Below are 105120 nucleotides of genomic sequence, written 5' to 3'. Positions count from 1 at the left end.
ACCCTTTGCTACAGAACCTACAAGACTTCCTCCTGAACTTCCGTCTGGCCTTTGATGACCCAGCACGCTGATCCACCGCGGCCTCGGAGCTCCTACACCTGCGGCAAGGGACACGCCCAGTGGCTGACTATATTATAGACTTCCGAACCCTGGCCATGGAACTCGCTTGGCAAGATGATTGCCTGAAAGGGATTTTCCTCGAGGGCTTGGCAGGCCGAATCAAGGATGAACTGGCAGGTCGGGAGCTTCCTGAGGATTTAAACGACCTAATGGACATTGCTGGTAGGGTGGATCGCCGTCTCATACAGCACGATAGAGAGTCTCGCTCAAGTCACCGAGCCTCACCACAGCAGTCTACCTCCGCCAGAATACCGGCACCTAAGGTTCTTCCTCCCGCTATGCCTACTGGGGAACCTATGCAACTGGGCAGGTCTCCACTTACCCCGGAAGAAAGGAAGAGACGTTGCTCCCTAGGCCTCTGCCTCTATTGTGGAGGCAAGGGGCATTTTCTTGCTTCATGCCTAGAGCGTCCGGGAAACGCTCATGCCTAGGTTACACTGAGGAGCTACACCTAGGCGCTACTGGATCTGATCCTCTCTGCACGCTACCAGTAACTCTGAAATACCCCGGTGGGGAACTCCAGATTTGTGCCTTCATTGATTCTGGAGCTGAAGGGAACTTTATTGTGGCCGATCTGGTTACTCAGCTGGCCCTGCCGACAATTCAAAAGGTCCCTCCTCTGCGGATCTCCTCGATCCGAGGTACTCTGCTCCCAGGGCTTATTACTTGCTCCACAGCCCCAGTGACTCTGCAGACAGACCTGTTCCACTCGGAGGAGATCTCCCTGCTCGTCCTGGAGCGAGCGGTGCACCCATTAGTTTTGGGACTTCCTTGGTTACGTCAGCATTCTCCCGTGATACAATGGGATGACTTCCAGCTAGTTCGTTGGGGTCCTGCCTGTTTTGAACGCTGTCTACACCTCCCACGTCCGCCCAGACCTCTGCACCTCTGCTCCTCGCACCTCCTGCCTGAGCCATACCAAGGCTTTCAAGATGTCTTCTCCAAGGAGATGGCGGAGATCCTTCCCCAGCACCGGCCATTTGATTGTCCTATCGACCTCCTGCCGGGTACCACGCCTCCTCGCGGCCGAGTGTATCCTCTGTCGCTACCTGAAACGAAGGCCATGTCCCAGTATATTACGGAGAACCTTGCCAAGGGGTTCATCCGCCCGTCTCGCTCACCGGCTGGTGCCGGATTCTTCTTTGTGGCCAAGAAGGATGGCTCCCTCCGGCCGTGTATCGATTACCGCGGCCTAAACGCTATCACCAAGCGGGATCGGTACCCTCTCCCACTTATTCCAGAGCTTCTGGATCGCCTCCAAGGTGCCCGTATCTTCACGAAGTTGGATCTCAGAGGGGCCTATAACCTCATCCGCATACGCCCAGGGGACGAATGGAAGACGGCGTTCAACACCAGAGACGGGCATTACGAGTACCTAGTAATGCCCTTTGGTCTCTGCAATGCCCCCGCCGTCTTCCAACACCTCATGAATGAGGTTCTGCGGGACATGCTTCATTCGCATGTCATAGTCTACCTGGACGACGTGCTCATCTTTTCCAAAGATGTGGATTCCCATCGCCACCATGTCACACAGGTTCTTCAGGCCCTCCGAGACAATTGCTTGTATGCCAAGCTGGAGAAGTGTACATTCGAGGCTGAGTCTCTGCCCTTCTTGGGATACATCATCTCCTCTACCAGCTTCCGCATGGACCCAGAAAAAGTAGTGGCCATCACCAAGTGGCCTCAGCCCACGGGCCTCAAGGCCCTCCAGCGATTTCTAGGCTTCGCTAATTTCTATAGACACTTTATCCCGCGTTACTCGCACCGAGTGGCTCCGCTTACGGCCCTGACCCGCAAGGGAGCTGACGCCAAGAACTGGCCTGACGCTGTGGTGGCAGCCTTCTCCGACCTCAAAGAGGCGTTTCTCTCTGACGTTTGCCTCCGACATCCGGATCCCTCCAGACCGTTCATTGTGGAGGTCGACGCCTCCAGTATAGCGGTTGGGGCGGTTCTCAGCCAACACTCCGACTCTGGCCAACTCCTCCCCTGCTCTTACTTCTCCAGGAAGTTTTCTCCAGCCGAGAGCAATTACTCCATCGGGGACAAGGAGCTCTTGGCGATAAAGCTCGCCTTCGAAGAGTGGAGACAATGGCTCGAGGGCTCCCTGCACACCACCACCGTATATACAGACCACAAGAACCTGGAGTTCCTGTCACAGGCTCAACGACTGAACCCCCGTCAAGCCCGCTGGGCCTTGTTTTTCAGTCGTTTTGACTTTGTTCTGCAATATCGGCCGGCGGCCAAGAACCTCCGAGCGGATGCTCTCTCTCGCACTACATGCGTTGAGGAGGATCAAGAACCTCCTCAATTTATCTTGGACCCGACTAAAGTCCGCCTGTCTGCGTTAACTGTCCTCTCCCAGGATAGGACCGTACTTCCTCGCCGGGATCACCTAACGGCCTTACGCTGGGCTCATGACTCCCTCATCGGAGGGCATGCAGGACGCGAAAGGACTTTAGAGCTTATCAATCGCTTCTATTGGTGGCCCAACATCCGGCGGGATGTTTTCTCCTATGTGAGTTCCTGCCCCACCTGCGCACGTCAGAAGCCCAGTCCTGGATCCCCTTGTGGCCTCCTACAGCCACTACCGGTCCCCACCGAACCATGGACCCACATAGCTACGGACTTTGTGGTGGACTTACCCTCGTCTTGTGGGCATACGGTCATCTGGGTCACCGTTGACCGCTTCTCAAAAATGGTGCACCTAGTACCTTTGCCAAAACTTCCTTCAGCGCCCGAACTGGCCCGTCTCTTTGCCCAGCATGTCTTCAAGCTACATGGTCTTCCCCAAGACATAGTCTCCGATCGGGGATCCCAGTTTGTTGCCCGCTATTGGAGAGCCCTCTGCAAATGCTTTAAAGTAAAGCTCAGTTTCTCCACAGCCTTTCACCCGCAGAGCAACGGGCAGACCGAGAGAATGAATCGGACCCTGAAGGCGTATATTTGGGCCTTCATTAACGAAAGACAGGACAATTGGTCAGAACTACTGCCGTGGGCCGAGTTCGCTTACAACAACCAAGTTCACGCGGCTACTGGCAAATCCCCATTTCAACTAGTTTACGGGAAACCGCTGAGACCTCCGCTCCCGCTGGATGTCCCCAATGCCTCGCCGGCTGTTCAGGTAACGGCTCGACAACTACAGACATTGTGGCACAAGATTCAAAAACAGCTACACCGCTCGGCTGTGTCCGCCAAGCAAGCGGCCGACTGCCACCGACGACCAGCTCCCAATTACCAGCCCGGGGACCGAGTATGGCTCAACACCAAGAACATCCATCTCCGACTACCATCACGGAGATTTGCGCCCAAGTTCTGTGGACCATTTCGGGTTGCTGAGCGGGTGGGCCTGGTTTCGTATCGGCTGAGACTGCCCTCTACTCTCCGAATCCACAATGTCTTTCATGTGTCCCTGCTTAAGCCTGTGGTCCTCTCTCGTTATCACCGTACGCCTCCGGATCCTACTGCAACAGCCATCGACGATGATCCCACTTACCAAGTGCGAGAGGTTCTTGACGTCCGCTTCCACAACCGTAGATGGGAATATCTACTGGCGTGGGAGGGTTGCGGTGATGAAGATAACACCTGGGAACCCAGCCGCAATATCCTTGACAAGAGCTTATTGCAACAGTTCCATCAGGACCATCCAGGGAAGCCTGGGCCTCTCAAGAGGGGCCGTAAAGGGGGGGGTACTGTTGCGGTCTCTGCCGCTTCCCCTTCTCTAGCCCTGAACAGTGCCTACCTCCGCTGCTGGAAACGCCGTGTCCCGCGGTGCCAGGACTCCGACAGCTCTGCCAGTTCCACGTGGCAGCCGCCATTGCTTGCCTGTCTCCCCGCTGCCTCGCGCGCGCATGAGGATGCCCACTTTGTGTGCACAGCTCCCGGAAGTCTGGCTGCACCTGTGCTAATGACGCCACGCCCTAAGCCTGATATAACCGGCGTCCGGACTCCTTCTCCTTGCCTTGCAACGAGGTTCACTACTGCCTAGTAGTTCTGAGTTGCGCTTCGTCTGTTCCTCGTTCCTGACTTGACCTTTGGATTACCTTTGACTTCGCTTCAGCCTGCCGCCTGCCTCAGACCTTGGTCCGTTCCTGACTTCGCTTCAGCCTGCCTCAGACCTTGGTCCGTTCCTGACTTCGCTTCAGCCTGCCGCCTGCCTCAGACCTTGGTCCGTTCCTGACTTCGCTTCAGCCTACCGCCTGCCTCAGACCTTGGTCCGTTCCTGACTTCGCTTCAGCCTACCGCCTGCCCCAGACCTTGGCCCGTTCCTGACTTCACTACAGCCTGCTTCTGTCCACAGCCAGCGGCAGACTCCGTTTCAGTCTACAGCCTGCTTCCGTCCACAGCCTGCTTCCGTCCACAGCCAGCGGCAGACTCTGTTCCAGTCTACAGCCTGTTCCAGTCCACAGTCTGCTACCGATTCCATCTAGTCTTCAGCTTGCTCCAGGTCCAGCATTCTACAGACCCTGCCTCTCTGTCCGGTTTGCTACAGGTATCGCTGCCGCCCGCTGCCCTGTCATCAGCTGGCCCTCGACCTGTACTGCCGGTACACGGACTATCTTTCACTCTGGACTTTCCATACTACACTCCCAGCCCAGGCTTACCTCCTATTGGACTTTGAGCATATACCCCAAGTCCCAAGACCCTACGGGCTTCTCCTGGGGGGTTCCTGGTTCCCGGGTGATCACCGCCAGCCTGAGGCTCCGCCTCCCGGCCTACCCTGTCATCCTAGGTGGGCCGGCCCAAGGGTCCACTACCCTTCCTGCAGTACCCAACTGCAACACAAAGCATGCTTTAGAAGCATAACTATGATTTTTGTCCCTAAATCGTGTGTGCAAAACATGAGTTAAGATCACAACTTTTATGCTCCTGAAAGTTATACACACAACACATTAGTTTGGAGCAGAAGTTATGCTCCAAAAGGTTATACACATAGAACTTGAATTATCAGCATAAAATGTTGTGCTCCTATGTGTGCGCATAAAATCTGTATAAATCACATATAAATCCCAAGTATAGGACCCCCACACCTCAAACTCCAGGTTCAGCTCCATAGACCAACAGTAGCTCCAGAAACCTTACTCCACTTCGACCAGAAGTTGTGTTTCCAGCATTGACAAAATGTGAGTTAAGCCTATGCACGTCTCTGCATTGGGGAAGAATAGCTAATACCTTGATTAATATAAGATTTGCATAGACAGTTGTAAGCTATGTGCACATTTTTACTCAGTTTTGTGCACAAAATTCCTTGCAACATACAGTGACAGTAAGGGTCTATGCTCAAAAGTGTGCAGAACCATACACTAACGTGCACGGAGTCTAGTGAACCTTATTACATTGAGACTCCCAGGAGGAAAGGGAGAGAAGCAATGCCAAGGTCTTGAAAGACTGACTCTTTCCCCACTGTGTGGGAAGAACCTAGGCTCATGGATGCAGCCATGTCTCATGACCCATGTGAGTCCCTGTGTACTAGAAGTTGGAGTATGGCTACAGGTAGGAAAGAGGACTACTGAAGCCCCCAGATCAGCCCTCAGCTGCTCTCAGACTTTGCTGCTGCTGCTGGCTTCCCATGTTCTTCCTGTTGCCCCAACTTTGCTGACTAGTGGGGAACCTAAGCACAGTGCCATTATCTTTTCAACTCATCTCCCTCCATTCCACTCCAAAATTCGTGAACATATGTTGACTGATTTAGGAGAATGAGAAGGACCAGAGGAGCTGGAGAAGGGCAAGATGAGTGGCAGCAGCTTGGCAGGGAAAAGATTTGGGTTAGCTGCACAGAGGTGTGAAGGAGTAGAGGACTGCTGGCAGCATGATGGTGGGATGAGAGGAGTGATGGCAGCAGTCCAATAGGCCAAAAAGAGAGATAAGAGGGCAAAAATGACAGTAAACAGCAGTGGGGAAAAGTTGTAGTTCTTTTGGCAGAGAGATGGTGTGGAGAGGTGCTAATGGCTATGGTAGAGGAAGAAGAATTAACGACAGCCTAGTCAAGGAATGAGGAGCAGCAGCGACAGTCTGACAGGGAAGTAGGAGGGGCGGCCAAATTACAGAACAGCCTAATAGAAGCAAATGTAGTGATAGGCTGGCAGGGAACCTGCAGTAGCCTGAGCAGGGCTAACCTTTAGGAGGGTGGGGAAGCTGGAATGCTGACATACATGGGTCCACCTCCAAGCGGACAAGAAATTAATAGTGTTGGGGATAGGGCTACAATGGTGGTGCAGGGCCCTCCCAAAGCATGCTGCATAGGGTGGTTGCCCCTAATTGCACCCCACCCCTCGTCAATAACAGCCCTGGGCTTGAGGTTGGAATGATGATCAGATAAATAGTGGCAGCCTTGCAAGCAGAGAGACAGAAGGCACAGTGGAGCTACACAATGCTGAATTTGTACTAGGTCACTGGCCTGGAGCGGACTTGAACTGTGGCAAATTGCTTCCTTGTTCCCACTGTAATCAGAGTGGAAAGTGGGAGTCACCAGTGTTACTTGATTGCCACTGAAGCTGGCAGGGATGTCTGGGAGTGTATGGTTCATTAAGGCTTTTTTCCTCATTCTGTTTCTATAGAAATATTTGATGACTTGGTCCCATATCTTTAACATGCTATTTAATAATAATTAAATTAAAATATAGGAAATATTATAAAAGAATTGTGTTAGCAGCAATTAATATCTAAAGGTTCTTAAACACAGCCCTACCTGGCACCTTTCTATTTTGATCAACCAGAAATTTTCAAGGATATGGCTATTATGCTTGCAATAAATAAACGCTTGCCTCAAAGTGTGCAATTTTCTGAATCCTGGAAAACATTTTGCTAAAAAAAAAAAAAAAAATCAAGTATCACAAAGACATTCTAGTTAATAAGACAAACTTTAGTATACAAACAATATTACTGTAAACAATTACATTTATAAACTAAATATTCACGTAAGAACAATACACATTTTATTCCAGTCTAACACATTCGAAATCCTCTGCTGCCCTGTTAATTTTTTTTATTAAAATACATTGTCAAATATTGGTATTTCTTGATCTTTTATTCTCTTCTTCTCTCTGATTTCATGTATCAGTTATTCCATTCTCTCCCTTTTACTTTTTTTATAGCGCTGCTAGACATACGGAGCGCTGTATAAATATTAGTCAGTACCTGCTCCATGGAACCTGCAATCCAGTTAAGATATTTCCCTTCTCTCTTACAATCGTCCCTATCTCCTTTCTTGCTTGCTTTCCCCAGGCTTCATGTAATCTCCCTTCCCCTTTTTCTTCCGCAGTCTCCAGAGCAGCAAGAATTTTTCCCGCGCTTTTAAAAACTGCAGGAAGAAGTAAAGCCAGAAGACAAGAGACCAGATGACTCTATGGGGGGAGACGGAATCGGAAACAAGGTTCTTATTATTATTCTAAGCTGGTGTGAAGAGAAGGACAAAATGGCGAGACTCTCTACTGTTAGTGTAAATAGTCTAAAAAAGAAAAGTCAGAGAAAACTCAACGCACAACTATGGGATACATTTCCACTTCCTGTTTATGCACTCCACGGTTGCTCGGATACGGCCTAGCCCGGTAGTGCAAGCTGCACCATCAATCGCTTTCTGCGGCTCTGCTATTCTTGTAGTCTCTGATTGGCTGCTGTCGATTTGTCACTGCAGTGCGACTGCTGCATAGGCTGCCCAGCTGCTTGCAGCAAATGAAAAAATGGTGCCAGCAAGAAAGAAGGTTGCTAGCACGCGGCCCGCCGATTTCCTCAGTCCAAAACTAGCCCAGGACCGCACAAAAAAAAATCGTTTCCGCACAACAGGGAAAAAGGTAGCCCAACTGGGCGGGAAATAGAGCTAAAAAGACCTCAGCTAACTGAGAATATTTTCGTCCAATCAGAGCGAAGATAACTGCGAGGTGGGTAAAGGAGATGGGACAAGAATCCGTCTTTGTTACCAGGGCAACGAAGGCGCAGCGGCGGAAGGAAGTGGTGGAGGGTGCAGGAGTTGCATCGATTCCATCAGAAATCTCACAGCTTTCACTGTACATGTTTTCTACTCTGTTGCCATTGGCGGCTTTAAATCCTTCTTGCCAAAATGATGGTGAGTTTTCAAGCAATTTGTATAAGCTGGGAGTTGTATTCATTTTAAGCGCCACATTTTTCTGCAGCATTTGCAAATATAGTTGTTTTTTTTGTTAAACTTCTAATAGTCTTTGTGTTTTAGAAATATTAAAAAAGACTTAAGCATAAATTAAATTAAACAGTGCTAATTAGCGTGCATATTTTACAGTTTTTAAATGTGTCAGACTGTGTACTTTTTACATTCTTAAATAACTGAGGAAAAGATTGGCATCTCATGGCCCTTTTTATCGATCTGGTTATTAGACGAAGCATAATTTGGGGGAGGGGGCAAGGAATAGGGATGGCATATTAATAGGTGCAGATGGGGCCCAATTCAGCACTAGCATCTGGAGTATTTGGGGTGGTACTGCTCTTTCTTCCAAAACAAACAAACTACACCTATGAGAGGAAGCCTTTGGTGATTGTAGGTCTATAGCAAGATATTTGTTTTGAATATTCATGAGTGATATTTGCATAGTTTTAAGAAGCAAGTTGATGTGTGTATTTTGATTATCCTAAAAAAAACAGATCTGGTCCCAAGGTCTGAGATCATTTAAGGTTGCCAAGTCAGACTTCTAAGTGGCACTAAGGGTTAAAGAAGGAAAAACACAATGGGGTAGATTTAAAAAAAAAAAATGCATGCACGTCCTTGTGTGCACTACCCAGCATTGGCGTGCACATGTTATAAAATCCGGGGCAGCGTGCACAAAGGGAGGTAGAATCAAGCAAATTCGCAAGACGACGAGATCGAGGCTCCCCCAGTTCCCTCCCAGCCCGCTCCTAAATTGGAGCAGACTGGGAGGGAACTTTCCTACCCTAACCTCCCTTCCCCTCTCCTTCCCACCCTCTAAAACCCTTTTTTTTCTATCTTTTGTTTAACAAGTTACTTCATGGCCCGACCTGAAGTAACTTGCGCACCGGCACAGCAAACAATGGTGTTGTCACGGCCCGCCCCCTTTTCAGGCTCCGGCACTTACGTCCTTGGGTTTACACGCTTGGCCGTGCCCGTTTGAAAATTGGCCCGGTGTGCGTAAGGCTCGGTCACGCGCATAAATCCCGGGATTTACGCACACTGGGGTTTTAAAATCCGGCCAAATGCCCGGTACTCTCTCCTCATCATTCTCTCTGCCCCATTTTTTAATTGTTCTTCATCCTTGCTTACCCTTTTCCTGTTCCCTTTCCTTATGCTTTTCCCACCCTTATCCTTCTTTTTCCCTTTGTGCCTTGATGGCAAGATAGTTTGCTGTCTTTGGTTCAGAATCCTCTGCTGCCAACTGAAGAAAGGAAACACTGGACTGATATCAGAGTCAGGGAAAGTATGGTAGTGTTGGAAAGATATATTCCCTGTACGTACCTGGATCAGTCCAGACAGTGGGTTATATCCCCCGACCAGCAGATGGAGTCAGAACAGAGTTTGAGAGCGTCAGCATATAGAGTAGTGCACCCTCTGCTGGAGTCCAGTATTCTTCTGACTCCAGCAGATGCGAGTGGGGGATCCACTAGGTCCCCCAGATTGACAGGGTTCTCTTCATTTTAGTTATTTCTTTTTTTTTCTCCCAGTATTTCCCTGTCTTATGTTTCTCTTCATTTTGGATCCTTAAGTTTAAAAAAAAAAAAAGTTTCAATTTTGAGGAGGCATGTGTCTGTGGCTCTGCCTTCTCTATTCTGTACTCCTTTCCTCTTCCGTTGGGGTAAGTGGAAGTTTTTTGAGTTTCTTTCTCCACAGGTTTTGCTTCTTTTTGGTGGTGCCGCCCGTGGGATGCCATTGGTTCCGGCCGCTCCACGCGGTCGTTGGGGGTCCCGCGGTTCGCAAGCTCCGCCCGTGGGTTTGTGTGGCTCACTGAAACGGGGTTTTCCCCCCCGCAGTTACTGGACCCTTCGGCGGGTTGTTAGGGCCATTTCCAGGCCCCCCCCCCCCCCGCGGCACTAGCTCGTCTTTGGCCCCCCCCCCGAGGCTTTTCTGTTTCCCGGTGCTGACATGCCGCGGTCCTCGAGGTATGAGGCCTGCGGCGAGCCGGGGAATCAATTCCTGAGGGAGGGGCTTTGTGAGCGGTGCTTCCCCGACGGGGAAGGCACCCTGCAATCCTCCGGTGCGATTTCGGACCTGCCTCCTCCTCAGCCCGGGTGGCGCAGGCCGGCCACGACGCCGCCTTTGGCGGGAACGGCGGCCATTTTAGGGGGACAGCGTGAGACGGACTCGCTCCCAGATGCAGACAGGATTGGTTGCACTGGCTCTCAACAGGCTTTGCCCCCGGCGGGAGGTTTGCCCGACCGGGGCTCCCAGGACGGTCCCTCCCCAGGGATTCCAATCAGCTCTCCGTTTTTCTCACCTGACTTTATTCTGGCAATGCACATGGCTTATTTGCAGGGTATGGGAGCGCAGGTGCCTAATCCCCTGGGGCCCCTCCCCCAAGGTTCCTAAACTTGCTGTTGGTCTCACCGCCTCGCCCGTTACGCCTGGATCCCTGCCGGGTCCCTCTCCCGTGCCACCCCGGCGTACCACGGGGGCGGCTTCGCCGGTGAGAGATGTCTCTCCGGAACCCCCGGAGGCGCATCCGGATGGACATACGGAGGGGGACGACCCTCGAGCCCTACGGATTTTTTCAAAAAGAAGAGCTGGATGAACTCATCCACCATATTATTCAGGAGCTGGACCTCGACCCACCTCCAGAATCCGCCGATCCCTGTGGCTTCTGCCGTCGCCACCCTCTTCTCGCAAAGGGGATCCAGTACTTGCTGCCCTCCGTCCTAGGGCAAGGGCTTTCCCTATCCATGAGTCCTTCTTACAGCTTCTCACCAGGGAGTGGGACACTCCTGAGGCGTTCTTGAAAGTCACACGCGCCATGGAAAAGCTATACCCGCTCCCTGAGGATTTTTTGGATCTTATCAAGGTGCCCAAGGTGGATTCAGCGGTGTCGGCAGTGACCAAGAGGACAACCATCCCGGTCACGGGGGGAATGGCCCTGCGGGATACGTAGGACCGTAAACTAGAGACCTTCCTCAAGAGGGTCTTCGAAGTCTCCGCCCTAGGTATGCGGGCCGTGATGTGCAGTTCGCTCGCGCAAAGGGCCAGCTTACTCTGGGTACAGCAGCTTCTCACCTCTCAGGAATTGCCTCCCGAAGAGGCCGCCCAGGCGGACCGTCTGGAATCTGCCATAGCATACGGGGCGGACGCCCCGTATGCTATGGCGTAACTATTGGGAATATTATTTAGTGTGTTTGTGTGTTTGTGCCTTTAATAGTCAGGCTGTGAATAAACAAGTTAGACTGTTTGTATTTTTAGTCAGTCAATAAGGTAGCAGTAGGGAGTGTGTTTATTTTTGAAAGTCTGCAGAACTGAGTGTTCTCCAGACTTTTAAAGAACTGAGTTTTTGTATTTAATACTAACTGAGTGCTTGTATTGAAAAAGAAAAAAACAAAAACAAAAAAAAAAAAACCCCAACCCAAAAAGTAGCCAGAAGCTAGAAATAAGCTAGGAGCAGTGTATACCTAAGTAAAAAAGTTGAATAGTTCAGCTCAGTTACTCACCTTGGAAAGGTGTTGAGGTAGTGTGATTAGGTTTGAATAGGGACCAACATTTGTTAATCAAGGGAGCAGTGAGTCACTCAGGCTGACTAACTGAAGTTAGACTGTTTGTATTTCCCACCCCCCTTAGCTCATCCCTTAATTTATAGGCAGGTGCCACTTTCACAAAAAAAAAAACATCAACAAAAACTTTATTGAGAATTTGATCAGACCCCGGTAGGCCACTACCAGATACATAGTGAATTCACTAATACATTTAAAGGACATTAGACACATTCCTACTCCCATAGCAACCTAAAACTTAACTAGGAACTGATCAAAATTGAGATGAAGACAGCAGTCCAGCAGCAAGAGGGGGGCTTCCCAGTCTTTTGCATCGAGTGTCACATGTATGATTTTTTACCCACCGGTGAGAAGTTATATATGTGCATGCGATGCAAAGAGCTCCTGGCTCCCAGAGAACGAGTCCGATCTCTGGAGGCTAGAGTGGCAGACCTGCAGGAGCTGAGGCAGACAGAGAGGTATATAGATGAGACCTTCAGGGACATAGTAGTCAAGTCCCAACTTCAGACTGGCAGCCCTGGTGCTGCCTTGGAGGAAGAAGGTCTCATGATGGGAGAGCACCAACCAGGTGCAGCAGGAAAGGATCCTGTAGCAAGGACCTGCTCTCCAGGTGATGCATTGTCCTTTCGCACTGAGGATATCTCCCCAAGGCCTACTGCCCAGGAGGGAAGGGTTAGGTCGGCAGTCATAGTTGGTGATTCGATTATTAGGAATGTAGATAGCTGGGTGGCTGGTGGGCGTGAGGATCGCCTGCTAACATGCCTACCTGGTGCGAAGGTGGCGGACCTCACGCGTCACCTAGATAGGATTTTAGACAGTGCTGGGGAGGAGCCGGCTGTCGTGGTACATGTGGGCACCAACGACATAGGAAAATGTGGGAGGGAGGTTCTGGAAGCCAAATTTAGGCTCTTAGGTAGAAAGCTTAAATCCAGAACCTCCAGGGTAGCATTCTCTGAAATGCTCCCTGTTCCACGCGCAGGTCACCAGAGGCAGGCAGAGCTCCGGAGTCTCAATGCGTGGATGAGACGATGGTGCAAGGAAGAGAAATTCAGTTTTGTTAGGAACTGGGGAACCTTTTGGGGAAGGGGGAGTCTCTTCCGAAGGGATGGGCTCCACCTTAACCAGGGTGGAACCAGACTGCTGGCGCTAACCTTTAAAAAGGAGATAGAGCAGCTTTTAAACTAGAACAAAGGGGAAAGCCGACAGTCGCTCAGCAGCGCATGGTTCGGAGAGAGGTATCTTTAAAGGATACTAATGATGCATTAGAATTAGGGCATCCCGACAGTGAGGTTCCAATAATTAGAAAAGCAGTCCAAGTGCCTGTAACTAAAACCTCACCTGAGCTAAAAAATTCAAACTTATCCCTATCAATTAAAAAGCAGAATGATAATACAAACAAAAAACAAACTTTGAAATGTTTGTATGCTAATGCCAGAAGTCTAAGAAGTAAGATGGGAGAATTAGAATGTATAGCAGTAAATGATCAATTCACATCCAATTCCCCCTTAGGAAATTCTTTTTACATCAAATCTATCAATTTTTTAATGCTCACAAATTGTGAATCATTTCAATTCGATGCAATGCTTTACTGGGAGACAGTCAAGCCTATGTGCTGACCCGAACTGGCTTCCCATATAACTAGAAAAAACCAAAAAAATTTTTTAAGGAATGGAGGAAGGGTTTCATATATCTGAGTTTAAAACCCCCACCAGGGTGAACTCAATTCATGTGTGTATAATCATGAACCAAACCTCCTCTGTCCCATATTTTTTGTGTATTCTTTTCAAATTGTGTGCAACAAGCCTACACCCCTGTGTGTTTCTTTTAATAAAAAATCATTTTCAAGTCTGAATGTATCATTCTACTTTTTTTAAATTGTCAAAGACGGATAAACTTCATGGAATGATTTAAAAGTCCCGACTTATCTGATGGAAGTTGACAACCCGATGTAGCCACGTTTCTGGTCCGAAACCGGACCTTTCCTCAGGGGATGTTATCCTGTTTGAAAATCAGTCGGTGTACCGAAGCTATCCATAATCAACCACGTAGGGAGCGCATCCGGCGTCCTTAGAGAGGTTTTTCAACATTATGGATAGCTTCGGTACACCGACTGATTTTCAAACAGGATAACATCCCCTGAGGAAAGGTCCGGTTTCGGACCAGAAACGTGGCTACGTCGGGTTGTCAACTTCCATCAGATAAGTCGGGACTTTTAAATCATTCCATGAAGTTTATCCGTCTTTGACAATTTAAAAAAAGAAGAATGATACATTCAGACTTGAAAATGATTTTTTATTAAAAGAAACACACAGGGGTGTAGGCTTGTTGCACACAATTTGAAAAGAATACACAAAAAATATGGGACGGAGGAGGTTTGGTTCATGATTATACACACATGAATTGAGTTCACCCTGGTGGGGGTTTTAAACTCAGATATATGAAACCCTTCCTCCATTCCTTAAAAAATTTTTTTGGTTTTTTCTAGTTATATGGGAAGCCAGTTCGGGTCAGCACATAGGCTTGACTGTCTCCCAGTAAAGCATTGCATCGAATTGAAATGATTCACAATTTGTGAGCATTAAAAAATTGATAGATTTGATGTAAAAAGAATTTCCTAAGGGGGAATTGGATGTGAATTGATTACGGATAGTATAATTTCCCCAAAAAATATTTTTGGTGCTTATTGTTAATTAGCAGTAAATGATGACATAGACTTAATTGGCATCTCAGAGACATGGTGGAAAGAGGATCACCAATGGGACAGTGCTATACCGGGGTACAAATTATATCGCAGTGACAGAGAGGAGCACCCGGGAGGAGGTGTGGCGCTTTAGGTCCGGGATGGCATAGAGTCCCACAGGATAAACATCCTGCATGAGACTAAATACAAAATTGAATCTTTATGGGTAGAAATCCCTTGTGTGTCGGGGAAGACTATAGTGATAGGGGTATACTACCGCCCACCTGGTCAAGATGGTGAGACGGACAGTGAAATGGTAAGAGAAATTAGGGAAGCTAACCAAATTGGTAGTGCAGTAATAATGGGAGACTTCAATTACCCCAATATTGACTGGGTAAATGTATCATCGGGTCACGCTAGAGAGATAACGTTCCTGGATGGAATAAATGATAGCTTTATGGAGCAATTGGTTCAGGAACCGACGAGAGAGGGAGCAATTTTAGATCTAATTCTCAGTGGAGCACAGGACTTGGTGAGAGAGGTAACGATGGTGGGGCCGCTTGGCAATAGTGATCATAATATGATCAAATTTGATTTAATGACTGGAAGAGGAACAGTGTGCAAATCCAAGGCTCTCGTGCTAAACTTTCAAAAGGGAAACTTTGAGAAAATGAGAAAAATTGTTAGAAAAAAACTGAAAGGAGCAGCTACAAAAGTAAAAAATGTCCAAGAGGCATGGTCATTGTTAAAAAATACCATCCTAGAAGCACAGTCCAGATGTATTCCACACATTAAGAAAGGTGGAAAAAAGGCAAAACGATTACCGGCATGGTTAAAAGGGGAGGTGAAAGAAGCTATTCTAGCCAAAAGATCTTCATTCAAAAATTGGAAGAAGGATCCAACAGAAGAAAATAGGATAAAGCATAAACATTGGCAAGTTAAATGTAAAACATTGATAAGACAGGCTAAGAGAGAATTTGAAAAGAAGTTGGCAGTAGAGGCAAAAACTCACAGTAAAAACATTTTTAAATATATCCGAAGCAGAAAGCCTGTGAGGGAGTCAGTTGGACCGTTAGATGATCGAGGGGTTAAAGGGGCACTTAGAGAAGATAAGGCCATCGCGGAAAGATTAAATGATTTCTTTGCTTCGGTGTTTACTGAAGAGGATGTTGGGGAGGTACCCGTAATGGAGAAGGTTTTTATGGGTAAAGATTCAGATGGACTGAATCAAATCACGGTGAACCTAGAAGATGTGGTAGGCCTGATTGACAAACTGAAGAGTAGTAAATCACCTGGACCGGATGGTATACACCCCAGAGTTCTGAAGGAACTAAAAAATGAAATTTCAGACCTATTAGTAAAAATTTGTAACTTATCACTAAAATCATCCAATATTTAAAAAGGGCTCCAGGGGTGATCCGGGAAACTACAGACCGGTTAGCCTCACTTCAGTGCCAGGAAAAATAGTGGAAAGTGTTCTAAACATCAAAATCATAGAACATATAGAAAGACATGGTTTAATGGAACAAAGTCAGCATGGCTTTACCCAAGGCAAGTCTTGCCTCACAAATCTGCTTCACTTTTTTGAAGGAGTTAAGAAACATGTGGATAAAGGTGAACCGGTAGATATAGTATACTTGGATTTTCAGAAGGCGTTTGACAAAGTTCCTCATGAGAGGCTTCTAGGAAAAGTAAAAAGTCATGGGATAGGTGGCGATGTCCTTTCGTGGATTGCAAACTGGCTAAAAGACAGGAAACAGAGAGTAGGATTAAATGGACAATTTTCTCAGTGGAAGGGAGTGGACAGTGGAGTGCCTCAGGGATCTGTATTGGGACCCTTACTTTTCAATATATTTATAAATGATCTGGAAAGAAATACGACGAGTGAGAATATCAAATTTGCAGATGACACAAAATTGTTCAGAGTAGTTAAAGCACAAGCAGATTGTGATAAATTGCAGGAAGACCTTGAGAGGCTGGAAAATTGGGCATCCAAATGGCAGATGAAATTTAATGTGGATAAGTGCAAGGTAAATCATATAGGGAAAAATAACCCATGCTATAATTACACAATGTTAGGTTCCATATTAGGTGCTACAACCCAAGAAAGAGATCTAGGTGTCATAGTGGATAACACATTGAAATCGTCGGTTCAGTGTGCTGCGGCAGTCAAAAAAGCAAACAGAACGTTGGGAATTATTAGAAAGGGAATGGTGAATAAAACGGAAAATGTCATAATGCCTCTGTATCGCTCCATGGTGAGACCGCACCTTGAATACTGTGTACAGTTCTGGTCGCCGCATCTCAAAAAAGATATAATTGCGATGGAGAAGGTACAGAGAAGGGCTACCAAAATGATAAGGGGAATGGAACAACTCCCCTATGAGGAAAGACTAAAGAGGTTAGGACTTTTCAGCTTGGAGAAGAGACGACTGAGGGGGGATATGATAGAGGTGTTTAAAATCATGAGAGGTCTAGAACGGGTAGATGTGAATCGGTTATTTACTCTTTCGGATAGTAGAAAGACTAGGGGGCACTCCAAGAAGTTAGCATGGGGCACATTTAAAACTAATTGGAGAAAGTTCTTTTTTACTCAACGCACAATTAAACTCTGGAATTTGTTACCAGGGGATGTGGTCAGTGCAGTTAGTATAGCTGTGTTTAAAAAAGGATTGGATAAGTTCTTGGAGGAGAAGTCCATTACCTGCTATTAAGTTCACTTAGAGAATAGCCACTGCCATTAGCAACAGTAACATGGAATAGACTTAGTTTTTGGGTACTTGCCAGGTTCTTATGACCTGGATTGGCCACTGTTGGAAACAGGATGCTGGGCTTGATGGACCCTTGGTCTGACCCAGTATGGCATTTTCTTATGTTCTTATGTTCTTATGTTCTTTCGCGTAATGGCGCGGTCCATGGTTTCGGTTGTAGCAGCCCGACGGCTCTTGTGGCTTCGCAACTGGGCAGCGGATGCTTCCTCCAAGTCGAGCCTTGGCTCCCTCCCCTTTCGGGGGAAGTTCTTATTTGGAGAGGACCTGGATCAGATCATCAAGTCACTGGGGGAAAATTCGGTGCATCGGCTGCCGGAGGATAGACAGCATTCCTTCAGATCATTTTCTTCCGGTAGAACCAGGGCCAGGGCACAGCGACGTTATAGGTCTTACCGACAGTCCACTTCTCGGACACATCAGACAAGATCCCAGCCTTGGTCTCGTTCCTTTCGTGGGCGGAGGCCCGCGAGAGAGGGTCCAGGGCAGGGAATTCTGCCCACAAAGTCATCCCAATGATGCCAAAGGAGCCCACTTCTCACCTCCCCGGTTCGGAGGCCGCCTCATGGACTTCTACGAGGAGTGGGCAGTTATCTCCACGGACCAGTGGGTGCTGGACACCATAAGAGACGGTTACGCCTTGGAATTTGTCCGCCTCCCGAGGGACCGGTTCATCTTCTCCCCCTGCGGTTTGGATCTCAAGAGGATAGCGGTTCAACAAACACTAGACCGACTGCAGGAAATAGGGGCCATCGTTCCCGTCCCCTTCGAGGTGGGCTTGGGCCACTATTCCATTTACTTCGTCGTTCCCAAAAAGGACGGTTCCTTTCGCCCCATCCTGGACTTGAAGGAGGTAAACAAGGCCCTCAGGGTCACCCGGTTCCGCATGGAGACTCTTCGATCAGTGATTGCCGCAGTGCACAAGGGAGAATTCCTCGCTTCACTGGAGCTCTCGGAAGCATACTTGCACATTCCCATCCTGCCGGCTCACCGGCGGTATCTTCGCTTCAAGATTCTCGGTCAACACTTTCAGTTCAAGGCGCTGCCCTTCGGTTTGGCGACCGCACCTCGGACCTTCACAGAGATCATGGTAGTGGTGGCGGCGGCCCTCCGCAAGGAGGGTATCCTAGTACATCCGTACCTAGACGACTGGCTGATTCGAGCGAAGTCCTTCTCACATGGTCAGTCCTCAGTGGCCAGAGTAGTACAATTCCTACACTCCCTGGGCTGGGTGGTGAACCTTCCAAAGAGTTCCCTTGTGCCCTCGCAACACCTGGATTTCTTAGGAGCGAGCTTCGATACCCAGCGGGGTATGGTGTTCCTGCGCCAGGACAAGGCGCAAAGCACTGAGAGAGCACGTGTCTCGGTTTTCGGCTCTGGAAGAACCAACCGCCTGGAATTATCTGCAGCTCCTGGGAGTAATGGCCTCCACCATCGACATGGTACCCTGGGCGTTTGCACACCTGCGTCCACTGCAGGCGTCCCTACTATCCCGCTGGAAATCAGTCTCCCAGGAGTATCAGGTGATCCTGCCGCTTCCACCATTATTTATTTATTTATTTATTTATAATTTTTATATACCGACATTCTTACATTAAAATGCAAATCATACCGATTAGCCAGGAAAAGCCTGGATTGGTGGCTTGTCCCCTCGCATCTGGCTCGGGGAGTCTCGCTCGAGGTTCCCAATTGGGTGGTGGTGACCACCGATGCCAGCCTCGCGGGATGGGGCGCCGTCTGCAAAAGAAGCGCCACTCAAGGGACTTGGACGCCAGAGGAGGCAAAGTGGCCGATCAATCGCCTAGAAACGAGAGCCGTGCGTTTCGCTCTCCAGCGTTTTCTTCCCCTGGTGCAACACAGAGAGGTGAGGATCCTCTCGGACAACGCTACCACCGTGGCCTACATCAATCGTCAAGGGGGGACAAGAAGCAAGCATGTCTCCCTCGAGTCTACTCCCCTGATGGAGTGGGCGGAGAGCAATCTCGTCCGGATAGCGGCCTCCCACATCGCCGGGGTGGACAACGTTCAGGCGGACTTCCTGAGTCGTCAACAGCTAGACCCCGGTGAGTGGGCTCTCTCCGACGAGGCAATGCATCTCATCATCTGTCGTTGGGGGACTCCACGACTCGATCTAATGGCGACCTTTCTCAACGCCAAGGCTCCACGCTTCTTCAGCCGCAGAAGAGAGCACAGTGCGGAGGGGGTGGATGCCCTCGCCTTTCCGTGGCCGTCGGATCAACTGCTCTATGTGTTTCCTCCTTGGCCTCTGGTCGGCAAGGTTCTCCGCAGGTTGGAACATCATCGAGGGACTGTAATTCTCGTTGCCCCGGAATGGCCCCGTCGGCCATGGTTCGCAGATCTACTTCAGATGACGGTGGACGGCCCACTTCGCCTGTCCCATCTTCCTCATCTTCTGCGCCAGGGACCGGTATTTTTCGAGCAGGCAGAACTCTTCTGTCTTGCGGCCTGGCTTTTGAACGGCGCCGTCTCCGCCACAGAGGCTACCCGGAGACAGTGATCTCAACGATGCTTCGTTCCCGCAAGCCTTCGACCTCCGTCGCTTATGTTCGAGTTTGGAAGGTCTTCGAAGCATGGTGCTCCGACCGCGGAGTCCAAACCATGGAGGCGACTGTCCCGCTGATCCTTCATTTCTTACAGGATGGTCTGGATAAGGGTCTCGCCTATAATTCGCTCCGGGTTCAGGTGGCGGCCTTGAATGTCTTGGTACAGAATGACTGCTCTCTACCCCTTCAGCCGGATATCGCACGTTTTCTGAAGGGTGCCAAACACCTACGGCCACCGGTCAGGGATCCTTTCCCTTCTTGGAGCCTCAACTTGGTGCTGCGAACGCTGTCGGGCCCTCCTTTTGAACCCCTGAGGGGGTCCTCCCTCAAGGACCTGACCCTCAAGACGGTTTTCCTGGTAGCCATCTCTTCTGCTCGCCGGATCTCAGAACTTCAAGCCTTGTCCTGCCGGGACCCTTATCTGCGTTTCTCCGACTCCGGGGTTTCCCTTCGTACGGTGCCATGCTTCCTACCAAAGGTGGTCTCGGCCTTCCACGTCAATCAAATGGTGGAGCTTCCAGCGTTTGCTCCAGAGGAACCCCAGTCTCTCCGGCTCCTGGACGTCAAGCGTGTACTGCTCCGTTACCTGGAGGTTACCAATGACTTCCGGGTATCCGATCTTTTGTTTGTCCTCTGGTCAGGACCGAGGAGAGGTTCTCAGGCATCCAAGACGACTATTGCTCGTTGGATAAAGGACGCCATCTCATCGGCTTACATTGCAGCGGGGCGGGTGCCGCCTCGCAGCGTCTCGGCTCATTCCATGCGATCCCAAGCGGCGTCCTGGGCGGAATCTCGCTCCGTTTCCTCCCAGGAAATCTGCCGTGCGGCGACTTGGAAGTCGTTGCACACTTTTTCCAGACATTACAGACTACACCTGGCGCCTCAGTACACGGGTTCTTTTGGCGATCAAGTGCTCCAAGCAGGTCTCTCAGGACCCCACCCGGTTTAGGGAAGCTTGGGTACATCCCACTGTCTGGACTGATCCAGGTACGTACAGGGAAAAAAAATTATTCCTTACCTGCTAATTTTCGTTCCTGTAGTACCATGGATCAGTCCAGACGCCCGCCACTAGGGGTTTCATTAGGTCCTGCTCGGATTCTTCCAGGTATCTTTCATTCTGTTTGACTCTGATTATTCTTACTGTTCACAGCTCCTCACAAGTTGACTGTTGGTGGTCCCATTGACCGTTTGTTTACTTATATCTTTCTCTGTTCCTTTTTGGGAACGGTTCTGGATCCAAAATGTTGTGTTTTGCTTTTGGGCTTTGCTATGTGTAATACTGAACTCCAGCAGAGGGTGCACTACTCTATATGCTGACGCTCTCAAACTCTGTTCTGACTCCATCTGCTGGTCGGGGGATATAACCCACTGTCTGGACTGATCCATGGTACTACAGGAATGAAAATTAGCAGGTAAGGAATAATTTTCTTTTGGTCCATTTGGAGTTGTAGGTGGGGCAGTTACTTTTATTTACTTATTTTTTCACAGTCTTTCTGAAAATGTTATATTAATCTAATTCAGAGCAGTGATATGTTAAAGTATGGGTGCGTAATTCCAGTTCTTGAGGGCCACTAACTAGTTGGATTTCCAGGATATTCCTAATTAATATGCATGAAACATATATCTCATGCATATTCATCAGGTATATCCTGAAAACTGCTTCCATACACATCTCCCCCCATAGCCTGAAAATCCTAGCAATCTTATATAGGTCTCCTAAGGATACTGTATGTGGACTGTACTGCTATGTTCAGACAACATCCAACAAGGCAATGATCTGTGCAGTCTGGGTAAACAAGCATCGGGGTAGCTTGCTTGATGCGGCGGTTACTACCCTTAACCATTAAGCCTTATGCTCACCTTTGATGCAACTCCAACATTACTATCTGCATCAATGGCAGAGGATGGCAGGAAACTTGAATCAAACAGTTACCAACAAGGGCCCTGAAATTGGTGGTTGGTGAAACATATACCTACAAGCCGTTAAGTCCGTTAAAACGGGCTACATCCCTCTGTCTCTCACCTCCCCCTCATTCTCTCTCCCCTCACTCTTCACCACCCACTACCTCCCTCTCCTCTCACTCACTCCCTCCCCCCTCTCTCCCTCCCCCTCAGTCTCACTCCCTCCCTCTCACTCACACTCTGTCCCACTCCCTCCCTCTCTCTCTGTCCCACTCCCTCCCTCCCCCCTCTCTCTCTGTCCCCCCCTCTCTCTCTCTCCCCCCTCACTCAGTCCCCCTCTCACTCAATCCCACTGTCCCTCCCTCTCTCTGTCAGTCCCTCCCTCTCTCTCTCCTCCCTCACTGCCGCTGCCACCGGACGCCGCCGCTGCTGCCACTCAACGCCGCCGCCGCTGCCACTGGACGCCGCCATTTTTTTTCGGCTCAGACCGACGTGCTCGCCCGCACATGCGCGGTAGAGCTGGTCTCTACTGCGCATTTGCGGCACGTCGGTCATCCTTCGTTTATTAGGTAGGATGGGAAAATAAGTGTGGGAGCTTGCTGGGCAGACTGGATGGGCCGATTGGTCTTTTTCTGCTGTCATTATGTTTCTATGTCATGACCTCACTACAGTAAATATTTCTGATGGATTTTTCTTTTGCACTCTCTACAGTAAAAGTATATTTCTGTTGAATTGGCTCATCAAATCCTGCAGCAAATAAAATTTTTAATATAAAATGCTTAATTATTCTGCATTCTTATACAATATGCCTATTATTTTAATGATTTCAAGGTTTTACAGCAAGAGTAAAGCTGGAGCTTGTGTAGGATATGCAATATTACAGCAGTAAAAACATGAGTAGACTACATAGATGTTCTGATATTTATTTTGACCAAAGTTGTACAGCCTTTTCTCCAATCACTACATTGGCTCCCTATGTGTTCCTGCATACAGTTCAAGCTCCTTACTCGTCAGCAAGAGCTTTCGCTCTGCAGCTCCTCATTACCTCTCTCTTATCTCTCTCTACATTGCTCCTTGTGCACTCTACTCATCACTTCTATCTATTCCCTTCTCCTCTACTGCCAGTTTCGACTCTGTGCTTTACACTCGGTGCACCATATGCTTGGAATAAATTTCCTGAGCTAGTGTGTCATGTTCCCCCTCTTGCTTTATTTAAATCCTATCTAAAAACTCACCTTTTTCAGGTTGCTTTTAAATCTTTACTCCTGATTAATTTTTAACCATTATCTTAATAAATAAAATTCCTCAAATCTTTTTTGCCCTGTAAGTTTGTCTTGATTAGATTGTAAGCTGTACAGAAAAGGGACTGTCTCATATGTTTTTGTACAGCACTGTGTATGTTGAGTAGAGCTAAAGAAGTGTTAAGTAGTAGTAGTTATGTACCTTTGTAATGTGTGGTATGTACATTTTCTAGGTTTCAAAGTGTAATTTGAATCGATATTGGAAAGAGATATTGATAACAGAATTGAGGCTCTAGGAATGCAACAGAAAAGGACTAAAACAACTGGCTAAAGATAGGACCATTGAAATTTTTTTCCCCCCCATAGGCAGAGGAAATGTTGGTGCTTTTGTGGGATTAGTAGTGGCAGAAGAGGGGAGTATAGATGTCCATGGCACAATCTCCATCTGTTTTCATACTCTACAACTGCTGACTCTTCATGTTCTTCCACTCTCAGGAAACCCACGATGAGAACTAGAGGAGAGTAATATAATTGAGGGTAATAATTCACCTTCCATCCTCCCAACTGTTCCTTACTTCTTCAGGGTAGAAAGATTTTCTTTGGCTAAAGCAGCAAAAATGGCTTGCATCTCCCTTGTTTGGCTTCATCCTAATGAAGAGATTTGAGGGAAAGTTAGAAGCAATGTTTGAAATAGGTGATTGATTGATTGTAATAGGGAGGAAAATAAAGCAAGTAAAAGTGTACCAATGCCAAGGTTACAGATTGAGAAATTCAGTGCGATTGCAGAAATATTACAATTGAAAAATAATGTAAATATAAAAATTAAATTTTACTTCTGGAAAATTGTTTTCCATGTCTTTCATTTTATGTACACAAAGAAAACCAAACTCGCAGTGCATCCATCCTCTGCATCACAAAGAAAGATATCCCAAGAAAACCTGCTGGCTAAGGAAGAGGAGTACAAGTAAGAATGCTTAATAAACGGATGGTAAAAACATATTTTAGCATCTGATTCACTAAGTTTTTATTTTTCCATAGACAGAGAATGGAAGAAAAGCCTTCATGAATCAGACCTTTTAGTGTTTCTGTTGAAGGCATGTGATCATGCTTTTTCTAGAAGAAAAGCTTAAATATTTGTAACACCATCTGATTTTTAATAGATTGTGGAAATATCATTGAAAATTTATATTCCCTGTTCGTACCAGGATCAGTCCAGGACACCTGGGTTGTGACTCCGCACCAGTAGATGGAGACAGAGCAAGATCTGTCGGGCTCGGCCATATATGGCCATGTGCCTGCCACAGCCCCATGGCCATGTGCCTGCCACAGCCCCCTCAGTCTTACTCTGTCTCCAGTAGATGGTGCAGGTGCAGTCACAGCCCCTGCCTGCCCTGGTACTGGTAGTTAGTCAGGGTTGAGTTTTCTTCTGTGTTTTTTAGTCAGTACTGGTTTGCTATAGTTCCAGTCTTTTTTTCTTAATTTTTTTTCTTAATTTTTCTTAAATTTTCCTGTGAGGAAGTCCCGTCCGCCCTACCTCCCAGGGGGGTTGGGAGGTTCTGAGGGGACCATCCCCCCCTGGTAGAGGCCGCTGCCAGGGTTGAGGACCCGGCTAGTCCAGTGGCAGCGTCGGGGGTGACACCGGGAGCCCGGTTCACTCACCCCCGCTGGAGCAGGGCCCCAGGACCGAGGACAGCGACAGGTTTGAAAAAAAAAAAAAGTTTTATTTTGCAGTTTGCGTCCCGCCGGCTCTCCTTTACTTTCGGCTCTGTCTCGGGGTACCTCGGGGTGGGGTCGCCGATTGCCGGGGGGTAAATTTTGATTTCTGCTTGCGCCGCGATCGCGTGAATACCTCGGGGATCGATTTGTCGGGCCTGCGGCTCGGCGCGTGCGCGCCTTTCTAGGGAGGGCCTGTGTTCCTCTTGCATCCCGGGAGGTGAGGGTCCCTCCGGGACACCGCGGAGCAGCCGTTCTAGGCCCGTTCGTTCGCCGCCGCGCAGTAATGCAGCAGCAGCCAATCCTCCGGAGCTCTTCCTGCTCAGCGCGGAAGTGGCGGCCATTTTAGGCTCCGCCCGCGAAATCGCGCGGGAGCCGGCAGGGGATGCCGGCCCTCCTCCCGCGCTTTCCCCGCAGCGGGGGCCGGCAGGGGGAGATGCCCCGGGGGGAACCGGGTCCCCTGAGGCTACCAGTGCAAATGAGAGTTCGTCGGGCTCCGGGGAGTTTTCTGAGGATTTTGCGCTACTGTTGCGCAAACTCCTCCGCTATAAAGGCCGCAAGCGCAGGCGTCCAAAAGCGTCCAGGGGAGCTTCTCGGTCCGGTCCTCCGAAGAAGGGGCCCGCGGATTTGTCCCACGCTCCACCCAAAGGGAAGCGGCCTCTCAGGGGGGTCCCGCAGGACTCTGACAGCGACTCCATGTCCGAGGAGGATGAGGATTACCCGGAAGAGCCTCCGTCGGGGACCCAAGGGCCGACAGGGGATGATCCCACTCAGCCCACCGCGGGCAAAGGGGCGCAGGCCGTGGAAGGGGACGACCCTAAGGTGGTCCGTCTTTTTCGTAGAGAAGAACTGTCCCCACTTATTCCCGCCATTCTCCAAGAGCTGGGGATAGATGCGCCGCCGGTGGTAGCCCGACAGGAAGCCAACATGGATCCAGTACTGTTGGGTCTCACGGGCCCAGAAGTGGCTTTTCCTTTTCATTTTTCGTCTACGGATATCCTGTTTCGGGAATGGGATACACCGGAGTTAGGCCTAAAGGTCAGTAAGGCTATGGATAAGCTCTATCCGCTCCCTGAGGATGCGTTAGATCTCCTTCGGTTCCCAAAGGTGGATGCGGCAGTCTCCGCGGTGACGAAGAGGTCGATGATCCCGGTCATGGGGGCTACTGCTCTCCGAGACATTCAGGACAGGAAGCTGGAGGTGCAGCTCAAAAATATTTTTGAGGTCTCAGCTTTGGGGGTCCGGGCCGCCATCTGTACCAACTTTGCTATGCGGGCCAGTCTGCGCTGGGCTCAGGTTCTTCAGGCCAACGCGGATCTGTCAGCAGAGGAGGCATCACAGGCGGATCGTTTGGAAGCAGCAATCGCGTACGGAGCGGATGCTTTACACGATCTTCTTCGCACGTCGGCGCAAGCCAAGGTGGCTTCCATCTCGGCGCGCCGTCTTCTGTGGCTGCAAAATTGGGTGGCGGATGGATCGTCCAAGGCTCACTTGGGAGCACTGCCGTTCAAGGGCAAGCTGTTGTTCGGCAAGGAGTTGGATGATTTGATGCTGTCCCTTGGGGAGAATAGGGCTTTTAAGTTGCCTGAGGACAGGTCCAGAACTCTGTCCTCATTCACTGGTCGGTCCCGTTTTCGGGGAAACAGGAGGTCGCGTCCTCAGAGGTCTGCCGGGCCATCCTACAGGTCAGCCCCCTCCCGCTCCTCTCAGTGGCCGCAGTCCTTTTGGGGGAAAAGGTTCGGTAGACAAGGAGGAACCCCGTCCGGAACGGGGCCCAAGGCTTCGCAATGAGATACGGCCGGCCCATCCCTCACTTCAACCTCAAGCCGTTGTTCCAATCGGGGCGAGGTTGACATTATTCTTCGGGGAATGGGCCAAGGTAACGACGGATCAGTGGGTCCTCGACGTGATAAGACACGGCTACGCATTAGATTTTGCTCGAACTCCATCCGACAAGTTCCTGGTCTCGCCCTGCAAGTGTCCAGAGAAGAGGGCAGCAGTGCTAGGAACCCTTCGGCGCTTGGAAAGCCTGGGGGCTATTGCCCCCGTACCTCCCGGTCAGCAAGGCAAGGGCCGTTACTCCATTTATTTCATCGTGCCAAAGAAAGACGGCACGTCAAGGCCAATCTTGGATCTGAAGGGCGTAAACCGATGTCTTCGCGTTCCTCACTTCAAAATGGAGACGATTCGATCGGTGATTGCTTTGGTACGTCCAGGTGAATTCCTGGCCTCTCTGGATCTTACGGAAGCGTACCTCCATGTCGGTATCCAGCAGTCGTTCCAACGTTTTCTCAGGTTCTGCATCCTGGGAAAGCATTACCAGTTCCGGGCGCTCCCGTTTGGTCTTGCAACGGCTCCTCGGACCTTCACGAAGGTGATGGTGGTGGTGGCAGCGCAGCTCCGCCGGGAAGGTTTCCTGGTTCATCCCTACTTGGACGATTGGTTGATTCGAGCCAAGTCCGAGACCCAGTGCCGTCTGACAGTGGCCAGGGTCTTACAGCTCTTGCAGTCGCTGGGCTGGGTCGTCAACTTCAGCAAGAGTCAACTGGTACCCACCCAGTCTTTGGAATACCTTGGAGCTTTATTCGACACGAAACAGGGCAAGGTGTTCCTATCCCAGGACCGGATATGCAAGCTTCAGTCTCATGTGAGGCGGTTATTGTCTCTTCGTCTACCGCGGGTCTGCGATTACATGATGGTTCTGGGTTCTATGGCGTCCACTCGGCGCGGCGAGTTTCGGAGTTGCAGGCATTGTCCTGTCGGGAGCCGTTTTTGCACATTTCCGACACTGGAGTCTCCTTGCGAACGGTCCCTTCTTTTTTGCCAAAAGTCGTGTTGGCGTTTCACTTGAATCAGTCTATTGAGCTTCCCGCTTTTGCGGTAAGGGAGTCCTCAGACCCGAAACTGAAAGATTTGCGGAAGCTGGATGTGCGGAGGTCTCTCCTGCGCTATCTTGAGGTCACCAATTCTTTCCGGGTGACGGATCACCTTTTTGTTCTGTTTTCCGGTTCGAAGAAAGGTGCCGCGGCTTCTCGGACGACGATCGCCCTTTGGCTCAAGGAGGCCATTGGCTCAGCATATCTATTACGGGGAAAACCGGGTCCAGTGGGTCTCAGGGCTCACTCGACGCGTTCCCACGCTGCGTCTTGGGCGGAATCTTCTCAGGTGTCGCCTCAAGAGATTTGCAGGGTGGCTACCTGGAAGTCGTTACACACCTTCATTAGACACTACCGGTTGGATGTGCAGGCTACTGATTCTGGGGGGTTTGGAGGGAGGGTACTCCGAGCAGGACTCTCTGCTTCCCACCCTCGGTAAGTTGGCTCTGGTACATCCCAGGTGTCCTGGACTGATCCTGGTACGTACAGGGAAAGGAAAATTAGTTTCTTACCTGATAATTTTCGTTCCTGTAGTACCAAGGATCAGTCCAGGATCCCGTCCGAGTTATTGTTCTGAAGTAACGGAGAGTCCGCTCGTTCTTTTGATTATCTAATCTGTTGCCTTGTTTCGCTCCCTTGGTCGGGGGAGTTCTGTTCCAGTTGGGGTCATTGAAGTGTTTCCCGTTAAAGTTCAGTAATATAGTTAGTTTCTTTGGGTGTGCTACTTTGACATTACGTAAGACTGAGGGGGCTGTGGCAGGCACATGGCCATATATGGCCGAGCCCGACAGATCTTGCTCTGTCTCCATCTACTGGTGTGGAGTCACAACCCAGGTGTCCTGGACTGATCCTTGGTACTACAGGAACGAAAATTATCAGGTAAGAAACTAATTTTCCTTTGGTATCATCATAAAAATATTTTGAAATTAGCATTGGCGTACACCATAGCAATGTTTCTCAACTATCAGTGCTGGTCCATGACACAGTTTCTACCAGTTCATGGAGCAGGACTGCCTGATTGGCAACCCTCTGCCTGACTGTCTGTCATGTGTCACATCACTTCCTCCCCTAGTGCTGTTAGTGGGTGGAATGGGGCCATTGCTACTTCCCTGCTCACCCCGCTTCATAACTGCTGTTAGTGCACAAGAAGTGATCAGTGGACCAGAAGCAGCAGTGGCCTGTGCAGGCCAAGAGATCCGTGACATGCCAGGACCTGCATGGATTTAGAGATCAGCAGCAGTAAGGAATGAGAAGGGAAAAAGACACTGGTGAAGGTGGGGGGAGGGAAAGAGAGAGGGTGAGATTGGTGGAGGGAGAGAGTGGGCAAAGAAATCAGTTGTGGAGTCAAGAAATCAGCAATAACATAAGGGAGGAGGGAGATATTCACATGGAGGTGGAGGGAGAGAGAGGGAATGAGAATGGTGCAGTGGGAAGCAAAGGTAGGTAGACAGTCCATATCTGCTCAGGACCATTCTTTTGGGGCATCAGGAGGCAAACCAGGGCAACCACTCCAGTCTTCACACATTGGGAGACCTTGCGCCCCCATAGTAACCCCTTCCCCTCTTCTTAATGCAGCCCAGGTTCAAATAAAAACTTATGGCTACTGCCCTTTCCTCTTCCTTTCTGAGGCAGCATGGGCAGAGCTGAAGAACCATTGCTGTTGCTGTTCACTGTGGTCTTCTGAAATCAGAGGTGAGAGGAAGTTTTCCCATCCCACATTTGCCGTCCTTGGGGTCTTTTTCCTCCCATAGAGGCAACGGAAGCCCGGGAGTTGATCAGCTGGGCGGAGCAGCAACTGGACAGGATAGCAGCCTCTCATATTGCCGGCATAGACAACGTTCAAGCCAATTTTCTCAGCCGCCACCAACTGGATCCCGGGGTGTGGTAGCTCTCAGACGTCTTTCGCCTCATATGTGACAGGTGGACCAGGCCGAGCGTAGACTTGATAGCAACATTCCGCAATATCAAAGCCCTGTAGTTCTTCAGTTGACGCTGGAAACCAGGAGCAGAGGAAGTAGATGCTCTGGTCCTCCCCTGGCCGAGTGACGTCCTCGTTGTACGTGTTTCCGCCCTGGCTGTTGGTCGGCAAGGTATTGCGTCGTGTAGAAGCTCATCTGAGTGAAGTGGTTCTGGTAGCGCTGGAATGGCCACGGCATCCATGGTTTGCGGATCTGGTCAACCTAGTGGTGGATGGCCCTCTAAGGTTTCACCTGTTGCCGAATCTCCTGTACCAGGAGGCCCGTTTATTTGGAAGAGGCAGATTGCTTTTGTCTAGCGGCATGGCTTTTGAGAGGCAGCGGTTGAAGAATAAGGGTTATTCAGATGCGGTGATTGCTAGCCTTTTACAGTCTTGAAAATCCTCTACCTCCTTTGCTTACATCAGGATGTGGGGAGTTTTTGAGTCTTGGTGCGTGGGTCTTATAAGCTGGCCTGGCTAAAGATTTGTCCTTTAGTTTCCTGAGGGTCCAGGTAGCGGCTCTAGGTTGTTTTCCGTGGAAAAGTACAGGGAGTTGCCTTGGCAGCACATCCGAACGTGGTGCGTTTTCTGCTGGGGGCGAAACATTTGCGCCCTACGGTCCTTATCCTTGTCCTTCATGGAGTTTGAATTTGGTTCTCAGGGCCCTGTGTACATCACCATTTGAGCCTTTAAAGCGGGCGACTTTAAAGGATCTTACCTTGAAGGTTGTTTTCCTCGTGGCTATTTCTTCAGCTCGGTGGGTGTCGGAGCTTCAGGCCCTGTCTTGTAGGGAGCCCTTCTTAAGGATTACGCATATGGGAGTCTCTTTGAGGACAGTCCCCTCCTTTCTTCCAAAGGTGGTATCCTCTTTTCATTTGAATCAGTTGGTGGAGCTCCCTTCCTTTCTAGACTTGGACCCTTCTAATCCTCGGTCTAAAGATTTTTGAACGTGAGGCGAGTTCTAATGCATTAGTTGGAGGTTACGAACAGCTTCTGCTTGTCAGACCATCTTTTCGTGCTGTGGAGTGGCCTCAGGAGAGGACACAAGGCCGTTAGGGCCAGTATCGCATGCTAGTTGAAGGAGGCTATTGCCTCTGCGTATATTGTTCAGGGTCGTCCGGTTCCGGTCGGTCTTCAAGCTCATTCTGCCCAGTCACAAGTGGCTTCGTGGGCAGAGCGTCAGCCACAGGAGGAGATTTGTAGAGCAGCTTCTTGGAAGTCTTTGCACACCTTTGCTAGACATTATCGGTTGGATGTCCAGGCCCCAGATTCTGGGGGGGTGTGCTCTGAGAGGGACTCTCGGGGGTCCCACCCTACTTAGGGAAGCTTTGGTACATCCCAGGAGTCTGAACTGATCCAGGTACGTACAGGGAAAGGAAAATTGGTTCTTACCTGCTAATTTTCATTCCTGTAGTACCACTGATCAGTCCAGAGTCTCGCCCTTTTCAGAGTTGGGGGAAATGGAGAGTCTGCTCAGTCGGTGATTATTGATTACTCTGAGATTTGTTTGAAAAGTTCACACAGGTTTCTGCTCCCCTTTTAGGATGTGAGTATAAGCAGGATTTGTTGTATGCGTTATAGGTTTCTCTTCCCTCTGCTCATTAAGGGGTGAAATTGTTAATAATTTTATTAAGGTTTATTCTTTACGCTTGGATACAGTATAATACTGATGGCTGTAGGTAGCACCTCGAGGTATAGGGCAGTGTCAGTCAAAAACTTCTCTGTCTCTATCTGCTGGAGGGGAGGCAAAACTCGGGAGTCTGGACTGATCCGTGGTACTACAGGAATGAAAATTAGCAGGTAAGTACCAATTTTCCTTTAGGTTGTTAAGTTATCTGTCTGTATGTAGCTGTTTTATCCAGCTGAATATCTGGAGCAAATTAAACAGATAACTTTATCTGGATAACCTGATCTCTTGCCAGCTTACTGAATGTGAACCTTCGTATTCTGACCTTTTTATTTAGCTAGCATGGATTTGGCTGTGTATTTGTAAAACTGGGAGAAAAAAGATCCAGCTAGACAAAAGTTTTTTGCATACTTTGTCATTTTTTGGACCTCACCTTGCAGGACAATAATACATAGATATTAAAACTGAAGTCAAAATTTGTAAGTGTAAATGTAATACAGTTGTAAAGATGTATGATCTGATATATTTGCAAGCCTTAGGTATTTTATACAAATTATTTTTAGTATCTAATCACAAGTTGGGAAAATGTTCTTATTAAACCATCATAAATCATTACAAATATTAATTTTTTGCTAAGTTCTTCTACAGAAGTAATAATGACTCAAAGTGTCTCATTGTGTTAGACGTCTAAATGCAGAACTGGAAGCAAAAACTGCAGAGCTGGTACGTCAAGCTGAAGAAGTAATGGTGAGAAACTTGGTTCCTTATCAAGGGTAATTTTCAAATAGCTTGTGAAGAGTTAAAATCTGCGAGTCCTTTGTATCCTCAGACTTTAGCCCGAATTTTCAAAATGGGCTTATGCACATGTCCACTTTGAAAATTTGTGAGTTGTCCAATTAAGTGTGTAGACATTTATTTATTTGTGTATTTAGCTCACACATTTTCATTGGTAGCTCGAGGTGAATTATATTCAGATACTGCAGGCTCATACACAAAGTCGCATTAGGCTGGTGGGGGATGCATAACCCACTGGTCGGAACTGATCTTGGTATTACAGGAACGAAAATTAGCAGGTAAAAAACAATTTTCCTATAGCAATCGTGCTTTCAGCCAGGGAGGGCTGAGCTCAGGTAAAAGAAAGGAGTGAAGGTGATAGGGATCCCCTTTCCCTACTGGGTTGTTTTTCCTCCTTAACACTAATACATACATACACACACACACACACATGTACTTAATGGAGAATGGAAGCAAGCGGCGTTCTGCTGGTGTGGGTTGGCAGCTAGGACAGTGTTTACTCTTACCCTCATTGCAGGGCCCATCGGTCGGCCACGTGGTGGGTGACTAGGCTACTGTGAACCGCGCTTAGGCTGCGGTGAGCATTTTTTTCCATGTACTTGAATGTGCGCACAGTGATGCTGTAGCCTAGAGTCGGTGTGCACATACACATGCCTATAAGCACGCAAGACCACAGTCTAGACTTGCACGCGTAATTGTGCAGCTATGTCCGCACATGCATTGGTGTGCATGTAGGAGACTGCATGGACAGGAGAGTGGCCTTTTGATGACAGACAATGGTGCCAGGGGCTAGAAAGTCTAAGTGTCTTTCTATTTGTGCAGCTTGCCATATAAGGGCAATCCAGCCATTGCTCTCACTTCGCCTATGCCAGTGCTGTCTGGAGGCTAAAGGCAATTTGCCTCCCAAGGATTTTTCCACCGTTGGATCATCCCCCTAACTGATGGAGGACTCTGTGGAGGGGAGGGCACAGGAGGTGTTACGATGGCAGTTCCCCCTTCTCCTTGTTCGCAATGGGAGGGACTTCCCTGGGGAAGGGCTTGGAAAGCACTATGTTCGGTCCTATGAGCCCTGTTATGGACTCAGAGTCCTTCTACTGGGCGGAGTTTTTCCAGATGTTACAGGCCTTTCTGAAATAGGTTTAGGCAATATATGAAGTATAATAATAATATTAATACTGCCTAAAATTGAAAATATGTACATAAATCCGTAATGGAGAAGGTTTTCATGGGTAATGATTCAGATGGACTGAATCAAATCACGGTGAACCTAGAAGATGTGGTAGGCCTGATTGACAAACTGAAGAGTAGTAAATCACCTGGACCAGATGGTATACACCCCCCAGAGTTCTGAAGGAACTAAAAAATGAAATTTCAGACCTATTAGTAAAAATTTGTAACTTATCATTAAAATCATCCATTGTACCTGAAGACTGGAGGATAGCAAATGTAACCCCAATATTTAAAAAAGGCTCCAGGGGCGATCCGGGAAACTACAGACCGGTTAGCCTGACTTCAGTGCCAGGAAAAATAGTGGAAAGTGTTCTAAACATTAAAATCACAGAACATATAGAAAGGCATGGTTTAATGGAACAAAGTCAGCATGGCTTTACCCAGGGCAAGTCTTGCCTCACAAATCTGCTTCACTTTTTTGAAGGAGTTAATAAACATTTGGATAAAGGTGAACCGGTAGATATAGTATACTTGGATTTTCAGAAGGCGTTTGACAAAGTTCCTCATGAGAGACTTCTAGGAAAAGTAAAAAGTCATGGGATAGGTGGCGATGTCCTTTCGTGGATTGCAAACTGGCTAAAAGACAGGAAACAGAGAGTAGGATTAAATGGGCAATTTTCTCAGTGGAAGGGAGTGGACAGTGGAGTGCCTCAGGGATCTGTATTGGGACCCTTACTTTTCAATATATTTATAAATGATCTGGAAAGAAATACGACGAGTGAGATAATCAAATTTGCAGATGACACAAATTGTTCAGAGTAGTTAAATCACAAGCAGATTGTGATAAATTGCAGGAAGACCTTGTGAGACTGGAAAATTGGGCATCGAAATGGCAGATGAAATTTAATGTGGATAAGTGCAAGGTGATGCATATAGGGAAAAATAACCCATGCTATAATTACACAATGTTGGGTTCCATATTAGGTGCTACAACCCAAGAAAGATCTAGGTGTCATAGTGGATAACACATTGAAATTGTCGGTACAGTGTGCTGCGGCAGTCAAAAAAGCAAACAGAATGTTGGGAATTATTAGAAAGGGAATGGTGAATAAAACGGAAAATGTCATAATGCCTCTGTATTGCTCCATGGTGAGACCGCACCTTGAATACTGTGTAAAATTCTGGTCGCTGCATCTCAAAAAAGATATAATTGCGATGGAGAAGGTACAGAGAAGGGCTACCAAAATGATAAGGGGAATGGAACAACTCCCCTATGAGGAAAGACTAAAGAGGTTAGGACTTTTCAGCTTGGAGAAGAGACGACTGAGGGGGGATATGATAGAGGTGTTTAAAATCATGAGAGGTCTAGAACGGGTAGATGTGAATCTGTTATTTACTCTTTCGGATAGTAGAAAGACTAGGGAGCACTCCATGAAGTTAGCATGGGGCACATTTAAAACTAATCGGAGAAAGTTCTTTTTTACTCAACGCACAATTAAACTCTGGAATTTGTTGCCAGAGGATGTGGTTAGTGCAGTTAGTATAGCTGTGTTTAAAAAAGGATTGGATAAGTTCTTGGAGGAGAAGTCCATTACCTGCTATTAAGTTCACTTAGAGAATAGCCACTGCCATTAGCAATGGTTACATGGAATAGACTTAGTTTTTGGGTACTTGCCAGGTTCTTATGGCCTGGATTGGCCACTGTTGGAAACAGGATGCTGGGCTTGATGGACCCTTGGTCTGACCCAGTATGGCATTTTCTTATGTTCTTATGTTCTTGCCCCAACTTCTCCCCCAGAATGCCTCTTGTGTCTGCGCACAAAAGTATACATGATATTGGGTTTCACGCATACTTTGTGCATGTAGATCCCCCCTCCCCTCAGATGATTTTCAAAAGACCATTTATGCATGTAAAAACAGGTTGTCTTCCATATCTTATTACCAGGTTTTCTGATAATCCATACTGCTACCAAAACTAGCATAGCCATTGTCCAAAAAATCCGGCCTCCTCGTGCTTTTTAAACTGTGGTCCCTCTGATTACCTCGCTGCCTTTTTGGAAGCGCAATGCAGTCATAATGCTTCTATTATGTTGTAATGCCACTTTGTGCAGGTTACCACTTCGCTACCTCCATAGTCTGTTGTGTCATTAGGTCATGCTTCCGCTATCTCTTCACTTATTTGCAAGTAAGGATCCTCTATGTTTTATCTCTTGAAATCCTTTACCATTTTAGCCTCTACCATTGAAACAAATTTCACTTCTTGTGCATTACTAATAGCTTTCAGGTATATTCCCACAATCTTTTCTCTCATCTTGACTTGTCATTAGCTTAAACGTGATAGACAAGATTTTGGGGGGGGGGATGGGGGCATTTTGTGGTGGGGTGTTTTCCCTTCATATTTTGTAACATGATGATTACCTGAAGTATGTAGCTGAGATACATGGATGAAAGATGTGTTCTCTTATTTAAACAAACATTTCTTCTGTTATTCAAGCGAGAACAACAGGAAGTGCTGTCACGGCCAGTTTCAATACATCTTAAACTTTATGATGAAGAAGTAAATCAGAGGTAAACTACTGTGTGTTTCTAAATATATCACTAGTATGCTGAACTTATTTTTTTCTTTAAGGTTGCATAGTTGTGCAAACCACATTTAACAGAATGCATCCATTAACGATGATGCTGCAAAAAAGAGAGAATATGTAAAGGACCGCATAATATTCCAGTTACTAAATCCAGTAGTTTATAAAGGAAGATGAAAGCTTTTGTTTGCATTTTTAAACTGTAAAAGGTTTAGCAGTAATTTTAGGGAGTCATTTATTTACCTTACCAGATGGTAAACATCTTAACTCAGTAATAATGTGCGGTATTTTAAATTCAGTGTACAATTTCACCCTCAATATCACAAGAATGGTAACGAGCTGCTAGGCATGCAAATACTTTACAAAAGCATGCAAAGCAGCTTATTACTAAGCAATTTTATGTAAATAAAATAACATGGTTATTTTCATGAAAGTTAGCTACAACTTGGGAGTTATAACTAAGTTTTTCTGGGAATATTGGGATGCTAACTCTCATTGTGATGCTCCCATGACAGGGATTTAAAGGGCCTGAATGGCACAAAGTACCCCCAGCCCTTAAGTGAATTAAAAAACCCAGAGTGGGTCTTTTTGAGACTTCTCTGACCCACCCCACCCCCACACACACACACACTTTCTCTAGGCCCCAATGGAAGAAATATGAAAAATAATTAATTTTAAGCAGCATGGTGCAGGACCCTCCCCTCCCCTCCCCTTTTTCTGGCCTCTGGACCCCCTTGACACCCCACCTTTCAGTCCCTGCTGCCCTAGTGAGCCTGGAGAACCCTGTAGGCTGTGGGCCCTCCAACATCTCTGGAAAAAATGGCAGCTAAGGGCATAAATTGAAAACTGGCTGTCTGTTGGGGGGAAATACCATTACATTTACTAAGCTGCGGTACTTGGTACTGCAGCTTAGTAAATCCCAGAAACACTTACATTAACCCTTTGTATTATTGTTGTAGTCTTTGCTATGAGAATATGATGAAATAACTAAATATAATCACTTAAAACTACATTTTATCATAGCTGACCAAAATATCAGTTACTCTATACATCGGTGACTGGCATATGATGCATTCACAAAAGTTTGTTATTGTGTTACTGCAAAAAAACATGCATTATTAGGAAATAAGCCCCACTAGAAATATTTACTTATTTATTGTTATTTGATTTATATTTCGTCTTTCAGCCACTTAAAAAGAGGATTGCATTCAGGTACCATTGATATTTCCCTGTCACCCGTGGGTTCACAATTCTAGTTGCAGTAAATATGTGTTAATCTGTAATGCACCTTTGTGAAGAGGTGATAGGATACAGTGTTACCCTTATTATAGCAAAAAAAGTATTTACAATAGGAACGATATTTCTGTTATTTGTGTTAAACCTGTGTATTTTTTTTCTTTAGGACATCTCAACTGTAACTCCTAACCTTGTTTAATAGATCCTAAAAAAGTGCCCACAGTATAGAGCCAATGAATCCATTTTGAGGTGTGTTTTCTTGAATAAGAAAATAACCCTTTGTCATTGCCATATCTGTCTGTCGGTATGCATATATAAGGAGCCCTCTCTGTGCACAGATTTTGATACATTTGGGAGATGAGACTCTTGCTTTGATTCCAGTTCTTCTACCCAACTTTATCCAAATACATTTACAGACAATGCCCTTTCAATTTTTCATCACCTTCTGCTTTCCCCTCCCATTCCCCCCAATATTTCTGTTTCATTGCCTCTCCATAACTAATGGCTTCTGCAGTATCAGCAGCAGGCAGTGAGCATGGAGGTTGAGCCAGCACATATTCACAGATGCTAAGGTCCATTGTTGTGCCTGTAAACGCATGCTGGCTCAGTATCCATGCTCATTACCTGTTTCTTATACCCCAGTTTCAGAGTCATGAAATGCAAGTATGTGAGGAGAAGGAGCAGAGAGTCTTGGGAGTGAGGGACAGGAAAATATTGGGGAAGGGATTGGAGGTCTGGAAGGCATGGGAGGAGGCAGAAATGAGCCTTTATGCTACACTTCAAGCATGCACTTTTCCAAATTTTTTGAGAACTATTTTTGAGAGCTAGTTAAGGATAGTCTTAGATTGATTCTATAATGAACCATGTTAGTTAAATAAGTGCATTGATAGTCTGGATATGCCTGATTTAATTTAACTAAACTAATCTCAAGTCTGGTGTTAGAGTGCTCTAGAATCTGTTTCTTATATTGGTGAGTCTCTGTCCTCGCTGGTTTTATCAGCTGCTCTCTGAGGAATTTAGGAACAAAACCTGTGAGAATATTGCTAGGGCAACACATTTTAATAAATCCCAAATTTTATATATTTATTTAAGGCTTTTATATACCGATGTTCCTGTACTAGTACATATCACGTCGGTTTACATAGAACCAAAGTTGGAAATTACATCATTATATTTTGTAACAAACCTATTTATGAAAAGTTCAGATGAGGGAAAGAGATTTACTGATATTAACAATTTGTTAAAAAGCTTGTAAACAGATCTCACTACAGATATGACTGACTGTATTTCAGTTGAGCTGCTGTTTTGAACATAGGGAGAGTAATTCAAAGCCATTCCATAGCTAAAACAGTGCTTTAGAAATGGGCTTTTAAAAAATTGTCCACCCTATAGGCAGGTAAAATATATGCTCAGGGTCTGGAAGCGGGGTTTGGAACTATATGTATAGCTTTTGCTGTGAAAAGTACCCGCACAGATTAGCAGGTGGAGATGTGTGTGGGCACTGGTCTGATTCTATATTATTCTAGGCATGTTCTAGTATGTGAAATTTATTGTTAGTGTAGCATGCAGCATTATAAAAAAAAAAAATTCTTCCCTGTACGTACCAGGATCAGTCCAGACAGTAGGGTTATGTCTCCCTTCCAGCAGGTGGAGTCAGAGGTCAAAGTTCTAAGCACCTCCCATATCCCAGGGTGCCTCCTGCGATCCTCCAGTATTCCTCTGACTCCAGCAGGTGAAGGAAGACATCCCCTGCGGTCCTGTTACTTTGGTCAGCTGAGTAAATTTACCTTTATTTGTAGTGAAGGGAGTTTTTTGTCCCTGGCTGATCTTTGACTAGATCTTCTTATGTTTTAAAAAAAAAAAAAGAATTTAGAATTAATTTGATGCTGTGTCCGTTGGCCTTGACACCCGGAAGACTTTAATTATTCCCGGGCAAAGAGGGGATTTACCGGTGGGCCGGTCCCTCCCCCTTTCAGTGCCAGAGAAGTTTATATGCCTCTGAAGGGAGCTTAGAGATTTTTTGTTGATTTCCAGGGAGGTTTCATTCCCCTGAAGAGAAAGCTCCATTAACTCTATAGCAGTTTTAAAAAAAAAAAACCAAAAAAAAAAAACTTAAGTTCAAGGCAAATTTTAATATTGGAAAGGACACAAGACAAATTTATTTCAAGCCTTTCTTTTTTTCAGAGCTGCTTATTAATTTTTTTCTTTTTGTTATGCCACGCGGTTGTCGCTGTTCTGCCTGTGGAGAGCCGGCAGCATGGCTCTCCAGAGACAGTCTGTGTTTTCGCTGCGTTTCTGGCGGCGAAGGGCCATCTGAGCACATTAAATGTTTATCACCTCCTATTTTAGCCCCAGAGCACTCTAGTTTGAACGAAAATGATAATATTCAACCTTCTTTACCCCCGGGGGGGGGGGGGGTAATTAAAGCAGCCATTTTCATCACAATTTATTTTCCTTATGCATAAGGCAAATTTGGAGGCTACAGCAGGTACAGAAGGTAATCAGCCACCCTCTGCTAAGATTCCTAAGCATGCAGAGGAACCTATGTCACATTTAATTAATATGGGTCAGGATCCTGACTTACAAGACCCACTTCTGGGATCATCAGCTGATATTATTGATGAAGAGGTTATGGGATCAGTGCTGGTGGAAGGGGATGATCCCCAAGTACTGCAATTGTTTCACAAAGAGGAGTTAGATCCTCTTATTCCTTTTGTACTAGAGGAACTGGCAATTCTAGCACCACAACCAGTAACGGATTCCAGTCCTGGGGATCCTGTTCTTGCAGGGATTAGGGCTCCACCTAAATCCTTTCCTTTTCATCCTAAGCTTTTCCAGTTGCTTACTAGAGAATGGGATTTCCCAGAACCTGGTCTTAAGGTTACTAGAGCTATGGATAAACTTTATCCACTTCCACAAGCATTTTTGGATTTGTTAAAGGTCCCTCAGGTTGATTCTGCAGTTTCTGCTATTGTTAAGCACACCACAATTCCAGTAACTGGAGGCACTGCTCTAAAGGATTTTCAGGATAGAAAACTTGAGGTTCTTCTTAAGCGTATCTTTGAGGTATCCGCTTTAGGTGTTCGGGCGGTGGTGTGCAGTAGTCTAATGCAGAGGGCAACTCTTCGGTGGGTCCAACAGTTACTTACCTCTCAGGATTTGCCGTCAGCAGAACTTGAACAAGCCAATCGTTTAGAATCAGCAGTAGCACACACTGCTGATGCTTTATATGACTTGTTACGTACTTCGTCTCGTATTATGGCTTCTGCAGTTTCTGCAAGGAGGCTTCTTTGGCTTCGTCATTGGGCAGCTGACACAACTTCCAAATCTCGTTTGGGTTCTTTTCCATTTAAAGGATCATTACTCTTTGGGAAAGAGTTAGAGCAGCTCATTAAAGATTTGGGAGATAATAAAGTTTATAAATTACCAGAGGATAAACCTCGTTCCTATCGTTCGTTCAATTCCTTTAGAGGCCGTTTTCGGGGCCAGAGAAGATTCCGTACTTGTAGAATTCCATCTTTTTCTACACGTCAACAGCTTTCAAGGCTCAGGTTTGGGCCCATTCCTTTCGTGGGAGACGGCCTCTCCGTTCTAACAGCTCCCAAACCTTTCCATCCTCCAAATCTCTACAATGAAGGTGCGCCAGCCCATTCCTTGGTGCCAGAAATAGGAGGACGTCTCTCACGTTTTCACAGGGAATGGGTCAAAATTACCTCAGACAATTGGGTCCTCAGTATTATAAAACAAGGCTACGCTTTGGATTTTGCACGCCCATTAAAGGATCTGTTTCTAGTATCTCCAAGCGGTTCTCTTCTAAAGCAGCAACTTGTTTGTCAAACCTTACATCGGTTGCAGGATCTAGGAGCTATTGTTCCAGTTCCTCTGTCCCAATATCGAACCGGTAGTTACTCCATTTATTTCATTGTTCCCAAAAAAAGAAGGAACATTTCGTCCAATATTAGACTTGAAGGAAGTAAACAAGTCACTTCGGATTCCTCGTTTCCGTATGGAGACCTTGAGATCAGTCATTGCGGCCGTCCACAAAAACAAATTTTTGGCTTTTTTAGATCTGTCAGAAGCTTATCTACATATACCAATTCAAGAATCCCACCAGAGATATCTTCGTTTCATGGTATTGGGCGAACACTATCAGTTTCGGGCTCTTCCATTCGGTCTAGCAATTGCGCCTCGAGTGTTTACCAAGGTAATGGTGGTAGTTGCAGCAGCACTCAGACGAGAAGGGATATTGGTTCATCCCTATCTCGACGATTGGCTCATTCGATCGAAGTCAAAGACTCTTTGCAAACTAGCGATCCAAAAGGTTCTGCATCTTCTTCATATACTTGGTTGGGTAGTCAACTTCAAGAAAAGTCATCTAGTCCAGACACAAGTTTTGCAGTTTCTGGGTGCTCGATTCGATACGGCTGTGGGAAAGGTTTTTCTTCCACAGGACCGGATGATCAAATTGATGTTTCAAGTCCGTCAGCTTTTGGATCTAAATTTACCCACGGTATGGGATTATTTACAGGTTCTTGGTTCTATGGCATCTACTCTGGACATGGTCCCCTTTGCTTTTGCACATCTAAGACCTTTGCAAAGGGCGTTGCTTTCCAGGTGGGACCCCAAGTCAGAGGAGTTTCATCTTCCTCTACCCCTTCTGGAGCCGGCTCGGTCCAGTTTAAATTGGTGGTTGATACCGCGTCACTTGCAGGAAGGAATGGACCTGGAGCCTCCTCAGTGGATATTAGTGACAACGGATGCCAGCCTTTTCGGTTGGGGAGCTGTATGCCAGTCACATTCGACACAAGGTCGGTGGACAGCTTCACAAGCCAAGTGGCCTATCAATCGTTTGGAATCCAGACCGGTACGACTAGCACTCCGCAGATTTCTACCACTTATTCAACATCAGTCGGTGAGGGTTCTCTCCGACAATGCCACGACGGTAGCGTACATCAACAGGCAAGGTGGCACAAAAAGTTGCTCTGTCGCCATAGAAACAGACATTCTAATGACCTGGGCCGAATCTCATCTACGCCGTCTAGCGGCATCGCACATAGCAGGAGTAGACAATGTTCAAGCAGACTTCCTCAGTCGTCAGTATCTAGATCCCGGAGAGTGGGAACTTTCCTGGGAGGCAATGAACATTCTCATTCAAAGGTGGGGGACACCTAGGTTAGATCTGATGGCTACCCGTGTCAATACGAAAGCGGCTCGGTTCTACAGTCGAAGGAAAGAACATGGAGCGGAAGGGGTGGATGCCTTGGTTCTACCTTGGCCCAAAGACATCCTTCTTTATGTGTTTCCCCCATGGCCACTAATAAGAAAAGTCGTGAGACGATTAGAATCCCACGAAGGTCCGGTGATTCTCGTCGCTCCAGAATGGCCTCGCAGATCATGGTATGCGGATCTCATCAACTTAGCGATCGATGGTCCAGTCCGCCTAGGCCACCTCAACAACCTCCTTCGACAGGGTCCAGTATATTTCGACCAGGCGTTTCACTTTTGTGTAGCGGCCTGGCTTATGAAAGAGGCAATTAAAAAAGAGAGGCTATCCAGACTCAGTCATCACCACCATGCTTAGTTCGAGAAAACCTAATTCTCTCACCTATGTTAGAGTATGGAAGGTATTTGATGCTTGGTGTAGTAAGTCCGGCTTGTCTCCGTGCAGAGCTACAGTCGTAGACATTTTGGCTTTTTAACAAGACGGTTTTAAAAAAGGGTCTGGCTTATAATTCGCTCCGTGTTCAAGTTGCGGCAATAGGCTGTTTACGAGGTAAGGAGAATGGTGTGTCTATTGCTATGCATCAGGATGTTGTCCGTTTTCTCAAAGGAGCCAAACATTTGAAACCACCAATCCGGGCTATCTGTCCATCGTGGAATCTGAATTTGGTTCTTCGTAGTCTTTGTGCTCCTCCTTTTGAACCCCTTAAGCGAATAACTTTGAAGGACTTAACGGTCAAGGCAGTGTTTCTCGCATCAATTTGTTCTGCTAGACGCATTTCAGAAATTCAGGCATTGTCTTGCTGTGAGCCTTTCTTGAGAATTTCAGATTCAGGTATATCATTGCGCACAGTACCATCCTTTTTACCCAAAGTGGTTTCCTCTTTTCATCTCAATCAATCTGTTGGATTGCCAGCTTTCCCAGATTTGGATAAATGTTCTTCTCAATCATGAGACTTAAAAAGACTTGATGTCCGCCGAGTGCTTTTACGTTATTTAGAGATCACTTATGTCTTTCGTCTTTCTGACCACCTTTTTGTTCTATGGAGCGGTCCTAAGAAGGGCTATCAGGCTTCTAAGGCTACCATTGCACGGTGGTTGAAGGAAGCCATTGCTTCGGCATACATTTGTAACGGTCGTCCAGTTCCTGATGGTCTCAAGGCACATTCGATACGCTCTCATGCGGCGTCTTGGGCCGAGAGTCATTGTGTTTCACCTCAAGAAATTTGTAGAGCGGCGACTTGGAAATCTTTGCACACTTTTGCCAAACATTATCGTTTGGACGTTCATGCTCCAGACGTCGACTCTTGTGGCAGTAGTGTGCTGAAGGCGGGACTCTCCGGATCCCACCACATTTAGGGCAGCTTTGGTACATCCCTACTGTCTGGACTGATCCTGGTACGTGCAGGGAAAGGAAAATTAGTTCTTACCTGATAATTTTCATTCCTGTAGTACCAAGGATCAGTCCAGACGCCCGCCCAGTTTTTTTTTTCCGGAGAGTTCGCTATTAAATACTGTTAATTTCTTATTTTGATTTCCTTTTTATATTTTTCCTATGCAATGATTTAAGAAGCTCTGAATATTGTTAAGTTATTTTTTTCAGGTTATGTATTTGTTCTGTTCATATATATAGTTGATCTAGTCATTGATTATCCTTATACATGAGCTTCTGCTTTGTTATTCAAAATACTGGAGGATCGCAGGAGGCACCCTGGGATATGGGAGGTGCTTAGAACTTTGACCTCTGACTCCACCTGCTGGAAGGGAGACATAACCCTACTGTCTGGACTGATCCTTGGTACTACAGGAACGAAAATTATCAGGTAAGAACTAATTTTCTTATATAAAATAAAATTAGCACTATAAATGTCTCTTCCTCACAGAGACCAGATATCTCCTGAAGTACCAACTTTAACGCTTTCACATATCAAGGTATGTAAATAACAAGGTGTTAATTTTGATGTTTCTTCAGTCCATTGTCATGTTTCATGTTTTCCAGTGTGTGAATCAAGGAATCTTCCTAAGCATCAGCTACATGCCCAGAGATGAAACATAATTGCTCTGACAGGCATGATCAATTGCAAAGTAGTAAGACTATGTGGTAATGCCAGTCAGTTCCTGATCTGTAATCACTGCTGAAAATACTGGCTGTGTACTCACATGTCATGCCTGGTCTCCTCCTTTTATTTGTTCTACCGTTTTTTCTTACTCTGTTCATTCTCTCGGCAATGATGTAACAACACAACTGCAAGTTATGCAGGAGAGCACGTGCTCAACTAATGTAACTTGTAAAAGCACAGTATCAATGATCCCTAAGGTCATAATTCCTGGAAGTTATTACATTTTAATTTCATATATTTATTAACAACATGCAGATACTAAATATCAATTATGCTTTTTATAGTGACTAATGTTGCTTTGCTCCTGTGCTGAAGTCACTTATGTTCTCCCAGACAGATGCGCTAGGTATAAAAGTAAGCAGAAGGTCCTGCAAGGGGGTAATCACTAAATAAAACTAGAATACTAGGCTGATGCAGATCTTCCAGACTCAGTACACAAGATACGCATGTAGGCAAACTTTGAATTAGGACCGAGCATAATTTAGGCAGAAAACAAAAAAATCTGTAAGTCAGTTTGCTTGTGCAGCTTTGAACTAGTGCATCTTTTGACAAGGCTTTAATGTCTTGCAGCATCTGAAATAATGTTTAGTAAAAACTTTTGTGAAAATTACTGTGGGACTCATCCCCAAAATGGTTAAATTTAAGTTTAGAGTATACACTTTTATTTTTTGCCCAGGTCTTAAATTTGACCCATGTGTGTAGTATTTTTCCTGCATTAAATTGCTGTAGTGAAATGATCATAATGTTTCTTTATGAAACAATTTAGGTAACAAGACTTTAAATTGCCCTAGAGAATTATTGCTGATGTCAGCTGCATGTTGAGGCAATGTGTTTCTTTCTTTTTTTTTTTTTTTTATCTAACAATTGAATAAGAACAAAGCTGGTTCCAAATGCCCAAGCAAGAGCAGACCACCTGTTGCAAGTAAAGGGAAGATAAACACTTCAAGGTAATCATAATTGTTGTCAGTAGATATGGCATTAAGGGGCCTGTTATTAAGGTGCACCTTTGCTTATTAACATACAAGCCGTTAAGCCCGTTAAAACGGGCTACATCCCTCTGTCTCTCACCTCCCCCTCATTCTCTCTCCCCTACCTCCCTCATTCTCTCTCCCCTACCTCCCTCCCACCCACTCACCCACTCCTCCCCAGCCTCCCTCTCCTCTCACTCAGTCCCTCCCTCCCACTCAGTCTCACTCACTCCCTCCCCCTCTCTCCCTCACACTCAGTCCCACTCACTCTCCCTCAGTCCCACTCCCTCCCTCCCTCTCCCTCAGTCCCACTCACTCCCTCCCTCTCCCTCAGTCCCGCTCACTCCCCCTCACTCAGTCCCTCCCCCTCACTCCCTCCCCCTCACTCAATCCCTCCCTCTCACTCAGTCACTCCCTCCCACTCTCTCTCTTCGTCCCTCCCACTTAGTCCGTCCCTCCCTCCCTCTCTCTCTCTCCTCCCTCCCTCGCTACTGGCCGCTGCTGCTACCGCCGCCGCCACTGCCGCCCGCCACCGCCGCCGCTGCCCGCCCCCGCTGCCGCTACCGCCGCCGCCCGCTACCGCTACCGCCACCGCCCACCACCGCTGCCGCTACCGCCGCCGCTGCCGCCCGCTACCGCCGCCGCTACCGCCCGCTACCGCTGCCCGCTGCCGCTGCTACCACCGCTGCCGCCATGTTTTTTGGTTTTTTTTGACGCTGCCTAAGACTGACGTGCTCGCCCGCACATGCGCAGTAGAGCTGCTCTCTACTGCGCATTTGCGGGCACGTCGGTCAAGCTTCATTTATCTAGTTAGATATTATTAGTAGATAATGGGCCCTATCTAAAATTAATACATATAACAAGTATTGGCATCAGTTGATAAATAGTTCATTACACATTTTAGTAAATATTACCCTAAGTAAGTAAAACATTGCTCAGGACAATTTTTGCTGGTGCCCAAAATGTCGTTTTGTATTTAATAATATCCACTATGCTGGGACGTTTATGCAAGGCTGACTACATGTGATACTATTAGTAGGGATGTGAATCGTGTCCTCGATCGTCTTAACGATCGATTTCGGCTGGGAGGGGGAGGGAATCGTATTGTTGCCGTTTGGGGGGGTAAAATATCGTGAAAAATTGTTAAAAATCGAAAAATCGAAAAACCGGCACATTAAAACCCCCTAAAACCCACCCCCGACCCTTTAAATTAAATCCCCCACCCTCCCGAACCCCCCCCCAAATAACTTAAATAACCTGCGGGTCCAGCGGCGGTCCGGAACGGCAGCGGTCCGGAACGGGCTCCTGCTCTGAATCTTGTCGTCTTCAGCCGGCACCATTTTCCAAAATGGCGCCGAAAAATGGCGGCGGCCATAGACGAAAAAGATTGGACGGCAGGAGGTCCTTCCGGACCCCCGCTGGACTTTTGGCAAGTCTCGTGGGGGTCAGGAGGCCCCCCACAAGCTGGCCAAAAGTTCCTGGAGGTCCAGCGGGGGTCAGGGAGCGATTTCCCGCCGCGAATCGTTTTCGTACGGAAAATGGCGCCGGCAGGAGATCGACTGCAGGAGGTCGTTCAGCGAGGGTTCCGGCGCCTCGCTGAACGACCTCCTGCAGTCGATCTCCTGCCGGCGCCATTTTCCGTACGAAAACGATTCGCGGCGGGAAATCGCTCCCTAACCCCCGCTGGACCTCCAGGAACTTTTGGCCAGCTTGTGGGGGGCCTCCTGACCCCCACGAGACTTGCCAAAAGTCCAGCGGGGGTCCGGAAGGACCTCCTGCCGTCCAATCTTTTTCGTCTATGGCCGCTGCCATTTTTCGGCGCCATTTTGGAAAATGGCGCCGGCTGAAGACGACAAGATTCAGAGCAGGAGCCCGTTCCGGACCGCTGCCGTTCCGGACCGCCGCTGGACCCGCAGGTTATTTAAGTTATTTGGGGGGGGGGGGTTCGGGAGGGTGGGGGATTTAATTTAAAGGGTCGGGGGTGGGTTTTAGGGGGTTTTAGTGTGCCGGCTCACGATTCTAACGATTTATAACGATAAATCGTTAGAATCTGTATTGTATTGTGTTCCATAACGGTTTAAGACGATATTAAAATTATCGGACGATAATTTTAATCGTCCTAAAACGATTCACATCCCTAACTATTAGTAATGTATCTGTGAGTCTAGTTTAAGCTGATTCTAATTTGCTTTGAGATCATTATTGGAAAAAGTGGAATATCAACTATTTGTAAATATATAAAAATAAATATAAATAATACTTTATCGTAGATCAAACCTGCCAAGTTGCTTGTTTCACTTGGGGAGTCTTTTTTTTAGTATTGGAAGCCTTATTTTTTTTTTTTTTTTTTTTTTTTTGCAGTTTTATATGGAATGATCTCCTTAAAAACAGTAGTTGAAGCCTGAAACATTTTAATATAAAAGTTTTAAGAGATTCCTTACTATTATTAATGTATTGTTAATGTTTGTATCTGTTGTGGTTTGTGTTTTATATCACAAATAACATTGAAACGAGTGGATCTAGCTCTACCAAACTTTGCGTGGAGGTAGATTCCTTAGGATGTGGAGGGGCATCTGACTTTTCAAAGTTTGTGAGCAATTTGGGCGGATGGCGAGGGGTATAGGAAGGGAATGAAGCTGGCATCTTTTGAAAAGAAATACAAGACAGAAAAAGAATAATACTGTTCGTTATATATTTTAGTGCAAAATCCAGAACTCTAGATTTGAAAGCTGCTGATGTTGCTCTGCCAGAGGACTTTGCTGATTTTTCTCTTGCAAAAACGATAAACAAAATTGAAGGCAAACTGGAAGAAGGAGGCTTATCTGCTAATGTAGAAGATGATGACTTTCCTGGTGTCAGCAATGAAATTGGAACAGGTCATTTGCTTTTTCCTCATTTTGCTTGACATTATGGTGTTGCTGATAGAACAGATTGTTTTTTCTGCGTTGTATTTCATAATCTTGTCAGAGAATGGCAGTATCTGTCTATGATGAGCTAGTCTCTTAATATGTAGAGGTAGAGTACATCTTGTATTGGGGCATTACACAATGCTAATACTGTAATGAGAGTTACCATAGGTCACTGCTGATATAATTGCCTCTATAGTCATGTGGTCTTGGCCAATAAAACAGGCCTATATGAAAATCTAAAGAAAATGGGACACAATCTTTATATGGCAGTTCTGCTTCATTGTATAGATACTGTACATACTGTGGGGCGGATTTTCAGAGCCCTGCTCGCGTAAATCCGCCCAAAACCGGGCGGATTTACGCGAGCAGGGCCCTGCGCGCCGGGAAGCCTATTTTACATAGGCCTCCCGGCGCGCGCAGAGCCCCGGGTCTCGCGTAAGTCCCGGGGTTCTCCGAGGGGGGCGTGTCGGGGGGCGGGCCCGGTCGTCGCGGCGTTTCGGGGGCGTGTCGGCAGCGTTTTGGGGGCGGGTACGGGGGCGTGGCTACGGCCCGGGGCGGCCCGGGGGCGTGGCCGCGCCCTCCGTACCCGCCCCCAGGTTGCGGCCCGGCGCGCAGGAGGCCCGCTCGCGCGCGGGGATTTACGCCTCCCTCCGGGAGGCATAAATCCCCCGACAAAGGTAAGGGGGGGTTTTAGACAGGGCCGGGTGGGTTAGGGAGGGGAAGGTGAGGGGAGGGCAAAGGAAAGTTCCCTCCGAGGCCGCTCCGATTTCGGAGCGGCCTTGGAGGGAATGGGGGTAGGCTGCGCGGCTCGGGGCGCGCCGGCTATACAAAATCCATAGCCTTGCGCGCGCCGATCCAGGTTTTTAGCAGATACGCGCGGCTCCGCGCGTATCTACTAAAATCCAGCGTACTTTTGTTTGCGCCTGGAGCTATTCGCGCGCCTTTTAAAATCCGCCCCTGTGTATGTAAGACATCTGTGCATGATTCACAGTATTTTCATTCTCTAGAAAACTAGCAGAATTTTTGATCACTACCGTAATTTGGAGGAAAGTCCAACCAGCAGCATTCTGAAATTTTGCGTTTTCTGTTCTGCTTTTAGCCTTCTCTATTCAACATGGTGAGAAAAAGAGAGGCTAGAGTCATTACTCACCCCTCATTTTGGCTTGACTTTATATCAGGAGATTTTAATTTTTGGCATTAAGAGTTTGTCTCCAACAAGCTACAATAAACAACATGAAAAGTTATACTGAAATAAAAATATAAATCTTCAGAAAGCATAGGTGGGTTAAGTTGCAAGTCTTTACATAATGTTAATCCATTTTTATTATGGAACTCTTTCCCTGAGTTCTTGGATTTCATATTTACTACATAGTCAATTTAATTTTAAGTCATATCCATAAGCTGAATTTATAACACTGAAAAAGCAAAAATCCTTTTTTGGTATATATCTTTTTTTTTGTCTATATAAAGATTTTTTTCTCCAAGATACAATTTATCAAAATTTTGATATTGCTTCTTGTCAATCTAAAAACCAACATAACCAGCAAAATGGCCTTACCAATAACAAGATCCCAAGCTTCTCCCAGTTTTTGGGTTAAAGTAAGTTCAGGAGCCGGAGTCCAAACCTGTAGCAGCTGCTGAGCCAGGTAGAGATAGATCATAGGCATTTAATAAAAGTAGTAATGCTTTGCTAGAAATTTCCAAAGTTTGCTGAAGATAATGCCTGAACAGGTCAGTTGGCAAAACAGTTCTTAAAAAAGGAAAGTGTGTACAATGCAAATCATGGAAGTTTATCTAAAATTGTCCACTTTTTTCCAGAGAAAAGCAATCTCCTTAAAAACAAAGCTTTTAAGTGAAACAAACAAAGCAATTTGATTTTCTGGGTGTTGAGTCTTACCAGTGTAGATGGATACACATTTTTCTGGACCTATGAATGATTTCTCCAAAATTTAAAAGAAAATTAACAATTTCTACTTTTAATGATACTGTAATCTCTAGCTTAAAAATTGCTTCATAGACAGTGTTTTTCTTAGGAGTAACTTGGATGCTGCAAAACTGTGAGGGAATGATAACATCAGATTAGGGAGATTCAGTTGCCTCACTCAGAAAGAGATAATTAACTCCCAACATATAGTAACCAATAACAGGTCCTGAGTCAGATCAGCTGTCCAGCTGGAGAGCAAAAGTTGACCTCCATGATACCTCTTGTCTCTGTCTTCTCTTGGTCTGGTGATATCTCAAGGCAGGGGCCCCACTACCAATTACTGGTAAGGGGAACTTTCAATCTGCTCCCACAGACACAGTAGCATGTGTTCCTCTGATGAGGGTAATGGGATCTGCCTCATGGATCATAGCCAATGGAGTAGACATAGGCTGCTGATGTGGTCACAAAGTGATCCCTGCACCAACATAACTAGTTCAGTAGGGTAGGAATGGGACTTGGCTTTTTGTTAACCCATCCAAACAAAGCAGGGGTTAAAAATCACAAGAAATAACAGCTAACGAAGAGGAACCAGACACCAAACAAAGAGCAGAAAATTCAGCGTCTACTCATGAACCTCCCCCTGCCCACAAACCTGCAGTTTGGTTTGATCCCATGTTAGGTTGTGAGAACTGATTACATAATCTTCTGACTTAAAGGAGAAAATGCCTAAGCCCTGATGATGGCAAGCTTGTAGCACTGGAGAAGGGGAAAGAAGCATATTTGTTGAAAAATGCTCTGATTACATCATGCTCTTGTTTTTATTTTGCATGAGGCATAGTTTAAGCTACAAGAAGTATTAAATACATTTTCCGGCGATAAGCAGGGCATTTAGCCATGCACAGTGGGTGACGTCATCCGTGATGTCACGAAGGCAGAGCTACTGTCTTAGCTCGAAGAGCTTTGAAGTGCGCCTGCTCTGTAGTTCCCGCGCTCCTCAAGCTCCCTCTCAGTTTCAGTTTTCCGTGGTTACACACGGGCGTGTGTGCTACTCTTACCCGGACAAAGTAAAAAAAAAAAATAAAAATTCTTCGAAGTGACAGATATTGACAAAATGAAGACAGGATGCCGAAAAGCCCGGGGTTTAAGTATTGTACCTGTGGAAAATTATGTCTGTGACCGACAGGCATAATTATTGCTATTTATGCCTCAGTCCCGACCACTATCAGGCCGCGTGTAGGGACTGTGGAAAGATGTCCCCACGGGCCAGAAGCCAGAGAAAAGAAAAGATGGAGAGATTGAGGCAGACATATGCCCCCTCTCCGACGGATGATCGATCAACTAAGTCCTCCCCAGGTAGGCAAAAGCCCCGATCCGAGGCCCTCGAAGCGCGCATTCAGCATCTGAGGGCCATGCGTCGCATAATGCGTCGGCATCCACGCATGCTTCGGCCGCTCCGCAGACTACGACGCATGCGCCGTTAACACCGACGTTGCGTCCTGCGTCAATGCCTCGTACGACACTACCAACGCATGAGTCAACCCCCATCAAAGAAGTTGATTTCTACAACGCACCACGACGCATCTCATTAGTCTACGACGCAATTACATCAAAAGACTAAGAAGCCTTCTCCCCCGCAACCGGAAAAACCAGTCTCACCACCGACAATTCTGAATAAATCTGGGAAATCTCTGTCAAAGAAAAACATACTACAACTCCATCTCATCAAGGAGGTCATCACTCTCCCTTATCAGATGTTGTTATTGAGGACTCTCCAGGGGGCTGGGAATCATCCCCAGATGGTGGAGCTCGTCCTAAACCATCCAAGAAGAGACCAAGGTCTCCTCATTCATCAGTCCCTAGGACGCCGTCTAAACCAGTGGTTCTCAACCTTTTTTTGGCCGGGACACACCTGACAAATAGTTCTCACATGCGTGACACACTGAACATATGTGACCATCACGGGGCTAAATGTAAACATGCACTCTGCATCCACAGGAATCCCCTCAACCCCCAGCAATGAGTGCAGAGCAGATCTAGGGCATTACCCGTACAACTCACCATACAAATAAGATATTCTGGTTCTGATGACATCTCAGTAAAAGCAAAACAAACTCCCTTTACTACCAGGCACAATAGCCTTCCTTATGAAAAGACAGTAATTTACTACTAATGCATATCCTATTGAGAAAACACAACAAATAAGATTGATACAAATGCCTACATGCTAGTAAAATACCTCACCTTGGTCACACACCCAGAACTGACCTTCACCAAGTACAGAAAAACCACAAATTATAAATATGGAGACAGAAACTGGAATGGAAAACCAAAAAAGCCACTCTGCATGCAGTGCGAACCTGGAGAAATGGAAAGAGAAATATAGCACCTAACATAATCCCAGGATCTGCAATAATGCACACAAACTAACCCGCACAAACTTATACCTGTATTATGGAACACACGCAGACAGTAACAACCCTATCTAAGAAACACAACTATTAAACCAGGCCCTAAACACTAATACATTTCCTATTGGGAAAACAGAATAAGCCAAGCTGCTACAGAGCCCCACACAGAAATAATTGTAAAGTTATACCAAAAATGTTACAAAACAGCTGCTGAACAGAATAATATTCAATTAGGCTGTTCCTACAAGCCTTTCCTTCAAATACCACCCACCTTTGTGAATAATTGCTGAAATGTTTGTCGTATAATTACTGAATAATTTCCGAAACTTGTTCTACATGATTTGATATTCCTGAATTTTGTGTACTTACTGTATGCTTTTGAATTTTGTGTAAATAGCTCCCTTCTTATTCAGTATCTTAATGTCCCCTTCCCTCAGCCTCTTGTTAACTTTATAACCAAGCCTCCTCTCTAAACACTTTTATCTTCCTCCTCAAATCATTGTAATTAATTAACCTAACTTTAAATATTGTACCTAATGATTCTGTTTACAACTTTAAAAGCCTGTACCTAGTTACTCTGTACCTAGTTAATTTGTCTTAAACATCATCATATAGTTTTGTTCCCTGTAAAGGCTATGCCTATAGCTACGCTGTCATAGTTCCAAGTTATATGTAAACCGATACGATGTGCAAACGGTTGTCGGTATATAAAAAACTCTAAATAAATAAATAAACACTCATAAAAATTATTAAAACATGGCCAAATATCAATAAAATATTTCAAAACAGACATCGCATAATACCCAATAATTAAAATGGCAGTCAATCAAGAAAAATAAATTTAAAAAACCACCTTTACTTACCCTCTCCAGCAACTCTCCTACTCCTTTCCCTTCCAGGCCAATAGCACTTACCAGAAGCAGCAAGGGCTGCTGAAGCTCTGTCCTCAATCTTCTTCCTTCGTGCCCACAACCAGTCACTCACAACACACACACCCCCAATTAGACCCCACGACCAGTCTCGGTCTCTTTCATACCAGTCATCTTCCTGACCAGTCTCTCTCTCTCACACAGAAACACATCACCTTCCTGACCAGTCTCGCACTCTCAATCACACACAAAAGCTCTCGCACCCCCACACACAAGCTCTCACCCAGGCTTCCATTCACACCCCCACACACAAGCTCTCACCCAGGCTTCCATTCACACCTACAGACACATGCTGTCACCCAAGCAACCATTCACACTAGCTCTCATCCAGGCTTCCATTCACACCTACAGACACAAGCACCCATTCACACCCTCAGGCACAAGCTCTCACCCATGCATCTATTCACACACAGACACACCAGCTCTCACCAAAAACAACTTCCTTCACTGAAGGGATGGGCTCCAATTCCGCCGCGGCTGTAATCCGGCAAGCCTTCTTTTTTCGGCGCCACGGGAATGGGCGCCTCAGTCGGGGGTCAGGTTTTCCTCTTCACCGCTATGGGGATGGGCTCCCGATGCGGCCTTGCACCGTCGGGGTTCTACATTGCCATTCCTCCCACCTCACTCCCGGGCTATGCCGTGCCTACCTCACCGGCTAATCAAAGGCTTCCTCCCTTCTTCCTACTCCCACTGGCAGGTAGAAGGGAGAAGACTTCTGATTGGCCTGCGCGGGGGAAGGCAGAATGAAGGAGGCTTCCCATTGGGCAGTGGGGGTTGGAACAAAGGAGGCTTTCAATTGGCCCACGGGGACTGGAAAAAGGGAGAAGGAAAGTACAACGGGGCAGTGGGACACCTGGAGACGTGACACACCTGCCGGTGTTTGGCAACACACTGGTTGAGAAGCGCTGGTCTAAACGATCGAAAAAATCGACCAGATTACCTGTCTATCCACATCGTCAATCAGCTGAAAAGACAATGTCTCAAATAACTACGCTGTTACATACGTTTTTTCATGGTTTACCATCTGATCCTAACGATTTACCACCAGATCCTCAGATTCCTACATCACCGCAGGGGTCTCCGGATCCATCTCAGAACCTGCCATCTCCACAACAATCACCTCTCTCTTCTGTTCACATTATCTCACCAGATCCTTCTCCAGTATCATCGCCTGGAAGTTCAACGGGTATTCCATCGGACCCCCCACAAGATCTTCCTCAACCAACGTCCCCACCGGAAGATTTAACTTGTGCTAAATTCCTAGAAAAACTGGGATTAGCCTTAAACATAGAAACTCGAAAACTCCCAGATCCGAGATCTGAAGTTATAGGATTCTCCAAATACTAGACGTTCCATCTGAACCAACTGCTCTACCTCCCCACCAAATATTGGAGAGTCTTATGGATAAAGCGTGGGATACTCCACACCTTCTTCCATCTATTTCTAAGAAAATAGATTTAAAATACCGGATGCAGAAAACTTCCTACTATGCAAACGTACCACTTCCGCACAATTCAATAGTCGTTGAATCGGCAGTGAAGAGAGTCAAGAAAAACTTGCTATACTCAACACACCTCCCGGAAAGGACAATAAACTCTTAGATGACTTTGCTAAGAAAATTTATCAAAATTCTATGCTTAATTCTAGAATCAACCACCACCAATTTTATATAATAGAATATTTATTTAATTGTACTCAACAGCTTCAGCCATTTCTTACTACGTCACAGGGAGATGGTCCACTACCTCAGCCCTTCCAGGATCTGCAGGAAGGCTTGCGTCATTTGTTGCAGTCATCATATGAAGCTTTTGACACCTCTGCACGATCATCAGCTACTTCCATTTCTGCTAGACGTCTGGCATGGCTCAGAGCCAGCAATATTAGAGAGGACGAACATGACAGGCTAACTAATTTGCCTTGCAGACCAGATAACCTCTTTGGAAAAAAGTTACAAGAGACGGTGTCTCTTATTAAAGAACAGAATATAGCAGTCCAGTCTTTGATGATGCCCCTGGACACGCCTTCGACATCTAGACACTTCTTGGGTCAATATAGAAGAGGTTACCACTATCGCAGACCATACCGCTACTATCAACCTTACCAACCTAGTTATAGGCAACAACCTTACCAGCCTCAAAGACAGCAATCCCAACTGCAAGGACAGAGACCACGTCAAAGAACACCAAGACAACAAAAACCATAAACCTCTCAACAGACGCCAAAGCAGTCTTTTTAAATCATCTTGCCACAACAACAGTTCACGTGGGGGGAGATTATCGTTATTTCATTCCCAGTGGTCCACAATTACCACAGATCAATGGGTTTTAAGTATTATACTTCAAGGGTACCAGCTGCATTTCAGCTCCTTCCCAGTTCTTCCACATCTCATCACTTCCAAGACTCCCCAAAATCAAGTCTCTTCTCTGATGACGGAAGTTTCCATTCTCTTTCGCCAGAAGGCAATCCAGCCAATTCCCTCTTCTCAGAAGGAGAACAGTTTCTACTCCCAATATTTCCTCATTCCCAAGAAGTTGGGAGGCCTATGCCCTATTTTAGACCTTCGAGCCCTAAACAAACACCTCACAAGAGAAAGATTCAAAATGACTTCTCTCAAAACAGTACTTCCCTTTCTACAAGCAAACGACTGGATGTGCTCGCTGGATCTAAATGATGCGTACACTCACATACCAATCCACAAGGATTTTTGGCGTTACCTTTGTTTTCAAGTTGCGAGTCATCACTATCAATACAAAGTACTCCCATTTGGTCTTTCCTCTGCCACGCAAGTATTCACGAAATGTCTTGCTGTTGTTGTGGCACACTTACGCAAACAGGGAATAAACATATTCCCTTACTTGGACGACTGGCTTCTGGTATCTCCAAATCCACAACTCCTGAAGCAACAAGTGGAATGCACACTCCTTTGTCTACAAAACTTGGGATGGATAGTGAATTACGAAAAGTCTCAACTCCATCCCTCCCAATCCATTCAATTCATAGGAGCATTGATTCAAACACCAATATCCAGAGCTTTTCTCCCTCTGGACAGAATCAAAACCTTACAGACCCTTTCTCAGACTCTTTTACGTCTGACAGTAGTTCCAGCTCTTCAAATATTAGTGCTTTTGGGACATATGGCGGTGGCAATTCATGTAGTCCAGAATACCCATCTGCATATGAGATGTCTTCAGTGGGGTCTAAAATCTCAATGGAATCAGTTGACCCAGCAAATGTCCCACAAAGTAAGCGTGACACGCTCCATGAAAAAAGACATCAAATGGTGGCTTCGATCGTCCGTTCTGGACGAAGGAAGCCCCTTCCAGCTTCCCCCTCATCAGATAATACTCACAACAGATGCTTCTATGACAGGCTGGGGGGCCCATCTCTTACATCTCAACACTTAAGGTCTTTGGTCCGCAGCAGAACAAAGTCTCTAAATAAATCTACTGGAATTAAGAGCAATAAAGATCTCTTTGATGGTATTCCAGTCATAGTTACGGGGGAAGTCGGTAATGATCCATACCGACAATCAAGTAGCCATGTTCTATATCAACAAACAGGGGGGATCGGGTTCGCTGACACTTTGCAAGGAAGCGGTTCAGATATGGGAATGGGCAGAACGCAACAAGATCTTCTTACAGGCGTCCTACCTTCCAGATCTTGCGAACACGAGAGCAGACAAACTAAGCAGAGTTTTCCATCCCACGAATGGTCGCTCAATCAAGTGGAAGCAGACAAGATTTTCGCACAATGGGGAACTCTGGACATAGACCTCTTTGCATCGGAAACCAATCTGAAAGTGCAAAAGTTTTGTTCCCTTCTTCCCAGTGCACACAGAATGTCACAGGACGCTTTCCTGATTTCTTGGGGGAAAGGTCTTCTGTACGCTTTTCCTCCCATTCCGCTAATTTCACGCACAGTTCAAAAATGTATTGCAGACAAATCAGACCTAATCCTGATCGCTCCAGCGTGGCCGAGACAACCATGGTATCCTTATCTACTTCGTCTCTCAGTCACCCAGTCAGTACTCTTAACCGAAAGACCCTTTTCTTCTTTCTCAAGACGCAGGAAATTTGATTCATCCCATGCAGTCCTCCTTTCATCTGACAGCATGGAAATTGAACGGCAGTTGCTCAGTTCTCTGAACCTTTCTCCAGACATCTTGGACGTTCTCATAGCATCACGAAAGCCTTCTACCAGGAAGAGTTATGCTTTCAAATGGAATAGATATTCAGAATGGTGCACCAATCAGAGACTTAACCCTCTATCTTGCCCACCTGAGACGCTGTTGACTTATCTCCATCATTTATCCCGCTCAGGCCTGGCAATAACTTCTATTAGAGTTCACCTTAGTGCAATTGCAGCTTACCATCTCACGAATGAGGGCTGTTCCATCTCTACCCATCCGTTAATCTCCAAGTTCATGAAAGGCTTGCTTCGTCTGCACCCGCCCTTCAAAAAGCCGATAGTACCATGGGATATTAACATAGTTCTTGAAGCGTTGTTGAATCCACCCTTTGAACCCATGTTAACCTCCATGCTTAAATTCTTGATGTGGAAGATGCTTTTCCTAGTGGCCATCACTTCAACCAGACGAATCAGTGAACTTCAAGCGTTACTGATCAATTTTCCTTATCTTCAATTTCACCATGATAAGGTGGTTTTACGAACCCACCCTTCATTTCTGCCGAAGGTAGTATCTGCTTTTTACCTGAATGAAATAATCTCCCTTCCGGTTTTTTCAGCAAAACCACACTCTGACGATCGACAGAAGGTCTCTTCATACCTTAGATTGTAAAAGAGCCTTAGCATATTACAAGAACAAAACAGCCTCACTCAGACGTTCGTCTCAGTTATTTGTCTCCTTCAACCCAAACAATCCAGGTCAGGCGCTATCAAAAAGAACACTCTCTAATTGGCTTACCGCCTGCATCCAATACTGTTATTCTACAAAAGAAATACCTCTTACTGGTTCTATAAAAGCTCATCAGATTAGAGCCACTGCAGCTTCTATTGCGCACATTCAAGGAGTACCTATCCAGGACATTTGCAGAGCAGCAACCTGGTCATCTGTTCATTCGTTTACATCACACTATTGTCTCGATCAATAGTCTGCTTCAGATTCCTCCTTGGGATCTGCAATTCTAAAAAACTTTTCATAAATATTGAAGGCTGTCCACCTTCCATTGGTTGCAAAAAAAAAACAACTTTCTCTATTCCGAAATGTCTTTTGCAACCTATGTGCTTGGGACTCCCACTGTGCATGGCTAAATGCCCTGCTTATTGCTGGATAAAAACAAGTTTGCTTACCGTAAACGGTGTTTTCCGTAGATAGGGAGTTTAGCCATGCACTCCCACCCACCTCCCTGGACAGCCTTCCATCCTCACAACACCTACACCAGCACTTAGCTTGGAAAACCAACTGAGAGGGAGCTCGAGGAGCGCAGGAACCACAGAGCAGGCGCACTTCAAAGCTCTTCGAGCTAAGAGAGTAGCTCCGCCTTCGTGACATCACGGATGACGTCACCCACTGTGCATGGCTAAACTCCCTGCTATCTACAGAAAACACCGTTTACGGTAAGCAAACTTGCTTTTCAGTTGTTACCAGAATTTAAAAATATTCTAACAAATGAATGAAACAAACAGTCTAGCAAATATTTAGATTTTCTATGGTATCTGAACTAGACATGCACTCGTCAAAGCCCATCCTGTAACTTACAGGGCATATTTCCATGTTTTTTATTTTATCACAAGCTATACCTAAAATCCATTTTGGTTTAATCTACTAAAATGATAGTTATGGTAATTGCTGTCATTCAAGTAATTCTCTATAATTAATAAATTCAGCTGATGATTGAATTTACAGAGGCCCAGATAAGGTTTCTTAAGGCAAAGCTGCGAGTTATGCAGGAAGAACTGGACAGTATAGTTCATGAATGTAATAAAAAGGTAAGATCTATGTATTCTTTACAGTTGCATTAATACATTTATCTCCTTTCTGTGCAACTAGCTAACTTAAATGTCTCTATGATTAAACAGGACTATTATATGTTTATATCATTGGTTATTTGCCCTGTGAAAACTAATTTCCCTTAAATATTTCATTTTCAAAATGTTTATCTGATAAAGTAAGACACTGTGAGGGCAATTCTCAAAAGGTCTTCCTAAATGCAACCTTGTGCCCAGTTTTCAAAAAGAATAAATCATGTGCTCTTTTCCCTTTGAAAATTGCCACAGATACAAAGTACCTGCAGAACTTTGCACTTGCTTTTTCTGCGGGTAACATTTTCTATGGAAAATAGTGTGTAGATTTTGAAAATGGTATCTACATACACACTTTTTTAAATCCTGCCTAAAACAACATTCATGAATGCCTGTAGAACTATTTTTAGCCAAGTAGATTGAAGACAGTTGTCAACCGCCAATTTACCCAGATAAGTTTCTGTTTATCCAGGTAAATAGTTTAAACCCTGATATAATATAAATTTTCTCCAGACCTGCTACATATTTTTTTGCTCAGCTACTCTTGAGACAACTTTTTCATTTGCTAAGAAAAATGTATATTTTTTGTAAACCGTTATAATGGCTCTACCGAATGACGGTATATAAAACTCAACAAATAAATAAAATAAATAAATAAATTTGTGAAGAAGTCATGCAGTGCTATTTTAGCAATATCTGACACAAATCTTATTTTGGTAAACATAGTGGTGCATGGAGAGATCATATTCATATTGTATCATGAAACAGTATAATTTTACCTGATAAACATTTTAAAGATTCTTTCCCTTTGTATGGCTCTTGGCTTATCTGTAGAATATATTGCTGTGATTTTTTTAAATTGTTCTTTGTATGTTACAGTACCTGAATGTAATCCACTTTGAAGTGCTGAAAAAAGTGCAAAAAGCGGAATATGAAAACAAAAATGTTACTAACAACTAAACAAATGCAGTATGTTTTGTTGATACCGTGACCTTGATGCAAGTAGGGTCTTTTATTTATTTATTTGTAGAGTTTTATATACCGTTATTCGGTAGAGCCATCATAACGGTTTACAAAATATGCAATTATCATACAAAATATGCAATTAGCATTTTGATTAAAAAATTCATCCTGTTTGTTCATATGGCAGAATCCTTTCATTAGTGGCATCCAGTTCTGATGCTTACATAAGATTTTGAAACACCTTCTAATTCCTTGAAAGAATTTTTCTTTGTTGGTTACTAGGATGATGAGAATCATAGGTTGAACACTCTGGTTAAAGACCTTGAGGAAGAACGGGCTAGACTTCTTCGAACAGTCAACATCCAGCAGTCACAGGCTGAAAAGTATAAATGTCTTTCAGAGGAGACAAACAGAAAAAGTGAAGGATTGCAGCAGCAGCTCACTGCAACAGAAAAGGTACACAATTGATGTTGGATTTTTTTGTCAGATTAACATAATATATTTTTCTGCTTTTGGATATTTTTATTAATTTGTTAGAAATGAAAAATTATAATTTAATTAAATTATAGATTGCGAGCAGGATCCCCTCCTGAACTCAGAGTATTTTCTAGCCGGCCTGGATTTGGTGTTTGCACTCCAAAGGTGCATTAGAAATATAATCAGGTCTAGAACCCCCTCCATTACCTTGTCCTTGTATGTACTGACTTTTTTTTTTTTATCAAATTCTGCAGCAATACAATCAAGTATTTGAAACATACTTAACAAGCATTCCCTTTCCCTATATGGCATCCACCCGTCCCCCCACCCAAACACTGCCCCAGACGTAAATATACATACATACAATGGAATGAAGCTCAGCCAACCACTATCTGAAATATTATATACAATACAGTTTACTAAATGCCTTCAACCATTCGTAAGAGCAAAATAATAAGATCTAATACACAAACGCCTATTCCAGCATCCTAACATTCTCGTGTAATACTAACCCACAGAGTATTGGTATTTCTACCATTTTAGATATGGTGCCAAGTCTTATCAAAAGTTGTCAGTTGGTTATAACGAGAAACAGTGAGCTGTGCCAAGTGGTAATTATTATGCAGCCTATTTAGAACAACCTTAACTGTTGGGACATCTGAATGTTTCCAAAAGGCTTCCAATTCACAACGAGTTGCAATAAATATTTGTTGACACAGCCTTTGTTGGTATTTATCAATTCCCTTAACAGGGATGTTAAGTAAAATATATCTAGGATCACAGACATCTTCCACTCCTATTGCATTAGAAATCCAAGCAGTTATTTGCTTCCAGTTGGACGAGACCACCCTACACTCCCACCAAATATGGAAGAAGGTGCCAATATCACCACATTTCACCAGCAAGTATCATCTGCATTGGGATGTATATGGTGCAATTTATCTGGAGTCATATACCAGCATAGTAATACCTTATAACAATTCTTCTGGAGCATGGCCTAAATGGAACACTTGCCCACAAACAAGAAGGTCAAGTCCCATTCTTCTATGCTTAAAGCTTTCCCCATATTTTTCTCCCAGGCTCGCATATGTTTAAATTGTTCTTCCTGAATATACCCAGATCAGTCCAGACCAGTGGGTTGTGCATTCCTACCAGCAGATGGAATCAGAGAGCAAATCTTTGGGCACTGCTACATATACGAGAGTGCCACCTACAATCCCTCAGTATTTCTCTGACTCCAGCAGATGGTAGAGGTGCACTCCTGCAGTCTGTTAGTTAGTTTTAAAGAAAAAAAGAAAATTTAGATAGTTGGTAGGCTAGCTTCCTGAGGTGTTAGGCACCATTGTGGGCCATCCCTCAGCGGAAGCCGGGCGACCGGGGGGTTGGACACTCCTGACTAAGGCTTCGTCCGCAACAGGCCAGTGTGCTTGATAGCCAGGGCTCCTGGCTCCCTCACACACCGAAGCTGCTCCTTTGGATCCCTGCTTCTCTGAGGCTGACTCCGTAATGTTAAAAAAACAAAAAAAAAATGTTTTTCTTCAGACTAAGGTAAGGAGTCTGTGCTGGGGACAGGCCTTGTCCACTTGGCAGCAGGCCGGTGGGATTTGAGCAGCTAGTCTTCCCGCACAGTTTCGTTGGCACCCGGAGATCTGGGCGCTTTGAAAGTGGGGAAAGGAAAAGGAATTGCTGGCACGGGTCGGCAGCCGCGGCATGCGGTCTGTTTTCTCCTAGGTGGTTTTTTTCTGCGCCTCTCTGCTTCTGGGAACTGCACTTTAGGCCCAAGGTGCCTGATTTTTCTTGCCCGGACCCGCGTGGCTGTGCGGCACCGCTAATGGCACCCCACTCCAAAATGTCGGCCTGCCGTGCGTGTGGTGCGCTGGAGCAGGTGTTGGATGCGGCCTCCCTTTGCCCGGCCTGCAGTTCGGGCCAGGAGTGTTCCTCCTCGGGCCTTAGGCCGGGAAAATCAGGTCTTTGATTGGCAGAGCCGGTACCCCCTCCCGCAGGGGGTGGGGGGGGGGTTCCACAGCAGGGGTTGCGGGAGGAGGATTTCCCCCTCCTCATTTTAGCCCCTGTGGAGCAGGATTGCTCCTTTTGGTGATGACGTGCCGATGCCCAACCATGCTTCGGGGGGGAGAGGAGGTCCCGGGGGAGTTTTCCCCTGAGTTTATCCTCCTGCATCAGGCATTCCTGGCTAGGAAGCAGGCGGCTTTTAAGAGACCGGCTTGCCAGGGGGTCCTGTCGGAGCTTCCACCCAAGCAGGCATTAGTGGGTCCTGCGGAACCTCAGCAGCACCATAGGGACCAGCGTAGGCCAGCAGTCAACGCTAGGCTGCTAATCCCGCAGGGTGGAATTTGGATTCTGGGGTTCAGCTGGACCTGGTACCAGGTGGTGTTCTGGGTGATGTACCACAAGACGACCTGGATGCAGATGAATGTCCTTCTTTGGGCGAGGATGATCCCAGCGTGGTGCGTCTATTTAAGCGTGATGAGCTGCGCCCCCTTATTCCCTAGGTATTGGAGGTTCTGGGGCTTAAGGTCTCTCAAGAGGAGTCTGACAGCGAAGGAGTTAACCCAGTCCTGGATGGGATTCGGGGGCCGACGACATCCTTCCCTTTACCCAAGAAGGTCCACAAGTTGGTAACCCTGGGGTGGGAAGCCCCGGATGCAGATTTAAAGGTGGGCAGAGCTATGGTGAAGATCTTTCCTCTTTCGCAGTACGTCTTGGATCTCCTTAAGGTCCCGCAGGTAGATGTGGCTGGCTGTGCCGTGACTAAGAAAACCACAGTTCCCGTGGCCGGGGCTGCTGCCTTGAAGGACATGCAGGACCGCAAGCTGGAGATCCAGTTGAGGTCGCTGCTCTGAGTCTTCGGGCAGCGGTTTGCGCCAGTCTTATGCAGAGGGCTTGCCTCTGTTGGGTTCAGGAGGCCATTCCCAGTACCGGCCCCAGCGGTACTGGCCCGGAGCAGGCTGCGCATCCAGAAGCAAGCATCGCATATGTGGCGGACGCCTTGCATGACTTGGTGCGTACCTCCTCACGTAACATGGTGTCTGTGGTGACGGCACAGCGCTTCCTCTGATTGTGGAATTGGTCAGCGGATTTGTCTTCCAAGTCCCAGCCTTGTAACCTTCCCTCTAAAGGCAAGCTCCTTTTTGGGGAAGATCTGGACCAATTAGTCAAGCTACTGGGAGAGTCCAAAGACAACAGGATACCAAATGATAAAATATCTTCGAGGAAAGTGTTTCCCCCTCGGGCTTGCTTTTGGGATTCATGCAGATTTCGGGCGGACAGACACTCAGCTCCATCTGTGCTCAAGCAGACTCCAGGACGTCAGCAGTCCTTTCGCGGCGGACGCCATCCAGGCAGAGAGCCCACGAGCCTCGGAGTGGAAAGCCCTTCCAATGAGGCCACAGGTACCCATTCCGCTGTCAAACTGTAGGAGGCAGATTGTCGAGCTTTTACGTGGATTGGGCAAGGATTACCTCGGACCGCTGGGTCTTGGAAGTGGTCAGGGACAGTTACGCTCTCGAGTTTCTGCTCCCAGTTCGAGAGGCATTTGTGGAGTCCCGCGTGGCGGCGCGCGAGGCAGTGCAGGGGACCCTGCAACGGCTTCTCTATCTAAGGGCCATTGTCCCAGTTCCCTTGGCAGAACAGGGCCAGGGCCGGTACTTGGTGTACTTTGTGGTTTCCAAGAAGGAGGGCACATTTCGTCCCATTCTAGATCTGCAGAAGGCGAACCAGTGTCTTTGGATCCCCTGTTTTCGCATGGAAACCTTGAGGACAGTGGTGGCCGCTGTGTGCAAAGGGGAGTTCCTCACGTCACTAGATCTCACCGACATGTATCTGCATATCCCGATCCGGCAGGATCACTGTTATCTACGGTTCAAGATCCTGGGTCCACATTTCCAGTTTCAAGCCCTTCCTTTTGGCCTGGCGACAGCTCCACACACTTTCACCAAGGTCATGATGGTCAAGGCGGCGTTCCTTCGCAAGGAGGGGGTCCTAGTTCACCTGTACCTAGACGACTGGTTGATTCGAGCGAAGTCAAGGGAGGACTGCGAAAGATCGGTACAGAGGGTGATGTTCACCTTACAGTCGCTCAGCTGGATCATAAATGTGCAGAAAAGCCACGGAGCCCACTCAGTCGCTGGTTTACTTGGAGCGCTTTTCAGTACCTCTCGAGGCAAGGTTTTCCTGGCATTGGACCATGTGACGAAGTTGCAGGATCAGGTCAGGACCCTCCTTCAGAGGGAGGCTCCTACAGTCTCCCATCACTTACAAGTCCTGCGATCCATGGCCTCCACCTTGGATTTGGTTCCATGGGTGTTCGCTCACCTGCGGCCGTTGCAGCGTGTGCTTTTGTTGAGGTGGAGCCCGGTGTCAGATCAGTTCTATCTACCATTGCCACTGCTCCCAGAGTCCAGAGTCAGTCTGTCGTGGTGGCTCTCACACAGCAACCTGGAGCAGGGGGTGGATCTGGACCCACCAAACTGGGTGGTAATCTCTACAGACGCCAGCTGGTCAGGCTGGGGAGCAGTTTGCTTAAACAAGTCCGCTCAAGGCCTCTGGTCCCCAATGGAGAGATCCTGGACCATCAACCGCCTCGAGACGAGGATGGTCTGACTTGCCCTGCGAGCATTCCTGCCCCTAGTTGAAAACAGAATGGTTCGAGTGTTCTCAGACAACCTGACAGTGGCTTACATCAACCGACAAGGCAGGACAAGGAGTCTCGCAGTAGCACTGGAAGCAAGGCTTTTGTTTGCCTGGGCAGAGCACCACCTCAAAGGAATTGCTGCGTCGCATGTCGCGGGGTGGAGAATGTTCAAGCGGATTTCCTCAGCAGGCAACAACTTTATCCAGAGGAGTGGGAGCTGTCTCCCAAAGCTTGGAACCTCATTTGCGCCAGGTGGGGTGTGCCTCAGTTGGATCTGATGGCTACTCGGGCCAGTGCGAAGACAGAGCGCTTCTTCAGCCGCCGACGAGAGGTGGGCTCGGTAGGATTAGACACCATAGTGTGCCCTTAGCCCACGGGAATTCTTCTCTATGCCTTTCCCCCCTGGCCTCTGATCGGCCGGCTTCTGCATCGCATAGACATCCAGACAGCGTGGTGCTGGTGGCTCCAGAGTGGCCGTGTCGCCCATGGTTCACCAACCTGGTTTGAATCGCTCTGGAAGGTTCTCTAGAACATAAGAACATGCCATACTGGGTCAGACCAAGGGTCCATCAAGCCCAGCATCCTGTTTCCAAAAGTGTCCAATCCAGGCCATATGAACCTGGCAAGTACCCAAAAACTAAGTCTATTCCATGTTACCGTTGCTAGTAATAGCGGAGGTTATTACCGTGTTTCCCCGAAAATAAGACATGCCCAAAAAATAAGACCTAGTAGAGATTTTGCCGAATTCCTAAATATAAGACCTCCCACGAAAGTAAGCCATCCCTTGTAAACAGGGGCAGATTGACCTATCGGGGGATCGGGCTTCCCCCAGTGGGCCGGTCAATCCTGTGACTTTTTTTTTTTTTTTTTTTTTTAAATAAAGTTTCCAAGGTATTAGGGGCAGACGCGAGCAGTGGTATCCCGAGGGGAGCCAATGCCCCCGGGCGCAAGGAGGCTCATGCGGCCGCTGAGCCTCCTTGCCCGAAGAAAAAGATTGCGTTCAAACGCGCTGATGCTCTTCCTCCTTCCTGCCTGTGTGCCCCGGAAGTAAACGTTGCCGGAGCCGCGTGGGCAGGAAGGAGGAAGAGCATCAGCGCGTGCAGAAGAGGAGGAGCCGCCGCGGGCTGCTGCAAATCCCAAGTCGCAGCGGCCCAAGAAGAGGAAGAGGCCCGGTAGCAGGGCCGAGGAAGAGGAAGAGGCCCTGTAGCAGGGCTACCGTGGCCCGAGAAGTTCAGGGCCGCTGCAGAGTCCATCCTGCAGCAACCCGCGAAGAGGAGGCCCAGAGGTGAGAGAGAGGCTGAGGGTCTGTAGAGGGTGTGTGCGTGCGTGTATGAGATGAGTTGAGAGATTGTGTGTGGGAGTGAGGATCTGAATGTTTGCAGAGGCAGCATGTGAGAGCCTCTGTGTGTGAGAGAGACAGCGTGTGACGGTGAGAGCCTATGCTTGAGCAAGACAGCATGTGGAAGTGAGAGAGAGCCTGGGTGTGTGAGAGTCAGACAGCATGTGCCAGTGAGAGACTGTGTGTATGAATGATTGTATGAGAGACAGCATGTGACAGTGAGAGCCTGTGTGTGTGTGTGTGTGTGAGAGAGAGAAATGCATGTGAGAATGAGAACCTGACTGTGTTTGAGGGAAGAAGATGGAGAGAAAAGAAATACGGAAGAAAAAAGGACAATATAAAAGGAATTGGCAAAAAAATAAGAAAGGGAAGGTGGAAAAAAAAAAAAGCCTGTGACCAACAGATTAGAAAACTAACATCAGCCAGCAAAGGTAAAAAAATAAATTAATTAATTTTTAGTGTTTGGCACATATAATCTTTGGGAATGTGCAAGAATAGCACTTTCTCTATGCGGATCTCACAATGTACGAGATCAGCATGGAGAAAGTGGAAGCCCATGGGGCCTGCACAGAGGAGGCAGCAGAATGGGCTTCAGTGTCAGTAGCAGCAATCGGCGCCTCCCCAATAGCCATGTGGCAGCAGTGACAGTGGCAGCAAGATTACTGACATCTGGGGATGGTGGCAGTACCAGTCGAGGGACCCCTTCCAAGCAGTGTGCAGAGGTTCAAAAGCAGCAGAGTCAGCCCAAGCTGACTACCATGAATGCTGCATACTCTTACCTCTCTCTGACAGCACACTGGTGGGACATGGCTGACGCAGGGGCAGCCAGCAGCTCTATTAGACATCCCCTGAAAATAAGGCCTAGTGCATCTTTGGTAGCAAAAATTAATATAAGACACTGTCTTATTTTCGGGGAAACAGGGTATCTAAGTCAACTTAATTAATAGCAGGTAATGGACTTCTCCTCCAAGAACTTATCCAATCCTTTTTTAAACACAGCTATATTAACTGCACTAACCACATCTTCTGGAAACAAATTCCAGAGTTTAATTGTGCGTTGAGTGAAAAAGAACTTTCTCCGATAAGTTTTAAATGTGCCACATGCTAACTTCATGGAGTGCCCCCTAGTCTTTCTATTATCCGAAAGAGTAAATAACCAATTCACATCTACCTGTTCTAGACCTCTCATGATTTTAAACACCTCTATCATATCCCCCCTACAGCTGGCTCATCTCCTGCGTCTGCTCCGGCAGGGGCCAATATTTTCGGATCGGGAGGATTACTTCTCTCTTGCAGCTTGGCTTTTGAGAGGCGACAATTGCGATTGAGAGAATATTCAGAATAGGTCATTTCCACTCTTTTTCAGGCGCAACAACCGGCTACTTCTATGGGCTATGTTATTGTCTGGAAGCCTTTTGAGGCATGGTGCCTGCAGCGTTCCTTGAATCCTTTATTTATTTAATTTATTTAAAAACGTTTCAATACCGTCTTAGCGAATAAAATTTGAACAAAACAGTTTACAATTGTTCCTCAGAAATAAAACTTAAACAAATTAAAATAAAGTAAAACATTAAAATAATAATAAAGTTTGAAAACTACAATAGTGTTTGTATCAATATAAACTATTAATATTATAACTTTATAAAATTAAAATTTACTTTAAATTTAATTTAAAAACAAGAAAGAGTGAAGAAAAAATAAGGCATAATTATAATACAAAACGGAAAATGAAAGAGTTACCTGGCCTCTTAATCAGTGATTCTAAATGCTTCTCTGAAAAGGTGTGTTTTTTAATGTTTTCTTAAAATCCTTACTGTTAGAAATTTGACATTGAATTTGGTAAGGCATTCCAAATGTATAGGTCCTGCAACCAAGAATGCTCTTTGGCATGTTGCGTTTAATCTTGCTAGTCTTATAGATGGAATATCCAAAAGACTCATGTTTGAGTTTATCAACAGATGTTCCCCAGGTGTTGGATTTCCTTCAACAGTGGTTGGCTAAGGGTTTGGCATTCAATTCCCTTCGGGTCCAGGTAGTGGCCTTAGGTGCCTTGCGTAGCAGGTTCACAGTCGTTCACTGGCGGCTCATCCAGATATTACCTGTTTTTTTCTCAAGGGGGTTAAACATTTATGCCCTCTCGTTCGCCAGTTGTGTCTGGATTGGAGTTTTAAATCTGTTGCTTCATGTGCTTTATAGAGCTCCTTTTGAACCCTAACACAGAGCGACAGTAAAGGATTTGACCTTGAAGACAGTCTTCCTGGTCGCCATTTGTTCTGCTCGCCGGATTTCAGAGTTGCAAACTTTGTCTTGTTGGGATCCTTTCCTTAGAATCTATGAGGATAGAGTCTCGCTACTCACGGTTCCTTCCTTTGTCCCCAAGGAAATATCTGTCTTTCATGTCAATCAGTCGGTGGATCTGCCAGGGTTTCCGCAGTGGTTCTGGGTTCCCCCCAGGAGAGAGATTTTCATCTTTGGGAAGTGTGTGCGCTCTCTTGTGCTATTTGTTTTATTCGGCGGACCTAAGAAGGGTGACAAGGCCTCTAAGGCTACAATTTCGCGCTGGATTAAGGAAGCTATTTGCTCAGCCTACGTTGCCTGAGGACATCAGGCTCCCTTGGATCTGAGAGCTCATTCCATTAGGGCCCAGGCTACCTCCTGGGTTGACTGTCAGCTTCTGTCACTGCAGGAAATCTGCAGGGCAGCGGTTTGGTCCTCCCTTCACACTTTTACCAAGCATTATTGTTTGGACGTTAAGGCACATGATGAATCGTCCTTCAGTGAGCATGTTCTGCGCGCGGGTCTTTCTGGTTCCCGCCCAGTGTAGGGTGGCTTGGGTACATCCCACTGATCTGGACTGATCTGGGTATGTTCAGGAAAGGAAAATTGGTTCTTACCTGCTAATTTTCGTTCCTGTAATACTACAGATCAGTCCAGAGGCCCATCCCCTTTTCAGATTCCGAAAGACTGCCTTAAGCTCGAATTATTGGCTGAAATTAGTTTTCCTATTGCAGATGCTCTTGAAGGAGCAGGGTCTGAGGTGGAATTCTTGTTTTATTGTTCAGTTATGGGTGAGTTGGTTGGCTGTTGTGTTTGGGTTCCAACCCCTTCGCCCGTTAGTTTAGTTATTTAGTTGTCGAGGGCTTGGGTACAGGCCAATACTGAGGGACTGCAGGTGGCACTCTCGTATATGTAGCAGTGCCCAAAGTTTTGCTCTCTGATTCTATCTGCTAGTAGGGATGCACAACTCACTGGTCTGGTCTGATCTGTGGTATTACAGGAACGAAAATTAGCAAGTAAGAACCAATTTTCCTTTTTATCTCCCCATTAAGTGTGCCATAGACCTTGGAGACCAGACCCTGCATCTTGTCTACCTTGTTACAAAGTTCAAATAAAGATTTACCTTGCTTCAAGGGCACAGTAGTAATCTTTTTTGACATTAAAAAAGTCTCACCTGGGCATACACCAAGAAGTCTGTGTTCCCCAAACCATATTTACCAATTAAATCAAAGAATTTCATTAAATAGATGCCTTGATAGTATTTGTTCTAGGCATATAATACCTTTTGGTTTTCCAGCTCTCATAGGCTCTGTGCTGTAAGCAAGCCGAGAAGAAGTCATGGAAGTTATAGAAGAGATGTGTAAGAAAGAAGTAGCATCATTTACCAACCAGCTTTTCTTTCCATTGAGACCATATCCACTTTGTGTTATGTAGAGTAAGTGGAAAACATAAGAACGGTCTCCAAGTCGATCTAGGTTGCCACAGAAGGGCAGAAAGAGGCATCTCTCCCACCAGCGATTGTTCAAGAGCAACCCATTGTTTCACATTACTTTTCTTGTGTATGTCTAACAGTGCCCTTAGTTGGGATGCAGCAAAATACCAAGACCACCCCTCACCTTAGGCTGGTACATAACCAATCGGAAGACCCTTGGAGGCCTATGTCTCCAACTAAAGTAAAAAAATTTTCTTTTGCCAGGAGCACAGTATGGCTGCAGATACAACATCCGGCAAGGTTATAAATAGATGTAGAAATCGAGGGAGGATGAGAATCCTTCCCTATTCGATGTCTCCAAATCCTTATCTATAGTCGTAGCCAACAGAATATAATTCAAAGAAAATAGATCCTTTACATATGGACCAATATGCACCTCCAAATATTTGTTTGCTTAGCCCATTTAAAGGGAAACTTTAGTTTAATATTTCCAAATTCATGACCAGCTAGCATTAGAGTCAATATTTCAGATTTGTCAAAATTAACTTTACATAGAAACATAGAAATGACGGCAGAAGAAGACCAAATGGCCCATCCAGTCTGCCCAGCAAGCTTCACACATTTTTTCTCTCATACTTATCTGTTTCTCTTAGCTCTTGGTTCTATTTCCCTTCCACCCCCACCTTTAATGTAGAGAGCAGTGATGGAGCTGCATCCAAGTGAAATATCTAGCTTGATTCGTTAGGGGTAGTAGCCGCCGCAATAAGCAAGCTACACCCATGCTTATTTGTTTTACCCAGACTATGTTATACAGCCCTTTTTGGTTGTTTTTCTTCTCCCCTGCCGTTGAAGCAGGGAGCTATGCTGGATATGCATGAAGTATCAGTCTTCTCCCATGCTGTTGAAGCAGAGAGCCATGCTGGATGTGCATCGAAAGTGAAGTATCAGGCACATTTGGTTTGGGGTAGTAACCGCCGTAACAAGCCAGCTACTCCCCGCTTTGTGAGTGCGAACCCTCTTTTCTTCTCCCCTGCCGTTGAAGCAGAGAGCTCTGCTGGATGTGTGAAGTATCAGTTTTTCTTCTCCCCTGCCGTTGAATCAGAGAACTATGCTGTATATGCATTGAAAGTGAAGTATCAGGCTTTTTTGATTTGGGGTAGTAACCGCCGTAACAAGCCAGCTACTCCCCTCTTTGTGAGTGCAAATCCTTTTTTCCACATTTCCTCTTGCTGTTGAAGCTTAGAGCGATGTTGGAGTCACAGTAAGCATGTGTATGTTTATTTAATAAGGGTATTGACTCCAGGCAGTAGCCATCATTCTGGCGAGTCACCCACTCTTCATTGGCAGCATCTTGACTTTATGGATCCACAGTGTTTATCCCACGCCCCTTTGAAGTCCTTCACAGTTCTGGTCTTCACCACATCCTCCGGAAGGGCATTCCAGGCATCCACCACCCTCTCCGTGAAGAAATACTTCCTGACATTGGTTCTGAATCTTCCTCCCTGGAGCTTCAAATCGTGACCCCTGATTCTGCTGATTTTTTTCCTATGGAAAAGGTTTGTCGTTGTCTTTTGATCATTAACACCTTTCAAGTATCTGAAAGTCTGTATCATATCACCTCTGCTCCTCCTTTCCTCCAGGGTGTACATATTTAGATTCTTCAATCTCTCCTCGTACGTCATCCGATGAAGATCCTCCACCTTCCTGGTCGCCCTTCTCTGTACCGCCTCCATCTTGTCTTTGTCTTTTTGAAGATACGGTCTCCAGAACTGAACACAGTACTCCAGGTGAGGCCTCACCAAGGACCTGTACAAGGGAATAATCACTTCCCTTTTCTTTTTTAAAACCTGAAACCGCGCTAAACTGATCTATTTCATGTACTATCCCCTCCAACGAGGTACATGGATTGTCAGAGTAAACAGGATGTCATCAGCGAATAGAGATAATTTTAAATGTAGGTCACCAAATTGTACCCTTTGATCTTTGAGGATAGTCACACTTTAGTGACAAAGGGTTCCAAGAATAAAGGGGAGTGGAAATCCAAATGAACTGTATTCGATGGGGGGAGAAAGGCTGATGTGCACGGAGCAGGAGAGAGACCTTGGGGTGATGGTGTCTAATGATCTGAAGTCGGCAAAACAATGTGATAAGGCGATAGCTAAAGCCAGAAGAATGCTGGGCTGCATAGAGAGAGGAATATCGAGTAAGAAAAGGGAAGTGATTATCCCCTTGTACAGGTCCTTGGTGAGACCTCACCTGGAGTATTGTGTTCAGTTCTGGAGACGTATCTCCAAAGAGACAGAGACAAGATAAGATGGAGGCGGTCCAGAGAAGGGCGACCAAAAAGGTGGAAGGTCTTTATCGAATGACTTATGAGGAGAGATTGAAGAATCTAAATATGTACACCCTGGAGGAAAGGAGGAGCAGAGGTGATATGATACAGACTTTCAGATACTTGAAAGGTTTTAATGATCCAAAGACAACGACAAACCTTTTCCGTAGGAAAAAAATCAGCAAAACCAGGGGTCACGATTTGAAGCTCCAGGGAGGAAGATTCAGAACCAATGTCAGGAAGTATTTCTTCACGGAGAGGGTGGTGGATGCCTGGAATGCCCTTCCGGAGGAAGTAGTGAAGACCAGAACTGTGAAGGACTTCAAAGGGGCGTGGGATAAACACTGTGGATCCATAAAGTCAAGAGGCCGTCAATGAAGAGTGAGTGGCTCGCCAGAATGACGGCTACTGCCTGGAGATAATACCCTTATTCAATAAACATACACATGGTTACTGTGACTCCAACATCGCTCTAAGCTTCAACAGCAAGAGGAAATGTGGAAAAAAGGATTTGCACTCACAAAGCAGGGAGTAGCTGGCTTGTTACGGCGGTTACTACCCCAAACCAAATAAGCCTGATACTTCACTTTCAATGCATATCCAGCATAGCTCTCTGCTTCAACGGCAGGGGAGAAGAAAAACTAATACTTCACGCATATCCAGCATAGCTCTCTGCTTCAACGGCAGGGGAGAAGAAAAACTGATACTTCACGCGTATCCAGCATAGCTCTCTGCTTCAACGGCAGGGGAGAAGTAAAACTAATACTTCACGCGTATCCAGCATAGCTCCCTGCTTCAACGGCAGGGGAGAAGTAAAACTAATACTTCACGCGTATCCAGCATAGCTACCTGCTTCAACGGCAGGGGAGAAGTAAAACTAATACTTCACGCATATCCAGCATAGCTCCCTGCTTCAACGGCAGGGGAGAAGTAAAACTAATAGTTCACGCATATCCAGCATAGCTCCCTGCTTCAACGGCAGGGGAGAAGTAAAACTAATAGTTCACGCATATCCAGCATAGCTCTCTGCTTCAACAGCAGGGGAGAAGAAAAACAACCAATAAGGGCTGAATAACATAGTCTGGGTAAAACAAATAAGCATGGGTGTAGCTTGCTTATTGCGGCGGTTACTACCCCTAACTAATCAAGCTTGATATTTCACTCGGATGCAGCTCCATCACTGCTCTCTACATTAATGGCGGGGGTGGAAGGGAAATAGAACCAAAAAGCTAAGAGAAACAGATAAGTATGAGAAAAAAATGTGTGAAGCTTGCTGGACAGACTGGATGGGCCGTTTGGTCTTCTTCTGCCGTCATTTCTATGTTTCTATGTAAGAATAAAGCAAAAAGAAGCGGAAATAGCAGACCTCCCTGTGATGTACCTCTCCCTACGCCAAAGCTTTCCTCATAGCCTCTGTTCACTAACATAGGCCTTTGGAGATTTGTAAAGTTACCTAATTCATCCCATAAAATAAGGCCCAAAATGCATTTCTTTACAGCATCTTAAATAGAAAAGACCAGGGCACCATATCAAATGCTTTTTCAGCATTGATGGATAATTATATGGAAAGGATGTTCTCTTGTTTAACTCACCAAAGGATGTCTTCAATTTTACGGACATTATCTGCTGCCATGCAATTGGGAATGAAGCCAACTTGATCAGCATGAAGTAAACCAAAAATAACCCAATTCAGCCTCTCCACTAATAAGAGAAATCTGTCTATATGACCCACATAGAGAGGAATCCCATCCCGGTTTAGCTGTAACTGTGATTCTGGCTATGTTGGATCTAGCTGGAAAAGATCTCCCCTCCCTTATATAGTTAAACAAATTTGATAGAGGAACTGCTTAAATGTGAGAAAACCGTTTATAATAGCTGTCCGAGAAGCCATCCAAGCCCAGAGATTTTCCTGATTTAAGCAATTTGATAACCTGTATTACTTCTGAGCTATCTAAATACTGTTGCTGTTCACTAGAAAGTAAGGGCAGAGGCAATGACTCAAGATAACAATCTATAGACTCATCTCTTATACCCTCATCTTTGCCATATAGATGAGAATAAAACATCGAAAAGCAACTCCTAATGGCTGAAGTTGTGGTAACCATTTCAGCCTGCACATTCTCAAGTTTAGCAATAAAACCTTGGGAGTATACAGCCTTCAGCCTCCAAGCTAAATGCCAACCTGCCTTGTTGGCCCCTTCAGAGTATGCCTGTTTAGTCAACTCAAGTTGTGTAGCATTAAATCAGAATCCAGTTAATTTAACTCATTCTGAGCTGCAGATAGCTTCTGGAAAACTGCGGGAGAGCTTTGTAATTCTAGTCAGTAGACTAGTCCTCAATTTCTCTCTTTCTTTTTTTTTCTTTTATGGGAGGCATGGGGGATCAGAATACCCATCACTACAGCCTTAGAACATTCCCAAACCATCCCCAGGGGGACCGAAGTAGAAGTATTCAGATGAAAATACTCATGTAATTGAGCACCCAAAGTCCGACAGAATATCTCATCTTTTAATAAACTGTCATTTAAACACCTGAGACATTGTCCGATGTGATTTATTTTGATGTGTAAATCTATCCAAATGGGTGCATGATCAGACCAAGTAATATTGCCAATCCTAGCATCCATTATCCTGTTCTATAAGGTTTTATCTACTAAGAAATAATTGATATGAGAATATGTCCCATGTGGAGAGGAATAAAAAGAGTAAGTTATAGAGTTGGGATAACGCTGCCTCCATATATCCATTTTTTCCATCAAAGAGGAAAGTTTCCTCATTCCCTTCAGAGTTTTAATAGCACGATGAGTTATCCAAAATTGGTGTTCTAGTAAAATTGAAATCCCCTCCCAAAATCAGCATCCCCTCCACATGAGACAACAACATTTTTCCAATGCTTTCAAATGATAACTGGTCAAGATTAGGAGCATATATATTAACAATATTAAATATTTCACTACCCACCTGTAGTTTCCCGAGTAAGAACCTGCCCAGAGGATCTGCAAACTGAAATATCATCTCATGGGTAAAGTGTTGTGAAATTAGTATTCCCACTCCCGCATATTTCCCCCCTTTAAAGCTTGCTGCCAAGTACTTATGTGTAAAATCCTTAAATGATAAAACATGCTCGTGCCTTTTCCTCAGATGGGTTTCCTGGACCAAAACCAAAGAAGCTTTATAATGAGCTAACTCCTGAGATAGAAGGTTATGTTTTCAGGGTGTAAGTCCCTTAACATTAAGGGAAAATATATGAATAGCCACCATTATGAAGAGAATACGTCTCCATCACTTCATTCACCAAAAAAAAATTCCTGCCTTCTTTCAGGGAAGTATTGGTTTCTTTGATTTGCTACTTTCTCTTTAGAAATAATGTTCCTTTAAGAACTTAAAAAAGAAAAAAAAAATAGGAGATGGAGCAAGGGGCTGAACGGTGAAAAGGGAAGTAGGGAGTGGCATTCAGAGACTCTGAATTGAACAGCTGTCTAATCCGTGGTGTGGGGCTTGAGGGCCAGGAGTTTGTTGCTTAGGAGAGAAAGGTGTGGTGGACGATAAGAAAGGGAAAATTGATTTCATACTTGCTAAAAGAAAATTGGTTCTTACCTGCTAATTTTCGTTCCTGTAGTACCAAGGATCAGTCCAGACCGCTGGGTTGTGTCTCCCTTCCAGCAGAGGGAGTCAGAGAAAAAAAACTGAAAAGGCACCCCTCTTAACCTGGTGTGCCACCTGCGATCCCTCAGTATATATATCATCAAAGCAGAATAACCAATAAAGAAGAACAAATCCCCAAACATAACAACCAGTGGCTACAACAATACTCGCAGTAAAAGAAACAAACCGTACCGCCGCATAACATATCAATCAAGAAGATTCCTTCCCATGCCTGTAAAGAACTCTGCCGAGGTAAGAAGAAGGAAGAAAACATACAGAAAAAACGGACTCTCCAAAAAACCCAAGGGCAGGCATCTGGACTGATCCTTGGTACTACAGGAACGAAAATTAGCAGGTAAGAACCAATTTTCCTTTCCCTGTACCTACCAGGATCAGTCCAGACCGATGGGATGTACCAGAGCTGCCCTAATTGGGGTGGGATCTGGAGAGTCCCGCACGAAGAACACTGCTGCCAAAACAGTCGCCCTCCGGATCCCGGACGTCCACACGATAAAATTTCGCAAAAGTATGCAAGGATTTCCAAGTGGCTGCTCTACAAATCTCCTGCGGCGAGACCGACTGGCTCTCTCCGCCCAAGAGGCCACTTGAGACCTGGTAGAGTGCGCTTTCAAGCCTTCTGGTATGGCCCGCCCAGCGCAAAGATAAGTGGAGGAAATGGCCTCCTTCAACCACCTAGCAATCGTAGCTTTGGATGCCTTGTGTCCCCGTCTAGGACCAGTCAATAAGACAAACAAATGATCCGATAATCGAAAAGCATTGGTCACCTCTAGATAGAGAAGGAGAATCTGGCGCACATCCAACTTATGCAGATCCTTATCCGTCGCAGAAGTCGGATCCAAATTCGGGAAGGCCGGTAACTCTACCATCTGATTGACATGAAAAGCCGGTACCACCTTGGGCAAGAAGGAGGGAGCGGTCCGCAGCGAAACTCCGGAATCCGAAATACGAAGATACGGATCCCGACACGACAAAGCTTGAAGCTATGAAAATTCGGCGTGCGGAGGTAATGGCTACCAAAAAAACAGTCTTGTATCAAATCCTTCAACGTAGCCCACCGGAGGGGCTCAAAAGGAAGACCACATAAGTCCTTAAGAACTAAATTCAAGCTCCAGGCAGGACAAATTTGTCATACCGGTGGGCGCAAATCCTTGGCCACCTTCAAAAAACGGGACACATCTGGATGAGCTGCCAGCAAAAAGCCATCAATCTTGCCCTGCAGGCAACCCAGTGCCGCGACCTGCACCCGGAGAGAACTGCAAGCTAGACCTTTTTTCAGTCCCTCCTGCAGGAAGGATAGGATGTGTGCCACCAAAGCCAGACGCAGGGGGACGTTCAAACCTTGGCACCAAGAGTCGAAAACTCTCCAAACACGAATATAGGCCAACGACGTGGACGATTTCCATGCTTGCAAGAGGGTAGAAATAACCGAATCCGAATATCCCCTCTTCCTCAATTGCCTCCTCTCATAAGCCGCTAGACAAAAGCGATCCGCTCGATCTAAAAATACTGGACCTTGTTGAAGAAGATTCGGAAGGTGGGTGAGACGCACCGGACCGTCTATCACCAACGAGATCAGATCCGCAAACCACGGCCTTTGGGGCCACTCTGGGGCTACCAGAATGACAGACCCCAGGTGGTTCTCTATCCAATGCACGATCTTGCCCACTAGTGGCCAAGGCGGAAACACATACAGTAGTGCACCGCGAGGCCATGGAAGAACAAGAGCATCCACTCCTTCCGACCCGTGGTCTCTCCAACGATTGAAAAACCGGGGCACCTTTGCATTTGTCCGAGATGATATTGAGGACCCACTGGTCCGATGTGATCCTGACCCACTCCTCGAGAAACAGTGAGAGACGACCTCCCACCACTGGAACCGGGGAGAGGGTCAGAACACCTTCATTGGGACTGCTTACCTTCGGTGGCCCCTTGAGAGCCTCCCTCCCGCAATGACCTCCGACTACGAAAGGAAGTAGGCCAAGACTGAGCCCTCTAAGTCTGTTGTCGGGCGGGAAAAGCGGGCGGCTGCAACTGCCAAAATCTGCGCTGTCCTTGGAAACGGTAACGCGCTGACCCAAAGGGCCTGGAAGACTTAGGATTGTCTTCTGGCAATTTTATACACCTTATTCTCCCCAAGAGACTTAATAAGGGTGTCAAGTTCCTCCCCAAACAACAATTTTCCCTTAAAAGGAAGATTGCCCAACTGAGTTTTGGAAGAAACGTCCGCGGACCAGTTCCGGAGCCAGAGAAGCCATCTAGCCAAAACTGCAGTGGCCATGTTGCGTGAAGATGCCTGCAACAGATCATATAATGCATCCGCTGTGTAAGCTACCTCGGACTCTATCCTATTCGCCTGATCTGCTTCCTCTGGCAGTAACACCTGTGATGTGAGCATTTGCTGGACCCACCCGAGGGTCGCTCGCTGCATGAGGCTACTGCAGACCGCCGCTCTAACTCAGAGCGCTGACACCTCAAAAATGCGCTTGAGGAGGACTTCTAGCCGCCTATCCTGTAAGTCCTTAAGAGCCGTCGCTCCTGTAACAGGAATGGTGGTCCGCTTGGTGACCGCAGTAACTGACACGTTCACCTTGGGAATCCTGAGGATATCCAAGGCTTCCTCTGGTAAAGGTTAGAGTTTGTCCATCGCCCATCCCACACGCAGGGTCGCGTCTGGAGATTCCCACTCCCAAGTGACCAACTGCTTAAGCATTGGGTGGAAAGGAAAAGTTTGGGGCAGGGCACGCAGCCCCGAAAGTACTGGTTTCCCCTTAACTGGCTCCAAACTGGGGACTGGTGCCTCCACTTCCATTTCCTCCAGGTCACGGGATCAAGGGATCCAACTCCTCCCGGCGAAACAGCCGAGAAACCCAGGGGTCGTCCCCCTCTACTGGAGCGGACTCAACACTCCCATCTAGGTTTTGGAGGAGAGGATCCAGAAAAGATCCCAAGGGAGCAGGATCGGAGCCCCCCAGGGGCCGAAAGGGCATCCAGAGACATGTCCTGCCGCGCAATCTTCGCGGGAGGGGGCTGCTCATCCTGCTGATGAGCTTCCACCTCCAAAAAAGCCCTATGCATAAGTAAAATAAATTTTGAAGAAAAAACTGACTGGCCCTTTAAGGGATCCGATAGGTGGGGGGGAGGACCGGGCTCCCCGAGGGGGTGGGCCCCAGATCGTTCGAACGGGATTCAGACTGGGAGGAGAAATCGGATCGCCGTTCCGCGCCTCGAGGCAAAATGAGCCCAAAATCACCCCGGATGATTACCTCTGGTGGTAATCATCCGGGGTGTGCCCACTGCCTCCCCGCCTCCCCACATGCTGAGCACTATAGCCCTCGTGGCATCCCGGAGCTCTGACGACTCGTGGCCTTCCGGAGCTCTGGGAACGCTGCAGCACCCGAGGAAACTCGTCTCGGGGCGCTGAGGGGAGGGACCGGCCCACCGGTTAATCTCCCTCCAGAGATAGACAGACCTCTGGGAACAAGGCTTTTAGAGCTGCCAGCCCCCCTGCCTTACCTCTACCGCTGCTGAGTGAAAAGCCTGGGAAAATAAAACCGCACTGAGCTTTTTTTTTTTTTTTAATACAACCAACTTGCTGTTGCCAAAGCTGTTAACTAAATCATCCAGAGCCTTAGAACTCTGTAAAAAAAAAAAAAAAAAAGATGTAACTAATTTTAAAGAAATTGAAAAATCAGGACCGAAGGTTCTGTCAACCCTTCTGCTGAGTCAGAGAAAATACTGGGGGATCGCAGGTGGCACATCAGGTTAAGAGGGGTGCCTTTTCAGTTTTTTTTTCTCTGACTCCCTCTGCTGGAAGGGAGACACAACCCAGCAGTCTGGACTGATCCTGGTACGTACAGGGAATTTTCTTTTTTTCAGTCTTACCAGTCCAGTCCAGAATCCCATCCCTTATGACTGAAGACTGCTCTACTGCGGGTGTAGTTTCATATGCAGAGTATGATATGGCAATTGCTTTTGTTTGGCAATGGTTGTGCCCTCTTTATAAAGGGAATGCTTGCATGTTGAGGTTCATCGATTATTTTTTTTTTTTTTAATTACCCTGCTCATGTGGGGAGTTTGCTTTTTGCTTTGTTAGAGGAATACTGAGCATCTGCAGGTGGCACACTAACTTATGTATCTATTTATTTATTTATTTATTTATTTATTTATTTATTTATTTATTTAGGGGTTTTTATATGCCGACTTTCTTGATACAGATCAAATCAACTCGGTTTACATAGAACAATAGCTCCTTAACAATAACAAGTCTCTGATGTTTAATCTGTGTACCAATTTGATCGGGGGAACATGTAGGGATCCCTTATAAGCATCTCTTAAAGATCTAGCTGAAGAATGTAATTTGAGAGGGTGAAGCAGGTCTAGGGGGGGTCTGGTGGTAGATGCTTTTGTGGATGATGGTGAGAGATTTGTGGAGTATTCTAAAGTTAACTGGAAGCCAAGGTAGGTATTTTAGTATTGGTGTGATGTGATCTCTTCGCTTAGTGTTAGTCAAAATTCTCGCTGCCGCATTTTGGAGCAGTTGCAGAGGTTTTAATGTAGCGGCTGTAGACCTTGCAGGATCGAATTACAATAATCGACCTTAGAGAACAGGATTGCTTGGAGTACTGATCTGAAGTCATGGTGATATAGAAGAGGCTTGAGTTTTTTGAGCACCTGTAACTTATAGAAGCATTCCTTTGTAGTATAATTTATAAACTTCTTCAAGCTCAGATGATTGTCAATCATAACTCCGAGGTCTCTAGCATGAGTGATTTGGGTGGTAGCGTGCAATTGTTGTAAGTGTTGACTATTTTCAGGAGTGATAAGCAGGAGTTCTGTCTTAGCAGTATTTAGCACCAGGTTAAGGCTGGTAAGGTGGTGGTGGCAGATGGAGATCTAGTGGTATCTCCATCTGCTGGTATGGGAGAAAACCCCATCCATCCAGGCTAGTCTGGTAGGACTAAAGAAAAGAAAATAAGCAAGCAAGAAACCAATTTTCCCTTCCTATCAGTGCACAATGCCAGGAGCGCTGCTGCTTGAATCCCCCAGAGTATTCCTATAGAGAGGACTACTTATCCTTTCATCATTCTCAAGAAATGCAGTAGCTTCCAGGGGTTCAGATTCCATCCACTTATTTCTTCAAGTAACCCAGGAAGATGTGGCTTCTCCTAATTCCCTTGCAATGTTGGGATCATCAGTTTTCAAGTACAAACTGGACAGAGAGATCCAAGAGGCCTTGCACCAAAAGATGGTGAGCATCAATGGCCTTGCAGATAGATGACTGAGAGGCTTATAAGACAGTGGGCATGCAGGAACTCCCATGCATGCTCAATAGTAAAACTTTATTGAGCTAGAGAGATGGGTCTGTCCAACACTACTGAATGTCACCCACTTGTCATGGCTAATTCAGCCCTGCTTGTCTATGGAGAATCGGAATTGATGTGCTTACTCCTTGGAACTAATGACTGTCCATAAGTAATACTTTTAGCTATAGTACAGAAAAGTTATTACTCTAAGCTGCAGAATGTTAAATATTTTTTGGTACAGAATTCACTCAATCGACTGTAATACATCATACAGCAGTGCATCTGTCCTTCCTTCATCCTCATCAGCCTCTTTCCAAACTGCTATCTCCTTCCTGCCTACCCCTTCCCTTCACAGGTCAATGACACCACCATCTCTTTCCAATTCTTCATGGGCAGAAGCTACAGCCACTATTCTTGTTCTGTTTTCTGCCAGGTAGCAACCAATGAAATTCTGCTTAGGGGAGGGGAATTCTGCACCAGTTCTGTTGTACAGAATTCCTTCAGGAGTGTGCACTGCTTCCAGCTTAAGTCAGCTTGAGAAACTAAAATTCAACCAACTAAAATGTATCTCTCATACAGACATATATTTATTTATTTATTTAGCCATTTATATACCGTTGTTCTGAGTGAAGATCACAACGGTTTACATCATGACACAAATATTATAAGTAGCCAATTACAGTAATTTGAAGTGTTCATATATCATACATTTAGCGATAGATATTTCAGTTTTTTGTTGGTATTATAAGAATTAGTCATGGAAACATTTTTATCTCTAATACAGTATATCAAAACATTAAACTTGAAGTCACATATGCATCTTTACTCATGCTAACCCTGATGTCACGGCAGAGAAAGCGTTATTAGGAGTGGTGCTGCCATTAGAATTTCAGACCATTTAGCATCCTTCTTCCAGATGAAGTCTGTAGTACTTAAAATAAACAAAAACATCATTACACAAAGGAAACAGTGAGAAAAACAAAATCAGAAACATTAACGAAGATACTCTTATACAATTCAATTTCACCAAAAGAGGAGGAAAAGACCTCAGCTTCCAGCAATAGTGAAAAACACCATTAGCTTTGTTTTCTATCATAGGCCTGAAAAACCTCCTTTAATTTTTCAATTTAAGTGCTGATATGTGCTACTTGAAAATCAACAAAGTGTAAGTGAATGTAAAAACACTATGGGCCGGAATTTAAAAGCCCTGCGCACGTAAATCTGGCCGGATTTACGCGCGCAGAGCACTCACGCACCTATTTTGCATAGGACGCCGGCGCGCACACAGCCCCGGGATGCGCGTAAGTCCCAGGGCTTCGTAAAAGGGACGGGGAGGGGGCGTGTCAGGGGACAGTTCGGGGTGGCACCGGCCCGGGGGCGTGGTCGAGGCCTCCGGACCAGTCCCCGGGTCAGGTGATGGCGCACCAGCAGCCCGCTGGCACGCGCAGATTTACGCCTGCTTTCAGCAGGCGTAAATCTGCCAACAAAGGTAGGTGGGGGTTTAGATAGGGTCGGGGGGGGAAGGTGCGGGGGGGTGGAAAGAAAGTTCCCTCCGAGGCCGCTCCGATTTCGGAGCGGCCTCAGAGGGATTAGGCAGCACGCGCCGGGCTCGGCGCGCCCAAGTTGCACAAATGTGCACCCCCTTGCGCGCGCCGACCCCGGATTTTATAAGATACGCGCGGCTACGCGTGTATCTTATAAAATCCAGCGTACTTTTGTTCGCACTCGCGCAAATTTATAAAATCTACCCCAAAGTGTGTAGTATCCCAAATAAAAGAAGGGATCTAAAAAAAAAATACTCAAAAAAAAAAATCAACATGCATGGATAGGGCTTCAAGTAAAGAATCATTTGTGGATACGATCAAGTGTACGGGAGGGTTTACTAGAGTTTTGTCTAGTTTTGGTAAAACATAAAACACTGTTATTCATGCAAAAGATACATTAAAAAATGTGAATTCCTTTTTGGTAAGGAAACCATCTTCCAAAGCTAATGTTGTAATTTTGTAAATAATAGATTGTAATCTTTTAGTGGGATCTGTAACCAAACGTCTGTAATTGGAATCATTCGAAATTTGTCTGAAGGCTTCATTCACACAATCTTGCTGGTTCATAATCACAATAGCACCACCTTTAAGATTTATTTATTTTTATTTATTTATTTATTTAGATTTTTATATTCCGCTTTTTGCACTTTTTTCAGCGCTTCAAAGCGGATTACATTCAGGTACTGTAGGTATTTCCCTATCCCCAGAGGGGATCGATAAAGCCATCCATATAAATAGAAAATCAAATTTTTAGCAGCATCTTTTTTTAAATGGACATTTTTATATTGCAAAAAAATCTCTAAAATCTCAAAACTTACATATCTACTAAATGAACTATTTTGTCTTCTTTTTTTGGCTTATTGCAGGAATTGGAAAATCTAAAGAGAACACATAAACAAGCTGTAACTAGTCAAAGTGCTACAGACGTTCGCTTAAACAGAGCTCTTGAAGAAGTAGAAAGGTATAAACTAGAACTGAATAAACTGAAACAATGCAACAAGGTAAAGTAAAACTGCAGTATTTAGTTATTTTTCTTACTAATTAATATCTTCTAAGAACAGAAAACTGTTTTTTTGATAACATTATCACAGTATTCCCTTCATTTCTATGCATAGCCCAGCTGTAAGCCAAGAAATACACTATCTCAAAATTGAAAAAATACTGATAGAGGAGGATCAATATAGTTCCCTCATCAAATCTAATTCAAAAAGGCAAAAGTCCACATCTGTATGAATATAACCAGATTTTCAATGCCTTTATGTTCCTTCAAAAACTATCCATTTTCTTTCTGTAATTAATTTTCTGTTTATCTGTTTTATATGTTTGCGTAGTAAAAACAACAAAATGGCCATCAATCCCATTGATGCCCTTGATCCTTTCGAGATGCGTAGCCTCGATGCCATGGCCGCCATCAAGGTGAATGGCCTCGAGGCCGTCGTAGTGCAGAGCTGCCTCGATACCATAGACACACTCTATGCCATCGAGGTGCAGGGTCACCATGGAGGCCATCAGGCGTGTTAGCCAGCGATGCCATTCGTTGCAGCTCTCGACTATGTTGAGCACCATCCATGAGGCACTGGGATCACCATTGAGTGCTCTGTTCTCCCTTGAGGCCTGAGAGCCCTCAAGTGCTACTGAAGCCCTCGGGCAACAGGTGTTTTGGTCTTGGATGAACTTGGTGCTGCCAAGTGCCGGGGTTGCCCTCTACTCAAAGCACCCTGGAGCATTGAGACATCCAGGCACAGTGTTCCTGTGCCCTCAAGGCTCCTTTGCAGTGTCCAAACGGGGTACCAAGAGGCAACAGGCTGTCCCAACACTGGCCTCAAGCGATCTATATTTTAATCAGTTGGCAATCCATAATTGGATGCTGTCCCCTATCCCATGACTTTTGAATTTCCTAAAAAGTCGCTCATAAGGAATTTTGTCAAATGCTTCCTGGAAATCCAAATACACTGTATCAACTGACTTATTTTTAGCCACATGATTATTTATGCCCTCAAAAAAAAAAGTAGCAGATTGGTGAGGCAAGACTTCCCCTGGCTAAATCCAAGTTGGCTTTGTCCCATTAAACTATGCCTACCTATATGTTCTTTAAGATAGTTTCTACCAGTTTGCCTGGCTTGGACGTCAGACTCACTGCACCACAATTTTTCTTTTCTGTTTATGAAATGTTATGCTTTATATAGGGGTGGATTTAGGCATAGGCAATATCTAGGGTGCCAAATTCTAAAGGCACCCAAAACTTCTGCTGCTCGCTTATTTCTGGGGGCAAAATTTCCTGCCCCTGGTTCTCTGCCTGTGGGAGTCATAATCATAAATTTGGCCCTGGCTTTAGTTTACACATATGGGGGTAGATTTTCAGAGGGTTACGCATGTAACCCCCGAAAACCTACTCCAAACCCCCCCTGCGCGCACCGAGCCTATCTTGCATTGGCTTCTGGCGCGCGCAAAGCCCTGGGACGCGTGTAAGTCCTGGGGCTTTCCTGGGGGGGGGGCGTGTCGCGACCGGCACGTCATCGGGGGGCATGACGCGGCCGGTGCATCATCCGGGGGCGGGGCCAGGGGCGTGGTTCCGGCCCGGGGGCATGGCCGCAGCCTCCGGACCAGCCCCTGGACTGGAACATAGTACGCTGTCCTGGCGCGCGCAAGTTACGCCTGCCTCGAGCAGGCGTAACTTTCGCGACAAAGGTGGGGAAGGGGTGTAGATAGGGCCTGGGGGGTGGGTTAGGGAGGGGAAGGTGGGGGGAGGCCGAAGGAAAGTTCCCTCCGAGGCTGCTCCGATTTCGGAGGGAACGGAGGCAGGCTGTGCTGCTTGGCGCGCGCGCAGGCTGCCGATTTTGGGCAGCCTTGCACGTGCCAAACCCGGATTTTAATGGATATGCGCAGTTACGCGCATATCTCTTGAAATCCCGCGTACTCTTGTTCGCGCCTGGTGCGCGAACAAAGTACGCGTGTGCGCAACTTTATACAATCTACCCCATGTTGTAGAGTTTTTAGTAGTCTGAGAAGATGATTCAGTAGTTTGGTGTAACTAAAAGTTAACTATAGAAAAGTTATTCCCTGTGTTTTTGGTGTGTTAAATTGATTAATTGAATCATTTATTTGCACTTCTAGTTTTATGATATTTACTTGTAAAATTTACTGGTGGGATTCCAGTTTTTATAAAACTTGAGGGAAGCCAATGTTCATCGCCATTAGCCAGATAAATTCTGACTTATCCAGCTAAGTGGCATGTTTTATATATTCGGCCGCAATCAGTGGCAGCCACTTAGCCGGCTAAGGAGTGGGAGAGAAATGGGCATAATGAGGAACTGAGTTAGCCAGATTGAATATCGAAGTTAGCTAGATAATTTATTCGGCTAACTTTGGTATCCCCATAGATCTGTATTCAAGTTAGCCATATAAGGTTATCTGGCTAACTTTAGGGTTATTTATTTATTTTATTTATTTATTTATTAATTTTTATATACCGGTGTTCAATTTTACATATCACATCGGTTTACATTTAAACAAAATTTGCAGGAACTCATGCATTACCTTTGTCAAATACATTAAACATTTTAAATATGGGGATTGTTAACAAGGGATATAAAAGAACATGGGGAATGGCTAACACTACGGATGCACGGCCGTGCTGCTGAATATATTAAGTTAGCCAGAAAGGTTTTTCCTACTAAATTGTCAAGCCACACAATAGCTGAGTTTGAACCTCAGGATTTCTTTGTTGAATAATGTTTCTAATAAAAAGCAATACACTGAACCAAAATTCAAATAGTATAAAATTGTATAGACAAAAATACTTAGCTGCAAAGATGTTTATAATGTAACGGACGTATAAAAAGGGCTTCTCCTTTCTCTACCACCTTAATAGGAGGATTTAGGTCAAAACACACACATGAATTGGAAGTATAATTTCATAGGATGATAATCCAGAAAATTAAACTGTTGAACCTCAAATTCTGATCTCAAGTGAAATATCATATCCACATTTTGATTCTTATTGTAAATATATTTTAAGACATTCTTGACTGTAAAAAAAACAGATTTATTTTTTTCTCCTCCTAGGATACAGCAAATCAAGAGCGCAAAAAAATAGAAGAATTAAAAATAGAAAACAAGAAACTAGAAAAACAAAAAGGAGAATTAATGGTGGGATTTAAGAAACAGCTGAAGCTAATTGATATTTTGAAAAGACAAAAGGTAAACATGTTTAGAGACCTATTCATCATTTTATGAAAGGATCTTAACTGTCACATCCATTCCAGGTTATATTATATATCATGTGACATGATTGATAATGCATGGCATGTATAAGATACTGAAATTATTGCACAGCCTAGTTCCCTATTAAAATATTCTAAAACAGTTCATATAATTATTTATTTTATTTATTAGACCTGAGTGTAGAACAACTGAATTGTCCTTGTCTGGTACCAAACAGATATGCACACTATAGAACATTTTATCAACATTTTTCTGGTTAAGGAACCCATTACTATGTTGTGAAATTGTGTGGAATTCTAATCCCCTCACAATCTGTTCATCTTCTCCCCACTCTCCTAATAGCCAGTTTCCTGCCATTCTCACCACCAATTCATCATCCAGTTGCCAACTGCTCACTTCCCTCCATCATCACCAGTCAGTGTGCAACACCCTCTTCCTTCACCTTGTTCCAGCAGGTACACTGGTATTAGGCACTTTTGGCAAACCTTCAATCTTGGCAGCAGCTTTGGCACAGCATCACCCTCTCTTTCTCCACTCAGCATCCACCTCGCATCCCCCTCCGTTTGCCTCCTGTCCACTGTGCCCAATCTCCTCTTCTTCTCCTCCCTCAGCATCCTCCTGTTTCTCCCCTTACTCTCTGCTCAGCACAACAGCAGTGCCCAGCATATTACCTCTCTCTTTTTACCCTACCATCCCCTCTACAACTCCTCCCATCCCCTCTGCTTTCTTTCTGTTTCCATCCCCCACATCTACCCTGCATCCATTCCCTTCTTTCTTGTGGTACCATGCCTTAAAAGTGGGAAGGTAGCATCTGGAGGTTTTAGTTGCCCCTGGTGTCTAAATTTTGGTGCTGTTGGTGACAGCCTAGTTCACCAAATCAAAGAACCAGCCCACTGGCCCTAGAACAACTGTTGCCTTCTGGCACTGCATTTTAGCCACATGGTGCTCGACTCCCATACAATTTTTATGAGGTCACAAAATTGGCATGCGAGTTAGGGTACTGTGTGGCTCAAATGCACTGAGAGCCATTTAGTATCAGAAGGCAACAGCTATTCTGGGTGGCATCTGAACAAGATGGGAGGAGGGAATTCCCCCAGGAGTAATTATTTTCAAATGATCTGAAAAATTGTGCAAACCCTTTAGGGATACTCGCAGAACCCTGGTTGAAAAACACTACTAAAGAAACATAGAATTTAAGGGAAGAGACATCCTTTAAAGGTCCATCTAATCAGCTCATTTTCCTATACTGTGGATCCTATTTTCCTTTAGGCCCAGCAGTGTTCTGCTATTCCTTTGAGCTTGGACCTCATTTGGAACTAGCCTATATGGCACCATGAACCCTCATTTGCAATTGCTTGGAGATTTCCCTCACATTTAATGCTCTCTCCCCTTCTTCTAGTTCACTCTTCACAGTTACTATTCTCATCCAAGAGCCACAGAGCATGGCTTCCTCAGGAACCTGGTATGCATGCACCCCACTAGGTGTCCCTCTACCCCCAGAAGCTGTAAATGCTATCTCTGCAGCATTCTGTACTCGGACTGGCCTGAAGAATATGAAGCCAAGTGCAGGACCCAAACTCAAATTTACTGCATGGCAACACTCAACACTGAGTCATTAGGCTGTCCCCTGCAGAGCCAACTTGATAAACCTAATTTATCACATGACTTTACTGGATTTTCCAATGTACTTACAACATGTGATCAATCACAAAGCTTGACTTCTTATTTACATGTAACTGCTTCAAAATTGCTTTGGGCTTGATAATCAAAGATATTCGGCTAAGTGAGTGAGCTGGATACGACTTATCCAGTTAACTCGGGGATATGCTGCTGAATATTCCCGACTAAATTATTAGTTATCCAGATAAGTCTTATCCAGCTAACTTTAGACCTGCTATTGAGCATGTCATCCAGTTAACGTAGCTGGATAAGTTTGAATATCGCTACTTATCTAAATTCCCATTTCCCACTCACCATTTATCCAGATAAGTGGTGGCCTCTAAACAGGGCCAGCTGCCGCCACTTAGCCGGATAAGTTTTTACTTATCTGGCTAAGTGATGCAGAATATTGACCTTTTGGGGTTTTACTACTTATCCAGATTACTAATAACTAATTTTTATTAATTTTTAGATGCATATTGAATCTGCAAAGATGTTGTCTTTCACGGAAGAAGAGTTTATGAAAGCTCTTGAATGGGGAAATTCCTAAATCATTCTAACTTGCTCAACTCGTGCGGTAGCATGGTGAATAAATCTCACCTAAACCTTGCTGAATGGATTTGACTAATAAAGTACCTTTTTACATTCTGAAAATAAAAAGAATTATTGATTTGAGGCACTTATTGTAAAAACATTTTACATTATTAGGATGATAAATCCGGCTAAGTTTCACATTAAATGAAACCAACAAAGTAGTTGGGTATAGTTGATACCATTTCAAAGCTAAAGGAAAATTAGTTCTTACCTGATAATTTTCGTTCCTGTAGTACCAAGGATCAGTCCAGACAGTAGGGTTATGTCTCCCTTCCAGCAGGTGGAGTCAGAGGCCAAAGTTCTAAGCACCTCCCATATGCATATGCGATCCTCCAGTATTTTGAATAACAAAGCAGAAACTCATGAAGAAGGATAATCAATGACTAAATCAACTATATATATGAATAGAACAGATACAAAACATGAAAAAAAATAATGTAACAATATTCAGAGCTTCTTAAATCATTGCATAGGAAAAATATAAAAAGGAAATAAACAATAATCAATAGTGGACTCTCCGGAAAAAAACTGGGCGGGCATCTGGACTGATCCTTGGTACTACAGGAATGAAAATTATCAGGTAAGAACTAATTTTCCTTTCACTGTACGTACCAGGATCAGTCCAGACAGTAGGGGGATGTACCAAAGCTGCCCTAAATGGGGTGGGATCTGGAGAGTCCCGCCTTCAGCACACTACTACTGAAAGAGTCGACGTCTGGAGCACGAACGTCTAAACGATAATGTTTGGTAAAAGTGTGCAAAGATTTCAAAGTCGCCGCTCTACAAATTTCTTGAGGTGAAACACAATGACTCTCGGCCCAAGACGCCGCCTGAGAACGTATCGAATGCACCTTGAGACCATCAGGAACTGGACGACCGTTACAAATGTATGCCGAAGCAATTGCTTCCTTCAACCACCGTGCAATGGTAGCTTTTGAAGCCTGATAGCCCTTTTTAGGACCGCTCCATAGAACAAAAAGGTGGTCCGAAAAACGAAAGGCATTAGTAATCTCTAAATAACGTAAAAGTACTCGGCGGACATCAAGTCTTTTTAAGTCTCGTGATTGAGAAGAAGATTTAGCCAAATCTGGGAAAGCTGGCAATTCAACAGATTGATATGAAACAAGGAAACCACTTTGGGCAAAAAGGACGGTACTGTATGTAATGATATACCTGAATCAGAAATTCGTAAGAAAGGCTTGCGGCAAGACAATGCCTGAATCTCTGAAATGCGCCGAGCAGAACAAATTGACACGAGAAACACTGCCTTGAGCGTTAAGTCCTTCAAAGTTATTCGCTTAAGGGGTTCAAAAGGAGGAGCACAAAGACTACGAAGAACCAAATTCAGATTCCACGATGGACAGATAGCCCGGATTGGTGGTTTCAAATGTTTGGCTCCTTTGAGAAAACGGACAACATCCTGATGCATAGCAATAGACACACCATTCTCCTTACCTCTTAAACAGCCAATTGCCGCAACTTGGACGCGGAGCGAATTATAAGCCAGACCCTTTTTTAAACCGTCTTGTAAGAAAGCCAAAATGTCTACGACTGTAGCTCTGCGCGGAGACAAGCTGGACTTACTACACCAAGCATCAAATACCTTCCATACTCTAACATAGGTGAGAGAATTAGGTTTTCTCGAACTAAGCATGGTGGTGATGACTGAGTCTGGATAGCCTCTCTTTTTTAATTGCCCCTTTCATATGCCACAAAAGTGGCATATGAAAGGGGCAAGTGAAACGCCTGGTCGAAATATACTGGACCCTGTCTAAGGAAGTTGTTGAGGTGGCCTAGGCGGACTGGACCGTTGATTGCTAAGTTGATGAGATCCGCATACCATGGTCTGCGAGGCCATTCTGGAGCAACGAGAATCACCGGACCTTCGTGGTATTCTAATCGTCTCACGACTTTTCCTATTAGTGGCCATGGTGGAAACACATAGAGAAGGATGTCTTTGGGCCAAGGTAGAACCAAGGCATCCACCCCTTCCCCTCCATGTTCTCTCCTTCGACTGTAGAACCGAGCCGCTTTCGTATTGACACGGGTAGCCATCAGATCTAGCCTGGGTGTCCCCCACCTTTGAGTGAGAATGTTCATTGCCTCCCAGGAAAGTTCCCACTCTCCGGGATCTAGATTCTGAGGAAGTCTTCTTGAACATTGTCTACTCCTGCTATGTGCGATGCAGCTAGCCGGCGTAGATGAGAATCGGCCCAGGTCATTAGCATGTCTGCTTCTATGGCGACAGAGCGACTTTTCGTGCCGCCTTGTCTGTTGATGTACGCTACTGTCTTGGCATTGTCGGAGAGAACCCTCACCGACTGATGTTGAATAAGTGGTAGAAATCTGTGGAGAGCTAGTCGTACCGCTCTGCTTTCCAAACGATTGATGGGCCACTTGGCTTGTGAAGCTGTCCACTGACCTTGTGTCGAATGTGAGGCTGGCATCCGTTGTCACTAATATCCACTGAGGAGGCTCCAGGTCCATTCCTTCCTGCAAGTGACGCGGTATCAACCACCAATTTAAACTGGACCAAGCCGGCTCCAGAAGGGGTAGAAGAAGATGAAACTCCTCTGACTTGGGGTCCCACCTGGAAAGCAATGCCCTTTGCAAAGGTCTTAGATGTGCAAAAGCCCAGGGGACCATGTCCAGAGTAGATGCCATAGAACCAAGAACCTGTAAATATTCCCATACCATGGGTAAATTTAGATCCAAAAGGCGACGGACTTGAGACATCAATTTGATCATCCGGTCCTGTGGAAGAAAAACCTTTTCCACAGCCGTATCGAATCGTGCACCCAGAAACTGCAAAACTTGTGTCTGGACTAGATGACTTTTCTTGAAGTTGACTACCCAACAAAGTATATGAAGAAGATGCAGAACTTTTTGGATCGCTAGTTTGCAAAGAGTATTTGACTTCGCTCGAATGAGCCAATCGTCGAGATAGGGATGAACCAATATCCCTTCTCGTCTGAGTGCTGCTGCAACTACCACCATTACCTTGGTAAATACTCGAGGCGCAGTTGCTAGACCGAATGGAAGAGCCCGAAACTGATAGTGACTGCCCAATACCATGAAACGAAGATATCTCTGGTGGGATTCTTGAATTGTTATATGTAGATAAGCTTCTGACAGATCTAAAAAAGCCAAAAATCCCTTTTTGTTCGTAGTGTTGCAATTCTGTAATAATGGAAGGCTGTTTTATATGCAGCGAGAGAGTTGGGGTTCGGGGTCTTCCGCCATTTCTTTTCTTTCTGTCTGAGGTCTTGTTTTATTGAACGGAGCTCCTTTGAGAACCACGGTTGTTTATTATTCTGAGCCGGGTTAATATTCTTTGTTGTGCGGGGGCATATGTTATTGGCTATTGCTTCCGTAATGTTTTGCCAAGAGAGTAGGGCCAAATTGGGGGTGGATAGATCAAGGTTGGGGAGTTCATTGACCAATGGCAGTGCCCAAAGTTTTGCTCTGGACTGATCTGGGTATGCTCAAGAATCTATCATTTTCGTTCAAACTAGAGTGTTCTGGGGCTAAAATAGGAGGTGATAAACATTCAATGTGCTCCCCTCCGGCCGACCGCAAGCCAACGCGATCGTCGTTTAAATTCAAAATAGCCGCCGCTGCCCCGTTTTCTGCCAGTAAGAGTCAGCTCTGATGGCCCTTCGCCGCCAGAAATGCAGCGAAAGCACAGACTGACTCTGGAGAGCAGTGCTGCCGGCTCTCCACAGGCAGAACAGTGGTAACCGCGTGGCATAACAAAAAAAATTAATAAGCAGCTCTGGAAAAAGAAAAAAAAAACCTGAAATAAATTTTGCTTGTGTCCTTCCCAATATTGAAATTTGCCTTGAACTTAACAGGTTTTTTTTGTTTTGTTTTTTTTTAAACTGCTATACAGTTAATGGAGCTTTCTCTTCAGGGGAATGAAACCTCCCTGGAAATCAGCAAAAAATCTCTAAGCTCCCTTCAGAGGCATATAAACTTCTCTGGCACTGAAAGGGGGAGGGACCTGCCCACCGGTAAATCCCCTCTTTGCCCGGGAATAATAAAAGTCTTCCAGGTGTCAAGGCCAACGGACACAGCTTTAAATTAATTCTAAATTCTTTTTTTTTTTTTAAACATAAGAAGATCTAGTCAAAGATCAGCCAGGGACAAAAAACTCCCTTCACTACAAATAAAGGTAAATTTACTCAGCTGACCAAAGTAACAGGACCGCAGGGGATGTCTTCCTTCACCTGCTGGAGTCAGAGGAATACTGGAGGATCGCAGGAGGCACCCTGGGATATGGGAGGTGCTGAGAACTTTGGCCTCTGACTCCACCTGCTGGAAGGGAGACATAACCCTACTGTCTGGACTGATCCTGGTACGTACAGGGAACAGATTTTTAAAAAAATGAATGTGTTTGAGACTGGTGCTGTCTTCTGGTAAGAGCTGAATCTAATGTGGTACATAGAAGCCTCAATGCCCTAAATGATATCCAATTGTGAGTGTAAAACCTAGAATTTTACACAAACTGCAGGTGCAAAGTGCATGGTACAAGTGTGCACACAGGCTAAATTTTCAAAGGGAAACTCCATGAGCTTTAAGTTCTGTGGGTACAAAATTTCTGTGGGATTGCAAAATCCCCCATGGGGTTTCAAAATTATCCTCCCTCTTAGCAAGAACAAATATCCAAATGATTGCCGACTCCTAATTGAAATAAAATATTGATTAAATACTTTTATTTTAATCATCATCAATCAATTTTCTCTGGAGAGAAGTAGATTCACCAGTCACACAAGCAGGTCATGTGACTGTGCATGGTTCTGAGTGAAAGAAGCTTTCCAAATCATTTCTGCTCATGTCTGGACACTCTGCTAAGGTTCTGCAGCTACTCATTGCTTTTTTTCTAGTAGGTTCTGCAGTATTTTCACAATTTCATCTTCTGTCTCAGCCAAGATTTTTATTTTTTCCCTTCTTGGTTCTTAGTCAGGTGTCCATTTTTTTTTTGTTAAAATTTTTATTCAGTGTTTTCTGCTGAATAAATCCTCACCTCCAGATTTTTCCAGAGGTTAAAGGGACATCAAACAGGCTTCTGATCATTTGCTCAGTTGCAGGTATATTTTCTCTGAAGGCAAACATTTCTTCTTTCATTTTGCTACAACTGTTTTTCTCACCTTGGCAGAAATACAAATAGTCTTTATTATGGAACTATGTCACCAGAACTTAATGGCACTTCCTATAGATTGAATTAATTTATACAACTTTCAAAGATGTATATATGTGCCTCACTGTAAACTGTTGTGATGGTATACTACTTAACGACACTATAGAAAAGATTTTAAATAAATAAATGCAACCCAGCAGCTTCAGATTCTGTGCCAAGTGTGAATGAAAGATATCCATCACTGATCAAGGGTGATGATTCAGATGAACTGAACCAAATCACAGTGAACCTGTAAGGTGTGGTAGGCCAGATTGACAAACTGAAGAGTAGTAAATCACCTGAACCAGATGACATACACTCCAGGATTCTGAAAGAACTAAAAAATGAAATTTCAGACCTATTTCAATTAATTTGTAACCTATCATTAAAATCATCCGTTGTACCTGAAGATTGGAAGGTGGCCAATATAACCCAGATATTTAAAAAGGGCTCCAGGGGAGATCCAGGAAACTATAGACCGGTGAGCCTGACTTCAGTGCTGGGAAAAATCATGGAAACTGTTATAAAGAATAAAATCACAAAACATATAGAAAGACATGGTTTAATGCAGAGCTTTCCAAACTTTTCATGTTGGTGTCACACGTTTTAGACAAACATAATTTCAGGACACAGTAATTCAGTCTACTAGCAAACCAGAGGTTAAAGGTTAAACGAATGAAATGTATTTTGACAATTTATGTATGTTTCCTTAAATATATACATAATAAAATGTTTCACGACACAACCTTTCATTTATATTAAATATATATAATATTCCAAGATTGTTATTGTTATAATTTATGAGTAACAATAATAAAACAAAGTTATTGTGTTATTCAATTTACCTCTTTAATGAGATATATATGAGCTTGATGGGATGAACACAGCTTTTGAATATTTGGTGTTAATAAAAAAGTCCAAAGGGTATTCTGCGTAGTTTTAAAAAGCTGGCCAGTTTCACACTATATAATTATTTGAGAGCCATATAGAATTAGTTGAATGAGGCTATGAGAGTGAAGTCTGGAATTTATAGGAAGGGACAGAATGTCAATATAAATCCTGCACCTCCAGTTCTGTAACTCTGTGCATCCACTGAAATTCCCCCAAACAATGGAGCTTGGATGTTTCCCTTACAGCTCATCATACTAAAAGATATTTTCAAATTCTGGTGTCACCTCACAGTAACAGCAGCACAAACACCTTCCACTGCCAGGCACATTGTGAACTAACACAAAACCTCGCAAAAAAGACACTCAGAATCTATACTGCAATCCCATTGTAACATAACAGTCACACCAAGGACTCAAACAACAATAACCCTATCTGTGAAAAAGCAAGGGTAAATATTACACTGGGTCCTGGTATACCAATACACCACCTACTGAGGAAACAAAACAAACCAGATTGCTATAGAGCCCTATGCTAGCAGAATCTCTCATCATATTCACACACACAGAGCAGAGACAAACCCTCACCAAATACAGAAATTAAAATAAAGGAGCACAAATTAGACAAAAACTGAAATGGAAACCCCAAGAAGCCAGACTGTGTGTATTAACAATGGAAAAACAGAACCACCATTCCTCATAAAACAAAATCAAGAAACATAAAGCATCAGTTATCATAGTAAAACCATACTAATAAAAGAATATTTTAAAACTACTAATAAATAGAATTTCTATTAATTAAAATCATTTACATTTTTTACAATTTCCCAAACACCAATAAAATGTTTCAAAACAGCACATATATCCAACACCACCCAATAATTAAAACTAAGGATAAGGATATTAAAAAGCTCCTGCTGTCCATACATGGGAGCTCTTGATTTCCAGTCACCCTGATATTGTCAAGGATTAGGAGGTTATCCTCTCTCTCTCACACATACTCACATGTCCATTCTCTGTCACCCATACACTGTCACATACATACACATTCATGCTCTTATACCCACCATAACCTCTCGCTCTCACAGACACTGACACACTCTCAGGCTCTAAGACACTCTTTCCCCCTCCCCCCCCCCACACAAACTCGCACTCCCCTGGATTTTCTCATACACACTCATGCTCTCACTCTCTCTGGCTCCCTCACATGCACACAAACACACACACCCAGGCAAGTTCCCAAACATGTTCACACAAACACACTCACACACACCCAGGCAAGCTCCCAGTCATTCTCACACAGAAACTGACCCCCAGGCAGGCTCCCATTCATTTTCACACCACTCCCTCACCATCCCCCAGGCATGCACACATTCATTCTCACACACACATACACCACACACAGGCAGGCACCTATTCTCATACATACAAACCCCAGGAAGACACCCATACATTCTCATGCACAGACACACCCTCAGGCAAGCACCCATGCATTCACACACATACACCCCCAGGCAGACTCCCATTCATACACATGCACACACTAAAGGCAGACCCCCTCTCTTTCTTTTGCCAGCAGAGGAATGAGCCTCTCTCATTCCTCTGCTGCCACTGTCACTGATGCCGCATGGCTATTGGGGAGGCGCTGATTGCTGCTATTGGCACTGAAGCCCATTCTGCTACCTCCTTTGTGTAGGCCCCTTGGGTTTCCATTTCCTCCATGTTGATCTCATACATTGTGAGATCCGCATAAAGAAAGTGCTACTCTTGCACTTTACCATTGTGCAAATCAGTAGGGATATGAATCGTTTTTTGACGATTTAAAAAAAATCCGATATTTTTTAAATCGTCAAAAATCGTTAGAGTGCGCGATACAATACAAATTCCCCCGATTTATTGTGAAAAATCGTTAATCAGGTATGGGAGTTATTTGGAGGGAGGGCGGGAAAACCGGCACACCAAAACAACCCCTAAACCCACCCGACCCTTTAAAACGAATCCCTTACCCTCCCGAACCCCCCCAAAATGTTTTAAATTACCTGGTGGTCCAGCGGGGGGGGGGGGCCCGGCGCAATCTCCCGCTCTCGGGCCATCGGCGCCATTTTGGCTGCCACTAATAAAAATGGCGCCGATTTAAAAAAAAAAAAAAAAAAAAAAAAAAAAAAACACCCGACCCGGACATCCAGTGCTCCTACCATGTGACAGGGGCCGGCCAATGGCACGGATTCCCTGTCACATGGTAAGGGCAAAGGGCCATCGGCACCATTTTTATTAATGCAGCCGATGGCCTGAGAGCGGGAGATCGCTCCCCGCGCCCCCACTGGCCCACCAGGTAATTTTAAAATGTTTTTTGGGGGTTCGGGAGGGTGGGGGAGGGGTTTTTTTGTTATCGGATCGGGCGCAGCCGATAACAAAAAAAAATCGAGCCGGACGATAAAAATTTTAAGATTTGAACCGGAACCGATCAGATCTGATCGGTTCCGGTTCTGATTCACATCTCTACAAATCAGTAAAAAGTAATTTTTTTTTTTTTTTTTTTTTTAATCGTTGCTGTCTTATCTTAATTTTCTAATCGGTTGGTCACAGGCTTTTTTGTTCCACCTCCCCTTTCTTATTTTTTTGCCAATTCCTTTCATATTGTCTTTTTTTCTATTTCTTTTCTCTCCATCTATCTTCTTCCCTCAAACATACAGTCAGGTTCTCATTCTCACTTGCTTTCTCATTCTCACATTCTCTCTCTCATACAATCATTCATACACAGTCTCTCTCTTGCACATGCTGTCTGACTCTCACACACCCAGGCTCTCTCTCACTCCCACATGCTGTCTTGCTCCAGCACAGGCTCTCACTGTCACATGGAATTATTAGAAAAGGAAAGGACTGATGAATAAAACGGAAAATGTCATAATGCCTCTGTATCGCTCCATGGTGAGACCGCACCTTGAATACTGTGTACAATTCTGGTCGCCGCATCTCAAAAAAGATATAATTGCGATGGAGAAGGTACAGAGAAGGGCTACCAAAATGATAAGGGGAATGGAACAACTCCCCTATGAGGAAGACTAAAGAGGTTAGGACTTTTCAGCTTGGAGAAGAGACGACTGAGGGGGGATATGATAGAGGTGTTTAAAATCATGAGAGGTCTAGAACGGGTAGATGTGAATCGGTTATTTACTCTTTCGGATAGTAGAAGGACTAGGGGACACTCCATGAAGTTAGCATGGGGCACATTTAAAACTAATCGGAGAAAGTTCTTTTTTACTCAACGCACAATTAAACTCTGGAATTTGTTGCCAGAGAATGTGGTTCGTGCAGTTAGTATAGCTGTGTTTAAAAAAGGATTGGATAAGTTCTTGGAGGAGAAGTCCATTACCTGCTATTAAGTTCACTTAGAGAATAGCCACTGCCATTACCAATGGTTACATGGAATAGACTTAGTTTTTGGGTACTTGCCAGGTTCCTATGGCCTGGATTGGCCACTGTTGGAAACAGGATGCTGGGCTTGATGGACCCTTAGTCTGACCCAGTATGGCATTTTCTTATGTTCTTATGTTCTTATGCTGTCTCTGCAAACATTCAGGTCCTCACTCCCACACACAATCTCTCAACTCATCTCATACACACACTCTACAGGCCCTCAGCCTCTCTCTTACCTCTGGACCTCCTCTTCACAGGTCGCTGCAGAATGGGCTCTGCAGCAGCCCTGATCTTCTCGGGCCAATTCGCGGTGGGGACCCTGCTACTGGGCCTCCTCCTCTTCTTAGCCCACTGCAACAACGCTGCTCCTCTTCTGCACGCAGCTGATGCTCCTCCTCCTTCCTGCTCGTGCGGCTCCGGCAACATTTTTTTACGGGGCCGCGTGGGCAGGAACGAGGAGGAGCACCTGCACATTTAGACGTGACCTTTTTCTTCGGGCCATGGTGACGTGAGCTCCACCACGGCCCTGCCGATCTTCCTGCTGTGTGTCTCCGGCACACAGCACAACGATACTTCACTGCTCAGCCGCCAGTGGGATGAGGTCCACCGGCGGCCGCATTGGCTCCCACTTGCCGGTGTGTCACGTGCACCGGGCTTGCGCGACACACACTTTGGAAAGCTCTGGTTTAATGGACACAGCCAGCATGTATTTACCTAAGGGAAGTCTTGCCTCACAAATCTATATTTTTTTGAAGGAGTGAATATACATGTGGACAAAGGAGAACCAGTACAGGTGGTGTATTTGGATTTTCAGAAGACATTTAACAAAGTCCCGCATGAGAGGCTTCTAAGAAAACTAAAAAGTCCTGGGATAGGAGGTGTTGTCCTTTTGTGGATTGCAAGCTGGTTAAAAGATAGGAAACAGAGAGTAGGATTAAATGGTCTGTTTTTACAGTGGAAAAAGATAAACAATGGAGTACCTCAGGGATCTGTACTTGGACCAGTGCTTTTTAATATATTTATAAATGATCTGGAAAGGGGCATGATGAGTGAAGAGATCAAATTTGTGGATGACACAAAATTATGCAGAATAGTTAAATTTCAATTGGATTGTGATAAATTGCAGGAGGACCTTGCGAGACTGGAAGTTTGAGCTTCCAAATGGCAGATGAAATGTAACGTGGACAAGTGCAAAGTGATGCATATTGGGAAAAATAATCCTTGCTGTAGTTACACAATGTTAGGTTCTATCTTAGGAGTTACTACCCAGCAACGAGATCTAGGCGTCATAATGGATAATACATTGAAGTTGTCGGCTCAGTGTGCTCTGGCGATCAAAAAAGCAAGCAGAATGTTAGGAATTATTAAGAAGGGAATGGCAAATAAAACTATGGATGTCATAATGCCTCTATCGCTCCAACTTGAATACTATGTACAATTCTGGTCACCGCCTCCCAAAAAAGGTATAGTTGTACTGGAGAAAGTGCAGAGAAGGGCGACCAAAATGATAAGTGGCATGGAACGGCTGACCTATGAGGTAAGGCTAAGAAAGTTAGGGCTGTATAGTTTGGAGGAGATGACTGAGGGGGGATATGATAGAGGTCTACAAAATCATGAAAGGACTTGAACAGGTTAATGTAAATTAGTTATTTACTCTCTCAGATAATAGAAGAACTAGGAGGCACTCCATGAATTTAGCAAATAGCTAATTTAAAACAAATCAAAGAAAATTATTTTTCACTCAGCGCATACTTAAGCTCTGGAATTCATTGCCCGAGGATGTGGTTACAGCATTCAGTGTAACTGTGTTTAAAAATGGTTTGGGTACGTTCCTAGAGGAAAAATCCATAAACCTTGAGGCACTGCTACATATCTGAGTGTGCCACCTGCAGTCCCTCAGTATTTACCTGTACCAAGCCAAGATGTTTAACTCCAACCTCCAGGATCTCTTCCTATAAAAAAGCTGGGGCACAAGTTGCAAACTCCTAACCAAACTGACTCCTGAGCTAGGAGCAAGAAAAATAATTTTGAGTCTCAAGTGAGAACTATATACAATATTATTCTGCAGCACACAACTTAAGTCTGCATCACCAGGAACATCCAGAATCAGGAGAAGTCTTTCAAAAAGCAATATAATGGGCTGGGATTCTTGACTGAGCTGTGGTATTCCAGGAACAAAAATTAGCAGATAAGAATCAATTTTCCTTTCAGATCAGTCCAGACAAGTGGGATGTACCCAAGCCCCTCTAACCTGAGTAGGAACCCGAAAGACCTGCAGACCAGTACACTCTCTCCAAAGGAGCCCTCCCATCCAAACAGTAATGTCTGGTAAAAGTGTGCAAAGAGGACTAAGTTGCCGCCCAACAAATCTCCTGCGGCGACACTGACACTCCACCCAGGAGGCTGCACACGCAATCCCTCAGGGATCAAACGACCACTAATATAGGCCAAAACTATCGCCTCCTTCAACCAATGAGCAATAAGAAAATTATTCCTTACCTGCTAATTTTCGTTCCTGTAGTACCATGGATCAGTCCAGACAGTGGGTTATGTCCCCCATCCAGCAGATGGAGTCAGAACAGACTTCGAGGGACGTCACCAACATGAGCCAGTACACCCTCTGCTGGAGCTCAGTATAACGTATAGCAAAGCCCGAGTAGACCAGGAACAGTCTGGATCAAGTTACTTAAACATACATTAAAACATGAATTAACCAGAGATAATAAGAAACAGCCAACTGGCGGCAAGGCGCCCAACTTGTAGGGGGCTGTGAACAGTGACAAGAACGAACTGAGAAATACAGAAGATATTGACAGTAAGAAGACCCGAGCAGAAGCAGAAATCCCAAAGTGGTGGGCGTCTGGACTGATCCATGGTACTACAGGAACGAAAATTAGCAGGTAAGGAATAATTTTCTTTTCCCTGTATGTACCAGGATCAGTCCAGACGGTGGGATGTACCAAAGCTTCCCTAAACCGGGTGGGCCCCTGAAAGCCCTGCTCGGAGGACCTGGCCGCCAAAATGCCCAGTGGCTGACGATGCCAGGTGCAGTCTATAATGTCGTGAGAAAGTGTGCAGCGACTTCCACGTGGCTGCCCGGCAAATCTCCTGGGGGGAGACGGAACGAGCTTCCGCCCAAGACGCAGCTTGCGAGCGGGTCGAGTGAGCTATAACTCCGCGAGGAGGAATCCGTCCTGCTCCAATGTAAGATGCGGAGATAGCTTCTTTTAGCCATCGCGCAATCGTTGTTTCGAGGCCTGACACCCCTTCTTGGGACCCGACCAGAGGACGAAGAGGTGATCGGAGACCCAGAAGTCATTAGTAACCTCCAAATAGTGAAGCAAAGTGCGCTTGACATCCAAAAGACGAAGGGGCCATGACTCGTTGGGCCCAAAGGCCGGAAGTTCCACTGTCTGATTCAGGTGAAAAGACAAGACCACCTTCGGGAGAAACGAAGGAACGGTGCGCAGGGAAACTCCCGAATCCGTGAATCTGAGGTAAGGTTCCCTGCAGGACAATGCTTGTAGCTCCGAGATACGACGCGCTGAACAAATGGACACGAGGAAGACCGCCTTGAGAGTGAGATCCCTGAGAGTCGCTCCACGTATCGGTTCGAAAGGCGCCCCTGACAAGGCACGAAGCACAAGATTGAGACTCCAAGAGGGACAAGGATCCCGTACCGGGGGTCGTATGTGCTTGACACCCTTCAGAAAACGTGCGATGTCCGGATGAAGGAGGAGAGAGCTGTCCCCTTGCACGAGAGAATTGAAGGCCGTCACCTGGACTCGAAGGGAATTATATGCGAGACCCTTATCCAGGCCATCCTGAAGAAACTGTAGGATCGATGGAACCGACGCCTCCGTGGACCGAATCCCTCTGGTAGAGCACCAGATCTCGAAGACCCGCCAGACTCGGACGTAGGCAACCGAAGTGGAGGATTTGCGGGCTCGTAGCATAGTTGAAACCACCGCCTCCGGGTAGCCTCTGCGTCGGAGACGACGCCGTTCAAAAGCCATGCCGCAAGACAGAAGAGTTCGGCCTGCTCGAAATATACCGGACCCTGGTGCAGTAGACGAGGAAGATGACCTAGTCGTAGCGGACCGTCCACTGCCAACTGTAGAAGGTCTGCGAACCAAGGCCGACGCAGCCACTCCGGGGCGACGAGAATCACAGGTCCCTGATGATTTTCTATCCTGCGGAGAATCTTGCCCACCAAGGGCCAGGGGGGGGAGACGTAGAGCAGACGGTGTGTCGGCCACGGAAGAGCTAAGGCATCCACCCCTTCTGCGCCGCACTCCCTCCTGCGACTGAAGAAACGTGGTGCCTTGGAGTTGATGGGAGTCGCCATCAGATCCAAGTGTGGTGTGCCCCATCGGCGGACCAGTAGTCGCATCGCCTCGTCGGAGAGAGACCATTCGCCGGGATCCAGCTGTTGACGACTCAGGTAGTCCGCCTGAATGTTGTCCACCCCGGCGATGTGGGAGGCCGCGATCCGGACGAGATGTATCTCCGCCCATTCCATCAGGAGCGTTGACTCGAGTGAGACATGCTTGCTCCTTGTGCCCCCTTGCCGATTGATATAGGCCACTGTGATGGCGTTGTCCGAGAGAATCCGTACCTCTCTGTTCTGCACCAGCGGAAGGAAATGGTGGAGTGCCAGGCGTACCGCCCTGGTTTCCAGGCGGTTGATCGGCCACGCTGCTTCTACCGGGGACCACATCCCCTGCGTGGCGCTTCGATCGCAGACGGCGCCCCAGCCCACGAGGCTGGCATCGGTGGTGACTACCACCCAATTGGGTACCATGATGGAGACTCTGCACGCCAGGTTCGCCGGAACCAGCCACCAATCCAGACTGGCCCTGGCGATTGGTGGGAGTGGCAGGACAACTTGATAATCCTGAGACACCCGTTTCCACCTGGAGAGGAGAGCCGCCTGCAGGGGATGCAGATGCGCAAATGCCCAGGGCACCATATCGATGGTGGAGGCCATCACGCCCAACAGCTGAAGATAATTCCAGGAGGTGGGTTCCGGCAATGCAGAAAAACGACAGACATGTTCCCGCAATGATTGAGCCTTGTCCGGGCGCAAGAACACCTTGCCCTGAAGCATGTCGAAGCTGGCCCCCAAGAAGTCCAAGCGTTGTGAGGGTACAAGGGAGCTTTTGGAGATGTTCACCACCCAGCCCAGGGAGTGGAGAACCTGGACAACCCTGGCCACTGATGTCCGCCCGTGGTTGAAGGACTTCGCCCGAATCAGCCAGTCGTCCAGATATGGATGCACCAGGATGCCCTCCTTCCTTAGGGCCGCTGCCACGACAACCATGATCTTGGTGAATGTACGAGGTGCGGTCGCCAAGCCGAACAGGAGAGCAGTGAATTGGAAATGCTGACCCAGAACCTTGAAGCGGAGAAATAGACAGTGCGCCGGAAGGATGGGAATGTGCAGATAGGCTTCAGTCAAATCCAGGGAGGCCAGAAACTCTCCCTGGTGTACCGCCGCAATCACCAAGCGAAGCGTCTCCATGCGGAACCGGCTGACGCGCAGAGACTTGTTGACCTCCTTCAGATCGAGGATGGGCCGAAAGGAACCGTCCTTCTTTGGTACGACGAAGTAGATGGAATAGTGGCCCAAGCCCACCTCGCCGAAGGGGACGGCGGAAATGGCCCCTATGCTCTGCAGCCGATCCAGGGTTTGTTGCACGGCCACCCTCTTGAGGTCCGAGCCACAGGGGGAGAAGAGGAACCGGTCCCTTGGAGGGCGGACAAACTCCAAGGCGTAGCCGTTCCTTATAGTGTCCAGGATCCACTGGTCTGCGGAT

At 45.9% G+C, this 105120-nt stretch overlaps 1 protein-coding gene and 2 long non-coding RNA genes across 4 annotated transcripts; 1 reads left to right on the top strand and 2 right to left on the bottom strand.

Annotated features, from left to right (window-relative positions):
* Nucleotides 1–6881: 6881 nt before the first annotated feature.
* LOC115075024 lies at nucleotides 6882–7683 on the bottom strand. Its single transcript, XR_003852401.1, has 2 exons — nucleotides 7255–7683; nucleotides 6882–6921 (listed from the first exon to the last, which is right to left on the bottom strand). It is a non-coding gene; the product is annotated as an uncharacterized LOC115075024 (long non-coding RNA).
* A 100-nt stretch (nucleotides 7684–7783) lies between these two features.
* Nucleotides 7784–89899, top strand: TEX9 (testis expressed 9). Of its 2 annotated transcripts, XM_029575112.1 has the most exons (13): nucleotides 7784–7907; nucleotides 7977–8179; nucleotides 23821–23906; nucleotides 31799–31862; nucleotides 35575–35648; nucleotides 44002–44050; nucleotides 45112–45185; nucleotides 47907–48082; nucleotides 59243–59325; nucleotides 60604–60777; nucleotides 84208–84342; nucleotides 87407–87541; nucleotides 89697–89899. In XM_029575112.1, the coding sequence occupies exons 2-13, from the start codon at nucleotides 8174–8176 to the stop codon at nucleotides 89772–89774; spliced, it is 1134 nt and encodes a 377-aa protein (XP_029430972.1). In that variant the 5' UTR covers nucleotides 7784–7907; nucleotides 7977–8173; the 3' UTR covers nucleotides 89775–89899. The 2 variants fall into 2 exon arrangements, with proteins under 2 accessions (XP_029430972.1, XP_029430971.1); XM_029575111.1 differs by having other exon boundaries at nucleotides 7896–8179.
* LOC115075023 lies at nucleotides 82485–94053 on the bottom strand. The gene is made up of 3 exons (XR_003852400.1): nucleotides 94012–94053; nucleotides 84160–84219; nucleotides 82485–82728 (listed from the first exon to the last, which is right to left on the bottom strand). It is a non-coding gene; the product is annotated as an uncharacterized LOC115075023 (long non-coding RNA).
* Between the last annotated feature and the right edge of the window lie 11067 nt (nucleotides 94054–105120).

The sequence above is a fragment of the Rhinatrema bivittatum genome, chromosome 13 (assembly GCF_901001135.1).
Source record: "Rhinatrema bivittatum chromosome 13, aRhiBiv1.1, whole genome shotgun sequence".
NCBI classification, from domain to species: Eukaryota; Metazoa; Chordata; class Amphibia; order Gymnophiona; family Rhinatrematidae; genus Rhinatrema; species Rhinatrema bivittatum.
Note: the sequence above shows the minus strand (reverse complement) of the source record. Positions and strands in the feature narration are given on the sequence as shown.

What these genes read in the sequence shown, in the direction of transcription:
- TEX9 (XM_029575112.1), top strand. An exon ending in CAGCAATGAAATTGGAACAG is followed by an intron (nt 48,083 to 59,242) that starts GTCATTTGCTTT and finishes TTGAATTTACAG; the next exon opens with AGGCCCAGATAAGGTTTCTT. An exon ending in AGCTCACTGCAACAGAAAAG is followed by an intron (nt 60,778 to 84,207) that starts GTACACAATTGA and finishes GGCTTATTGCAG; the next exon opens with GAATTGGAAAATCTAAAGAG.